General features: G+C 47.0%; 4 protein-coding genes and 1 non-coding gene across 5 annotated transcripts; 3 read left to right on the top strand and 2 right to left on the bottom strand.

Annotated features, from left to right (window-relative positions):
* The first annotated feature begins 25,240 nt into the window (after positions 1 to 25,240).
* ppib (peptidylprolyl isomerase B (cyclophilin B)) lies at positions 25,241 to 34,160 on the top strand. The gene is made up of 5 exons (XM_041178444.1): positions 25,241 to 25,385; positions 28,386 to 28,499; positions 28,703 to 28,796; positions 30,507 to 30,691; positions 33,841 to 34,160. Exons 1-5 carry the CDS (start codon positions 25,254 to 25,256, stop codon positions 33,961 to 33,963), a joined length of 648 nt encoding a protein of 215 aa, XP_041034378.1. The 5' UTR covers positions 25,241 to 25,253; the 3' UTR covers positions 33,964 to 34,160.
* LOC121272166 lies at positions 28,930 to 29,072 on the top strand. Its single transcript, XR_005941858.1, has one exon. It is a non-coding gene; the product is annotated as a small nucleolar RNA SNORA79 (small nucleolar RNA).
* Positions 34,161 to 35,481: 1,321 nt separating the features above from the next.
* On the bottom strand, positions 35,482 to 52,623 carry LOC121272047 (sorting nexin-24-like). Its single transcript, XM_041178445.1, has 7 exons — positions 51,779 to 52,623; positions 49,351 to 49,434; positions 44,809 to 44,913; positions 43,953 to 44,047; positions 42,526 to 42,558; positions 41,734 to 41,795; positions 35,482 to 35,702 (listed from the first exon to the last, which is right to left on the bottom strand). The coding sequence occupies exons 1-7, from the start codon at positions 51,842 to 51,844 to the stop codon at positions 35,572 to 35,574; spliced, it is 576 nt and encodes a 191-aa protein (XP_041034379.1). The 5' UTR covers positions 51,845 to 52,623; the 3' UTR covers positions 35,482 to 35,571.
* Positions 52,624 to 60,976: 8,353 nt separating this feature from the next.
* LOC121271990 (sorting nexin-1-like) lies at positions 60,977 to 92,915 on the bottom strand. The gene is made up of 15 exons (XM_041178273.1): positions 92,786 to 92,915; positions 80,473 to 80,569; positions 79,126 to 79,253; positions 78,196 to 78,271; positions 75,932 to 75,975; positions 75,422 to 75,563; positions 74,558 to 74,636; positions 70,846 to 70,921; positions 69,540 to 69,653; positions 68,723 to 68,816; positions 66,890 to 67,095; positions 66,070 to 66,213; positions 64,382 to 64,462; positions 64,158 to 64,229; positions 60,977 to 62,878 (listed from the first exon to the last, which is right to left on the bottom strand). The coding sequence occupies exons 1-15, from the start codon at positions 92,855 to 92,857 to the stop codon at positions 62,828 to 62,830; spliced, it is 1,476 nt and encodes a 491-aa protein (XP_041034207.1). The 5' UTR covers positions 92,858 to 92,915; the 3' UTR covers positions 60,977 to 62,827.
* A 5,165-nt stretch (positions 92,916 to 98,080) lies between these two features.
* snx33 (sorting nexin 33) lies at positions 98,081 to 120,017 on the top strand. Its single transcript, XM_041178272.1, has 2 exons — positions 98,081 to 99,841; positions 119,563 to 120,017. Exons 1-2 carry the CDS (start codon positions 98,389 to 98,391, stop codon positions 119,814 to 119,816), a joined length of 1,707 nt encoding a protein of 568 aa, XP_041034206.1. The 5' UTR covers positions 98,081 to 98,388; the 3' UTR covers positions 119,817 to 120,017.
* The last annotated feature ends 23,736 nt before the right edge of the window (positions 120,018 to 143,753 follow it).

Below are 143,753 nucleotides of genomic sequence, written 5' to 3'. Positions count from 1 at the left end.
AGGCATAGAATATAAGAGCAGGGAGGTTATGCTGGAACTGTATAAAATGCTGGTTAGGCCACAGCTAGAGTATTGCGTGCAGTTCTGGAATCTGCATTATAGGAAGGATGTGATTGCACTAGGGAGAGTGCAGAGGAGATTTACCAGGATGTTGCCTAGGCTGGAGAGTTTTAGTTATGAGGAGAGATTGGATAGACTGGGGTTATTTTCCTTGGAGCAGAGTAGATTGAGCGGGGACGTGATTGAGGTGTATAAAATTGAGGGGCATAGATAGGGTAGACAGGAAGGAACTTTTCCACTTGGTGGAGGGATCAATAACCAGGGGGCATAGATTTAAGGTAAGGGGCAGGAGGTTTAGAGGGGACGTGAGGAAGAATTTTTTCACCCAGAGGGTGGTGGGAATCTGGAACTCACTCCTGAAAGGGTGGTAGAGGCAGAAACTCTCATAACATTTAAGAAGAAGCATTTGGATGTGCACTTGTGATGCCATGGTATACAGGGCTATGGGCCTAGTGCTGGAAAATGGGATTAGAATAGTTCGGTACCTGTTTGACCGGCGCAGACTCGATGGGCTGAAGGGCCTTTTTCTGTGCTGTAGACCTCTATGACTCTAAGGGGATGGTAGGATGGGGATGAGAAGGAAAGAATGGACAGGAGTAGAGATTGAAGGAGAGGCTAGGGGAGGAGACGAGCAGGGAGGGGGGAGAGAGGTGAAGTGGGATGGGGAAGAGAGGAGAGTGGATGGTGGAGAGTGGAGGGGATGACAGGAGTAGAAAGGGAGTGAGGAGAGGGGAGGGGAGGAGAGGTGAGGGAAGGGGAGTAGTGGGTTGGGGAAGAAAAGAGTGTGGATGGGTGGAGAGGGGAGGGGATGACAGGAGTGGAGAGGGGTGGGGAGGAGGTGTGAGGAGAGGGAGGAGAGGAGAAGACAGAAGTAGAGAGGGGACAGGAGGAGAGGGGTGGGAGGAGAGTCCTGGAATGGAGAGGGGAGGAGAGGAGAGGGGTAGAGGTTGGAGGAGATGAGAGGACAGGAGTGGAAAAGGGAAGAGGGGAAGAAAAGGAGAGGGGAGGAGAGGCCAGGCATGGAGAGGATTGGAGTTCAGAGGGATGGGAAGAGGAGAGAAGTGGAGAAGAGAGGGCAGGACAGGAGCAGAGAGGGAAGGAGCAGAGAGGAGTGGAGAAGGGAGGAGAAGGGAGGAGTGGAGAGGGGAAGAGAGGAGAGTGGAGGAGGCAGGTGAAAAGGAGAGGGCTGGGGAGGGAGTGGGGTAATATGCCTGTAAAGGATATCAGCGTGACACCACTGGAAGGGAAGTGTGTCATTTAAACAAGTCTTAGTTTCACTTTTGCCTTGAGCAGAGCACACACTGACACACACGCAGATCTGATGTCTTCAAGTTTTACACCTATATATAACTGTTCTGACGTGCCTAGTCTGAATAACTGACCCCACCAGATGTCTATCTTGATCAGCGTTTGGGTATTATATAATTATAATAACACAAGATGGTGATCAGCGGTGGTGAGGCAGGTGGCAGCAAGATTAAGTACAGGTACGACATGGTGAACAGTTTTAGATCCGGCTATATGACATGCTGAGACTCTCAATGCACAATGTGCAATAAAGTCACAGTGCCGGAGAGTGTTGAAAATATAGTGAAGTGTCTGCGAAGGAAAGCTTTGGGGACACAGCACCAAGTTAATGCTTAAGTAAAGAGCTATAAGCAGACGGATCCCTCGTGGTGAGATTACAGTGCGCAGTCTGTCAGTTCCGTGAATGGGCCAGCATCTCGAGAGGACCAGCACCAGATAGGCTCAGTCGGGAAAGGCAAGTGACAGGAGACTGTGAGGAGAACGTGGGCCAGATTGGTAGCGAGTGTTGGAGAGTCAAACAAAGAAAAACAGAAAAGAAACAGTTGTGAAAATCGGACCAGAGAAGGTTGCGATTATAACGGGTGGCTTCAGAAATTGCTGAGCAATAAATTGAATAAAAAGAAAAAGCGCCATTACTCCATAGTTCATTCCCTTCACAACTCGTCTTTGTGAGCAGAACTTCAGAACAGCATGCAAAAGCCAACTACAGCAACACTTATCCCAGGGACTAGAGGAGAAGAGGGTCAAAGAGATATAGTCAAAATGTTCACAAAATTTCCTAGTTTAAATTGGGATGCAGCTGACCTACCATCCGAATTCAAACTGTTTAAACAGTGTACAGAGCTATGGTTTCTTGATTCAGGTTTATCTGAACCAGACAAGCAAGCCATAAAAATTCACCTAGCAATTGGGAATGAAAGTCTACACAGGCTAAACACGTTAGGATTAACAACTGAAGAGAAAAAGGATCCCCAAAAAATGTGGACTACTTTGAGACTGGTTCAGAATCAAGTTAAACTTCCATATTCATCAACTAGAGTTCATACATTTTGACAACAGCCTATAGAATCCATAGACCACTTCATCAGCAGATGCAGAGAAAAGGGTACGCACTGTGATTTTTCAAACACAGAGCCAGCAGACAGAATTGTTGAGTTGGCGATCATAATCACTCCCATGGAAGTGTTCCAGAAAGATCTGACAGACAAGCCCAAAATGTATAGCGTCAAAGGGCTACTCAAAGATGGATGTAAGTGTGTAGTGATCCTCGCAGGTCGATGAAGCTTACGGGTTCTAAGTATAACCCCAATTGTTGACACACTCACTAGAACACCCAAACCTAGCAAGACATGTGGAAGGTGTGGCCTTCTGCATGCACCAAGGAAATGTCCAGCTTTCCATCAATTCTGTAAGGAATGTGACAGAAAGGGCCATTGGCAGCAGCAATGCACTAGAGGAAAGGCTGACACAGCTACAACAAGCCTTGCACTGATCCAAACAGACTGTACACAGGTACCTTCAAGCAGTAAGAATGAATCCGGTATCCCATCAGAAACATACACATGAGGCGATTGATAAACCATGAAATGACGATGATGTGCAGACGAGACAAAGAGCGGTTAACACACGTTTCACACCATCAATCTCATGGAAAAGGTGGATACAGTCACGCCAACCAAAGAGTTTGCCAAGATTCAAATTATCTGTCCTAAGAAAGTTGGTAACTATTGATTTTTGGCCAAGATTGACATGGGGAAAGAGCCAACATACTACCTGCGAATTCTAAAAGACATGTATCCACAGATGTGGAAGACTATGGCAAAACCTACTGCTGTGAAACTTGCCACGTACAACAGTTCACAAATTCCACTTGCAGGATCCATTGTCATGGAGTGCAAGTACAATCAATCCTCCTGGGTGTCACAGATGTTCTACATTATGGAGACTAAAGGCCCAGTGATTGCATGTCTAGCAGCATGTCACACTGGTCACAATCCATGGAATCAGTCAGACATCACAACACAGATCAATGTCAGTAACTTCTTCTATCACCTCAGTTCATGACCCAACATTGAAATATCCAGAATGTTTCAACAAAGTTGGCAGTTTCAAGGGAGCTGCAACATTACACTTGCAGGACGGTGCAAACCTGTCAATTGATCCACCACATAAGTGCAGCATCCACTTACAAGACAAATTGAAAGTCGAACTAGACAAAACAGAGAATGACGGAACCATTAGAAGAGTACAAGAGCACACAGATTGATACAGCTCAATCACATGTCTTAAAGAAGGATGGATCTTTGAGAGTATGCCTTGATCCACAATGTTTAAACACAGCTTTGAAACACTGTCCTTACAAAATGCCCACATTAGAAGAGTTAAATCCAAGATTTATAGGTGTCCAATTCTTCTTGAACCTTGATCCCAAGCATGGCTATTGGCCATACGTCTCATGGAGAGATCCCAAGAGCTTACTGCATTTTGTACTCTGTTCAGACAATACTGTTTTCAACGGCTTTCTTTTGGACTATCTGTTAGCCTGGATCTCTTTCAAGCTTACATGAACTGCATTACATGCACTGTGCCAGGGTGCATCTGTATCACAGATGATATCGTTGTTGTGGGAAGAACAAAGCAGGAATGTGACCACAATCCGTATTTATTGATGCAAGTGGTAAGTAATGAAAGATTGGTGTTCAACAGTCTGAAATATGGCATCAACGTGCAGCAGATTAATTTCTTCGGTAGTATTTATCCTGGTGCTGGTATATGCCCCAATCCAAGTAAAATAGAGGATATTAAATTCATGCCAACTCCTCAAGATAAGGACGATCTTCGAAGATGTCTAGATCTCTTTAATTTCTTGTCTCCACACATTCCCAATTTTGCTCAAAACTCTTCATCATTCAGGGAATTGATGAGAAAGGATGTGCCTTTCCTGTGGCACAAAGACCACGAATGCTTCTTTGAAGCTCTGAAACAACCATCATCAGAAGCATTGACATTGTAATTTTACAATCCTGGAGATCGATGCCTCACAAAAAGGCCTGGGAGCATACATGCTACAAAAAGGCAAACCGATTGCATTGGCTTCAAAATCTCTGTCCATAATCCAACTACTCCAACATCAAGTGGAAAACATTAGTTTTAGTGTTTGGAATCATGCATTTTCATATCTCTCTGTTTGGCAAAAGATTTGTGGTAAAGACTGACCACAAGCTACTGGAGGTGATTTGGTGAAAACCATTGACCAGTGCACCGCCAAGATCACAATGTCTCTTGATAAAGATTCAAGGTTATGACTGTGTGATTAGGTACAAGGCAGGTAACTCGATGGTCACATCAGATACACTTAGCTGATTGCCTAAGCCAGAAAAAACAGAAAATATATCCTTGGATCTATAAATTGACTTCAGTGATATTGATGTTCTCCAAATCAGTCTGGTACATTTTGTGCAATGCAAATGCCAGCAGTTATAAGAAGAAACAGCAAAAGACTCTACAGAAACAGTGGAAAACTAGCATTGAAGGATGGCCTGATTCAATCCAGAATGTCCACGAACACATGAGACCATTTTGACCTTATCAGGATGAGCTAGGCATCTCCCGGGGAGTCATTTTTAAAGGCAGACAGGTCATCATACTGGAATCTTTGCAACATGATATTCTTCAACAACTTCATCACTCTCACATGGGCATAGACCAGATGGGAAGACTCACAAGAGAGACAGTCTGTTGGCCGGGCATGTACATTGACATTGAGTTTATCGTCAAGAAGTGTGAGGCAAGTCAAGAGCATATACCGACTCAGAATAAAGCACCATTGATTCCACATGAGGTTCCTACCCATCCTTAGTCCAAAATCAAACTTCTTTCATGTCCATGACATTGACTTCATCATCATCATCGGCTACTTTACCAAGTGCCCCATCATTTGACAATTGCACAATACATCAAGCACAACTGTCGCAAACACTCTAAGTGCTTTTTTCAGTTTATTTGGTGTACCTAGAGAGATCATCACAGATAACCATCCACACTTTATTGGTAAGCCATTTCAGGATATGTGTGAGAAGTGGAATATTGATCACTACTACTTCTCCTCATTACCCTAGATCTAACGGCCCAGCTGAATGAATGGTTTGCATGGTAAAATCCTTAATTCTCAAATGCAGACAGACCAAGCCATATCTACACATTGCAATGTTACATCTGAGAGTGATACCTTTAAATGTAACTACTCCATCACCAGCAGAGCTCATGTTTGGCAGACCAGTACATACCAATCCACCTACTTTTATTCATTCTACTCTCTCAGAAACTAGAGAGCAACTTTTAAAACTGCAAGAGAAGATGACCAATGTGCACAATAAAAATGCAGGTACAGATTTGCCAAGTTTACAGTTGGGACAAGTTCACAACCAGGATCCCACAGAAGGTACGTGGCATCCAGCCAAGGTGACGAGGATTTGTTCAGAGCCAAAGCCCAATGAAAGCCATTACACACAAAGGCACAATGATGAGGTGTAACCGAGGATAAATCAAATCCATCCTGTTCTCCAATCACTGTACAATCCTATTGCATCTAGGACATGATCCCGAATGCAACCAGGAACAACATCCCAGAATGACAATCCCACTGATCACTGTGAGCAATTAAAGAAACCTCCAGACAATGTTACCATTACAGGATCTGAGCTTGGCAGCAGATTACCTCTTCACTTTACAGACTCATAGAACTATACATGAACATGTTTAGAGGGGAGGACAGGGATGGAGGGGAGAGAAATGACGGGAGAGGGGAGGGGAAGGAGATCCATGTGCCGGTAATAGGTAGGTCATAAGGAGAATGTGAGTTTTCATGAAGGAGTTGGTCAGCAGTGATCAGGAGCAGGAACTCTGAATAATCTTTCTCTTCCACAGTCCATGAGTGACAATGCCAATGGTAACACCCTAGCTATGGTCCTAACCGAAACAAGCTAATTGCAGAGAGCATACCTCAAAGAAAGGCTTGTATTTATAAAGCAGTGTGAGTATTCAAGTAGGACGAATGTGTAGGACGGGGAATTGGAGGGATGTGAGCAGAGGGGATTGCTAGAATAGAGAGAGGTACAGATCTGACCCAATCTATCTATGTATCTATTGATAAAGGGGTAGGTGAGAAGTGAGAGAAAGAGTTTTGTTCAGAAATGTTTGCCTTGTCTCTTTGCCTCAATGTTGACTGTTCCTGAGTACCAGAAATTCAGAGATAAGCAGATATTTTCTAGGAGGAGTGAGGTATCCTCTTTATAGGGGAGCAGTTTAAAAGTTGCTCACAATTTTAATATTGTGTCAATGTGCTCAAATTACTACTGCAGAAGCCTCAGGAGGAAATCTTTGTGCTCACCGTGAGGTAACACCAGAGGCTGGCACCCCTCCCCCCTCTCTCCTCCCCTCCACAATGCCCCTCTTCTCCTCCCCTTCTCCTCCCTCCCTCTTCACTCCACAATGCTCCTCCCTACTCCTCTCTTTCCCTCACCTTCCCCTTCATTCCACAATGCCCCTTCTCTCTGCCCCTTCTCCTCTCTCCGCTCCTCCCCTCCATAATGCCCCTCCTCCCTCCCCATCCTCCCATCCACAATGCCCCTCCTCTCCTCCCCTCCTCTCCTCCTGCTCTGAATGTGATCACAGGGTCTCCACAAATCCTGATTGTCCTCCAGCGAGCCAGACTCAAACCAGTAGCTGTCTTACATGAGGCTGGACATTGAACGTCAGGAGGCCCTTCACTCTTGGAGGGCATTACAGCCGGCCCAGTTTTGTCTGGCTTTGGGTTTCCTAGAGGGTCACTGGAGAATCATCAGAAGCAGCTTCATCTCCCAGTCTTACCCCTGTAACACTGTAAATCAGTCAGGATGTGAAAGTCACTGACAGGGCCAGTATTTGTTACCCATGCTTAATTGTCCTTGAGAAGTTCGTAGTGAGTAACCTTAGTGGCTTGCTAGGTCATTTCAGAGGGCAGTTAAGAGTTAACTACACTGCCTTGGATCTGGAGTTACATATAGGCCAGACCAAGTAAGAATGGCAGAATCCCTTCCCTAAGGGACATTACTGAACCAACCATCCACTAGTTTCATGGTCACCATGACTGATAGCATTTACAAAATGAACTATAGGATTTCACCAAGGCTCCTTTGACAGCATCTTCCAAACCCACAACCACTACCATCTAGAAGGACAAGGGCAGCAGGCGCATGGGAACACCACCACCTGGAAGTTCCCCTCCAAGTCACTCACCATCCTCTTATGGAAATATCTGTGGAAACAATGACAAAGTTAGTTAACGTTTTGAGCCTGCACATGGATTGGAAATGTTAACTCTGTTTCCCTCTCCACAGATGTTGTCAGACCTGCTGAGTTTTTCCAGTAATTTTTGTTTTTATTTCAGATTTCCAGCATCTGCAGTATTTTGCATTTATCTCATTTGGAAATGTATCACTGTTCCTTCACTGTCACTGGGTCAAAATCCTGGAACTCCCTTCCTAACAACACTGTGGATGTACCTACATCACATGGACTGCAGCGGTTCAAGAAGGCAGCTCACCACCATCTCTTCAAGGGCAACAAGGGATGGGCAATAACCGCTGGCCCGTGAATGAATTAAAAAAAAGTTAGCTTTTTACTGCCTGAGAATAACATTGTTTAACTACATTGATGATTCCTAGCAGAGCCATTGCTAACTGTTACTGTTTCATCAGAGATTGGGGAAGTCATTCAGGATGCAATTTTCTTGGCTGCCCTTCTCTTAACTCACGCATACTTGCTTGAAGCTATCACCAGAGGTCAGACCTGCTGTAATCTTCCATCCCCAACATCATCATCCTAATAAATGCCTCCACACGCAACACAAATTAATGAAAAGTTCCAACTGCAGTAATTAAACACTGAGTACTTCCTGCATTAAACCCACTTACTGAATGTTAATCAGCCTGTTTCGCCTCAGGCTTTGACAACATTTGTTGTTTGTTAATGAACTCAACTTACCTGTACAGCTCCTGATAAAGAATACTCAAACTCAATGCGAGAACAACAGCTCAGGTTATTATGGGTTGCTCGGCTAATCTGTGTGGAAATTAGTAAAATGGTGAGGGCACTATCTACATTTTGACAGAATTGTGTTTTTTTAACAAACTTTGCACACACCAGCTTTCAGGAGCAATACAATTTGAGCTCCTTGTTGTCCAGTATCATATCTCTTCAGTTTCAAGGACTTGCTTACAATAAGGATGAGTACTCCAGCAAACATTTCGCAACAGAAATAACTAACAGCTTCAGCTGTCACTAAGCCTATAACAAGCCACAAAATTCAGTGCTTCCCCTCACAACCAACAGCATTCTTCCTGGAACACCAGATTGAACCTACACTGTGTACAGCACAATTTTATACACCCAGATCACTCCAAACCCCAACAACCCCAAAACCCATCAACCCCTCAACCCCAAAACCCATCAACCCCAAAACCTCATCAACCCCAAAACCCATCAACCCCAAACAGATCAACCTCAAAACACCATCAACCCCAAAACCCATCAACCCCAAACAGATCAACCTCAAAACACAATCAACCCCAAAACCCATCGACCCCAAAACCCATCAACGTCAAAACCCATCAACCCCAAAACCCATCAACCCCAAACCCCATCAATACCAAAACCCATCAACACCAAAACCCATCAACCCCAAAACCCATCAACCCCAAACAGATCAACCTCAAAACCCCATCAACCCCAAAATACATGAACTCCAAAACCCATCAACCCCAAAAAATGTCAACTCCAAAACCCATCAACCCCAAAACCTCATCATCCACAAATCCCATCATCCCCAAAACCCATCAACCCCAAACCCCATCAACTCCAAACCCCATCAACCCCAAACCCTATCAACCCCAAAATATATCAGCTCCAAAACCCATCAACTCCAAAACCCCATCATCTCCAAATCCCATCAACCTCAAAGCCCATCAACCCCAAAACCCCATCATCTCCAAATCCCATCAACCTCAAAGCCCATCAACCCCAAAACCCATCAACTCCAAATTCCATCAACCCCAAAACCCCATCAACCCCAAAGCCCATCAACCCCAAAACCCATTAACTCCAAAACCCAAAACACTGTCAAGCCCAACCCCAAACCCTAAGCTAGTAACACCAAGACCCAGCTTGGTATCAGCTAGCCTGACAACGTTGAACCTAACAAAGGCTGTGGATATAGATAGAGAGGGGGAGAGTGAGATAGGAGACAGACAGAAAGATAGATTGATAGAGACATGGACAGATTAGCATATCCCCTGATAGATGTAATTAATTATTGGGAAATGTCATTATCTTACGATCCTAACCCTAAACCTACAATACTTTATTTGCCAGTGAACCCATCAAAAGGAGCAATTGTTTCCCTTTATCCAATCATCCCAATTAAGCAAGTACTGTCTAACTGTTCCCTATTCCTGGGCCCAGTGTGCCTGGAAGCCCATTAACAGGATGTGTCATTGCTCACCCAATGTTCACTGGAAGGCGAACCTCGACCGAGTGTTGGGAGTTGAGGGAACCTTAAATCTCTTCCTAAATATCTAATATTGTTTGCATTTAACATTTAACTGCAAGTTCCGTTTAATTTCTAAGTCTCGTCCAGGGGCCCAAGCAGGGAGATAGAAGCTATCCACCGTGGAACAGCTGTAGAAAGTTAATTAAGGAAATTCTGGCCTGAACTTGACGTTCGGAGGTCAGGCATGCAGCCAACCCAAACGCATGTGAAATTGCACGTTCGCCATCAGTCATGTGTCTGTGTCCCGATGTCATTGTGCACACGAGCGATATTGAGGTTGGTGGGCACACGCAGGTGTTGGAGCCGTGCCCACCGACAACTAAAGGGCCAATTAAGGCCATTGAAAAGCCAATTGTACTTGAGTTTACGCTGCCCGTGCGATCTCACACTCGTTGCATGGGCAAAATGGGCCAGCAGGCACCCGTTTTTAACGAATTGTCTTCCGAGGTCAGAATAAAAAAGGCCTGGGACATTGCCGTTGTAAGGAGTTTAGGAGATGGTTTGCTGCTGATTGCTCAGTGAAACTTGGCAGCTTCATCGCTGTTTTGAGCTTCAGCCTTCGTTTCAGGACTCTTTGGTGTCTCCAAGGCCCCTGGAGGATTTATACCTTGGACCCTTCAAGTCACCAGACAGCCTTCTGTTTCTCTGGTAATGGGGATTGTGTACTCCACTGATGGCTCCTCCTCTAAGGAGGAAGAGAGGTGCAGAAGGGAGAGGTGGCCACGTGTCCATAGGCATCGTCCAAGAGAGTGACCTGTGAGAGGAGAGGCACAGACACAGTGGCTCTGGACAGCAGGGAGTCCAAGGTGGTAGTGACCACAGAAGACGCCACTATCCTACTGCCAGGGTTAATAGACAGTGATGCAGCTACCCCAATATGCCCGAGGTGCAATGCTGAAGGAGGCTCCACCTCTCCAGGGGGACTGTGACCTCTATTTGTCATATGATTGGGCCGGGGATCAGCTCCGACTGTGTGGGTGGACACCCCATGCCAGCGGCTCTGAAGATCACAGTGGCCCTCAACTTCTATGCCACTGGATCTTTCCAGGGGATCTTGTGGAGTGTCCCAATCAGTTGTCCACAGTTGTGTCCAGCTGGTGACTGATGCTCTGCTCAGGCGGGTCGTGACATTTATTCATTTCCAGACAGATGAGGCCAGCCAGACCGAGTGAGCCAGAAGCTTTGTTACGATTGCTGGGTCCCCTTGCGTCCAGGGTGCCCTCAACTGCACATGTGGCCATCAAGGCGCCAGCAGGTGAGCAGGGTGCCTACGTTAATAGGACAGGATTCCACACCATGTACGCCCAGATAGTTTGCGACCACAAGGCACAGATTCTGCATCCTAACAGCATTGTGGGTATACCTACACCACATAGACTGCAACGGTTCAAGAAGGCAGTTCACCACCCCCCTCTCAAGAGCTGACCCAGCCAGTGAAGCCCACATCACATGAATGAATAAAATAAAAGTCTGTGCAAGTTACCCTGGCAGCTCCCATGATGCATTCATCCGCTGACACTCCCAGGTGCTGAGGCTGTTCTGGGCTCCAGCTCATGGCTGCTGGGTGACAAGGGCTACCCATTGAAAAGTTGGCTTATGACTCCTCTCTCCACCACCCAAGAACAGAACCAGAACTGAGGTATAATAGGAGTCATGCCTCCACAAGGGCAGTGATTGAGAGGATCATAAGTCTTCTGAAGGTGTGATTCAGGTACCTGAGCCATTCAGGGGGAGTAGTACAATACCCCCCAGAGTGTGTGTTTCTGATAGTCGTTGCATGCTGCGCTCTCCGCAATCTAGCACGGGTAAGAGGGGACCCACTGGAGGAAGAGGATCTTGAGGCAGCTCTACAGGCCACAGGTGATGACTCCAGTGGTGGATTAGAAGAGGAACCTGCGAAGGCATTGGATACTGCAAAGGCTATGGGCCCTGACAATATTCCAGCAATAATATGGAAACAGAACTTGCCATGACCCTTGCCAAGCTGTTCCAGTACAGCTACAACACCAGCATCTACCCGGCTATGTGGAAAATTGCCCAGGTATGTCCTGTACATAAAAACAGGACAAATTCAACATGGCCAATTACCATCCCATCAGTCTACTCTCAATCATCAGTAAAGTAATGGAAGGGGTCATCAACAGTGCTATCAAGCAGCACTTACTCAGCAATAACCTGCTCATTGATGCCCAGTTTGGGTTCCGCCAGGGCCACTCAGCTCCTGACTTCATTACAGCCTTGGTTCAAACATGGACAAAAGAGCTGAACTCCTGAGGTGAGGTGAGAGTGACTACCCTCGACATCGAGGCCACATTTGACTAAGTGTGGCAACAAGGAGCCCTAGCAAAACTGGAGTCAATGGGAATCAGGGGGAAAACCCTTCACTGGTTGGAGTCATACCTAGCACAAAGGAAGATGGTTGTGGTTGTTGGAGGTCAGTCATCTCAGCTCCAGGACATCACTGCAGGAGTTCTTCAGGGTAGTGTCCTTGGCCCAACCATCTTCAGCTGCTTCATCAATGACCTTACTTCCATCATGAGATCAGAAGTGGGGATGTTCACTGACACAATGTTCAGCTCCATTCGCAACTCCTCAGATACTGGAGCAGTCCGTGTCCAAATGCAGCAAGGCCTGGACAATATCCAGGCTCGGGGCTGACAAGTGACAAGTAACATTCGCTCCACACAACTGCCAGGCAATGACCATCTCCAACAAGAGACAATCCAACCCTCGCCCCTTGATGTTCAGTGGTATTACCATCACTGAATTCCCCCACTATCAACATCCTTGGGGTTATCATTGACCAAAAACTGAACTGGACTAGGCATGTAAATACTGTGGCTACAAGAGCAGGTCAGAGGCTAGGAATCATGCGATGAATAACTCACCTCCTGACTCCCCAAATCCTGTCCACCATCTACAAGACACAAGTCAAGAGTGTGATGGAATATTCCCCACTTGCCTGGATGAGTGCAGCTCCCACAACACTCAAGAAGCTCATCACCACCCAGGACAAAGCAGCCCACTTGATTGGCACCACATCCACAAATATTCACTCCCTCCATCACTGACTCACAGTAGCAGCAGTGTGTACCATCTACAAGATGCACTGCAGGAATTCACCAAGGCTCCTTCAACACCTTCCAAACCCATGACCACTACCATCTAGAAGGACAAGGGCAACAGACACATGGGAACATCACCACCTGGAAGTTCTCTTCTAAGTCACTCACCACCCTGACTTGGAAATATATCACCGTTCCTTCACTGTCGCTGGTTCAAAATCCTGGAACTCCCTCCCTAACAGCACTGTGGGTGTACCTACACCACATGGACTGCAGCGGTTCAAGAAGGCAGCTCGCCACCACTTTCTCAAAGACAACTAGAGATGGGCAATAAATGCTGGCCCAGCCAATGACACCCACATCCCGTGAATGAATAAAATAAAAGTCATTGCAGCCTCATCAGATGCGACAGTCATTGACAGAGGGGCAGAGGAGCTGCTGACATCATCCAGAGCGCCCTGAGAGGAGCCCACAGAGACGACAAGCAGCTCACGCACCAATGTGAGGTTGGTCTGGACCTCCCTGCTCGCCATTGATGGATGGGCACCTAGCTGGGATACTGGGTGCCTCATCCATCTCCCACACTGATACTGACCACCTGAGGTCAGTGCCTGTGTGAGGGCTTGCAGGTCCGAGTGCAACCCCTGATTCTGTTCCAGGAGCTGCCTCTCCATGAGAGTCGCTACTCTCTCAATGGAGGAGGCATTGCACTCAGTGCTGAGGGGCAACGCAGTACTCATGCTCCACATTGACTCCTCCATAATGGAGACCATGGTATGCATAAGCTCATGGATCTCCGCCAGATCCTCCCGCACACCTCACTGGACATCCAGCACCTGCCACCTAATAGACGACTCCAGAGGCTCATCATCTGCCTTGGATTTAGCATGATCCTAGTCTTCAGCAGTCCTCCGACAGCCGGTGCCCTGGGTACTCGCTGCCTTCGCCTGTTCCTCATGTGAGTGTCATGCCCTCACCGCTGTGCACTAGCTTTGTAGCCAACAATCTAATGCCAACCGAGGTGCTGGCATCTGTGCTGGTGCCTGGTGCAGAGAGGGGATGTGACGCAGGTGCATCTGGCAGCCACTGGTCCTCTGGCATCAAGAGTGGCTCCTCGGGATCCTGCGCTCGTTTGCTGGATGGCAATTCTAGGGGAGAAAAATGACCTGACATCAGTATTAGTCATTACACTGTCACCACAGTGCATGCTCCACAGGCCAGTGAGACAATGGAGATCTACATTATGGGGCCATCGTCTTTCAATGAACAATGGGGACTCCAGGTTTGAGGTTTCCATTACAGCTGAGATGACACAATACTATTTACACACTCCGACACTCTCACATCTTACTCTTACGGGGTATTGGGATTGGACGGACCCACATGGAGCCTGGATGGGGTATTGGGTTTGGACAGATCCACATGGAACCAGGACAGGGTATTGGGGTTGGACAGACCCACACGGAGCTCGGATGGGGTATTGGGGTTGGACAGATCCACATGGAACCGGGACAGGGTATTGGGGTTGGACAGACCCACACGGAGCTCGGATGGGGTATTGGGGTTGGACAGATCCACATGGAACCGGGACAGGGTATTGGGGTTGGACAGATCCACATGGAACCGGGACAGGGTATTGGGGTTCAGACAGCTGATCCTGGAAGAACTTTTCACTCCATTTCACTAAAGCACTTTATCCTTTTAATTGTGACACTGGTAACATCAAGTCTTTCAGACAAACAAACTAAAAGCTTTTTCAACTTTAGAACTGTCCCCATTAATCTTATTGTTTCATTTGTAAATTGGACACGCAAGTTGAAAAATGCATGTAACCTTTATAGAAATAGTTTAATTACATTCTAAATTGGACTCACTGATTGAAACAGACAGTGTTTTTTGTATTTAAATTATTATTAATGCTGGATGGTTGCTTCTTATTTTCTCAGAGAGTAGAATATTAGAATTCTATATCTTATATTGTTGATGGAAAGCTGATCACATCTTCTTCTCAACTGCCTTCTCTGGCCTGTCTGTGACTGTCTGTCTTTGACTGTCTGTTTGTCTGTGACTGTCTGTCTGTGACTGTCTATCTTTAACTGCCTATCTGTGACTTTCTGTCTGTATGTGACTGTCCGTCTGTGACTGTCCAGCTGTGTCTGTCCATCTGTGACTGTCTGTCTGTATGTGACTGTGATTGTCTGTCTGTTACTGCCTGTCTGTGACTGTCTATCTTTAACTGTCTGTCTGTGACTGTCTATCTTTGACTGTCTGTGACTTGCTGTCTGTATGTGACTGTCTGCCTGTGACTGTCCATCTGTGACTGTCTGTATGTGATTGTGACTGACTGTTACTGCCTGTCTGTGACTGTCAATCTTTAACTGTCTGTCTGTGACTTTCTGTCTGTATGTAACTGTCTGTCCATCTGTGACTGTCTGTCTGTTACTGCCTGCCCGTGACTGTCTGCCTACCTGTGACTGTCTGTCTGTGACTGTGACTGTCTGCCTGTGACTGTCCATCTATCACTATCTGTCTCTGACTGTCTGCCTGTGAATGTCCATCTTTTACTGTCCATCTGTGAGTGTCCAGCTGTGACTGTCTGTGAATGTCCACCAGTGAATGTCTGTCTGTGACTGTCTGGCTGTCTGTGACAGTCTGCCTGTGACTGTGGTACTGTCTGTGTGACAGTCTATCTTTAACTGTCTGTGACTGTCTGTCTGTCTGTGACTGTCCATCAGTGACTGTCTGCCTGTGACTGTCTGTTACTGCATGTCCATGACTGTCTATCTATCTGTGACTGTCTGTCTTTGACTGTCTGTATGTGACTGTGACTTTCTGTCTGTGACTGTCTATCTTTAACTGTCTGTCTGTGACTTTCGGTCTGTCTGTGACTGTCTATCTGTGTTTGTGCATCTGTGACTGTCTGTCTGTTACTGCCTGTTACTGCCTGTCCGTGACTGCCTGTCTATCTGTGACTGTCTATCTTTGACTGTCCATGACTGTCTGTGAATGTCCATCTGTTACTGTCCATCTGTGACGGTCTGTCTGTGAATGTCCATCAGCAAATGTCTGCCTGTGACTGTCTGTCTTTCTGTGACTGTCTATCTTTGACTGTCTGTGATTGTTCATCTGTGACTGTCTATCTATGACTGTCTGTCTGCAAATGTCCATCTGTGTTTGTCTTCCTGTGACTGTCCATCTGTGACTGTTTGTATGTGACTGTCTATCTGTGACTGTCTATCTTTAACTCTCTGTTTGTGAATGTTTGTCTGTGACTGTCTGTTACTGTCTATCTTTAACTGCCTGTCTGTGACTGTCTGTCTGTGATTGTCCATCTGTGTCTGTCCATTTGTGTCTGTCCTTCTGTGATTGTCCATCTGTGGCTGTCTGTATGTGACTGTCTGTCTGTGAATGCCCATCTGTAACAGTCTGTGATTGTCTGGATGTCTATGACTGTCTGTCTGTGACTGTCTGTTACTACCTGTCTGTGACTGTCTATCTTTAGCTGTCTGTCTGTGACTGGCTGTTTGTGACTGTGTATCTTTGACTGTCTGTCTGTGACTGTTTGAATGTCTATCTATGACTGTCTGTCTGTGACTGGCTGTCTGTGAATGTCCATCTGTGACTGTCACAGAATCACACAGCGCAGAATAGGCCCTTTGGCCCATCGAGTCTGCACCTACATGTGAGAAACACCTGACCTACCTACGTAATCCCATTTATCAGCACTCGGCCCATAGCCTTGAATGTTATGACGTTGCAAGTACTCATCCAGGTACTTTTTAAACCTCCTGTCCCTGACCTTGAACTTATGTCCCCTCATGACTGACCCTTCAACTAAGGGGAACAGCTGCTCCCTATCCACCCTGTTCATGCCCCTCATAATCTTGTACACCTCGATCAGGTCACCCCTCAGTCTTCTCTGCTCCAACGAAAACAACCCAAGTCTATCCAACCTCTCTTCATTGCTTAAATGTTTCATCCCAGGCAACATCCTGGTGAATCTCCTCTGCATCCCCTCCAGTGCAATCACATCCTTCCTATAATGTGGTGACCAGAACTGCACACAGTACTCCAGCTGTGGCCTCACCAAGGTTTATACAACTCCAACATGACCTCCTTACTTTTGTAATCTATGCCTTGATTGATAAAGGTAAGTGTCCCGTATGCCTTTTTCACCACCCCACTAACATGCTCCTCCACTTTCAGAGATCTATGGACACACATGCCAAGGTTCCTTTGTTTCTCAGAACTTCCTAGTGCCATGCCTTTCATTGAATATTTCCTTGTCAAATTACTCCTTCCAAAATGTATCACCTCACACTTTTCAGGGTTAAATTCCATCTGCCACTTATCTGCCCATTTGACCATATTGTCTATATCTTCCTGGAGTCCAAGACACTCAACCTCACTGTTAACCACCCGGCCAATCTTTGTGTCATCCGCAAACTTACTAATCCTACCCCCACATAGTCATCTATGTCGTTTATATAAATGACAAATAATAGGGGACCCAGCACAGATCCCTATCGTACGCCACTGGACACTGGCTTCCAGTCACTAAAACATCCTTCTGTCATCACCTTCTGTCTCCTACAACTAAGCCAATTTTGAATCCACCTTATCAAATTACCCTGTATCCCATGTGCATTTGCCTTCTTTATAAGTCTTTCATGTGGGACCTTGTCAAAGGCTTTGCTGAAATCCATATAAACTACATCAACTACACTACCCTCATCTACACACCTGTTCACCGCCTCAAAAAATTCAGTCAAATTTGTTGGGCATGACCTCCCTCTGACAAAGCCGTGCTGACTATCCCTGATCAAACTTTGCCTCTCCAAGTGGAGATAGATTCTCTCCTTCAGAATTTCTCCAACAGTTTCCCTACCACTGACGCGAGACTCACTGGTCTGTAGTTCCCTGGCTTATCTCTACAACCCTTCTTAAATAGCGGAACCACATTAGCTGTTCTCCAGTCCTCTGGCACCTCCCCTGTTGCCAGAGAGGAATTAAAAAATTGGGTCAGAGCCCCTGCAATCTCCTCCCTTGCCTCCCTCAGCAGTCTGAGACACAAATCATCTGGACCTGGAAATTTGTCCACATTTAAGCCTGCCAACACCTCCAATATCATGTCACTCCCTATATCAATTTGCTTAAGAACCTCGCAGTCTCTCTCCCCAAGTTCCATACCTTCATCCTCATTCTCTTGGGTGAAGACGGATGTGAAATATTCATTCAACACTCTACCGATGTCCTCTGGCTCCACCCATACATTGCCCCCTTGGTCCCTAATGGGCCCTACTCTGTCCATTTGTGACTGTATATCTATGACTGTCTGTGATTGTCTGTGAATAGCCATCTTTGAATGTCTGTCTGTGACTCTCCTCCTGTGACTGTCTATCTTTGACTGTCTGTGAATGTCCATCTGTGCTCTCCTCCTGTGACTGTCTATCTGTGACTGTTGAATGTGGCTGTCTGTCTGTGACTGTTTGTCTGTGACTGTCTGTCTATCTGTGGCTATCAGTGACTGTCTGTCTGTGACTGTTAATATGTGACTGTCTGTCTGTGACTGTCTATCTTTGACTGTCCCTCTGTGCCTGTCTGTCTTTGACTGTGTCTGTCTATGAATATCTGTCTGTGACTGTCAGTCTATGATTGTATGCCTGTCTGTGAATGTTTATCTGTGACTGTCTGTCAGTCTGTGACTGTGAATGTCTCTTTGTGACTGACTGTGACTGCCTGTCTATGACTGTCTGTCTATCTGTGACTGTCTTCCTGTCTGTGACTGTCTGTCTGTTACTGCCTGTCTGTGACTGTCTGTCTATCTGTGAATGTCTATCTGTGACTATCTTCCTGTCTCTGACTACCTGTGATTGTTTATCTGTGACTGTCTATGATTATCTGTCAGTGAATGTCTATTTATGACTGTCTGTGACTGCCTGTCTATCCATGACTGTCTTCCTGTCTGTGAATGTCTGTCTGTGATTGTGTCTGTCTGTGGATATCTATCTGTGACTGTCTTCCTGTCTCTGTCTGTGACTGTTTGTCTGTGACTGTCTGTCTGTCTAAGACTGTCTGTCTGTAACTGTCCTCCTGTCTATGACTGTCTGTCTGTGATTGTCTATATGTAAATGTCTATTTGTGACTGCCTGTCTATGACTGTCTGTCAATTTGTGGCTATCTTCCTGCCTGTGAATGTCTATCTGTGATTGTCTGTCTGTCTGTGAATGTCTATCTGTGACAGTCTTTGATTGTCTTCCTGTCTCTGACAGTCTGTCTGTGTCTCTGATTGTGAATGTCTGTCTGTTACTGTCTGTTACTGCCTGACTGTGACTTTCTGTGTACCTGTGACTGCCTTCCTGTCAGTGACTGTCTGACTTTGATTGTCTGTCAATCTGTGAATGTCTATCTGTGACATCTGTGACTGCATGTCTGTGACTGTCTTCCTGTCTCTGACTGTCTGTTTGTGACTGTCTGTCTGTGAATGTCTGTCTGCGATTGCCTGTCTGTGACTCTCTGTTACTCTCTGTCTGCCACTGTCTGTCTATCTGTAACTGCTTTCCTGTCTGTGAATGTCTGTCTGTGATTGTCTTCATGCAGCTGAAGACACTTCCAGTTGTTCACTATTGTACTTTCACCACAAGATGTCCCCATCCGATCTTTATCCTATAATAAATACTCCTGAAATGGCCAGTGAGGGACAATAACCTCGGTGATTATTATTCATTAATTACCGTCTATTTAATGCTGTTTAGCAGAATTGATGCAGACAACTCATTCACCACCACAGAGGAGGCAGATCTCAGGGGGGACAGAGATTAGAGAGAGGAAGTGGAAGTAATGTTCTCATTCAATGAATAATCCAGTTGTAAATCAAGATTGGACAATCCTGAATGGATGATACTGAACCCTGCCCAATGGCCCCAGACAGAACGCAGATTACAAGAGGATAACAGCACTAACAACATAAATGTTGTAATTAAATCTGGACATTTATTTCATGATCAAGGATGCAAATATGTCCAGTGATGCTAACCAGTCACAGAGCTTCAAGCAAACTGCTGGACACCAGCAGGTTTCATTCTGGGGCCACCCTGGCACAGAGATCAGAAGTGTACACTCCTTTGCATTTGTTCCTGTGATGTGGGCAGCACGGGGGAGAAAAGAATTTGTGCCCATCACCAATTGCATTGAGAAGATGATAGAGAGCAGGCTTCTTGAACTGCTGCTGTCCGTGTGATCTGATGCTCCCACACCTCAGGGAGGGAGTTTCAGGATTTTGACCCAGTAACAATGAAGGAATGGCAATGTATCTTCAAGTCAGTACGGTGTGTGTAACTTGGAGGGGACTCGGAGGCGATGGTGTTTCCACAATATTGCTGATCTTTACATCAAGTTTCACAGCACAAATAAACAGGCCAGTCAGACCAACTGGTCTTTCCCAGTGTTTATGGTCTACACAAGCCTCCTTGCTCATTGCCTCTTCATCATCGTCGGTTGTCCCTTGATTCTAGGATGACGTCTACTCAGGATCCTGAGTCTCTGCCATGGCTTTTCATGTGACTGAAGAGGTCGATTCTCAACCCTCAGATCATTAGGCACAAAGGGCAGGATGTCCCACGAGGAAGTGGGATCCAGAGTGCAGGATTTGCTTCCTTTTCTTGCCGTCTCTGCCACTGCTCTACCTCATCATTAAAACATTAGGACTCAAAGCGTGATGCAGCTTGATTGTCAAGTTGTTGTCACTCTGAAGAATTGGTAGCAAGCTCCTCCCGCTTATTAAGGTGAATGCTATTCCACTTTAGAGTACCTTTGAAGCATTTCCTCCCTAAAACACTGGCCAGTTGAGAGTTGAAAGAACAGGACTTGGCGGGGGAAATGTTTTTATGGCCATCAAGACACAGAGTCCAGCCCATTGCAGGAGTTTTGCCTGAATGCTTGTGAAGCTGATTTCACGAAGGACACTAGCATTTGTTCGACAATCCTCCCACTGAATCTAGAGGATGCAGCAGAGGCACTACTGATGGAATTTCTCTAACATTCTTATGTATTGCTGCTACACAGTCCAGGTCTCACTGCAGTACAGGAATGTGGTGATGACAACTGCTCTGTACACTAGGACTGTCGCTGACGTGCGGAGGTCTTTGTTGTCAAACACTGGCTGCTGTGATTTGTAGAAAACTGAGCTGGTACGGCTGGTATTGGATCTCCTTGATTATGGTGACCTTTTGAGACAGGTGGCTGCCAAGGTATGGGAAGTGCTCTCCTTCAACATGTGGTTGAATACTAGAGGTGGAATATCTCACCCTATCAATATATCCATCTATCCCATTCTCCTTCATGTGGTTATCTAGTTTCTCCTTAAATATTTGTGGTGTTCTTGGTGGTGGAGGTCGTTGGGGAGAGATAACATGTTGAAGTAACCTTGATGACTAGATCAAACATACTGTGGCTACAAGGTGACATGACAGAATGTAATTGCCTTGTATATTTGCAAAGATAATTGGAGTCAAGAGATTAGACATGTTTCTGGAGAGAGAAGTGATTGATTTATGGGAAAAGAAAGAGTTTATCATTTTCCTCCTAAAAAAACTTATTATTTAATTACTTGTACTGTTGGCTGAATTCTTTCAAAAATATGATTATATAATATAACCATTTAGAATGATAGTATCAATTAGGTTAGAAGGAGGCCACTCAGCCCTTTGTGTATGTGCTGGCTCTTTGATCTATCCAATTAGTCCAATTTCCCCGCAAATTTCTCCTTTTCAAGTATTTATCCAATTCCCTTTTAAAAATTATTATTGAATGTGCTTCCACTGCCCTTTCAGGTAGCGCATTCCATATAACAACTGGATGTGTTTTTTTTAAATTCATTTTCCTTTTTGGTTCTTTTGGCAATTATTTTAAGTCGGTGTTGTCTGGTTACCACCCCTCCTGCCACTGGAAACTGTTTCTTCCTATTCATTCTCAAAATCCGTCATTATATAGAAATAAATCCACCAATTTTACCTCAAAGGACTGACTCTAAGCCCTCCCGGTATTAATGCAGTGTTTGTTGTGCCACTGAACCATCATAAGAACATAAGAAATAGGAGGAGTAGGCCATTCGGCCCCTCAAGCATGTCCTGCCATTCAATAAGATCATGGCTGATCTGCCCCAGGCCTCAACTCCTCTTTCATGCCAGGTCCTCATAGCCCTCAACTCCACTGTATTTCAAAAATCTATCTACCTCCTCTTTAAATACTTCCAGTGATATAACCTCCACAAATCTCTGGGGTAGAGAATTCCAGACACTCACTACCCTCTGAGAGAAAAATATTCCTTCGCATCTCAGTCTTAAATGAGTGTCTCCTAGTTCAAGATTCCCCCACTAGTGGAAATATCTTCTCAAGCCCCCTCAGAATCTTGTACGTTTCAATAAGATCATCTCTCATTCTTCTAAACTCTAATGAATAAAGGCCTAACCTATTTAGCCATTCCTGATAAGTCAACCCCTTCATCCCAGGAATCAGCCTAGTGAATCTCTTTTGAACTGCCGCCAATGTCAGTATACCCTTTCTTAAATAGAGGGACCAAAACAGTACACAATACTCCAGGTGTGGTCTCACCAACACCCTGTACAGTTATAACAAGACTTCCCAGGCCAAAATTCCACTTGCTGCACCTGCATGCTAACTTTTTGTGTTTCATGCACAAGAACACCTAGATCCCTCTGTGCTGCACTTTTTGGAGTGTCACTCCATTTTATTAATAGTCTGCCTTTTGATTCTTCCTACCAAAGTGCATGACCTCACACTTTCCTACATTAAACTCCATTTGCCAAGTTTTTGCCCACTCATTCAACCTGTCTATATCCTCTTGCAGATTCCTTGTCCTCATCACAACTTGCCCTCCCACCTATATTTTTTCGTCAGAAAATTTGGATACATTACATTCTTCCCCCTCCTCCAAGTCACTAATATAGTTAGTAAATAATTGAGGCCCTCAGATTGATCCTGGTTGCACTAGTTACATCTTTCCAACCTGAAAAAGACCTATTAATCCCGACTCTCTGTCTTTTGTATGTTAACCAATCCTCAATCCATGCTAATACATTACCTCCAATACCTTGAGCTCCTATCTTGTGCAATAATCTTATATGTGGCACATTATCGAATGCCTCCTCAAAATCCAAATGCATTACATCTACCTGTTCCCCTTTATCAACTCTGCTTTTTATATCCTCAAAGAACTCTAGCAAGTTTGTCAAACATGATTTCCCTTTCACAAAACCATGTTGACTCTGAATGCATTAAGCTTTTCTAAATGTCCTGCTGTTTCTTCCTTAATAATGGACTCTAGCATTTTCCCAACGACAGATGTTAGGCTGACCGGCCTATAGTTTCCTGCTTATTGTCTCCCTCCCTTCTTGAACAGGGGCATCACATTAGCAGTTTCCCAATCTGCTGGGACCCTCCCAGAATCCAGTGAGTTCTGGAATATTTTGACCAATGCCTCAACTATCTCTGCAGCCACTTTGTTTAAAACCCTTGGATGCAGGTCATCAGGTCCTGGCGACTTGTCTGCCTTTAGTACCATTAGTTTGTCAAATACTTGTCCCCCGTGATAGAGACTGTTACAAGATCTTTCCTCCCATTAGCTCTGTGCTTATCTGATATCTTTGGGGTGTTTATAGTGTCGTCCACCGTGAAGACCGATGCAAAATGTTGGTTTAAATTATCTGCCATTTCCCTGTTCCCCGTTATCAATTCTCCAGTCGCATCCTCCAAGGGTCCCACGCTCACTTTAGCCAATTCCTTTCTTTTTATATACCCAGAGAAGCTTTTGCTTGTTTGTTTTTATATTTCTTGCCAATTTACTTTCATTATCAATTTTCTCCCTCTTTATCAGCTTTTTAGTCATCTGCTGTTGATTCCTAAAAATTTCCCCATCCTCCGGCCTCCCACTAGTCTTTCCTGCCTTGTAGTCCTTAGTTCTTGATTGGTGCACTCCTTGACCGCCTATGTTAACAACAGGTGGCTCATCCTCCTCACTGAGTCCTTCTTTTTGACTGGGATAATTTTTTTGCTGAGGGTTATGAAATATCTGCTTAAATGCCTGCCACTGCTCATCCACCGACCTTCCCCTTAGTCTGTTTTCCCAGCTGGCTTTAGACAACTCTTTCTTCATGCCCCTGTAATTGTCCTTATTTACGTTGAGGAGACAGGTTTGAGACCAGAGTTGCTCACCCTCAGACTGAATTTGAAATTCTGCCATGTTGTGATCGCTACCCCCTAATGGACCTTCAGCTATGATATCTCTTGTTAATCCCACCTCATTACCAGATCTAAAATAGCGTGTTCCTGGGTAGGTTCTGCAACGTATTGCTCTAACAATCCCTGATGCGCTCTACACATTCGTCTTCCATGTTACCCCTGGCGACAGGTTAAACCCTCCTAACTGCAGATTTGCCTCAACTCAGCCATGGGAGACTTTCCATTGTCCTCGGTTCCCCTTGGTCCAGCCAGGGCTTGACCACCCAAATCTGCCCAGCAACAGCAGAAACGCGTTCATTGGTCCAAAAAAAAAAATCATCAAGGGGAGGCGACGTGGTTCTCGGCAGGGGCGGGTCTACTGGTGTCCACACCTGGATTTCTATTGGTTGGTTCTAACATTGTTTCATTTCTGATTGGTCAATAGCGTCGGCCGATTGACCAATTACGGGTGAGTAACGTGGCACGTTCGCGCCTTTTGAATGTACCACTAAGGGAAAGGGGTGATCTATAAATCACTGCTAATATATCACGAAAAGGTTTAAAGTAATTCAAGAGAATTGTTAAAATCTAGTTATTTTCCAGTATTATTTCTTCCAATTTCCAGTTAATATCAGACCATTTCCTGATATTTTATGTTAGAAAGTTCTTGATTCCTCTCCCTGCAGAATGGACTATCTTAGCTGCGACTCATATGAATAACTGTGGCTTCGAATATACCATTATTAGGAGAGGGGTTCACTAAATTATCAACAACTGGAATTGGAGGTGATGTAAAGCTGATATTGTAAGAGGCAGATTGTGCAAGATACAATAAATTATTATTGTTGTGGTAGTTGGTGCGTGTTGATTCAGGCTCTGGGTGCGGTTGCTCAGCTTAGTGATGAGTTCTTTCCCCTCTCCAAAGCACTGATGGGCGCTTCCAGCCGCCATGTTGCGGGGCGGCTCCGCCCCTCGCCCCGCCCCCAGGTGCCCGGATGCGCCTCTCCGCCTGGAAGATGAAGCTGCTCCTTGTTGCCGCGCTGCTGACCGCTGCCCTCACCTTCCTCCTGCTCCCCGGGGCCTCACAGGCAGAGGAGAAGAAAAAGGGGCCGAAAGTGACCGTCAAGGTAACGGGGCGGAATCAGGACAGACTTCACACAAAGACCCAGAGAAATGTGGATCTCTGTCCTGATGGGGATGGGGGACTGGGGAGGGGGAGGGGGATGGGGGGGGAGGGGAGGGGGATGGGGGGGGGGAGGGGGAGGGGGATGGGGACAGAGGAGAGGGGGGGTGGGAGGGGGACAGAGGAGAGGGGGGGTGGGAGGGGGACAGAGGAGAGGGGGGTGGGAGGGGGACAGAGGAGGGGGGGGACAGAGGAGAGGGGGGTGGGAGGGGGACAGAGGAGAGGGGGGTGGGAGGGGGACAGAGGAGGGGGGGGGACAGAGGAGAGGGGGGTGGGAGGGGGACAGAGGAGAGGGGGGTGGGAGGGGGACAGAGGGGGGGTGGGAGGGGGACAGAGGAGGGGGGGGTGGGAGGGGGGACAGAGGAGGGGGGGGGACAGAGGAGAGGGGGGTGGGAGGGGGACAGAGGAGGGGGGGGTGGGAGGGGGACAGAGGAGGGGGGGGGACAGAGGAGAGGGGGGTGGGAGGGGGACAGAGGGGGGTGGGAGGGGGACAGAGGAGGGGGGGGTGGGAGGGGGACAGAGGAGGGGGGGGTGGGAGGGGGACAGAGGGGGGGGTGGGAGGGGGACAGAGGAGAGGGGGGTGGGAGGGGGACAGAGGAGGGGGGGGGGACAGAGGAGAGGGGGGTGGGAGGGGGACAGAGGAGGGGGGGGGACAGAGGAGAGGGGGGTGGGAGGGGGACAGAGGAGGGGGGGGTGGGAGGGGGACAGAGGAGGGGGGGTGGGAGGGGGATGGGGACTGGGGAGGGGGATGGGAACTGGGGACGGGGTGGGAGGGGGACAGAGGAGAGGGGGGTGGGAGGGGGATGGGGACTGGGTGGGAGGGGGACAGAGGAGGGGGGGGGACAGAGGAGAGGGGGATGGGAGGGGGAGGGGGACAGAGGGGATGGGGAGGGGGGTGGGGACTGGGGAGGGGGATGGGGACGGGTGGGAGGGGGACAGAGGAGGGGGGGGACAGAGGAGAGGGGGATGGGAGGGGGAGGGGGACAGAGGGGATGGGGAGGGGGATGGGGACGGGGTGGGAGGGGGACAGAGGAGGGGGGGGGCAGAGGGGATGGGGAGGGGGTTGGGAGGGGGATGGGGACAGGGGAGGGTGATGGGGACAGGGGAGGGGGGTGGGGACGGGGGAGGGGGGTGGGGACGGGGGAGGGGGGTGGGGACGGGGGAGGGGGGTGGGGACGGGGGAGGGGGGTGGGGACGGGGGAGGGGGAGGGGGATGGGGACGGGGGAGGGGGATGGGGACGGGGGGAGGGGGACTGGGGACGGGGGAGGGGGATGGGGACGGGGGAGGGGGAGGGGGATGGGGAGGGGGATGGGGAGGGGGACTGGGGACAGGGGAGGGGGATGGGGACGGGGGAGGGGGGTGGGGACGGGGGAGGGGGACGGGGGACGGGGGATGGGGACGGGGGAGGGGGATGGGGACGGGGGAGGGGGACTGGGGACGGGGGAGGGGGATGGGGACGGGGGGAGGGGGAGGGGGAGGGGGACGGGGGAGGGGGACTGGGGACGGGGGAGGGGGATGGGGACGGGGGAGGGGGACTGGGGACGGGGGAGGGGGATGGGGACGGGGGAGGGGGAGGGGGAGGGGGACGGGGGAGGGGGACTGGGGACAGGGGAGGGGGATGGGGACGGGGGGGTGGGAGGGGGAGGAAATGGAGGGGATGGGTATGTGGACGGAGGATGGTGTGGAAGGGGGCAGGTGGGGGGGGGGGAAGCGGATGGTGTGGGGGGTGGCAGAGGGTGGGGAGGGAGGACCAGGAGGGCATGGCTGGAGGGTGGGGTGGTTAGGGTTGGGCGGGGCGAGGTGTGGGGGAACAAAGGAAGGAGGTGTGGGGAAGGGAGAATGGGGGAGGTGGGGAAAAGGGGATAGAGGTAGGAGGGGTGGAGAGGATGGAGAAGGCGTGGGGGAGGAGGAGAGCTGGGATGGAGGGGGGTGGGCACTTCAAGGGTTTAAAATTGAAAATGGGGTGGTATTGGATAGGCTGTCTGTACTTGAAGTTGATAAAGCAGGAGAACTGGATTTGATGCATCCAAGTATACAGAGAGGAGTGGGAATTGTAGAGTCACTGGCCATAATTATCCAGTCTTTCTCAGACTCAGAGGTGGTGCCAGAGGACTAGAGAACTGCAAAGTTTAACCCCAGCACTGGGGAAGATCCTAGAAATAATAATCCAGGGCAAAATTAATAGTCACCTGGGCACATGTGGGTTAATGAAGGAAAGCCGGCATGGGTTTAAGGGCAGATTGTGGTTAATTTGCGTGTATTTTTTATAGAAGTAACAGAGAGGGTTGTTGAGGCCAATGCCGGCACATGGACTTCTGAAGGGCATTTGATACAGTGGCACATAACAGACTTGAGAAAAATGATAGCTCATGGAATAAATGGGGCAGTAGCAACGTGGATACTGAGTTGGCAGAGTGACCGGAAACAGGTAATGATTAATGGATGTTTTTCAGGCTAGAGGAGGGTTTGTAGTGAAGGTTGTTTAAAACTTACCGTGTGCTGCCCTGGGTGTCCTCCAAGACTTTGTCGGGACAGCAGAGTTTCCTGTACAGTTCTTGATCGATTACACTATGGAGCAATGTTTCTTTGAAATGAATTTTATCTTTCCCTGATTATCTTGTGGAGAGTGCCAGGTATTGAATTCTTATCAGGGAGATTTGGCATCCAGCAGGCTGTGTGCCTTGGAGTGAGCAGATGCTCTATACTTCCTCTCTCTGATCACCACTTACTCAGCTTGCAGCCCGTGGGCTTAAAACTAGAAATTGCTTCTCCCCTGTTGCCCCTCACTCCAGTGAAATGAGGTCTCAGGAGTTTGGAGTGAGCAGGTCAGTCAGTTGGATATAAAACAATGGTACATGGATTTCAGTGCTCAGTTGACATAATTGGCATCAGCCTTGTTCTGGTGGGTTGTGAGCTGACTCCTATCTGATTTCCCTCCTCTAGGTATATTTTGATATTAAGATTGGCGATGAGGATGCAGGCCGCATAGTATTTGGTCTTTTTGGGAAGACTGTTCCGAAGACAGTTGAAAACTTTGTTGCTTTAGCAACAGGGGAGGTGAGTTTTTCTTTTATTTGCTACATGATTACTGTCCCTCCTCCTTCGAAGTGAAATCCTATGCGACTTCCTTCACTCAGCCCACTGGGACAGCTGAATTGTCTGTGTTTTGAATTTTGCAAAGTCAGACAGGCACACTGACAGGCTCACTGGGTTAAGGCTGCAGTCATTGCCCTGTTTAACCTGTCCTGATTTCTCTGCAGAAAGGATTTGGCTACAAAAATAGCAAATTCCACCGAGTCATCAAAGAGTTTATGATCCAGGGAGGGGACTTTACCCGTGGAGATGGTACTGGTGGTAAGTGTGGTCATTTCTCCTGTCGGGTGGGGGGGTGGTAGGGGAGAGTCTGCGGTACTCTGGGGCATGTGTGCGCGCAGACGGTGGGGAAGAGTGGAAGAAACCCTTGCACTGTGCTCCTGCGTTTGCTGTACGATGACTGTTCCTCCTGCTGCCTAAGTTCTGGCTTCAGGATTTTATGTTATCGGAGATGAAACGTGACTTTCTTCACTCGAAGCGCACTGGGACAGCCGGAATTGTCCATCTGCGTTTTGAATTTTGCGGAGTCAGACATGCTTGTTCTGCGGTTAAGCTGCTGTTAACTTCCCCTGACTAATCTCTCCTGTGCTCTGCCTCGCTGAAGGGCTTTCATTGTCCTGATGTTTTCCTTCAGTGAATTTGACTTCATCTCCCAATGTCTTTGACAAGTCTACCAGAAGCAGCAGGGTTCTCCCGCCCTCACTATTACTCTGCAGCTTCTCCCGCCCTCACTATTACTCTGCAGCTTCTCCCGCCCTCGCTATTACTCTGCAGCTTCTCCCGCCCTCGCTATTACTCTGCAGCTTCTCCCGCCCTCGCTATTACTCTGCAGCTTCTCCCGCCCTCACTATTACTCTGCAGCTTCTCCCGCCCTCACTATTACTCTGCAGCTTCTCCCGCCCTCGCTATTACTCTGCAGCTTCTCCCGCCCTCGCTATTACTCTGCAGCTTCTCCCGCCCTCGCTATTACTCTGCAGCTTCTCCCGCCCTCGCTATTACTCTGCAGCTTCTCCCGCCCTCACTATTACTCTGCAGCTTCTCCCGCCCTCGCCGTTGCTCTGCAGCTTCTCCCGCCCTCGCCGTTACTCTGCAGCTTCTCCCGCCCTCGCCATTACTCTGCAGCTTCCTCGCCGTTACTCTGCAGCTTCCTCGCCGTTACTCTGCAGCTTCCTCGCCGTTACTCTGCAGCTTCCTCGCCGTTACTCTGCAGCTTCCTCGCCGTTACTCTGCAGCTTCCTCGCCGTTACTCTGCAGCTTCCTCGCCGTTACTCTGCAGCTTCCTCGCCGTTACTCTGCAGCTTCCTCGCCGTTACTCTGCAGCTTCCTCGCCGTTACTCTGCAGCTTCCTCGCCGTTACTCTGCAGCTTCCTCGCCGTTACTCTGCAGCTTCCTCGCCGTTACTCTGCAGCTTCCTCGCCGTTACTCTGCAGCTTCCTCGCCGTTACTCTGCAGCTTCCTCGCCGTTACTCTGCAGCTTCCTCGCCGTTACTCTGCAGCTTCCTCGCCGTTACTCTGCAGCTTCCTCGCCGTTACTCTGCAGCTTCCTCGCCGTTACTCTGCAGCTTCCTCGCCGTTACTCTGCAGCTTCCTCGCCGTTACTCTGCAGCTTCCTCGCCGTTACTCTGCAGCTTCCTCGCCGTTACTCTGCAGCTTCCTCGCCGTTACTCTGCAGCTTCCTCGCCGTTACTCTGCAGCTTCCTCGCCGTTACTCTGCAGCTTCCTCGCCGTTACTCTGCAGCTTCCTCGCCGTTACTCTGCAGCTTCCTCGCCGTTACTCTGCAGCTTCCTCGCCGTTACTCTGCAGCTTCCTCGCCGTTACTCTGCAGCTTCTCCCGCCCTCGCTATTGATGTGTTCTTGTGGGCTGATGCAAACGTTCAGGCTGTTTCCACTTGAGAGGGATGGACTAATTAAGTGTTCTCCCTTTCTCTCTCTCTCTCTCTCTCTCTCTCTCCCCTCCCTTCTTTCCCTAGGGAAGAGCATCTATGGTGACCGTTTCCCTGATGAAAACTTCAAGCTGAAGCACTATGGCCCGGGGTGGGTCAGTATGGCTAACGCCGGCAAAGACACCAATGGATCCCAATTCTTTATCACCACCGCCAAAACCAGCTGGCTCGACGGCAAACACGTTGTGTTTGGAAAAGTCATCGAAGGATTTGTAAGGATTCTTTTCTATTCTTGACTGGTCATTCCATGTTTATTTAACACCCTCAGAATTGGCAGGCAGGAAACAATGAGTAGGAATAAACGGGTCATTTTCCGAATGGCAGGCAGTGACTAGTGGGGTACCGCAGGGATCGGTGCTGGGACCCCAGCTATTCACACTATATATTAATGATTTAGATGAGGGAATGGAATGTAATATCTCCAAATTTGCAGATGACACAGAGCTGGGTGGGAGGGTGAGGAGGATGCAGAGATGCTTCGGTGTGATTTGTACAAACTGAGTTAAGTGGGCAAATGCATGGCAGATGTGGCATGATGTGGATAAATGTGAGGTTAAACATTTTGGTAGCAAAAAAAGGAAGGCAGATTATCTGAATGGCTATAAATTGAGAGAGGGGAATGTGCAACGAGACCTGGGTGTCCTTGTACACCAGTCGCTGAAGGTCAGCATTCAGGTGCAGCAGGTGGTAAAGAAGGCAAATGGTATGTTGGCCTTCATAGCCACAGGATTCGAGTACAGGAACAGGGATGTCTTGCTGCAATTGTACAGGGTCTTGGTGAGATCACACCTGGAATATTGTGTGCAGTTTTGATGTCCTTATCTGAGGAAGGATATTCTTGCTATAGAGGGAGTGCAGCGAAGGTTTACCCGACTGATTCATGGGATGACGGGACTGACATATGAGGAGAGATTGAGTCAATTAGGATTATATTCACTGGAGTTCAGAAGAGTGAGGGGGGGGTGCGGTCTCATAGAAACCTATAAAATTCTAACAGGACTAGACGGTAGATGCAGGAAGGATGTTCCCGATGGTGGGAGAGTCCAAAACCAGGGGTCACAGACTGAGGTTATGGGGTAGACCATTTAGGACTGAGATGAGGAGAAATTTCTTCACCCAGAGAGTGGTGAGCCTGTGGAATTCAACACCACAGAAAGTAGTTGAGACCAAAACATTGTATGTTTTCAAGAAAGAATTAGATATAGCTCTTGGGGCGAAAGGGATCAAAGGGTATGGGGAGAAAGCAGGAGCAGGCTATTGAGTTGGATGATCAGCCATGATCATAATGAATGGCGGAGCAGGCTCGAAGGGCCAAAGGGCCTCCTCCTGCTCCTAGTTTCTAGAATGAGACTGAAAGCTGCAGGTGGCTGGAGACTGCCCCACTAACCTGATCTACAATTCAATACCATGCTGGCTGGGCAGCTTCTTAACTGTTTCCCAGCCACAGCTCCGTGTCCCTGGAGAAGAGTCATGGACTCGAAATGTTAACACTGTTTCTCTCCCTACAGATGCTGTCAGACCTGCTGAGTTTTTCCAGCACTTTCTGTTTTTATTTCCAATTTCCAGCATCTGCAGTGTTTTGCTTTTACCTCCGTTATCCGTGGATACTGATGGCGACACGTCTGGTGCACTGTGGGTTTGCTATTCCTCCTCCTCCCTGACACAGTGCCATGTGTTGTGGGAATGCCCCTTTCTTCCACAGGTTTCACACTGGAGGTGGGTGGGCAGGATGCCTGAAAAACGTATAGAGTGGGGGCAGGGTCACAGGCTCTGGTTCCTGCTGAAAAGAATACGTGAGGTGGGATGTGTTGTCATGACAGCAGCACAGTACAATCCCAGTGTGAGCTGCTGCCCTCAGGAACGGGGTCCTGCTGTTTACTCCCCCGCCCCTTCGCGTACCACAGCTCCTCCATCTTAGGAGTTACTGATCCCTTTCCCTGAGAGGTGGGATACAAACAAAATACTGCAGATGCTGGAAATCTGAAATAAAAACAAAATACTGGGAATACTCAGGACTGGCAGCAACTACGGAGAGAGAAAGGGAGTTAATAGTTTGAGTTGAATATGACTTCAGAACTGAAGATAGGTAGAAATGTGATGGGTTTTTAACCATTGACAGGTGCGTGGTGTAAGATTAAAAGGGTTCTGGGATAGGGTAGAGGGTGGGAGAGATTAAATCACAAAGATGTTACGGAGCACAATGCAAAAGGAGTGGGAATGGTTGTAATAAAGAAACAAAGCATTTGTCCAGAGTGAGTGTGAACAGCGGAATGAGTGTCATGAAAAGATATTATGTCTATAATGTTATTGGAAATTATTTTTAAAACAGAATTGCAGTTGGGTCTGTGTTTGTGTGTCTTAATTGGATTAAAGCCAGATAGTCTGGGTGCTTTGTATAGTAGTTTTGAGATGTTAATTAGATAAACATAAGGAGGATAGAAGGTAAAAGTGTCAATTTGCATTGGTTGAATAAAGCATTCAAGAGTGGGTGTAAAATCTTGCTAGAAGACACCAAGCAATGTTTGTTCTTTTCAGCTTACTAATAAGTTGGTGGAATGAAAGGATATTAGAAGATGTACATTAAAAGCCTGGTGATAGAATGGAAAATTTACATTCAAAGGAAAAGCTAGGTATAAACAAAGTGTTTGTGTATAAGGCAGAGGCATATAAGGTCTAACCAGCCTGTAAGCCTTCCAATGTTTGCAAAGGAACCTTATTTTGAATTTAAGGTCAAATGTGCTTTGCCCGGTGTCTGTTTAAAATCTATGGGTTATTGTTGCCTTTAGTGGAGATTTACCTGGGAGTGATTAATTTGGGGATTTATTTAAAAGTTATTACAGTAGTAACATGTAGATATGTTTAATTTGTTGTAAATTAATAAATGTTTAATTTAGTGTTATATAAAAAAACCTCAAGATTCAGTGGTCTAATTCCTGAATTCACAGCTGCATCTCAAACATACCAGTTGAAAATATAGGTTATGACAGTTGTTCAAGCTTCCCTCTGGGGTTTAAACAACTTAGCCTTTACTAACTGCTGTGTTGAGGCCAGAATTATAGTGTAGAGATTTGTGTTATAGGACTGAGGCTGTGGAGGGGTTCAGACTCAGGGATGAGGTGATGCTAAGCTGGGAGGCGGTGCGGTGAATAGGACTTGGTATGAGTAAGGATAGAGGGCAGTAGAGCTTTCAATGAGGTGATCGTTATGGAAGGCTGCCAGGAGTGTTGGAATATTTGCATCTAGCACTAACGGGTATGCACAAGTCACACCATATGTAGCGAGGAGCTCCTGACTGTCATGTTGAATAGATTTCCTTGTGTGAGTTCAAGAATTTAATACTGTTTATTTTTCCTTGCTACAGGATGTTGTAAAAAAAGTTGAGGCTTCAAAGACAGACAGCAGAGATAAACCACTGAAAGATGTGGTCATCGCAGAGTGTGGCAAGATTGAGGTGGAAAAACCTTATGCCATTGCCAAAGAGTGAACTGTCTGTGATGGGCAGTGAGCTGCAGACACAGGGCTTTCTGCCCAGACACTTTCAGCCCCAGCAACCAAACTGTTAACGTTAAACTGATCCTGGGCTTCCAGGCTGTGTAGATATCTGAACATTCCGGAATCTGGTTCTTACCAGCTTTGTAAAAAATGTACACAGCGACAATAAACATGATGGGTTTTCTAGTAGTCTGTTTTATTGTGTAATGTGTGTGTACCTCCAGCCTATGGGAGATGGAGGAAGTCCAAGTGTGACCCCTCCTCATAACTACAATCAGAATATACAGTCCCTTCAGAAAACTGGATTCTGTTTTAAAAACACAAAATGCTGGAAAAACTCAGCAGGTCTGGCAACAGCTGTGGAGAGAGAAACAGTTAATGTTTTGAGTCCATATGACTCTTCAGAGCTGTGTTCACATTCTTCCACTCATGTTGTGGATAACCTTCATTTATTACACTTTAAACTGCTACAGGGTGTTTGGGAATACACTGGGGTCTGCATATAAACAATACCCTACGCGTGTAACCACCCCCCCCCCACAACCGGCGTGATTAGCTAACTGTCACTGAGCTGGGAATACACAGGTTTATGAATTTCATTGGGATCGATGGGAGGGGCAGAGACTATTTTGTACCCCAACAGAATCTGGGAACACAAGGGAGGGGAAATAGTTCTCAGCACTGGGTTGTAACTATCTGAGTGTCTGTGATGAACCCCAGGACCCTGTGTGCACACTCCTGGCTCCCTCATTCCCTGTGTACCAGGAGCAAACACTCAACACTGGCAGCAGCCTTGGTGAAATATGAAACATTCACCACCACAGGAATGCTAACCAGGCACAATAAATCCTTTCTCTCCCCATTCCTCATCAGCAAACAGCACCAATCAGTGTTGGTCTGGTAGTAGACATGAACTTCTTCAGAGACAGTGACTGCTTGGTCTGTCTCTGCTCCCACTGCAATGGACACAGTTGCGAGCTGGATGATGGTGGGGGGGGGGGTGGGGGGGGCGGTGTTCCCAGATAATCCACCAACCCACACACTACTGTAACTCTAACCCAACAAACAGCAGCAAACTAAATATGTTGGAGGCCAATTACAGTTAGTTGGAGTGAAGATTATCTGCATTATAAGCCCAGGTTCCATTAGCATGTTGCTAAACACAAACTCTATTTATGATGTAAGATTAAACAATGTAAAGATTTACTGGTGAAAGGAACACAATGATATATGTTCAAAGTGAAACACTCCCAGGCAGATACAGCATGGGGTTACAAATACCAGCTGTGCTCCAGTCTTAGAGCAGTACCAACCACATCACAGACATGTTTTCCACTTCACTCAGGTCATTAGTGAGTGAGTCATTATTGGACGAACCAAGTTTGGATTCGTCAGGCCATTTCACATGAGCCTCCCAGCCCACTGATGGGATAACAACCCCCTCAAGACATGAAAGGTTAATGCCCCTCACATCACCCAATCAGGCCATGTGGTACAATGAAAACACAAGTGGAAAAGATGAGGTTTAATGATATTCAATAGCAGACATTTACTTGGAGAAAAGCTACTTTCACAGTAAATATTAGTGAAAGGTCAGACATCAGACAATGCTTTCTGGTCCAGGAATGTGCCATTGCACTGTTCCAGCAGAGTCTACTCCATTCTGGGTTTCAGGATCACAGAGGTATAATCCCTGAAGAACACCCATCACAGTCACATTAGGGAGCAGATCTGGAAAGCAAGGAGACACGCTGAGTTCTGGCCAAACAGTCCCAGTTTCAGAGGTCAGAATAACCAAGAGTAATAATAAATAACCTGAACATTGACAGGCCAGCTTATCAGATGGGAACATTGCAGTTTCCCCATTGGACATTTAGCTTATCAATAGCAGAAATCATTAGCAAACCATAGCATCACAGCACAATTTCACGAACTATAACAGTGCAGCGCTCCCTCAGTACCTGCCCTGCAGCAGTGCAGCGCTCCCTCAGTACCTGCCCTGTGACAGTGCAGCGCTCCCTCAGTACTGGCCCTGTGACAGTGCAGCGCTCCCTCAGTACCTGCCCTGCAGCAGTGCAGCGCTCCCTCAGTACTGGCCCTGTGACAGTGCAGCGCTCCCTCAGTACCTGCCCTGCAGCAGTGCAGCGCTCCCTCAGTACTGGCCCTGTGACAGTGCAGCGCTCCCTCAGTACCTGCCCTGCAGCAGTGCAGCGCTCCCTCAGTACTGGCCCTGTGACAGTGCAGCGCTCCCTCAGTACTGGCCCTGTGACAGTGCAGCGCTCCCTCAGTACCTGCCCTGCAGCAGTGCAGCGCTCCCTCAGTACTGGCCCTGTGACAGTGCAGCGCTCCCTCAGTACTGGCCCTGTGACAGTGCAGCACTCCCTCAGTACCTGCCCTGCAGCAGTGCAGCGCTCCCTCAGTACCTGCCCTGCAGCAGTGCAGCGCTCCCTCAGTACTGGCCCTGTGACAGTGCAGCGCTCCCTCAGTACCTGCCCTGCAGCAGTGCAGCGCTCCCTCAGTACTGGCCCTGTGACAGTGCAGCGCTCCCTCAGTACCTGCCCTGTGACAGTGCAGCGCTCCCTCAGTACTGGCCCTGTGACAGTGCAGCGCTCCCTCAGTACTGGCCCTGTGACAGTGCAGCGCTCCCTCAGTACCTGCCCTGTGACAGTGCAGCGCTCCCTCAGTACTGGCCCTGTGACAGTGCAGCGCTCCCTCAGTACTGGCCCTGTGACAGTGCAGCGCTCCCTCAGTACCTGCCCTGCAGCAGTGCAGCGCTCCCTCAGTACTGGCCCTGTGACAGTGCAGCGCTCCCTCAGTACCTGCCCTGCAGCAGTGCAGCGCTCCCTCAGTACTGGCCCTGTGACAGTGCAGCGCTCCCTCAGTACCTGCCCTGCAGCAGTGCAGCGCTCCCTCAGTACCTGCCCTGTGACAGTGCAGCGCTCCCTCAGTACTGGCCCTGTGACAGTGCAGCGCTCCCTCAGTACCTGCCCTGCAGCAGTGCAGCGCTCCCTCAGTACTGGCCCTGTGACAGTGCAGCGCTCCCTCAGTACCTGCCCTGCAGCAGTGCAGCGCTCCCTCAGTACTGGCCCTGTGACAGTGCAGCGCTCCCTCAGTACCTGCCCTGCAGCAGTGCAGCGCTCCCTCAGTACTGGCCCTGTGACAGTGCAGCGCTCCCTCAGTACTGGCCCTGTGACAGTGCAGCGCTCCCTCAGTACCTGCCCTGCAGCAGTGCAGCGCTCCCTCAGTACTGGCCCTGCTGACAGTGCAGCGCTCCCTCAGTACTGGCCCTGTGACAGTGCAGCGCTCCCTCAGTACCTGCCCTGCAGCAGTGCAGCGCTCCCTCAGTACTGGCCCTGCAGCAGTGCAGCGCTCCCTCAGTACCTGGCCCTGTGACAGTGCAGCGCTCCCTCAGTACTGCCCTGTGACAGTTGCAGCGCTCCCTCAGTACTGGCCCTGTGACAGTGCAGCACCCGCGTCTGCCCTGCCAGTAGCTGGCTCCTGTACTTGCCCTGCAGCAGTGCAGCGCTCCCTCAGTACTGGCCCTGTGACAGTGCAGCGCTCCCTCAGTACTGCCCTGTGACAGTGCAGCGCTCCCTCAGTACTGGCCCTGTGACAGTGCAGCGCTCCCTCAGTACTGGCCCTGTGACAGTGCAGCGCTCCCTCAGTACCTGCCCTGTGACAGTGCAGCGCTCCCTCAGTACTGGCCCTGTGACAGTGCAGCGCTCCCTCAGTACTGGCCCTGTGACAGTGCAGCGCTCCCTCAGTACCTGCCCTGCAGCAGTGCAGCGCTCCCTCAGTACTGGCCCTGTGACAGTGCAGCGCTCCCTCAGTACCTGCCCTGCAGCAGTGCAGCGCTCCCTCAGTACTGGCCCTGTGACAGTGCAGCGCTCCCTCAGTACTGGCCCTGTGACAGTGCAGCACTCCCTCAGTACCTGCCCTGCAGCAGTGCAGCGCTCCCTCAGTACCTGCCCTGCAGCAGTGCAGCGCTCCCTCAGTACTGGCCCTGTGACAGTGCAGCGCTCCCTCAGTACTGGCCCTGTGACAGTGCAGCGCTCCCTCAGTACTGGCCCTGTGACAGTGCAGCGCTCCCTCAGTACTCGCCCTGTGACAGTGCAGCGCTCCCTCAGTACTGGCCCTGTGACAGTGCAGCGCTCCCTCAGTACTGGCCCTGTGACAGTGCAGCGCTCCCTCCGTACTGGCCCTGTGACAGTGCAGCGCTCCCTCAGTACCTGCCCTGCAGCAGTGCAGCGCTCCCTCAGTACTGGCCCTGTGACAGTGCAGCGCTCCCTCAGTACCTGCCCTGTGACAGTGCAGCGCTCCCTCAGTACTGGCCCTGTGACAGTGCAGCGCTCCCTCAGTACTGGCCCTGTGACAGTGCAGCGCTCCCTCAGTACCTGCCCTGTGACAGTGCAGCGCTCCCTCAGTACTGGCCCTGTGACAGTGCAGCGCTCCCTCAGTACTGGCCCTGTGACAGTGCAGCGCTCCCTCAGTACCTGCCCTGCAGCAGTGCAGCGCTCCCTCAGTACTGGCCCTGTGACAGTGCAGCGCTCCCTCAGTACCTGCCCTGCAGCAGTGCAGCGCTCCCTCAGTACTGGCCCTGTGACAGTGCAGCGCTCCCTCAGTACCTGCCCTGCAGCAGTGCAGCGCTCCCTCAGTACCTGCCCTGTGACAGTGCAGCGCTCCCTCAGTACTGGCCCTGTGACAGTGCAGCGCTCCCTCAGTACCTGCCCTGCAGCAGTGCAGCGCTCCCTCAGTACTGGCCCTGTGACAGTGCAGCGCTCCCTCAGTACCTGCCCTGCAGCAGTGCAGCGCTCCCTCAGTACTGGCCCTGTGACAGTGCAGCGCTCCCTCAGTACCTGCCCTGCAGCAGTGCAGCGCTCCCTCAGTACTGGCCCTGTGACAGTGCAGCGCTCCCTCAGTACCTGCCCTGCAGCAGTGCAGCGCTCCCTCAGTACTGGCCCTGTGACAGTGCAGCGCTCCCTCAGTACTGGCCCTGTGACAGTGCAGCACTCCCTCAGTACCTGCCCTGCAGCAGTGCAGCGCTCCCTCAGTACCTGCCCTGCAGCAGTGCAGCGCTCCCTCAGTACTGGCCCTGTGACAGTGCAGCGCTCCCTCAGTACCTGCCCTGCAGCAGTGCAGCGCTCCCTCAGTACTGGCCCTGTGACAGTGCAGCGCTCCCTCAGTACCTGCCCTGTGACAGTGCAGCGCTCCCTCAGTACTGGCCCTGTGACAGTGCAGCGCTCCCTCAGTACTGGCCCTGTGACAGTGCAGCGCTCCCTCAGTACCTGCCCTGTGACAGTGCAGCGCTCCCTCAGTACTGGCCCTGTGACAGTGCAGCGCTCCCTCAGTACTGGCCCTGTGACAGTGCAGCGCTCCCTCAGTACTGGCCCTGTGACAGTGCAGCGCTCCCTCAGTACCTGCCCTGCAGCAGTGCAGCGCTCCCTCAGTACTGGCCCTGTGACAGTGCAGCGCTCCCTCAGTACCTGCCCTGCAGCAGTGCAGCGCTCCCTCAGTACTGGCCCGGTGACAGTGCAGCGCTCCCTCAGTACCTGCCCTGCAGCAGTGCAGCGCTCCCTCAGTACCTGCCCTGCAGCAGTGCAGCGCTCCCTCAGTACCTGCCCTGCAGCAGTGCAGCGCTCCCTCAGTACCTGCCCTGCAGCAGTGCAGCGCTCCCTCAGTACCTGCCCTGCAGCAGTGCAGCGCTCCCTCAGTACCTGCCCTGCAGCAGTGCAGCGCTCCCTCAGTACCTGCCCTGCAGCAGTGCAGCGCTCCCTCAGTACCTGCCCTGCAGCAGTGCAGCGCTCCCTCAGTACTGGCCCTGTGACAGTGCAGCGCTCCCTCAGTACCTGCCCTGCAGCAGTGCAGCGCTCCCTCAGTACCTGCCCTGCAGCAGTGCAGCGCTCCCTCAGTACCTGCCCTGCAGCAGTGCAGCGCTCCCTCAGTACTGGCCCTGTGACAGTGCAGCGCTCCCTCAGTACTGGCCCTGTGACAGTGCAGCGCTCCCTCAGTACTGGCCCTGTGACAGTGCAGCGCTCCCTCAGTACCTGCCCTGTGACAGTGCAGCGCTCCCTCAGTACTGGCCCTGTGACAGTGCAGCGCTCCCTCAGTACTGGCCCTGTGACAGTGCAGCGCTCCCTCAGTACTGGCCCTGTGACAGTGCAGCGCTCCCTCAGTACTGGCCCTGTGACAGTGCAGCGCTCCCTCAGTACTGGCCCTGTGACAGTGCAGCGCTCCCTCAGTACTGGCCCTGTGACAGTGCAGCGCTCCCTCAGTACTGGCCCTGTGACAGTGCAGCGCTCCCTCAGTACTGGCCCTGTGACAGTGCAGCGCTCCCTCAGTACCTGCCCTGCAGCAGTGCAGCGCTCCCTCAGTACTGGCCCTGTGACAGTGCAGCGCTCCCTCAGTACTGGCCCTGTGACAGTGCAGCGCTCCCTCAGTACTGGCCCTGTGACAGTGCAGCGCTCCCTCAGTACTGGCCCTGTGACAGTGCAGCGCTCCCTCAGTACTGGCCCTGTGACAGTGCAGCGCTCCCTCAGTACTGGCCCTGTGACAGTGCAGCGCTCCCTCAGTACTGGCCCTGTGACAGTGCAGCGCTCCCTCAGTACTGGCCCTGTGACAGTGCAGCGCTCCCTCAGTACTGGCCCTGTGACAGTGCAGCGCTCCCTCAGTACTGGCCCTGTGACAGTGCAGCGCTCCCTCAGTACTGGCCCTGTGACAGTGCAGCGCTCCCTCAGTACTGGCCCTGTGACAGTGCAGCGCTCCCTCAGTACTGGCCCTGTGACAGTGCAGCGCTCCCTCAGTACTGGCCCTGTGACAGTGCAGCGCTCCCTCAGTACTGGCCCTGTGACAGTGCAGCGCTCCCTCAGTACCTGCCCTGCAGCAGTGCAGCACTCCCTCAGTACTGGCCCTGTGACAGTGCAGCGCTCCCTCAGTACTGGCCCTGTGACAGTGCAGCGCTCCCTCAGTACTGGCCCTGTGACAGTGCAGCGCTCCCTCAGTACTGGCCCTGTGACAGTGCAGCGCTCCCTCAGTACTGGCCCTGTGACAGTGCAGCGCTCCCTCAGTACTGGCCCTGTGACAGTGCAGCACTCCCTCAGTACTGGCCCTGTGACAGTGCAACGCTCCCTCAGTACTGGCCCTGTGACAGTGCAACGCTCCCTCAGTACTCGCCCTGTGACAGTGCAGCGCTCCCTCAGTACTGGCCCTGTGACAGTGCAGCGCTCCCTCAGTACCGGCCCTGTGACAGTGCAGCGCTCCCTCAGTACTGGCCCTGTGACAGTGCAGCGCTCCCTCAGTACTGGCCCTGTGACAGTGCAGCGCTCCCTCAGTACTGGCCCTGTGACAGTGCAGCGCTCCCTCAGTACTGGCCCTGTGACAGTGCAGCGCTCCCTCAGTACTGGCCCTGTGACAGTGCAGCGCTCCCTCAGTACTGGCCCTGTGACAGTGCAGCGCTCCCTCAGTACTGGCCCTGTGACAGTGCAGCGCTCCCTCAGTACTGGCCCTGTGACAGTGCAGCACTCTGCCTGCTTTCCCATGGTCTCCCAGACTTAGGCCCTTCCCTGAGGGCTGGCCCATTCCCTCACTCCATGACTGTGTTTCCACCATAATAACAATAATTATGCTTGGAACCATTGTTTCCCATGATCCCTCAGAGTGCTGTCTGCCCTGCCCACAACCATAGTTCATCCTCCTTTCTGTATCACTCATTAACAACGTCTCACAGCAACCCCCTCCCCGCCCCAGCTTCCGTCACCCCTATTACCTGCTGTATTCGGATGAGCAAAGGCATCCTTTGTGAAAGTGACCACCTGGTGACAGAAACACCTGAAAGAGAAGCAGCATAGTGAGAAAATCACTGCATCAAATCCTTATTCCCCACTACCTGCCCTGGGAGTGTTTGATGGGGACAGTGTAGAGGGAGCTTTACTCTGTATCTAACCCCGTGCTGTACCTGTCCTGGGAGTGTTTGATGGGGACAGTGTAGAGGGAGCTTTACTCTATATCTAACCCCGTGCTGTACCTGTCCTGGGAGTGTTTGATGGGGACAGTGTAGAGGGAGTTTTACTCTGTATCTAACCCTGTGCTGTACCTGTCCTGGGAGTGTTTGATGGGGACAGTGTAGAGAGAACTTTAAACTGACAGGGAGCTAAAGTAGTAGATGTTAAGATGGATGACCAAAAGCTCAATCAAAGTAGTTAGTTTTAATCAGTGCTTGAAGAGAGAACCGTGAGGTTTCAGAATGAATTCCAGGGTTCAGGGCTGAGGCAGCTAAAGGCACAGTCGCCAATGATGCTGCAATAAAAATGGGAGGTGTACATCAGGCCGGAATTAGAGATCCCAAAGGTTGTCAAGCTGGAGGAGGTTACAGAGGAAAGGCCATGGGAGGGATTTGAACATTGATAAGAATTTTATAAATTTTAAACGAGGTGTTGCTGAACCAGGAGCCAACGTGAGCACTGAAGTGACTGGATTCAGTGCAGGTTAGAATACTAGTTTACAAAGGGTGAAATTCAGGAGGTCGGTGAGGAGAGCTGCAGGCCTTTCTTGTGCTCACCTGTAGTTTTGTAAGTCAAGTTGTTCCAGGATACTAAAGAAAAGGAATGACATTAGATCAGAACAAAGTGGGAGAAACAGAACAAGACTGAATTTCTATCACACCGCGTCCTCTCCAGCTTCATCAGTGTCACCTTAGTTAGTGTGCCCCTCATCGGTTCCTCCATCATGCCTTGATTCTCCATTCCCTATCCTATTAAATCACCTAAAATTAAACAATTCTGCACTGTAGGCTGAATCAGAGCTTTATAAAAAAGTTTGGATAGAACTTTTGTTTTGGCATCCAATTCCTCAATAAAAAAAAATAATTACCTGGGATCCTGGACCTTAGCCCTGCTAAATTTTAAGTTTTGTTTCCTTACACCCCCAGCTCTCTCTGTTCCTGCAATTTGCCTCACGTCCCTTCTTCTGTCCTTTAACTGAGCTTTAACCCTATCCATCAATCAAAGAACAGGGTCCTGAGAAAACTCCTCAGAACGTAGAAAAACTGCACTCAAAACGTTGGAGCAAAATGTTCTCGTGTATAAATATCAAGCCAGGAAGGAGCAGAGCATCATGGCATTGACCTGTGCGATGGCCGTGGAAGATGCATGGATATATTCATGTTAGGAATCCTAAGGCTTTGGCACTGACCCCGACCCATCATTCCAGGGAACTGTGAGCTGCCATTCTTTATCATCGCCACCAGGTGGAGGATTCAGACAGAGAGAGACTGGGGACATTTCCCTTGCTAAGAATTTGAATAGCCAGATTCCAAATTAAAGATGTTTAGAATTACAACATCTGTGACTATCTAATAATCCCTTCTAAAATTTCTCTATGATGGTAAAAGACAAGAAAGAAGCCATTCAGCCCCTCAAGCCTGTTCCGTTATTCCAGTAGATTCTGCCTGATCTGATTTTAACTCCATTGACTTATCCCCATATTACTCAATATCCACAACACAACCTCTGTCTTGAACATACTCAATGATGGAACGTTCACAAACCTCCGGGATAGAGAATTCCCAAGAATCAGCCCTCCGGGATAGAGAATTCCCAAGAATCTCAGCCCTCCGGGATAGAGAATTCCCAAGAATCTCAGCCCTCCGGGATAGAGAATTCCCAAGAATCTCAGCCCTCCGGGATAGAGAATTCCCAAGAATCTCAGCCCTCCGGGATAGAGAATTCCCAAGGTTCACAATCCCAGAGTGAAGAAATTTCTCCTTAACTCATTCTGACATGGACGAGCCCATATCCTGAGACTGGGACCCCCAGTTCAAGACTCCCCATTTCTCCTTGTTTAATCTTCAGAAACACCCCAAATCTTCTAAACTCGGGAACACAAGCTGACTCTGTGACTGATTTATTTGTGATTCCTGCAATCAAAAACAAGCCCAGAAGTAGCAGGGAGTGAAACATAAAAAGTCCGTGAGGATGAGAGACTGACCTCAATGTATTGGTCTGCTTTCCAGGTGGGATATGTTTGATGTTGAGGAAGTCTAGGATTTCCCGGGACAGATGCTGATTGTCACACACGAGACCCTGTGTCAGAGAGAGAGAGAACCCAGTCTGTCTAAGGTGTGAACTCCTGCTCCTCTGCAAACTGTTAAACCCTCAGTCTGGTCACCTTGCTCAAAATCCCTTTGACCCCAACCCAAACCAAACTCCAACCTGACCCCTGCCCCTGTGACCCCATACCCCAGACCTCGCCCCCCGTGACATCCCACCCCCCACCAAGTGATCCCACATCCCAGCCACCCAGCCCCCCCACAACCCCACACCCTCCAACAGTGCAGCACTCCCTCACTACTGACCCTCCGACAGTGCAACTCTCCCTCAGTACTGACCCTCTGACAGTGCAACTCTCCCTCAGTACTGACCCTCCGACAGTGCAACTCTCCCTCAGTAATGACCCTCTGACAGTGCAACTCTCCCTCAGTACTGACCCTCCGACAGTGCAACTCTCCCTCACTACTGACCCTCTGACAGTGTAACTCTCCCTCAGTACTGACCCTCCGACAGTGTAACTCTCCCTCAGTACTGACCCTCCTACAGTGTAACTCTCCCTCAGTGCTGACCCTCCGACAGTGTAACTCTCCCTTGGTATTGCGCTGAGGTACTCAGACTAGATTCTAGATAATTCTCAGGGTTTCTGGCCAAACCTTGGGGTCAGACACAAGTGGTAGACACTGACATGATGTTATTAAATCTTATTCAATAATTTTTCATGAAAAGAAACTCAAGATTCTGAAGGATTGCTGACTAGGTGTAAAACTCAGCTTCAGTCTCTCCTTGTGCCTGACCTGTAAATACGCCTCCAATCCAATCCTCTTCTGCTCTAGGGCTTTGGGTCTTCGATTCAGGCCTCGTTTTGGGGGGAAGTCTGGCGTCTTTGTCATTTTTTTTAACTGTTGGAAACAAACAAGGGAAACAGGTCAGCCGGTGAACCGGGAGCCGGGAAAATCCCCCTCACCCCGGAGTTTGAGAGAGGGCGGAGTGTTCTACATGGTGAGGGATGGGGGCAGTGATAGGCAGACCGAGTCAAGGACTATATTCCTCCTGCTATTACCCCCGCCAAGTGCGTGGATTGGACGTGACAACAAACCCATCCATTGCCCCTCCACATCTGCACTGATTGGGTGACGGTGGGGACAGTCTGGATGATTCTATTGTGTCCTGAGATGTCAGCGCTTTCACTGACCGGCTGTGCTGTGTTATTAGGAACGCTGCAATGTCTAGCACACATTCAAATCAAGCAGTAACTCAATCTCACTGACATCATCGGACTGTAATTAGCTCTTACTTCCTTGGCGTTCCTTCACTGGGCACGAACCTCCTGCTCAACCTCGTCAAAAATCTGTTTGCAGCAAATGTCAGGATTATTCTAAACAGGATGGGGAGTGACATGGGAGTTTGTCCAGGGACCCCGAGACAGATTACAGACAAGTGACCTCCCAAGAACGCACACACACCAGAAATACCAGCAGCATGTCCACCTAAAGGGATTAGACGGAGAAATGAAAATGGGACACTTCCCCAATTTGGACACAGTTTCATTACTGAGCATTCCCAGGACAGGTACAGCACGGGGTTAGATACAGAGTAAATCTCTCTCTACACTGTCCCCATCAAACACTCCCAGGACAGGTACAGCACGGGGTTAGATACAGAGTAAAGCTCCCTCTACACTGTCCCCATCAAACACTCCCAGGACAGGTACAGCACGGGGTTAGGTACAGAATAAAGCTCCCTCTGCACTGTCCCCATCAAACACTCCCAGGACAGGTACAGCACAGGGTTAGATACAGAGTAAAGCTCTCTCTACACTGTCCCCATCAAACACTCCCAGGACAGGTACAGCATGGGGTTAGATACAGAGTAAATCTCCCTCTACACCGTCCCCATCAAACACTCCCAGGACAGGTACAGCACGGGGTTAGATACAGTGTAAAGCTCCCTCTACACTGTCCCCATCAAACACTCCCAGGGCAGGTACAGCACGGGGTTAGATACAGAGTAAAGCTCTCTCTACACTGTCCCCATCAAACACTCCCAGGACAGGTACAGCACAGGGTTAGGTACAGAGTAAATCTCCCTCTACACTGTCCCCATCAAACACTCCCAGGACAGGTACAGCACGGGGTTAGATACAGAGTAAAGCTCTCTCTACACTGTCCCCATCAAACACTCCCAGGGCAGGTACAGCACGGGGTTAGATACAGAGTAAAGCTCCCTCTACACTGTCCCCATCAAACACTCCCAGGACAGGTACAGCACGGGGTTAGATACAGAGTAAAGCTCCCTCTACACTGTCCCCATCAAACACTCCCAGGACAGGTACAGCACGGGGTTAGATACAGAGTAAAGCCCCCTCTACACTGTCCCATCAAACACTCCCAGGGCAGGTACAGCACGGGGTTAGATACAGAGTAAAGCTCCCTCTACACTGTCCCCATCAAACACTCCCAGGACAGGTACAGCCATGATCTATTATTCTCAGAAACTGTTTCAAATAATCTTCAAAACTACTTTTGCCAATTTTATTTGTATCGTCTACTTGGAGATTAAAGCCCCCACAATTATTGAATTGATTTTGTTATAAACCCCTCTTATTTCTTGATTAATGCTCTCTCCAACAGTATAGCTACTGTTAAAGCACCTATAAACTATTCCCAGCAGCATTTCTGACACTTGTTATTTTTTATATCTACCTGTATTGATTCTATTTCCTGTTCTTCCAAGTCAGGATTCTTCCTCATTACTGCCTGTACATCATCCTTTAATATCAGGGTTATTGTCTGCTCCATCCACCCTCTTTTCAAAACATCATGTACTCTGGAATGTTTAAACCCAGCCTTGGTCACTGTGTAACTATGTCTCTGTAACGGAGATTAGATCTAACCCATTTATTTCTATTTGTGTCATTAATTCCCTCCCCGTCCCCGCACTGGCCCCGCCGTCCCCGCACCGTCCCCGCACTGGCCCCACACTGGCCCCGCCGTCCCCGCACTGGCCCCGCACTGGCCCCGCTCTGTCCCCGCACTGGCCCTGCCGGCCCCACTCTGGCCCTGCCGGCCCCGCCGGCCCCGCACTGGCCCCGACGTCCCCGCACTGGCCCCGACGTCCACGCACTGGCCCCGCCATCCCCGCACTGGCCCCGCCGTCCCTGCACTGGCCCCATCGTCCCCGCACTGGCCCCGCCATCCCTGCACTGGCCCCGCCGTCCCTGCACTGGCCCCGCCGTCCCCCGCACTGGCCCCGCTGGCCCCGCACTGGCCCCACTGTCCCCGCACTGGCCCCACTGTCTCCGCACTGGCCCCACCGTCCCCGCACTGGCCCCATCGTCCCCGCACTGGCCCCATCGTCCCCGCACTGGCCCCGCTGTCCCTGCACTGTCCCCGCACTGGCCCCGCCATCCCCGCACTGGCCCCACTGTCTCCGCACTGGCCCCGCTGTCCCCGCACTGGCCCCATCGTCCCCGCACTGGCCCCATCGTCCCCGCACTGGCCCCATCGTCCCCGCACTGGCCCCGCTGTCCCTGCACTGTCCCCGCACTGGCCCCGCCGTCCCCGCACTGGCCCCGCCGTCCCCGCACTGGCTCTGCTGTCCCCGCACTGACCATGCGCCAGCCCCGCAGGTTTATTTCCCTCAAGTGACCATCCAATTTCATTTTGAAATGACTCTTCTCTGTTTCCCTCTTTGGCAGCGAGTTCCAGGTCTTTATCATTCACTTTCTAAAAAAAAAAATTCTTCCTCACATCCCCTCTGCACCTCTTTACCCAAAATCTTACCTCTGGCTCCTGGTGTAGTTTTACTATTAAACATTTGGTTCTCTTTCTCAGACTCTGCTTCTCTTTATTACTCTGCTTTGGGGCCTTGACTTTTCTCTTTAGAGTTATGAAATTCCCCTTCGTGAACACTCTCCCCCTTTTTTCTTTTGGTTTAAATCCCCATCTGCAACCTAGTTATGCCGGGTTACGGGCCCCAGTTAGGTTTAAGTGGGGTCTGTCCCACTGGGGGACAGCTGCCCCTTTCCTTAGTACCTGGTGCCGCATGAATCAAAACTGTCGTCACCTACACCACCCTTTGAGCGAAGCACCCCCTCCACCACCAACGCACAGCAGCAGCAGCAGTGTGTGTACCATCCACAAGATGCACTGCAGGAATTCACCAAGGCTCCTTCGACAGCACCTTCCAAACCCACAATCCAAGGGCAGCAGGAATTTGCCCTGTAAGTTCCCCTCCAAGTCACTCACCAACCTGACTTGGAAATATATCGGCCGTTCCTTCACTGGGTCAAAATCCTGGAACTCCCTCCCTGACAGCACGGTGGGTGTACCTACGCCAGATGGACTGCAGCGATTCAAGAGGGCAGCTCACCACCACCTTCTCAAGGGGCAACTAGGGATGGGCAATAGATGCTGGCCCAGCCAGCGAAGCCCCCATTCGGTAAAATAATTAAAAAAAACAAATCTGAGAACTGAAAGATCAGTGATGGAGCTGTGATACCCTCAGTCCTCTGAAGCTACCTTAATAGTCATACTGGTGAAGTTATCACAAAGACCCCACCAAAAAGTTATAGAGGTCTACAGCATAGAAAAAGGCCCTTCGGCCCATCAAGTCTGTGCCAGTCAAACAAATACCTAACTATTCTAATCCCATTTTCCAGCACTAGGCCCATAGCCCTGTATGCCATGGCATCGCAAGTGCACATCCAAATACTTCTTAAATGTTATGAGGGTTTCTGCCTCTACCATCCTTTCAGGCAGTGAGTTCCAGATTCCCACCACCCTCTGGGTGAAAAAATTCTTCCTCACATCCCCTCTAAACCTATCCTAACCTTCCTGAATGAGCCATGATGGTTCTTTGTTGCTGAATTTTTTTTTGATGGAATGTATTTTTGTTGAACATTTTGAATTGTTTCTTTAAATGTTTCCCACTGTTTATTTACTGCCACATCTTTTGGTCTATTTACCCCATCAACCTATGCTAGTTCTCCTCTCATGTCTAAGTAATTGGCTTTGTTTAAATTGAAGATGGTCATGGGACATTCCCCCAGAATGCCAGCAATATCTTTCCAAGGTAAAGATGTGCTTGCCAGGGCAGCCAGTTATTCCACTACTGGGGGCCACACAGAGTCCTGTCCAAATCCAGTCCCAATGGTCACTGCAGCAGTTGGAGCCTGGAACCTGGGCTGGTTTCTCCCATCCCTAGCCCGAGGCCAGAGACCCCAGCAGACGTTAACACAGCAGCAGAGTCTGGGATGTGGATTAACATGAGGGACACACTGACTCATTGGGGAGAAGGCACTAGGCCAGGGGTCAGCGAGGAGCCAGTGATCTGACCTTTTTGTGCAGAGCTTGGAAGTCTCGGTATCTCCTCTCCACCAAGTGTTTCCTGCCATTGTTGAGAACTTCAATTTGGAAAACCTGTAACAAGAAACAGCGTCAATAGAAACACAGAAACTAGGAGCAGGAGTAGGCCATTCAGTCCTTCAAGCCTGCTCCGCCATTCATTATGATCATGGCTGATCATCCAACTCAATAGCCTGCTCCCGCTTTCTCCCCATACCCTTTGATCCCTTTCGCCCCAAGAGCTATGACTCCAGCCTCGAGGAAACTGACCACCTCCAGCCTTGGACACAAGGAGCCCTCTGACCTCTCCCCCCGCCCCCAACCCCCCCACAAAGTCCTGGGGTCACCCACAGCCCGAGTCTGAATCTCCTGCACCAAATATCACCTCCCACCTCCCCCCACACTCCCCAGTGTCACTCCAAGAATGGCTCAAACAGTCAGATAATCAAATCAGCTCCTTTCAAAACACAGGTCCTGCTTTATAACTCAAATACAGCACATCGTGTTACCATGGTTATTGGCAATGTCTTACAATGTGGTGTTGCTATGGTTACGTGCTATATCTGTGCAAATAGAGATTCTTAACCAAATAAGCTCTATATATCTGTGTGTTCAGGGGGCCATTTGAACATCTGCTGATGTTCAGCAGGTTTGTCGGTTTAATCCGCCATTTGGGTTTTTCAGACCTGTGCAAATTTCACTAAAACATTTCAAACTCTTTAGAACAAGAGCAAATTTCAGGGACCAGCCATGAAAAAGCTTGTCCCCTTTAACTGGATCCCTGATTATTCCCTTTCAGTCTCTCTCCTCACAAACAACTCCAATGCTCCCTTTATCCCATGATATCCCTCTCCTTCACCAACATTTCACAACCAGCGCTCCATTTTTAAAAAAATTCATTCACAGGATGTGGATGTCACTGACCAGGCCAGCATTTATTGCCCTTGTTCAGAGGACCTTTTAAGAGTCACCCACATTGCTGTGGGTCTGGAGTCACATGTAGGCCAGACCAGGTAAGGACAGCAGATTTCCTTCCTCACCCTCATTTTTAATCTACATCCTCTTGGATTCTGAAGTCTTCATGAACAGGTCTTCTGTAGCAGTGTTGCAAATTCTATTATTAATCATAAAAAAATCTTGTTTTGATTCCCCTCCTCAGGACGGACAGTGGGAGTCTAGGCACTATGACTATTCCATCACGTGAGGCATCACAACCAACCTGATCAAGTCCTCACCAAATCTCCGCACTTTCTAAAAGAGGCCGATCTTAAAACCCCCTCTCATCCAGGGCAATGAGGACAACTTTCCAGTCCCGAGCTCAGGAGTCTCAGCACCAGACAGAGATTGTGATCAGAGTCACAAGACACATCTCACACACAGCCCAGAAACTTAGACACAGAATCCAAATCCCACACATGTCACACCACAGAACAGAGCACAGCCAACCCCTGGGCGTGCACACACACTTAGAGGGGCAGAGTGGCGTGGAGAGTGAGGCAGAGACAGGGGAAGACAAAGAGAGAGAGAAGCAGAGGAACAGAGAGACACAGGGTCAGGGACACATGGGGAATTCCCTCCCGGATACTGGGGATAAGGGGTGAGGGAGCCCAGGCTCCCGGGGGGAGTGCAGAATCAGTGGTGATGCTTTCACAGTTGAATAGGAACAATGTAGGCTCTCCAGAGAATCTGCACCTTCGCTTAAATGGCCAAACCGGTCGGCCCCTTTAACAGAAGCTGCAGGGAATCAGCCCCAGCACAGAGACCGGGACGACCCCCCCCCCCCCACCCCCCGGGTCTGTCGTCTCGTCCCCCCCCCCCCCCCCCTCCCCCGGGTCGTCCCCCCCCCCCCCCCCCCCCCCCACCCCGGGTCTCCCCTCTCCCCCCGGGGTCTCTCCTCCCCCCCCGGGGTCTCTCCCCCCCCCCCCCCCCCGGGTCTCTCTCTCCCCCCGGGTCTCCCCCCCCCCCCACCCGGGTCTCTCTCTCCCCCCGGGTCTCTCCCCCCCCCCCCCCGGGTCTCTCTCCCCCCGGGTCTCCCCCCCCCCCACCCCGGGTCTCTCTCTCTCCCCCCGGGTCTCTCCTCCCCCCCGGGGTCTCTCCCCCCCCCCCCCCCGGGTCTCTCTCTCCCCCCGGGTCTCCCCCCCCCCCCCGGGTCTCTCTCTCTCCCCCCGGGTCTCCCCCCCCCCACCCCGGGTCTCTCTCTCCCCCCGGGTCTCCCCCCCCCCCGGGTCTCCCCCCCGGGTCTCTCTCCCCCCCCCCCCGGGTCTCTCCCACCCCCCGGGTCTCCCCCCCCCCGGGTCTCTCTCTCCCCCCCGGGTCTCTCCCCCCCCCGGGTCTCTCTCTCTCCCCCCGGGTCTCTCCCCCCCCCCCCGGGTCTCTCCCCCCCCACCGGGTCTCTCCCCCCCCCGCCTCCCGCACTCACCGTGTGAACTTTCTCCGAGTCTCCAGCCGCCTCTTGGCCGATGGACGGGATCCGGATCTGGATCATCCCGAGCGGCTCCGGGACTCAATGTTTCAAAGTCGGGGAGAGAGAAATAATCAGCCCCGCCTCCTGGATCCGGGCCAAACCTGGACTGAACCCGGGTTAGAGCCGGACTGAACCCGGGTTAGAGCCGGACTGAACCCGGGTTAGAGCCGGACTGAACCTGGACTGAACCCGGGTTAGAGCCGGACTGAACCTGGACTGAACCCGGGTTAGAGCCGGACTGAACCTGGACTGAACCCGGGTTAGAGCCGGACTGAACCCGGGTTAGAGCCGGACTGAACCTGGACTGAACCCGGGTTAGAGCCGGACTGAATCCGGACCCGGACCCGGAGCAGGCTGGTACCCTGCAGCGCAGAATGTTTCCAAACTCCAGGCAAAAAATGATTGGAAGTACCAGGATCCAATCTCCTGCTGTGAAAGTTCAGCCTCTGGTGGTTCAAAACTTTAAATATTCTGGCTCATCAAAACCGGGTCCATTAAATTATTGAAGGGAGAGAGCAGCAATGTTTATGCTGAGGGTCAGTTCAAACTGTCCAGATTGACAGAGATTGATGGTGGTGATGGGGTACAGTTGCTCGAATACAAAGCCTGAATGGTTTCCCCCTTGTTGTTCCTGGGAATGGGTCTGCTCCTGTCTCTGTCCTACGGTCAAATCACTGCCCAAATCTACTCATCGTGCGGTGCCTGTGTCCTGGTCAAATATCCTGCAAACACTTGCTACCACATCTGAGACTGGAAGAACTTTGATCGGAGGTGTATCTGCTGTTTGTACAAGGAACCCAACGAGAGTCAATGTGTTCCGGAGAAACAGAAGTTCCCTTAAAACTAAAGACAGGTGAAACTTATAGGGGGCGTGAACGCTGTGTTTTCTGGGAATAAGAGGGTGGGGTGGAGATCGGGAAAGGCTTCACTATTATTTCTAAGAATCAGCATAAAGTGTTTTCACGCAGTGATCAGCGAGTATATCCCTATATGCCTTAATACTTTTGTTAACAAAAATCTATCAATCACAGATTTAAAATTAACACATGATTTAGCATCAATTGCTATTAACAGATAAGAGTTCCAAACTAGCACCCTTCAGGCGAAGATTTCACTCCTGAAAGTCTGGCTCTAATTCTTAGGCAGTACCCCTTTTCCCTTAGTCCTAGACTCCCCAACCAGCAGAAATTGTTTCTCTCTAGCTATCAGTTTCCCTCAATATCTTGAAAACTTTGATCAAATCACCCCCTTAACCTTCTAAATCTCCAGGGAATATAATCCTAGTTTATGTAATCTCTGCTCATAATTTAATCCTTGGTCTCCAGGTATCATTCTGATAAATCTGCACTGCACTCCAAGGCCACTTTATATCCTTCCTAAAATGTGACCCTATGCATGCTCTAACCAGTTTTGTGTAGGTTCATCATGATTTCTACCCACTTGTATTCCAGTGCCCCAGGTATAAAGACAAACATTCAATTATCCTTTTTGATTTTTTTCCCCCCCTGTATCTGTTCATCACATTTTAATGGTCTTTGGACCTCCGTTGTTTCTAGCTTTTCAACATTTGGAAAGTCTCCTGTTCTACCCTTTTCAGTTCCAAAGTGGATGACCTCGCAATTGCTTACACTGAAATCCATTTGCCACAGTTTTGCCCATTCATTTAATCTATCACTGTCTCTTTGGAATCCCGAGCTTCCGTCTACAATGCTGCCTATTTTTGTGTTATTGGCAAATTGGATATGTGGCTTTCTATCCCATCATCTAAAATGGTTGTTAATAAATATGGAAAACAGTTGAGGTCATTGTGGGACAACACATACTGCCAATTATCCTTACTCTGCAGCAGCCGGTGAAACATGGCCAATTTGGCTGTGTCTCAATCACCTCAGGACTGGTGTCCACTTCTACAAAGCCCTTAAACAGAAGTGGGGATGTAGCCATGAGAAATTCTGTTGACAGTGCCTGTGGAGTGGCATCCCAAATGATGAAACATCCCCTAGCATTCCCTCTGTTACCAGAGCCATGTAGCCTTGAAGATCTCAACTCTCAGCCAGAGCCTGTGGGGAACAGTAGCGAGGGAGGTGGAGTGACATGACAAGGAGACTCTCCTTCTGCTCAGCCAATTTCCTAACTCAGTCAATAATTTCTTCAATTCTGTGAGCTTTAACTAACAGTCTCTTATGGGGGGTTTTGTCAAATGCTTTCTGGGCATCCACATAAATAGCATCCATAGTCATTTAGTTCTGATGAAGAGTCATACAGATCGAAACGTTAACTCTGTCTTCCTCTCCACCAATGCTGTCAGACCTGCTGAGTTTTTCAGGCAATTTTTGTTTTTGTTTCAGATTTCCAGCATCCACAGTATTTTGCTTTTATTTTTTTCCATAGTCATTTCCCTGTCCACTACTTTAATCACCTCTCCAAAAATTCAGCCATATTCACTAAGCATGAGCTACCCAAATCTGCACTGGCTCTCTCAGATCAGCTAAAAAAATTTAAAGGTGTTCAGTCACCCTATCCTAATCAATCCTTAAGCTGCCTGAGGCCCAAGCTCTGGAATTTCCTCCCTATACCTCCACCTCTCTACGTTCCTCCTTTTAACACACTCCTTAAAAACATTACTCCTTGATCAGGCTTTTGGTCATCCACCTTAATATCTGCTCATGTGGCTCAGTGTCATATCTTGTTTTATAATGCTCCTGTGAAGCACCTTGGGGTACTTCATTCTGTTAAAGGCACTATATAAATACTAGTTGTTGTTGATTATACACTCCGGTAGTTTCCCTAAAACAGATGTTAGCTTTATTGGTTTATAATTCTGTGGTTTCCCTCCTTCACTTCTGTCGCCAACTGTCTGCTTTTGTTTCTGTTTTGACTTGTTTGGAGGGGGAGAAATGAGGGGATGGCAATAGGGCTTGGTACTATAGGCAGAAGGGAGAGAGGGGGGGGGGGACAGCGTGAAAAACAGACTGCAGAAGTGGAGAGAGGATATATCTTTTTTTATTCATTCACGGGATGTGGGCTTCACTGGCTGGGCCAACATTTATTGCCCATCCCTAGTTACCCTTGAGAAGGTGGTGGTGAGCTGCATTCTTGAACCGCTGCTGTCCAAGTGGTGTACTTCTCCACAGCTAGAGAGGAGTTCCAGGATTTTGACCCAATGACAGTGAAGGAACGGCGATATATTTCCAAGTCAGGATGATGGTGTTCCTATCTATCTGCTGCCCTGGTCCTTCTAGATGGTAGTGGTCATGAGTTTCAAAGGACCCTTGGTGAATTCCTGCAGTGCATTTTGTAGATGGTACACACTGCTGCTACTGTGCGTCGATGGTGGAGGAAGTGAATGTTTGTGGATGTGCTGCCAATCAAGCAGGCTGCTTTGTCCTGGACGGTGTCAAACTTCTTGAGTGTTATGGGAACTGCACTCATCCAGGCAAATGGGGACTATTCCATCACACTCCTGACTTGTGCCTTGTAGATGGTGGACAGATTTTGGGGAGTCAGGATGTGAGTTACTCATCGCACGATTCCTAGGCTCTAACCTGCTCTTGTAGCCACAGCATTTGTATGGCTAGTCCAGTTCAGTTTCTGGTCAATGTTAACTTCCAGGATGTTGATAGTGGGGGATTCAGTGATGGTAATGCCATTGAACATCAAGGGGTGATGGCTGGATTCTCTCTTGCTGGAGATGGTCATTGTCTGACACTTGTATGGCATAAATGTTACTTGCCACTTGTCAGCCCAAGCCTCCAGGTCTTGTTGCTTTTGGACATGGACTGCTTCAGTATCTGAGGAGTCGCAAATGGTGCTGAACATTGTGCAATCATCAGCAAACATCCCCACTTCTGACTTTATGATGGAAGGTCACTGATGAAGCAGCAGAAGATAGTTGGGCTGAGGACACTACCCTGAGGAACTCCTGCAGTGATGTCCTGGAGCTGAGATGACTGACCTCCAACAACCACAACTATCTTCCTTTGTGCTAGGTATGATTCCAAACAGCAGTTTCCCCCATATTCCCATTGACTCCAGTTTTACTTGAGCTCCTTGATGCTACACTTGGACAAATGCTGCCTTGATGTCAAGGGCAGTCACTCTCAGCTCACCTTGGAAGTTCAGCTCTTTTGTCCATGTTTGAACCAAGGCTGTAATGAGGTCAGGAGCTGAGTGGCCCTGGTGGAACCCACACTGGGCATTAGCAGGTTATTGCTTAGTAAGTGCCGCTTGAAAGCACTGTTGATGTTCCCTTCCATTACTTTATTGATGATCGAGAGTAGACTAATGAGGCAATAATTGGCCGGGTTGGATTTGTCCTGCTTTTTGTGTACAGGACATATCTGGGTGATTTTCCACATAGCCAGGTAGATGCCAGTGTTGTAGCTGTACTGGAACAGCTTGGCTAGGGACACGGCAAGTTCTTAAGCACAAGTCTTCAATACTATTGCTGGAATATTGTCAGGGCCCATAGCCTTTGTAGTATCCAGTGCCTTCAGCTGTTACTAAGACTGGCATCTGTGATGCTGGAGACCTCTGGAGGCCGAGATGGATCATACACTCAGCACTTCTGGCTGAATATTGTAGTAAATGCTTTAGCCTTATCCTCTGCACTGATGTGCTGGGCTCCTCCATCATTGAAGATGGGGTTACTTGTGGACCCTCCTCCTCCAGTGAGTTGTTTAATTGTCCACCACCATTCACAACTACAGATCTTAGATCTGATTCAATGGTTGTGGGATTGCTTAGCCCTTAGCAATGGTAATGCCATTGAACATCAAGGGGTGATGCCAAACAGCATAAGCATCAAGTAGTCCTGTGTTATGGCTTCACCAGGTTGACCCCTCATTTTTAGGTGTGCTGCTCCTGGCATGCCCTCCTGCATTCTTCGTTGAACCAGGGTTGATCCCCTGGCTTGATGGTAATGATAGAGTGGGGGATAGGTGGGGCCATGAGGTTACAGATTGTGTTAGAGTACAATTCTGCTGCTGCTGATGGCCCACAGTGCCTCAAGGATGCCCAGTCTTGAGTAGTTAGATCTGTTCGAAATCTATCCCATTTAGCATGGTGGTAGTGCCACAAAACACAATGGAGGGTATCCTCAATGTAAAGGCGGAACTTCATCACCACAATGACTGTGCGGTGGTCACTACCACCAATACTGTCATGGATAGATGCATCTGCAGCAGGCAGGTTGGTGAGGATGATGTCAAGTATGTTTTCCCCTCTTGTTGGTTCCCTCCCCACCTGCTGCAGACCCAGTCTAGCAGCTATGCATTTTAGGACTCGGCCAGCTCAGTCAGTGGTGGTGCTACTGAGCCACTCTTATTGATGGACATTGAAGTCCTCCACCCAGAGTACATTCTGCACCCTTGCCACCCTCAGTGCTTCCTTCAAGTGGTATTCGACATGGAGGAACACTGATTCATCAGCTGAGGGAGGGCAATACATGGTAATCAGCAGGATGTTTTCTTGCCCATGTTTGACCTGATGCCAAGAGACTTCATGAAATCCAGAGTCGATGTTGAGGACTCCCTCCCGACTGCATACCACTGTGTCACCAGCTCTGCTGGGTCTGTCCTGCTAGTGTCACAGGACATACCCAGCAGAGGTGATGGTGGTGTCTGGGACGTTATCTGTAAGGTATGATTCCATGAGGATGACTATGTCAGGCTGTTGCTTGACCAGTCTGTGAGACAGCTCTCCCAATTTAGGCGCTAGCCCCCTGATGTTAGTAAGGAGGACTTTGCAGAATCGACAGGGCTGAGTTTGCTGTCGTCACTTCCGGTGCCTTGGTCGATGCCAGATGATCCGTCCAGTTTCATTCCTATTTTATGACTTTGTAGCATTCGATACAACTGAGTGCCTTGCTAGGCTATTCTAAAGGACATGTAAAAGTCAATCACGTACCCTATCCATATCTTGAGAAGCAGACTGTGGAAGGAGAAACAGTCAGAGATTCAGAATGTAGAAAAAGAAAGAAGGGACAGGGAGAGGCAGAAATACAGACAGACAGGCTAGAGGAGGCAGTTGAGAAAATGATCTGATTCAGCTTTTCATCAACAACATAAGATATAGAATTCTAATATTCTACTTTGAGAAAATAAGAAGCATCCATCCAGCATGAGTAATAATTTAAATACAAAAAAGCACTTTCAATCAGAGAGTCCAATTTAGAATGTAATTGAACTATTTCTATAAAGGTTACATGCATTTTTCAATTTGCATGTCCAATTTACAAATGAAACAGTAAGATTAATGGGGACAGTTCTAAAGCTGAAAAAGCTTTGTTTGTTTGTTTGTCTGAAAGACTTGATGTTACCAGTGTCACAATTAAAAGGATAAAGTTCTTCTAGGATCAGCTGTCTTGATCCCCAACACCCCATCCGAGCTCCGTGTGCATCTGTCCAATCCGGCAGTTTATGAATATCATTCAAGACAATTTTTTTTTTTTAAGGTCAGTAAAAAGAGAAGACATCAAACAATGTAGACAAATAAAAGGGAGATCACTGGATACCAGTTTTTATTAACCAGCAATTAAGTATATTAGGGGGAGATTTTTAAAGAGCACGAAGGTTGTTGCAGAATGGATGTCAATATTTAAGATTAGACTGGGGAGGTGAATGAAGGGACACAGAAACAGGGTGGGTAAACATTATAAATATTTGCTATTGTGGAAGGTAAACACTAGACTGATTAGACAAAAAATTTCAGTATTGTATCTTTTAAGTATTTCTATGAAAGCAAATAACAAGGGACATTGAAAGGTGCCCTATATAAGCAACTAGAGTTTCACCCAGTATTTTCCCGTCAACATATAGCTGCTCAGTATCCTGGCAACAGCCAGACTGATCTTAAACACTATTTGTGAGCCATTACTCAGTCTGTGGCAGAGAGTTCGTAGCAGGCGTCAGCAACATGGGGATAATCATTAGTCTCAGCACTTGAGGAAAGGGTAGGAGGCAAAATTCACCCAGGGTTCCTGCTCCTGATCACTATACAGCAACAATCCAAGTACAGGGGCACCCAGTGAGTTACAGGCTGGGGCTGGGTGATGGCTTCTCCACCATATCCAATGACATGCCAAATCTAGGATGAGGTTTAAATGACCCAAGGTGAGGTAACCAAGAACTGGCAGTTCCCTCAAGGAACCCCTCTTTCTCCAAATAACTCTATCCCTGAGACATTAGCAGCAAAGTGTTTGTACTATATTAGTTGCTGAGTGCTTAGGTTTCAGACAAGTCTTTGTGAAAAAGCATTTGTAAAATATTTTGAGTAAAAATCAGAGCAGTAAAAAATGTATCAATGACATCAATCTGGCTCTCATAATTGAGCTGGCTCTAAACAAATAAAACACTAGGTTAGTGTACACAGGAAGAAGCCCAGAACAAGCTCATGTGTACAGGACAATGGGGTGTCTATACACCCCAGTGACTACACTGCATACTCCATAGTGCAGTGGAGGGGGAAAATGCACAGATGGGAGGTGGCTGCACAGGGCTGGACACACAAGATGTCTCTGCGCTCATCTAACATTATTTCCAGAAGGAATGTTTAAAAAACTCTTATCCTAGTTCCCTTAGCCAGAGGGAAGTTGGGTGTCTAGTGATTAAATAGATTACTGCAATGGGTAACCAGACTGTCACATCAGCAAACTTTACTTCCCTTTTCCAATCTTGTTAAAATCACTAATTTGATAAAAATACAACATCATTGGTACTTATGATGCTGCACACACACCACTCCCTACCCCCTCCATCCATATTCCCACCCACCTCTCAATTCCCTAAGAGCTTTGCACACTTAACTGAGGATTACGCATTGACCAATTGTAATGATGACTGTAATTAAGAGCATCTCAATCCAGAGACATCTACTGGAGGCATCAATAGTGCCGTGGGTGCCAGAAAAATTAAAGGCTTCCAATTCAAAGGGGTCTTGAATGTATTTCCTTTGTGAGAACAGGGACAGCATGTCCCAATGAGAGTAGGCAGCTGCAGGCTGCATCAGCCCCCTTAAATGTTGGCTGCAATAAACGTTTGAGAGAGAGCGAGAGGGAGATGGAAAAACACGGCATGCAAAATTCAATCAAAAAGGCTTTTCAGACAAGCAAACTTTGAAGCCAGAACACCACAAACTTCTGAGAACCAGGGCTCATTGGAAAACCAAACGAATCTGTTGGAACATGCTTTTGATAGCCAATTTACATTGCCTGGAGTTTATACCTCTGGACAAGTAGGCAGGCTTCAACAGGTACAACCAGTTTTCCAGATAGAAAAATAGTTGAAATTTGCTCAAGTTTAATTTGCTTTGTGAATAGGATGCTCAAAAGTTGAGGGTGTGGTGACATGTGATCAAAATTCACTTCCTCCCACGCTTGCTGTCAGACTATTTTCCTTTATTCATCCAGCAGAAAAAAATCCCTTCCATAGTTAGTCAAACATTCCTCCTCAGCAGTCAGGAAACTGCTACAAACCAAACAATGCCTTTATACGTTTTCTTTACTCATTGTGGTATTGCTGATTCCAGTTGCTCTTTAGTTTGTGGTGAGCTAGCTTCTTGAACTGCAGCAGTCCATATTCTGAACCACACGGCACCATCAGATAGGCAATCCCAGATTTTAATGCAGCATTGCCAATATATGCCTAATTCAGAAGGGTGAGAGATTGCTGCCCTTGTCCTCCTAGGTCACTGGTTTGGAAGGAGCTGAACTCACCATGTGCCACCGTGAAAAAAGTGTGGATGGGTTACCAATCCACAGAATTAAATGAACTCTTTCAAACCAGGCAGGTGAAAATAAATCTTGCTAGGAGTTCTACTTCTTCCAATGAATATAATGAATTGCACTGGTGGAGCAGATTCAGCCGTGCTCTCACTCATTCTTCATGTACAGCCTACAACCATTACCTCGTATTGGATGGAAAAACCCCAGCTGATTTCCTCTCACTGGTCCAGGGCTGAAAAGACAGATTGTTGGATTCCAAAGATCAGTGAGCTCAGCACTGGCCGAGATCAGGGTTTCTGTTTTGTCATGTTATACTGCATAGTATAATGGAGTAACCAAGCAATCGCCAGTCTGTGCTTACGTTGGTTACTATACAGATTCACTGCATTGACATCAATAACAGGCCAAGAAAAACTAGAAAGGATCTGGTAAATCATTTATGAACTTTATTTTGAAAGTGGAGATCACAAAAGCAGACACAGGAACTGAACTGTTTCTTTCTACTGGTTCTTGAACGCAGTGAAAAGAGACAATCTCAGTTCCTCTGAAAGTACATTAAACAAAAAGTCAAAAGAATTTAGTGCATAATGAGTAAAGATTACTGACTGCGTGCACAAGGACGCGAGTATCTTTATCCAGGATACGAAATGAGCTTAAGCCTGAGGGCAGGTCACGAGCATGGTAACAGGAATGTAAACAGAACAGAAGATTCTTGTGGCCTTCCAATCAGCTTTGACTGTCAATCAGGAAAGCAGACAAGGTTACTTGGCACCATTAGGTCAGTTTCAGGGCAAGGTTCTCTGCCAGCAGTCTCTTTCTCTCAGACACACTACCAGGTGGTTATTATGGGAGCTCAATAACAATGGAGGGGGAAGGTGGGGGGAGGAGTTTTGTTCTGGCATCATGGTAGGACTGGAGTCAAATACACTAGTGTTTATTATAATATTGTTCCCTGCCACTGTAATAAAACCAATCTCATTGGTAACAAAAGGCAAGCAAAATGGAAGCCCAATCTCAACCATCTTATTTTCCACCCCCCAAAATTCTAAATGGCTTTATATTTAGACCCCACAATTAGTCCATAAAACAAATAGTACTGATCGAGGTAAAGTGAAGCCACCGCCGCTCTTTTGTACTTGGACACAGAGTTAGTGTTAGTAGGCTAAGTTAGGTCACAATAGATGCAAGGTTATGCTTGGATTAAGCTACCCGTTCCAGTTATGGCATTTATTTTGGCATTTATAAAGTCTGATCTCCAAAGCCACTGCAAGAGGAAAAATTAAAAATGGAGCATAGGACTGGAAAGTCAACCCGGATAAACAATACCTGGGTAGTCATCTCAGCCAGAGAGACAGAGAGAGAAAACCACATCATGGAGTTCTCTTAAGCAAACAGAGCAGCTCATTGTCATGCAGAGTTCTCGTGAAATGGGTGGGATTCTTTATCCAACCACATCACAGTCCATATTCACAATACTCCTATAATCACCTGTATTTGATGAGAACATCCTACAAACCTATTTTGCTGGAGAACTTTGCCTCCTTCCCAATGTACCAGCCCTGTACCTGCAATGATAATCACGTTAAAAATAGAAACGCACACAGTGCAATGTAGTTTCAGCAAAGAGGGCGTGCGTTCAACATTAATCCCTATTCGTGAATTGGCAATTTATCATGGTTTGGCCACTGGTACCAGCAGCTTGGAATCCCCAGGCCAACCATTAGTTTTCCTTTAAAAGCTCAATTTCCGGTGTGATGTTGCAGAGCTGGGTGGAGCACCTGGTCCTGACTGTGGTGCTTCCATCACTTGGATCCCCAACAAATCTTCCTTTGGTCCTTGCATAGACCTGTAGAAATCAGGTAGTCGAAGGAAATACAGTTTTTTTGTTTGTGTTTGTTTTTTTAAAAAGAGTAACATGTCAAAATAGCAGTTCTGTCACCGAGGAGAGCAGGAGTTTGTCATCAGGAGAGAGGGGTGGATGCTGTGGTAACAAGTTCAGATAATCCTCCCACTCACCTTCCTCCTCTCCCCCTCCCAAACCCACATATACAACGGGCAAAAAAAATCTCAAATCCATCAACTAAATGTGGTTTACCCACCAATCAATTCATAAGAAAATATATGGAAACTAAAGATTATACTTCAAGATTTATCATAGGAAGAGCAAGAAAGAACTGCAGCCATTGAAGAGTGTCCCCTTTCATAGATGATACTGCAGATTCACTTATAGGCTGGAGGTACGATATAAAAGGCAGCAAGTGTCCACTCAACTCTCTATTCCACTATGCAATGGCTTTTGCTTCTGGTAGGAAAGCTTCCCAGTATTTGATGAGCTGCCAAAAGAAAGTGTTGGTTAGAGGTACAGCATTTCCAAAATAAATTCCCATTTGCAAAAAATTAGAAATTGCAAGGCAATGAATCCCAGCTCTAAAATACATTGATGTTTCAGCCTGTTCCACAGTTTTCAGTGTTCCCTCCAAACTGTGCAGCAACCTAAGGAATCCCATTGAGACCACACAAATTGACCTTTTAGCTAACCACATATGTACAGCATGCAAAATAGGGTATTTGGTTCTCAGTCTTACCTTCAAAATTCCCCTACTCTGCTTACAACCTAGTGGGGCTCACCCAGAGTTTGCTATTTAACTTGCAAAATGGCAAACAAGCCAAATTAAATGCGTCAGCTTGCTTCTTTCGTTGGCTGCCAGTGTAAATCACGTTACAAAGAGATGGACACCACTCAAAGCAAAATTAACATCCTAGCAGATAGGAGCAAGAATAGCCCACATGAGCCTGCTCTGCCTTTCAATATGGTCAAGGCTGATTTTCTACTTCAACTCCACAGTCCTGCCCTGTACCCATATCTCTTGATTTGCTTACAGCCCAAAACAAACCATCAATCTCCTTTATGAATATTCTTAACTAGTGAACATACACAGCCCTGGGTCACAGAATCCCAAAGATTAACAACCAGAAGAGTAATTTCTCATCATAGTCCTAAAATGGCTAACCCCTTATCCTGACACTGTGACCCTAATTCTAGACAGTTCAATAAGAGGCTCAAGTATTGGGGAACCAGTCTTTCCAGGACAGTGATTGTTTGAACCAGCCAGAAAGTTACTGCAAAGGATCAGGGGTGGAGGAGAGCAAGGCTGCTGTTCGATTCAGAGAAAGCTCATTCACTTGGGTAAAAGTAAACAATTTTCTGCAGACTTTCACCGATTAGCCATCACCATTAAACAGCACTGACTACTGACTCATTGAGCTCATCTCCAGTGTTGCCCCTTAGTTCAACATCCAATTACATCTTCAACTCCTTTGATTTTATTCCCTGATCTGGTGTATTATATCAGATGTTTATTGCCGTTTGCTCATCCTATTCAGCTGACTGTTCTTTAACAACTAGCATAGTGAAGAAGCTGTGCTCCAAGTCAGGTAGTGTTCAATGTAGTTTCTGAAAATCAGCAGTCACTTCATCTCCCTCCTGTCTCTTACCCTCCTATAATAACCACATTCCAGTTTCTCACAATAAGCAGTATCCAGAATAGGATACAAGTAGCAAGCTGTTTTAAGGAAAGATATGAATTTCTATCCCAGGTCAAGGTAGCTCACCTGTTGCTGAGAGTTTAGAAGAGTTTCCAAATACACAATTATCCGACTTTTGAAGTCTTTGATTTGCTCTTTCTGAAAGTGTACAAAAGACAGGAGAATTAAAATATATAAAAAGTACAACTGTAACCAAGACAACAGCCCCAGTGTCCCCAGCTGACACGGTGTATGGATGAAAGCTGTAGCCAGGTTTAACAGAGTCCGCTCAAACCCCTAACGCTGCTTACCTCAAACCGAGCAACCTCCTTCCGAATGGTGATCGAGATCCGCTCAAACTCTCTCTCATATTGTAGAACTTTGGGCTCCCACTAAAAACAGACAGTAGCTAATTAGCATCACTCCAATAATCCACTGACTCTCCCCTGAGGGACACAGACTCAGGATGCACATTGATCTAGAAGCAACAATTGGCAAAAAGATTTTCCTGTACCCAATAAAGCAAGGTTGGGTACTAACTTTTTCTCTATTCAGTAAGTACTACAGGTACACAGATGGTTTCACCTTTGCACAGATTTAGCTGTGGTGGTGGTGGTGGAGCTGTGATTAGTCTTAACACCCTGTTATCAAAGGTGGAGAAGAGAATAAACCAGATTTCTGCCCAGGGATAACTATCTAGCATTGGCAAGGATAGGGTTGGGTTTACACCCAGTGCTTGAACAGCCTGACCTCACCTGTCTTAGATGAGAACATGCATTTATACAGCACAGTTTATTATAGTAAACATTGAGGCACTTCACAGGAGCAAACAAAATTTGATACTAAGCCACCCAAGGAGATATTAGAACAGATGACTAAAATCTTAGTCAGAAGTTGGTTTTAAGGGGCATTTTAAAAAGGAGGAAAGATCAAGAGGTTCAAAGAGGGAATTCTAGAACCTAGGGTCCAGGAAGCTGCAAACACGGCTACTTATGGTGAAGTGATGAAAATCGGGGCATGCTCAAGAGGCCAGAATTGGGGGAGCGCAGAGTTCTAAGGGCTGGAGGAGATTACAGAGATAGGGAGGGGCCAAGGGATTTGAAACAAGGTTGAGGACTTTTAAAAATTGAGGCACTGCTTAACTGACAGCCAATGCAGGTCAATGAACAGAGGGATGATGGCTGAATGGGACTTGGTGCCAGTTAGGATATGGGGGAGCAGAATTTTGGATGAGCAGAAATTTAATGAACCGGGAGGCTGTTAACCCCTCTTTCGCAATGGAATTGATCTTCTGCACCCAACCAATTGTAGTCTTTTATACTTGGTCAATTATTCCTGTCATGAAGGTAAACTCCTGATGCTGCACAACTCCACTGGTGCAGGTGGACCTCTGGTATCCTGCCCAATTCTTCCCATTAGGGAAACTGGACACCAGCAGGCTATTGAACTGTGGTAGCTGTCACAAGCCAAACCAATCTCACACTCAAGATACTGAACCTCTCACATTCCGGCTGAGTTACTGGGTCGTTGTCAGGGATGCTGAGGTGGGTTTCACAACTTAACCCGGAGGCACTAATTTTAACAGCACACGGACTGTGGTCAGCTCACTCAACACAGAGCAACGCTGAAACACGGTACTTTTCTGTTCTCTGTAATTCAGCTCAAAATTCGTCTTTATTTAAAATTCACCTTTTCGCCAGAAGTTACCTGTGGGCATCTACAGGTTGGGAATAGTCCATTATATATACTGATCGAGCGTTATTGAGGGCGATGGGGCGATGCAGACCTGTGCCCTGTCCTCAGCAGGTACCCTGTGCAAGGTTTACTGACAGATACCTGAGAGTCGCACTAACATTACCCACGCATCAAAAGTTTGACAGGTTATGTATATATTCCCAAATGCAGATGGCTGAGCAGTAAAAAAAGTGTCTGCTCATTGGTCAGTAAAAACACGGAATTAACAGACCGATGCCTACTCCCACTCCTGTGTGCCCCATACCTCCGTTATCTCATCTTTGGCTTGTTGCAGCTTGTCGGGTTTGTTGGCCCATATGAGTCGAGCTTCGTTCTCTCGTCTCTTCTGTAATGTAGTCTGAGCATCCTGCCAACGTTGCCACGCTTTCATCCTCTGGTCAAATACTCCCTGCACCAGGATAGCCATACCACAGCACTCAGCAACCAGTTTAAAGCCACACAAAATTAGCAAACCTTCAATTAGTAAAAGCAAGTGCACAACTGGACTGATCAACGCAAGAAGTCCAAGGATCAATTATCAATTACTTCAATGAGGGGTCCAGGGCTCCTTATTCTGATCACTACCAAATGATGCTGAAAAGAGGCAGTTTCTTGGACCAGTTATAATTATCCCCTATTCTTAAACAGCTTGTCAATGCTCCCTGTGTAGGCAGATGAATAATATACCTTTGGGTAAAGAACTGAAGGGCAGCTTCCAAATGTGGAGCCATCTTTTTTCAAGAGGGGATAGCAGGTTGGGAGAGGGAGAAAATGGAGAACACTAGCCCATGCTAATAACTGCTATGTCTCCCAAAGACAAGGACTCCCACATTATTCCTCCAGCAGATGGTTTGGTAATCTCCTCGGATGGTCTCCACCATCAGAGGTACTTTCACCTCCCAAAATAAAGGGGAGGTGAGAAAAAAATCTTAAGTAGACAATTAATTTCTCAGCTGATGAGGCAGATTGTACAAACAAAATATCCCAACATGAAAAACTGCTGAGTAATAACCTAGCTACCACAAAATGCATTAGAGGCTTGGGTTGTTGAGTAGTAAAGCGGCACCATTAGCACCTTCTGATACCCTCACTGCAGAAATCAGGCGGATATAGTCACTCAGCAACTCAGCAAACAGAAAGAAGTCACTGTTGGCTTGATCCTGGTAAAGTTGCTCAATCTTTTCCTCGACCTCTGCAAGCTGCGACAGTGCACGGGATAAAGCTGTATGGTCCTCCGAGCTCCCCAGCATGGCAGCACTCTTCGCAAAAATGGCCGTGTTCATCGCTAGCTCTGATGATCAAAACAGAAAACAGTCTAAATACAAGCCAGTTTACTGCCTTCACTGACCGCGCAGAATGGGGGCGGGGGGGGACAGGCGTCTGTTTAAATGCTCATCTGCTAGGGCTTAGGGACTTAACATCTTCCCCCACCCCATCCCCCAACTCCAGTATTAAAATTCACTTCATCAATAGCTCACTTCCATCTACAAAACGAGAAGTGGAACAATCCAGTCTCAAAAACTTCCAAGTTCCTTACTCGCTTCTCACGTTTCCTTCCTGCACCAAAAAGATTATTTCCTTTGGCCTCATAAGAACAACATTTGTGCTGGGGCATAGGGAACTTTCGATTTTAGATAGCTCATGCGAGCATTTTTAAAATAGTTTCTCTTTGCCTGGCCTGGCATAAACAGTTTGCTTACTGCTATGTTTCTGTAACTATGAGAAAGGTCAGAAGTGAGATTACTACCAGCCACTTGATTGTTGCAGTATGAGATTGTACAATATCACTATCCATTCTGTCTATACATAGGTCAGAATTCCTTCGCCCATAGTTGACTGAGTGATGGAGTCACAACATTTAGTGATAGTATTGACACTGTCTACTGGACACAGGTTGGTGTGCTGTGCCCTGGGGTAACTGAGCAAGATACAGTTCCACTCTTGTGGTTGAGGAATGGACAGTTGAGGAGCAGCATGAAGGAGGCTGAGTAAAGTCTACATTGTTCCATCAAACACTCCTAGGGCAAGTACAACAAAGTAATGCTCTTCAACTGACCCAAGTGCCTAAACTACAGTCTCCTACTATACTCGAGTACTTTTCCCACAGTTTAACACTGTCATCAGCTGTGTGCCAATATGATTAGGTTAGTTTTTAAAACTGAACAAACCTATTCATTGCTTAGGTACCTCTGTTCACGGCTTAGGTTCTCTATTCTAAAGAAGAAATAGTTTCAACATGACTCTCATGGTATCTTTTACTTTCAAAACTCCAGATGTTACAATATCCTGAATTTAGGCTGATGAACAAGTTGCACTTAGTCATATTGCACTGGGGAGGGCGCCATGCTAAACCTGGGTCATGATAAGCATGTTCTTCCAGCTCTCCTTTAGGCTTCAGTGCTCAGGCATAATCACACTTGCTAACGCTGCAACTGAAAAGAAACATTGAGCTCAGTCTGTTAGCATCAATGCATTTGGAGTTTTTGATTAACTTCCTGATGGCAACTAACCAGCCATTCTAACAGCTTCAGGCAATCTTAAACAAAATGCAAATCAGCAACCCTTGTCCACACGCAGCAATGAGGTGGGAACAGAAATGTGTAATTAACTCCACCCCTCTAATCCATCAAAACAGCACAGTATATTGCATGCAAGCCACGAGCTACTGAGTCTAGCTAAGGTTATCTACTGGAGCCCTTACAAAACCACAGATCCTACTGCTTCTATAGATGAGCTTTGTCCTTCTGACCCATGACACCACCCAGTTCTCTCCACACAGAAGTTACTTGATGTGTTCATCAAGGGGAAATGTGAACCGACATCATGTACAATACAGATTAGTTTGCAAAATTATGGGATTGCTTTGTTCAGTGTCAAGTTTGTGCCAATCCTCTTTTGGTCAAACTCTCTAGCCTCACCTTTTCTATGATTGACTAGTGTTTCAACAACAGCGTGGAGTTTGCGTAACTGCTGGTCTTCATTCTCAATCTCCTGAAACTTCTCTTCAAACCACTGGAAACAGAACAGACAAATATCACATATTGAAAAAGGAAGGAGGTACAAAGATTGAAATAGAGCACACTCAGCCCACATTCCTCACGCAGAAGCTTTTCAACTGGTCATTGAAAGGCTAGGAAATTATATAAAAACCGCACCAAACAAAGCATGCAACCCCATATGCAAAAGCCCCCTTATGTATCACGTTAGCAGATAATTTTGCAGTTTTTAAGAATCAAATAGCAAAGATTCAGAGAAACAGAAGCAACAAGGACTCACTTACTTTAACACAATGCATCGTCAACAATCATGGACTGGACCTGGAGGCCCAGAGAGTCACTGGTGACAGAAGAATCCCCCCCAACCATCCCCTCACATTGAGAGTCAGGCTGTGTGTGGACATCAGGAATAGGACCCTGGAGAATTTTCTCTCCTTGACCCACAGATTCAACAGTCAATGCAGCAAGCTCCATTGTCCCTGTCCCTCCACACTCATTACCATAACTGGAATGGGCCAACTCAGCACAAACCACAAGCAGGACATGGGACTTTCTGATCACCATCTGTACTCACGGGCTCAACAGCTCTTGTTCTGACCATTATTCAAAAGTTTTTTTGAACTCAAGTCATGCTTCAGCTCATCAGACACCAGAATTAAATTGCTCACTCACACAAATGCAACATTAAACAGCAAAATGAAGCCCATTGCTCATTCCACAGTAGCCATGAAACACTTACTATATCTGACTCATTCATCTTAATGGTCATCTTGCTGACTGCATCAGCAGCCTTGTTCACCATCCGAAGGAGACCAGCACCACTCAGAGCCTGAGTGTTTACTGCTCGTGGCAACTGTAAATCAGATAGAAATGTCACAGTTATACTACAACACTGCTCACCAAAAACCATCTGCTTTAATATTTTTCACCCACAGACACAACAGCTAGACGGAGAGTTTTCGGTAGGTTTCTAATTGTAAAAAGTTGGCACTCATGACCAATGTCAGATCAACTTTTTATCCTAGCATGTTAAAGAAAAAAAGTGCAATAACATACAGTGCCACGACAGTCACCAAATGCCAAATATGGCCAATTAGAACATCTGGCATGTTAAAAGACAATGGGACTGCTATTCATGTGAGCTATCCACAGTGCAGAATAAACGCCATTTCTTAGCTGCTCTTTATCAAATTCCCCTGCTGCCTGAGACAGCTGATTCACTAGCTTATTACATTAGTGACAGCTAAAGAACATGCAGGGCTTGACAGAACAGGGGTACTCCAGGGTACAGAAAAACACATTTAATGGTGACCAGACATCTTTACAAAAGGTTGTACAAGACTGCATCAGTTTGGGCCCAGTTTGGTTCACCTCTGCAAATAGCTTATTAACAGGCTTGATGGATTAGATGATCTCATGAAATTCAGTTTTAAACATTTCAGTAAATCACCACTGTACATTATCGCTGCATGCAGCCACAGGAAAGGACAACATCAGTTTGGATAAACTATAAAAATACATGGTGGTGAAGAGAGGTGGGAAAAGGAAAGGAGGTTGGGCTGGAGACTGAGGTTTAATATCCCTATTCTTCACTGACAAGAGAAGAAAACTAGTTCTAGAAAAAGGTGCAGGTGATTGGTCAATATCTGTGGGCAAAAAGACAAGTGATGTGTGGACAGAAATTTGACGAGGGTTATAGTGGAAACTGGAAAGAAAGGAAGGGGAACAATATTCCAATATGAGGAGAGGAAGTGAATGTGATGAATCACCAGCAAACTCAATGAAGCAGGAAATGATTAGATACAAGAGATCATCACGAGATGACAATGGAAAGACATTAACAAACAAATGAAGGCACAAATAGACAAGATGGCGATGAGTCACTAACAAAAAAAGAGGGGATTGTAAACTGGTGAGAAAAGGTCAACAGGTAGTTGAACATTAAACACTGAAATGTTCGAAACAGTGGACGCTATCTTTTGATGGAAGGACGGAGCACTAGCAAATGTTAGCAAACCCTCTTTCACCAAAACGGAGGGCTTTACCTCATCTTTTTCCAAGAATTCTCTCACATCAGGATCCTGTAAGAGTGTGGGGTGCTTGATGATTCTCTGTAGATATCTGGAATGATAACCAGAGGGTTCAGTTCTCTCGAGTTAATTCTTTTGAGATTGAGAAAGCGACTAAATGTGACCAGGCATCTGTGCACACTTGACTACACTTTCCAGAGTTTACAGATAGACACTTAAAATTAATTGCACGCACACAGTCATTACAATACTAATGTTAACATAATGGACAGCAGTCTGTATTATCCTTTTACAGAAACACACCCTAATTTTAAATGTCAACCTCAAACTCAACAATTTTAAATGTCAACCTCAAACTCAACAATTTTAAATGTCAACCTCAAACTCAACAATTTTAAATGTCAACCTCAAACTCAACAATTTTAAATGTCAACCTCAAACTCAACAATGCATGGGCCAGAAAGCAGCTGAAGCAAAGCTTCACACTTCCATGTAAATTGTGGATCAGATGCCACCTAGTGCATAATATGCAGAACTGGTCAGAAACCTGGACCTTCAGGGATACATAAGAAATAGGAGTAGGCAATTTGGCCCTTCCAGCCTGCCCAGCCCAAGATCCTGGCTGATCTTCTACCTCAACTTCACCTTCCTGTACTATCCTCTTAGTGCCCAAAAATCCCAGTCTTGAATATACTCCATGATTGATCATCTACCACCCTCTGGTAGAGAATCCCAAAGATTCACAACTGTTTGAATGAAAAAATTTCTCATCTCAGTCCTAAATGGCCGACCCGAGACTGATCGTTGTTCTAGATTCCCCAACCAGGGGGAACATTTCTCAGCATCTAACTTGCCAAACTGCTTAAGAATGTTATACGTTTCAGTGAGATCATCTCTCATTCTTTTAAACTCCAGGGAACATAGGCCTAGTCCACTTAATCTCTCCTCATGGGACAATCCCCATGTCATTGTAACCAGTCTAGTGAAGCTTCATTGCACTCCCTCTAGGGCAAGTATGTTCTTCTTTAGGTGAGGAGATCAAAACTACACACACCACTCCAGGAGTGGCTTCATCAATGCCCAGTATAATCATAGTAAGACTTATACTTCAATCCCTTTGTAATATAAGCTAACACATTATTTATGTTCTTGATTGCATCAACATGGTACAGCAAACATAGTTCACACAGTCAAGGAAAAATAATTTCAATGCCTCCACTTTACTAATCTGTTCAACACTGGACACTCTCCACCCCTTTCTCTCTCTGCACCACCCACACCAGGGAGGCAGAGGAAGTAACCAGCTATAGAATTCCTTAGATATTTTGGGAAAAATGGCAGAATCCCAAGTAGAACTGGACAGTGAATGTAAAGGGCCAATTGGCTTAATGGCAGCCTTTAAGCCATTGAAACCTGCTCTGTGTCAGATGGAACTGCTGAGTTCAAAGGTAAAGGTGGCAGTTTATGACTACTAATCTTTCAAGGAAAAACACTGCAGAAACAGGTGGGGCACTAACTCACTATCACCACCATAAAGCTCACTTACAGTCTAGATAAGATACACGACAAAAGGCAAGTGATACTTGGCCATGACAGACTACATCCTAGCAAGCATGGATTTGACTCACACCACTTCAGTTATTAAATGAATTTGAAGTTCTTTTTTAAAGGCTTAAAGGCACATACTGAAGTGGGATGGAGAAAGTTGAAGACAGTAGGAGATTTAATGAGACCAGGAGCTGCATATTTATTTAATTCAGTATATGATTTTACACCAAGCCAACAAAAATCATTGACAGCTGTAAAAGTGAGCTGAATATGCAACCTATCTCAAAAAGATTTCAAACTCAAAAGCAGCTGAACATGGCCACAGAAAATGGCTTTGGCAATTTTCAGACACTAAACTAGCTTCCACTGGAGAACATAATTTCATGGCCTGAAGCCTTACTCAGTTCCCAAGGCAGCTAAATAAGTAATGCCATTTTCAACAGCTCCCTGTTCTTCCCTCTTGGCTTTCACCACTGGATCTCTGGGAACAGACATACACAACTGAAGTTGGGTCATCAACACAATTCCTGCAAGTATCCAAAAAAATGGCCCATGATGAATAAGGAAAATCTTTGGAGCTGGCACTGCAACTAACCAGTGCCAATTAAACAACTGTGAAAAGCTCGGATGCAGCGCATTCACAAAGGGCTGAAGTTGAAAAGTAGCAGTGCATTCCAAAACTGGACACCAACCAATGACGGAGCTGCTGCTGTTTTGAACAAGTAGTCAAGGAAGTTTACAAAAAGCTTTGTAAAAGAAAGCAAACCAATACCATCAGAAACAAGAGCTGAACACTATTAGGTAAAAGGAAAAATATTCCCCTGTGTACAGCAACAAATTGAGGGGAAAAAAAAACAGGAACAAATCCTTTTACACACTGGGCTGGGGCCAATGGCCAACCCACAGCACCAAGCTGAACAGGCCTTATACTACAGAAAGCATCAAAGCCACTGCCAGCATTCCCTTTAAGATTTAATGGTTGTGCATAACAGTTTTTTTTTTAAGAACAGTATGTGGTTCCTTTAAGTTTTTTGCATGGTCACACACACATTGTACGTCCTGGAACAAGGCCTGAATGGAACCTTCCAGGCTGCTGTGCACCCAGTCAGCTTAGCAGCAAAATTGGTCACTCACATGCTGCTGAAATTCATAGGATGGTTACAGCACACGATGCGGCCATTCAGCCTGTTGTGTCTGTGCTAGCTCTGTCAGCTCATTTTGAATGCTCCTACTAAATGTACACAGATTCAACCTATATTGCAACATCAGCAGAGAAAGTGCAAAACTAGGAACTGGGTGTGTTTCTCTTCATCAATAAGTTTTCTCACAAAGGTGGTTAAATGTGGTCACCCCAGCCAGCCAAAACCTGTACATACTTATAATCCAGACATGTACAAAGCTATTTCAGCCCAGCACTTTAGTTGAGATTTCTGAGGACCCATGTCTATAAGTAGGCTCCTGTCATCTGCACTGTTAAATCCGGCAACAGAATCATGTGGCCCATGGAGTACATTCTATTTTTAGCACCAGAAGACCACCAACTTCCATTCCTGCAGCAACCATCTCCAACCTCAATTCAGGCTATCTGCTACATGAAGGAGAATTTCAACCCCTCACCTCCACTCAACTACTCCAACTCTCACCTGAGCAGCCTCCCAACATCACTTCATTCGCTGCCTGTAATCTATCCCACATCAAACCCCACTCGCCCATAAGCTCCCTTGTCACCAGCTTCTAGGAACCTCCCCCCAAACCAAAATTCTCAAAAGTTTCACCCCTCTTCAAGTTGCACAACTTCTGCCCGAAATTTCAATTCTTTGACTCCAGGAATCATGCTATTTCCACCTTCAAATCCTCTTTAAAGCCCTGGTCTCTGACCAAGTTTTTGGTCACCTTTCCTGATCTTTCTGGCTCAACATCACTTGTCCTGAGCTGTAAGGAAAAGATCACAGGATCTTAAGAAATAGGAGGAGTTGGCCATTAGCCCTTTGAGCCTGCTCTGCCATTCAAGATCATGGCTGATGTGGCCTTAACTCCGCTTTCCTGCCTACTCCCCATAACACTGGATTTCCCTGTCGATCATAAACCTTTCAACAGTAAAAAAGGTGCTATATTAATGCAGGTTGTTGAAGCTATACTGTGCCTTCTTTGGTTTCCACCAGTTCCGTTCAGTGCTCACCTTTCTAATGCAGCTCGCCTCCGTTCGAGGAACTCTGCAGAGGAGGAATCTTCCTTCCCAACTTTCACTTTGGTCATACCTAACCCAAGAGAATCCAGATTAGAAATTTGTATCGAGAAAACCAGAGAGATGGTGGAGAAATTGCTTAAGTTGGTTGGCTACATTGTGGTTCTTGTTGTTCAGGGAAAGGGATTTTATTAAAGAGATTCCCAGACACCATTAAATTTGGTTATTACCAAGGATAACATTCCAATTTGACAGTTAGAAGGTTTCCAATTCAAAAGGCCTGGGTTTCGCTGACAAGTAAATAATCCTATTCCTAAGGCTTGCTGCTAGAAGTTATGAGCATAATGCAGCTTTAGAGCCTGTAGGAAAACATTATGGTCAATTAGAAGTGTCTTTACAACCCTCCCTGCAATTCACCCCCTTCTCTGGAAGACTCGTGTAGAGCAACATTTCTATAGCACGCTCATCTGTGGAAAGAGCAACTCTGTGCCTACAAGGGAAGAGGGAAGTAAAGTCACATGCAAACCGTTCCCATGGCTCAGCATTAGACCTTGAAATAGATATTTAAGGTTGTTGGAATGGCAGTAGGTGCATGATGGAAAACAACTATGCACTTGAAGAAAATTTCCAGTGTCTTGCATTTTTGTATGTGAAATACTGAGGCGATTTCAAACAGCATGAACTACTCCATTAAATAAAAAGTATCATTCTTCTTTAATCCCTCCTTTCAAAACTGTGATTCTTAAAGAGCCATTTGAAATGGATTTCAGTAAACTCTGAGCCTAGTGCTCTATACCAAACAGTCAGAAGGATGGAAATAAAATGGAATCTCATTTAAATCTGTAATTATGGTCATACCTATTAAGCTCTTCTCAGGAGGTGGAGGGACTATGAAGCCATTCTGTGAATGCTTTTCTGAGAGTCTGTCATACAATCCAAGAAAATCACTAAATCTTCGCTTTACACTAAAGTCCTTCCTCTTGAACATCGTTAAGCTGGTCTGCAAAGTAAAACACAAAACAATATTAACCACCGCAACATACCAGTTTGAGACTCTGTTCCCAAGATCCAGCATTACCATATGCAGTGAAAGAACCCATACTCTTACTTCAAAAAACCCCCCCCAAAAAGTCAGATAGTTGAGCATTCTCTCATTGCCCATGTTGTACACTTTTCAGACTATTTACACATACATTACATCACAATGTAATTTAAAATACACAGCAAGCCTTGTATCCTAAACATGTGAACAGAGAACCTTTACTTCAATGGATCAGAGTAGCTACATGATTCACCATGAGTCATATACAGGTATACCAGAAAAAGTTATCCAATATGACAAGTTATCCAAACACTGCTGACACATACCAAAGTGGAGACTTTGTAGGCCATGTATGCAGCCATCCCATCACCTAGTGAAATTAAAAATACAATTATTCCAGGTACATTGTTGCTGCATTATCTCCAAATATCAAACCATAAATATATAATAATGCCAGCAGAGCAGTTCTGCAGGTTAGGCAACAGCAGCAGGGTCTAGCAGGCTGAATACCAATTCACTGATTGCAGGTTTGGACTAAGCAGCTGCAACCTGCCAAATGAAGCCATAAATGTGTTGACCAAGGCAATTTTGCCAGAACTGTGGAGACACCATAGATAAACTCTCAGTTCCACATCCTGACTGATTTACCAGGTCAGCAAGATGCAATACAGCCTCTGATCACAGAAATAGGGATAGCACCTGCTCTCTACATTGAGATAACTACCCTTTAACTAACTAATGTATGCAAACCCTACAGGTTTGACTAGGGGAGGAAAGGACGGGAGCACCAAGATTGGGGTTAATTTGTCCCTTTCTAACTCCTATTTCCATGTTGATTCTTTCCCTATCACTGCTTGTTTAATGCTGACAGGAATCCCTCAATTACTATGTCAAATTCCAGACTTGTTGGTCTAGAGCTCCTGGATTTACATTCTTAATCCAAGAGCCAGAACTCCCAACTGGAATTTCACACTGGAAAAGGTGAGGCTAATGCCAAACACACAGTTTGCTTTCCTTTCACCAGATTCTGGTAGCAGAGACCAAAGGTTGAGGAGGCAACAGGGTGATGGAGAATACCATCAAGCTAAAGTCAAACAGCACCATGAGACCAATAGAACACCTGGCCCTAAGTCAGCACCAGCTTAAAACTGTTTGTGTCTCTGCAAAACTAAGGGACATAGTCCAAAGTTAAGGAGGTCCAAAGAACATAAGCTCCCATGCTTCAAAATACAAGGCGGTGATAGAATCATGGGAAGGATTATCATTAGAAAAGCGATGGTGAAACAGTAAGCCTTGGCAATTGTTCCAAAAAGGGCTGGATGGATTTCTGTTAATCAGGGTACAGGACTACCAGTTTCAGAATCACAGCAAATACACAGACTTGGCATGGTAGGTTAAATGGTTCCATTGACTTCATTTCAACTCATAACATTGTTAAATAATCCTTTCCATCACTTGGTCAGAGATCATTTGCTGCAAATAGTTTACATTCAACAGGTTGGCATAAACTAGGTGAACTGCAACCTACAATGCAAGGCGGTTCACATTGAGCAGGCACATTAATTGCCAACATGATAAAAACTTCACACAAATGTTGGGCTCTGGACTGAATACAGGAAGTGCTCTCACTCACTCTAGTCACCCAATCACTTGTTCTCAGATAATTCTCAAATTAGGGGCTGGCATGTTTGGTATTTAGACACACCCACTGACATGTCATCACTGCGCTCCATACTTCATAGCATCGCAAGTAGTTACTGATTAGGGGAGGTCAAGTGGTCCCATCTTTCAACCCAAGCAGCCTTTAATTAAATTGCACATATTTAAAACTTCTGTAGAAGTTCTGTCCAAGAAGCACCTGAGTGACAAATTTCCAGACAGATACAGTTTCTGATCCATGAAAGATTAATTAAGTGGCAAATATTGAATCACATAGGTGAATCCCAAGTGCAGCCAGCCTCCTCTTATGCTGCCATTAGTACTATGCTGTATGTGAAGGAGAACTCTGCCCTGATTTTTCCCCATGTTCCATTTCTTGGGAAGAGTCTGGCCTCTGCTCAGAGCCTCCCCATAGTCATAGCTCTGATTAGGAACTCAATGGAGAAGCTCACCCCACAGCAAGTCAGCATTATGTCCCTGTAGTCAGTGCCATCACCCTCAGTTTTAAAAATTAAGACAAGTGGAGTCCTCAATCTACAGGAGTATCAAAGTCAATGTCATTAGGATCTGACTGATGCTTATATTGCAGGAAGGGAAAGAGAAATAAAAGACAGTGCATTGGTACATGGCACGGATGGATAATATCAGAACATGGACTGGCCTCTCTGTGGGACAGGCAGTGGGGGCAGCAGAGAATAGAAATCAGCGGAGAAAGATGGTTCACAGTGTGGCCAATCCTTGGGAAGGAGGACAGATGAAAGACAAGACAAGCATTCACCACTGGCTACCAGTCGTTTACAGAGACCATTAGAATTAGAGGAAACAGCACAAAGTGTATTAACCTCCACGAGAAACACGTGATCTCAAACAGGCACATCACTTTCCCTGAACCTAAACTATTCTTGGGACAGAAACAGGATCATTGACTTACCCACTTTCTCTGGCTCAGTAACTGTAACTTTCATGTCAAATTGATCCTCATCCTCTTCTACTTCTTCCTCCTCCAGCTGCCAAGGGAATGAAACAGATGCATTACAGTCGGTACCCCAGCCAAAAGACATACAAATCCAGAAGAACAGACAATTTCAAGTGTCCATTTAAACTGCCTCAGGAAAGTACAACTGAGATGAGGGAAAAGAATAAAATGCTTCGTTCATCAGAGCACCCAATGAACCTGTTAACAGTCTCCACATGATGCCCCAAAGGGCCAACCAGTGGCAAGCTGAGCTGCACAGGCCTGAAAGCTCCAATTTAACACACTAGCCTATACGCAATTAACTCCTGGTAAAGAAAATAATGTTGGGTTCAACACTCCATCAGGAAGGGAGGAGAGAAAAAGCCCACGGTTTCAGCTGCTCACTATCCAGTAAATCCAGTGAATGTAGCATTAGGGGCAGCTGCAGCAACCCTCTGAAATCTGTCTTGCCATAAGTTTACTAACACAACTGTAAAAATGCAAACGACAGAGGGATCAGCATGTGAGCTCCAGCAAATGCTGGCCCTGGCCCAATTGTATGGGTGATTGGTGCAGGTTCTGAAACACCTTGTGCTATTGCCATAGTGAATAGCTCAGGGTGCCTGTCTATCCATTTAGTGCCACTGAAACTTGGACCAGGAGCCAGAACTCAAGAACGCTGTAAAATGATGCATTGTCCTATACTGATGAGCAACATGTAGTATTGGCTCATTAAAGCGAAATTACCTTCAACTGGATACATTCAACTGTGGGAGGAAGTGTGGGGAAAGGAGAAGTGGGATAATATTTAAAAGCCAATTTTCTCAAAAGTTAACTTAAAGATGCAACTCCTGCTCCAAGGTCTAGAGTTCATAACATTTAAAAGACTTCAAACTGAATCCTTACCTCTTGGTATATTTTAGTCTGGGATTGTATAGCAGAACTGGGTGGAACTGTTACTGTCAGACCAGCAGCGGATGGTTTACTTTGATTGTCATTTTGAGGGCTGTCCAGAGATAACTCCACAGTGGCTTCTGCAATGAGACAGCTTTCAATATAACATGCTACTGCCACACACATCGCCCTCACCATCTTTTACTACAATGAAAGGACCTACACCTTTTACAAGTTGAAGCGGCATTGCCATTATACCAAAGATACCTGATCTCCTGCTCCAGGCTGGGACTCTCAATCCCAATAGAACAGTTCTCGTTGTGTAGCCCAGAAGCACCTATATACCCTGTGACTCCAACAGATGTGCTGCTCTGTATATTTCTGGGCTTTAATTCACAACTGTGATGCAACCTGAACTGGAGCAACAGTAATCTCGTCCTATAATTTTAATAGATTTCTCAACCTTGTAACTCTTCACTCACCATGCAGCTTGGGGAAAAAGCAGTTGGTTCCCACTCAACAAGTGTTCAGCATAGCACAAGTCCAGGTGTTCAACATTGGGTCACAACTACAGATCCTGCTCCTTTAGTGACTGCGTACTGGAACTTGTGAACGTTTCTGGCCACACCTGTCATGGGAGACACTGCGTGGGACTGCAGTGCTCAGAGAAGATTTATTAAGTATAATCTTACCCTAGAGAATATCACTTGAGACAAACTTTGGGGTTAAGGTTTGCAGGAGGTTTGAGGAGTGCCTGAAGCCCTTCTTGAATAGAAATTTCAATGCAAGATCTCCTAAATGTTAAAAGAAAACTGGCTTTTAATTTACAAAACACAATAGCCTATCCAAAGCAAGGCAGTTGTTAAGTGGCCCATTGTCAGCCCCAGGGCTGCTCTGTAAGAGTTCCTCAAGGCAGTTTCCTAGACCCAACCATCTTCAACTGCTCCAATGACCTTCCCTCCATAAAGTCAGGAGTGGGGACATTCACTGATGACTGCCTTGTTTTCAGTGCTTAGATAATGAAGTAGTCCATGCCCACAAGCAGCAAGATGTGGCAAGTAATAGTCATGCCAGGCAATGACCATCTCCAAGAGGCAGAGGGAGGGATGGAGCCCATTCACTCATGGTCAGGACTGATGACACAATTAATATTAGGAAACCAACATTTTGGTTGCAAATTTGAAATGTAGCCAATATAAAATACAAGTCATCCACAAGCATTTGCTTACATCAAGTGCAAAGTAATTCCAAGAGAATCCTCCCTGTACCAGTCAGGTGCCAGAGTCCCCACAGGACTGATTGGCTGTCCTGGATGTTAAAGAGATTTTACAAGAGGAAACAAAATTTTAAACCCATTACCTGCAAAAATATCTTGCTCGTCATCATCAGAGTGGATACCATTCGTCTTGGAGTTGCTGCACGGAGTCTTTCTGGAATCCATCTCCGAAGGGCAGGTCTAAAAAAATACATTAAAATTCACTTAACAGAAGTTAGAAGCACTAGATCATGAACAAACAGCTTTGTAACAAGTGTCAAGAGAGGTAAATACAAGCACACACACTTAACCAGCAAGATCATGGATGAGCTTTGCTGTTTGAGGCCCACAAATTGCCCATTCATATTCCAACTGGACACCTGCTATCAGGTATTGCCCCTCACTGTACATTTCCAAGCACTTATCCCACTCAGAGGAAATATAAAGAAGAGCTTCCTGTAAACCTCACTATTCCCTCAAATCATCTCATGGATAAACACTAACATTCATCACAGAGCAGACACTTTACTCGAGGCCTCAATTTACTGAATCAGGTTTCCAGACGAGCAACTCTTAATTGGCAGCCTTGTTCAAATTAAAGAAACTTCCGATTAAAGGATTCAACCCTCTCTATCCCAAAAATTCACTTTTTATTAAAAACCATTTTGCAAGGGGGCAAGAAAAAGGAGAAGAGGACAGGTGGTGAGGATGGAAAAGGGAAGCTCAAGTGGTTTGCACACTGCAGTGAGCTTAAAAAGCAACTAGAGAAATAATATGATCAATAAACAGAGGTTAGAGAGTAGGAAGAGAATGAAAGCAAAATAGATCAGAACTCCAGGTACAGCATTCTGCCACTAAACACCAGGAGTTTGAAGTGGCCTAGGTCAGACAGACATACCAAGCTCCAATTACCGCCATAACCTTGCTCAGGATATCTTCAACTAATCCACCTAAAATGTTGGCAATCCTGCTGGAAACTCAATCTGCGAGATTAGGGAGAAGCACCAAGGTTCTCTTCATTCCCACTACAAGCCTACACCCACAGGAATGGCAGAATAAAACACAAACTAAACCTGCCTTCAGCAGCAGAGGAAGTCATGATTAAGGCGCCCTACTACCATACTTGACAAACTTGGTGAGAGTTAGCTGCAGCATACCAACCTCTCCTCCCTCACTTCAATCCTGCATCAGTTGGAGTGGAACTGTTCCCTATTGATCTTACAATTAACAATCCACTCAATTCAAAAAGCCATTTAAGTCAAATCATATGAGTGTACAGGACTATCAAACCATAAGATGTAGGAGTAGGCCATTTGGCCCATCGAGTCCGCTCTGCCATTCGATGAGATGATGGCTGATCTGATAACCCTCAACTCCAAGCTCCTGCCTTTTCTCCATAGCCCTCGATTCCCTTACCGATTAAAAATCTGCCTATCTCAGCCTTCAACATACTTAACCACGCAGCCTCTACAGCCCTCTGCCATAAAGAAATCCAGATTGACTACCCTCAGAAGAAATTCCTCCTCATCTGTCTTAAATCGGTGTACCCTTACTCTGAGATTATTCCCTCTGGTCCTAGACTCTCCCACAAGGGAGAAACAACCTCTCAGCATCTACCCTGTCAAGCCCGCTAAGAACCTTATATGTTTCAATAAGTAATTGGCCAGGTTGGATTTGTCCTGCTTTCTGTGTGCAGGACATAAATGGGCAATTTTCCACATAGCCAGGTAGATGCCAGTGTTGTAGTTGTACTGAAACAGCTTGGCCAGGGGCGTGGCAAGTTCTGGAGCACAAGTCTTCAGTACTAATAGACTAATATTTTCCCAATGACAGATGTTAAGCTAACTGGCCTATAGTTACCTAATTTTTGTCTTCCTCCCTTTTTGAATAAGGGTGTTACATTGGCAGGTTTCCAATCCTCTGGGACTTTTCCAGAATCTAAGGATTCTTGGAAGATTACTACCAGTGCACCCACTATCTCTGTAGCTACTTCCTTTAATATCCTAGGATGCAACCCATCAGGTCCCTTTAGCCCCATTAATTTCCCCAGTGCCTTTTCTCTAGTGATAGTTATTGTATTTATTTCCTCCCCCAGCTTTTGCCCCTTGATTGTTTAGTATTTTTGGAATGCTATTAGTATCTTCTACCGTGAAAACTGATACAAAGTATTTATTCAACTCCTCTGCCATTTCCTGGTTCCCCATTATTTCCCCTGCCTCATTCTCTAAGGGGCCAATGTTCACTTTAGCTTCTCTCTTCCTTTTCATATAATTAAAGAATATATACCACCTCTTTGCTTAAGGGCAACAAATTCAGCACCTTAAATCAGTGCCCTTTGTTAATGATTTTCCTACCATTGAAAACAGTTTCTCCTTTATTACTATAACTAAACCATTCATAACTCTTAAGGCCTCAAATCTCCTCTTAACCTTATCTGCTCCAAGAAGAATAACCCCTTACCACCTCACTGTCCAATTTTATATTACTTGCTAGTTTACCCTGAAAATTTAATTCCCTCCTTTATTATTTTTGTTCATCTTTTATTGGCTTTTAAAACTTTCCTGATCATCTAGTTTACCACTAATCTTTGCCACATCGTATGTTTTTTCTTTCGCTTTGATACTATCCTTAACTTCCTTGGTTAACCCCCTTCCTAGAATCCTTCTTCCTCACTGGGATCTCTTTATTGTGAATCATGAATTATTTTCTTAAACGTCTGCCATTGTTCATCAACCATCTTTTCTGCTAAGCTCCTTTCCCAGTCCACTTTAGCCAACTCTGCCCTCATTCCATTGTAATTACCCTTATTTAAGTTTAGCACAGTTGTTTCTGACCCAAGTTTCTCACATAAACTAAATGCTAAATTCTACCACGCTATGGTCACTGTTTCCTTTTACTGAGATCATTTATTAAACTTGCCTCATTACGTTCAAAATAGCCTGATCCCTGGTTGGATCCTCAACATATTGTTCTAGGAAACTGTCCCGAATACACTCTGAATTCTTGCTTGTGGCTACCTCTGCCAATTTGATTTTCCCAATATACATGAAGATTAAAGCACCCATGATTAATGTACTGCCTTTTTTACATGCCCTCATTGTCTTCTGATTTATTCTCTGTCCTACAATATAGCTACTGTTAGAGGGTCTATAGACTACTCCAACCAGTATCTTCTTCCCCTTGCTATTTCTTACCTCCACCCACATGGATTCTACATCTTACGATCCAAGATCATTTCTTGCTATCTACATCCCCACTTGTTTAATTAAATTCATTACAAAAGTTGATCGGTTTCAAATGCAAATATTGGCTGACTTTCCATACTATTCTCAAAAAAAACTTCAATGTTCAAATTATAGGATAACCAAAATATTGAGTCTGGAGTTTGATACCTGAAAGTCTACAAAGGGTCTCTACCATGAAAAAAGCTTCCGTTCCTCTATTGGATTTTGGATGTCCTACACTGTATGTTTATTTAACTGATTGCTAACTACTTAGAAGGTTCAGGGAAAGAAGTCAAATCACCTATGGTGAGACTTTGGATATCAACAGCAGTATCAAGATAGGAAGATACACAGAAGTGATGCTGTAACTGAATGACAGAACAGGTTCAAGTGGTTAATTGGCCTGATTTGTATGAGATATGAGATGTTAAGGATGGAGAAAGGGAATTCAGACACAGTATCCAGGTTACAGATTTGGAATTTTTAACAAGAATAGAATGTGATCTGAGTCTGCACAAACAGTGGCCTTGCTCACTGCTGTGTCAAATAGCTTCTGAGTACACCCAAATGTAAAGCTTCACTAATGTACTCAGGACACTAACTGGTAAACTCACTCATATCAAAGATGGCTGGCAGGGAGATATCCCAACACTGGTACAGTATTATTTATAAGGTTAGTGCTGAGGCATTTTATTAGGGCAAAGTAGCTGTTATATTTGATAGAATGGTTGGAGGCAGATAGAGCAAGAAGACCTCAGATTCAATCCTGAGCCTGTGCTGAACTTGCTAACCTTAAGCAAAGAGGTGGTGGGCAGGGTGCAACTGGTTTGCTTTTGTTCCCCTCCTCCCGTACCTGTTTGCAGCCTGATCATTTGGTAGCCAACTCATACTGGAGGTGTGAATCATACAGCACGGAAAGAGTCCATTCAGCCCATTGTGTCCTACGTAGAGATATCCTATTGATTTCACTTCTCAGTTCTTTTCCAATAGTTCCGTAAAAAATTATTTTCAAATACATATCTAATTTCCTCTTGAACCTGTTTCCACCATCCTTTCAGATCACAAATCACTTTATATAAAAAAAATTTCCTCATCTCCTCTCTGGTTCTTTTAATAATCACCTTAAAATCGGTGCCCTCTGTTACTGATTTTCCTACCATTGGAAACAGTTTCTCCTTAATTACTCCAAATCATTCATAACTTTAAAGGCCTCAAATCTCCTCTTAACCTTCTCTGCTCCAAGGAGAACAACCCCAGCTTCTCCAGTCTATCCACATCACAGAAGTCTCTAGTACCACTCTAGCAAATCTCTTCTGAACCCTTACCAAGACTTTGACATCCTCCCTAAAGTGTACTGCCCAGAACTGAATATAGGATTTGATCTGCTGTGATGTCTACTGCGATCAAACAGCTCATCAACAATCATCAGCAACGCTCACAAATTAAAGGCCATTTAAGTAAGATAGAGTACGACTATAGCCCACAAAACCTGACTCCAGCAAGGAAAGAGAGAAACAAGGAATGTATATGGCTTTTTAAAAGTAGTCAACTTTTACATTAGTCACATACCCACAACAGCTTCCCCTACATTACACCAAGATTCACAGTTGTTTCAAATACAATTAAAACCCAAAATATCTGTACAAGTCATACCTGACAAGAGGGAATGTTAAACAAGTCAACACCAGCACTGTAAAATCTCCTATGCCTTCATGCCTAGATTCAGCCCTTTCAGCACAACTGCTAGCTTATTTTGAATGAACAGCAAGGAAAAATTCCTATCACAGATGATCTTTGGATCATTTTAAAATACAATCACACAGGAAGGGCCCCAAGGGGCCCAGTTTGTAGCACAGCTTTAGCTATTAGTAAGATTGGGACCCTAGCAGCCACGGTTAAACTACAATGCTCCATTGAGTGGATTGACATCAAATCCAGTAAAGCAAAACCTCCAAACTGACCTAAACATACCCATACTCTACTGTATGAAGCAACTGGCCCTGACAAGTAGAATCCCTCTCCCCACTTTACCAGCTACATCCAAACCCTGCAATTTGATCTCCTCTGCAGTCTGAAGTAAAATATAGCATGCCTGTATCATAATTCTCACAAATTTCCACAATGGGAAGCATGCAGCATGGAATACAAAAGGATATTTTCAAAAGCAGTGCATGGATTTTCTGCAAAGCCAAGTATAGGGGTTTTCTCTCAGTAGTGGATACAGGGCTATGTTCAAAGAGAAAGTGGGGAAGGAACACATTCCTTCCAACTCTCAACTCCAGTGTCTGATAAATTTCCTTCCTTATAGAGTAGCATTGTTCAAAAAAACTGGAACTCCCCTCTTAACGGCACTGTGGGGGTATCTACACCACATGGGCTGCGGTGGTTCAAGAAGGCAGCTCACCGCCACCTTCTCAAGGCCATGTAGGGATGGGTATAGTACATGTTGGCCTAGCCAGTGATGCCCACGTCCCATGAAAGAATAATTACCAGAAGTAGAGAGCCAATATTTGAGTGTTATTCATAGGAAAAGTTAGACAGTTTTCTTGGATTTCTTAGAGAGGGGAGGCAGGGGCAGCTGTGACGTAGTGGTTATGTTATTGGATTAATAATCCAAATAATCCAAAGGCCCAGGCTAATACCGTGGGGACACAGGTTCAAATCTCACCACAGCAGCTGGTGTTCAATGAATAAATCCGGAATATAACCCTGGTTATAGTATAAAGCATATGTGGCTTCATATACTATATGCTTTATTAACTGCTCTCTCAACATACCCTGCCATCTTCAATGACCTATGTACGTATACACCCAGGTATCTCTGTTCCTGCAGTTCCTTTTGAGGCTCTCCCTTTATTTTATACTGTCTCACCATATTTTTCCTGCCAAAATGAATAACCTCACACTTCTCTGCATTGAACTTAATCTGCCACTCGTCTTCCCAATCCACCAACATGTCTATGTCCTTATGAAGTTCAGGACCATCCCCATCACAGACAATATTTCCAACCTTTGTATAATCTGCAAATTTTGAAATCGTGCCTTGAACATCACAGTCCAGGTCATTAATATATACCAGAAAGAGCAAGGGTCCCAACACCGACCCCTGGGGAAGTCCACCACAAACCTTCCTCCAAAGTTAAAAACAACCATTGATCAATACTCTGTTTCCTATCACTCAGCTAATTTATTATCCAAGTGCTTACTTTCCCTTTTATTCCATGACCTAGAATTTTGCTCAAGTCTGTTTTGTGGCACCATATCAAACACCTTTTGAAAATCCATACACACATCAACAGCATTTCTCTTAACAACATTCTCTGTTACCTCCTCAAAAACACTCCAGCAAGTTAGTTAAACCTGATTTTCCCTTAATGAATTCATGTTGGCTTTCCATAATTATCCTGCACTTGTCTAAGTGACTACTGATTTGATCTTGTACTATAGTACCCAAAGGTTCCCTACCACTGAGTCAAACTGATGGTCTGCAGTTGCCAGCTTATTCTTGCACCCCTGAATGTCATTACCATTAACATTCCATCTGGTTCACTGGTGCCCTTTCATGAAGGAAATCTGCCATGCTAACTGATTGGCCCACGTCACTCCAGACTCTCAGCAACATTACTGACACTTAACTATCCCCTAAAAAGGCCTAATAAGCCACTTAGTTCAAGGGCAATTCCCTCCCCACCCCCTAACTTCCCCCTCTCTCCACGCCATCGCCCCCCCGCCCCCTCCCTTTCTCCCCCCCGCCCCCTCCCCACTCCACTGCTGCCCCCTCTCCTCCCCTGCTCGCCCCTACTCTCCCCCTAAGCCCCCCGCCCCACTGCTCTTGTCCTCGCCCCCCGCCCTTCTGTCCTTAACCCACCCGCCCCTCCCTATCCCCAACCCTCCCCCCCTCCCTCTCCTCAACTCCCTCTTCCCTCCCCCCACTCCCCCCTCTTCCCTCCCTCCCCCTTCCCCCCTCCCCTCCCTCCCCTCCCCTCCTCCCCCTCCACTCCCCTACTCTCCTCCTCCCCTCCTCTCCTCCTCCCCCTCCACTCCCCTCCTCTCCTCCTCCCCCTCCACTCCCCTCCTCTCCTCCTCCCCCTCCACTCCCCTCCTCCCCCCCTCCACTCCCCTCCTCCCCCCTCCACTCCCCTCCTCCCCCCCTCCACTCCCCTCCTCCCCCCCTCCACTCCCCTCCTCTCCTCCACTCCCCTCCCCTCCTCTCCCCTCACCTCCTCTCCCCTCCCCTCCTCTCCTCCTCCCCCTCCACTCCCCTCCTCTCCTCCACTCCCCTCCCCTCCTCTCCTCCTCCCCCTCCACTCCCCTCCTCCTCCCCCTCCACTCCCCTCCTCTCCTCCTCCCCTCCACTCCCCTCCCCCTCCACTCCTCCTCCCCCTCCACTCCCCTCCTCCCCCTCCACTCCCCTCCTCCCCCTCCACTCCCCTCCTCCCCCTCCACTCCCCTCCTCCTCCCCCTCCACTCCCCTCCTCCTCCCCCTCCACTCCCCTCCTCCTCCCCCTCCACTCCCCTCCTCCTCCCCCTCCACTCCCCTCCTCCTCCCCCTCCACTCCCCTCCTCCTCCCCCTCCACTCCCCTCCTCCTCCCCCTCCACTCCCCTCCTCCTCCCCCTCCACTCCCCTCCTCCTCCCCCTCCACTCTCCTCCTCCTCCCCCTCCACTCTCCTCCTCCCCCTCCACTCCCCTCCTCCACTCTCCTCCTCCCCCTCCACTCTCCTCCTCCCCCTCCACTCCCCTCCTCCCCTCTCCTCCTCCCCCTCCCCTCTCCTCCTCCCCTCTCCTCCTCCCCCTCCCCTCTCCTCCTCCCCCTCCCCTTCCACTCTCCTCCTCTCCTCCTCCCCCTCCACTCCCCCCTCCACTCCTCTCCTCCTCCCCCCTCCACTCCTCTCCTCCTCCCCCCTCCACTCCTCTCCTCCTCCCCCTCCACTCCCCTCCTCCTCCCCCTCCACTCCCCTCCTCCTCCCCCTCCACTCCCCTCCTCCTCCCCCTCCACTCCCCTCCTCCTCCCCCTCCACTCCCCTCCACTCCCCTCCTCTCCTCCTCCCCCTCCACTCCCCTCCTCCTCCCCCTCCACTCCCCTCCTCTCCTCCTCCCCTCCACTCCCCTCCCCCTCCACTCCTCCTCCCCCTCCACTCCCCTCCTCCTCCTCCTCCCCCTCCACTCCCCTCCTCCTCCCCTCCTCCCCCTCCACTCCCCTCCCCCTCCCCCTCCACTCCCCTCCCCCTCCCCCTCCACTCCCCTCCTCCTCCCCCTCCACTCCCCTCCTCCTCCCCCTCCACTCCCCTCCTCCTCCCCCTCCTCCTCCCCCTCCACTCCCCTCCTCCTCCCCCTCCACTCCCCTCCTCCTCCCCCTCCACTCCCCTCCTCCTCCCCCTCCACTCCCCTCCTCCTCCCCCTCCACTCCCCTCCTCCTCCCCCTCCACTCCCCTCCTCCTCCCCCTCCACTCTCCTCCTCCCCCTCCACTCCCCTCCTCCACTCTCCTCCTCCCCCTCCACTCTCCTCCTCCCCCTCCACTCTCCTCCTCCCCCTCCACTCCCCTCCTCCCCCTCCACTCCCCTCCTCCCCCTCCACTCCCCTCCTCCCCCTCCACTCTCCTCCTCCCCCTCCACTCTCCTCCTCTCCTCCTCCCCCTCCACTCCCCCCTCCACTCCTCTCCTCCTCCCCCCTCCACTCCTCTCCTCCTCCCCCCTCCACTCCTCTCCTCCTCCCCCCTCCACTCCTCTCCTCCTCCCCCCTCCACTCCTCTCCTCCTCCCCCCTCCACTCCTCTCCTCCTCCCCCCTCCACTCCTCTCCTCCTCCCCCCTCCACTCCTCTCCTCCTCCCCCTCCACTCCTCTCCTCCTCCCCCCTCCACTCCTCTCCTCCTCCCCCTCCACTCCTCTCCTCCTCCCCCCTCCACTCCTCTCCTCCTCCCCCCTCCACTCCTCTCCTCCTCCCCCTCCACTCCTCTCCTCCTCCCCCTCCACTCCTCTCCTCCTCCTCCTCCCCTCCACTCCCCTCCTCCTCCCCCTCCCCCTCCACTCCCCTCCTCCTCCCCCTCCCCCTCCACTCCCCTCCTCCTCCCCCTCCCCCTCCACTCCCCTCCTCCTCCCCCTCCCCCTCCACTCCCCTCCTCCTCCCCCTCCCCCTCCACTCCCCTCCTCCTCCCCCTCCACTCCCCTCCTCCTCCCCCTCCACTCCCCTCCTCCTCCCCCTCCACTCCCCTCCTCCTCCCCCTCCACTCCCCTCCTCCTCCCCCTCCCCCTCCCCCTCCACTCCCCTCCTCCCCTCCACTCCCCTCCTCTCCTCCTCCCCCCCTCCACTCCCCTCCTCTCCTCCTCCCCCTCCTCTCCTCCTCCCCCTCTCCCCCTCCTCTCCTCCTCCCCCTCCTCTCCTCCTCCCCCTCCTCTCCTCCTCCCCCTCCTCTCCTCCTCCCCCTCCTCTCCTCCTCCCCCTCCACTCCCTCCATTCCCCTCCTCCCCCTCCATTCCCCTCCTCTCCGCCTCCCCCATTCCCTCCCCTCCTCCACTCCCCTCGTCCTCCTCCTCCCCTTCCACTCCCCTCCCCCCACTCCACTCCCCCCTCCCCCACTCCACTCCCCCCTCCCCCACTCCACTCCCCCCTCCCCCACTCCACTCCCCCCTCCCCCACTCCACTCCCCCCTCCCCCACTCCACTCCACTCTTACCCCCTCCCTCTCCTCCTCTCCCCCTCCCCTCCTTCACTCCCCCTCCTCCTCCCCCCCTCCACTCTCCTCCTCCCCCCCTCCACTCTCCTCCTCCCCCCCTCCACTCTCCTCCTCCCCCCCTCCACTCTCCTCCTCCCCCCCTCCACTCTCCTCCTCCCCTGTCTCCTCCCCCTCCCCCCTCCCCCTCCCCCCTCCCCCTCCTCCCCCACTCCACTCCCTCCTCCCCTCTACTCCTCCCCCCACTCCCTCCTCCCCTCTACTCCTCCCCCACTCCCCTCTTCCCCCCTCCCCCTCCACTCCCCTCCCCTCCCCCTCCTCTCCTCCTCCCCTCCCCTCCTCCGCCCCTCCACTCCCCTCCTCTCCTCCACTCCCCTCCTCCCCCTCCACTCCCCTCCTCTCCTCCTCCCCCTCCACTCCCCTCCTCCTCCCCCTCCACTCCCCTCCTCTCCTCCTCACCCTCCTCTTCTCCTCCTCACCCTCCTCTTCTCCTCCTCACCCTCCTCTTCTCCTCCCCTCCACTCCCCTCCTCCTCCCCCTCCACTCCCCTCCTCCTCCCCCTCCACTCCCCTCCTCCTCCCCCTCCACTCCCCTCCTCCTCCCCCTCCACTCCCCTCCTCCTCCCCCTCCACTCCCCTCCTCTCCGCCTCCCCCCTCCTCTCCGCCTCCCCCATTCCCTCCCCTCCTCCACTCCCTCGTCCTCCTCCTCCCCTTCCACTTCCCCTCCCCCCACTCCACTCCCCCCTCCCCCCACTCACCCCCCCTCCCCCCACTCCACTCCCCCTCCCCCCACTCCACTCCCCCCTCCCCCCACTCCACTCCCCCCTCCCCCACTCCACTCCCCCCTCCCCCACTCCACTCCCCCCTCCCCCACTCCACTCCACTCTTACCCCCGCCCCCTCTCCTCCTCTCCCCCTTCCCCCTCCTCCCCTCCCCCCTCCTCTCCTCCTACCCCCTCCTCCTCCTACCCCCTCCACTCTCCTCCTCCCCCCCTCCACTCTCCCCCTCCCCCCCTCCACTCTTCCCCCCCCTCCACTCTCCCCCTCCCCCCCTCCACTCTTCCCCCCCCTCCACTCTCCCCCTCCCCCCCTCCACTCTTCCCCCTCCCCCCTCCACTCTCCCCCTCCCCCCTCCACTCTCCCCCTCCCCCCTCCACTCTCCCCCTCCCCCCTCCACTCCCCCTCCTCCCCCCTCCACTTCCCCTCCTCCCCCCTCCACTCCCCCTCCTCCCCCACTCCACTCCCTCCTCCCCTCCCCCTTCCCCCCCCTCCCTCCACTCTCCCCCTCCCCCCCTCCACTCCCTCCTCCCCCACTCCACTCCCTCCTCCCCCACTCCACTCCCTCCTCCCCCTCCCCCCTCTACTCCTCCCCCACTCCCTCTTCCCCCCTCCCCCCTTCTCGCCCTCCTCCCCCACTCCCCTCTTCCCCCCTTTCCCCCTCCCCTCCCCCACTCCCCTCTTTCCCCCACTCCCCTACTCCCCTCTTTCCCCCACTCCCCTACTCCCCTCTTTCCCCCACTCCCCTACTCCCCTCTTTCCCCCCTCCCCCACTCCCCTCTTTCCCCCCTCCCCCACTCCCCTCTTTCCCCCCCTCCCCCACTCCCTCTCTTCCCCCCTCCCTCCCCCACTCCCCTCTTTCCCCCCCTCCCCTCCCCCACTCCCCTCTTCCCCCCCTCCCCTCCCCCACTCCCCTCTTTCCCCCACTCCCCTCTTTCCCCCACTCCTTCCCCTCCCTTCTTTCCCCCTCTCCTCTTCCCTCCCATCTCTCCCCCTCCCCCCTCCCTCCTCCTCCTCCCCCCCCTCTCCTCCCTCTCCTCCCCCTCTCCTCCCCTCCCTCCCCTCCCTCTCCTCCCCCCCTCCTCTCCTCCCCCCTCCCCTCCCTCCTCTCCTCCCCCCCTCCCCTCCCTCCTCTCCTCCTCTCCTTCCTCTCCTCCCCCTCCACTCCTTCCTCTCCTCCCCCTCCACTCCTTCCTCTCCTCCCCCTCCACTCCTTCCTCTCCTCCCCCTCCACTCCTTCCTCTCCTCCCCCTCCTCTCCTCCCCCTCCCCCCTCTCCTCCCCCTCCCCCCTCTCCTCCCCCTCCTCCCCGCTCTCCTCCCCCCTCCCCCTCTCCTCCCCCTCCTCCCCCTCCTCCCCCTCCCCCCTCTCCTCCCCCTCCTCCCCCTCCCCCCTCTCCTCCCCCTCCTCCCCTCCCTCCTCCCCCTCTCCTCTCCCCCCTCCCTCTCCCTCCCTCTCCCCCTCCCCCTCTCCTCTCCCCCCTCCCTCTCCCCCTCTCCTCTCCTCCCTCCCTCTCCCCCTCTCCTCTCCTCCCCTCTCCTCCTCCTCCTCCCCTCCTCCTCCCCTCTCCTCCCCTGTCTCCAACCCTCCTCCTCCTCTCCTCCTCCTCCTCCTCTTCCTCTTCTCCTCCTCCCCACTATGCTCGTTGACCCCTCCTCCTCCTCTCTCCCTGCCCCCCGGGTCACACCCCGCGCTCCAGCTCCTTATCCGCCGCTTGTCAGTGAAGCTGTCCCGGTCCAACACACTCACGCTGCCGGTAAAGATGTCCTCTCCCTCTCCCTCGGGCTCCAGGATCGCTGGCTGCCGCCGCTCCGCCGCCATCTTGCGCCTGACAACCACAACAAAACTTTATTGTTCCCGCGGCCCCGCCCCCTCGACAAGACTTTATTGTTCCCAAGCCCGCGGACAGGCGGGAAGGAGCGGCCTAGGGGGCGAGTGCGGCCTTTCAGTGTCTGCTCAGCCAGAATAACCTCCACGTCCCTCCATACTGAGGTAAATAACCAGCTTTACCAGTCCCTACACACTGAGGTAAATCTCCCAGGGTATTTCCTCTTCAAAATATACCCCTGTTTATTCAATCCTCATCGTCAAATACTATTTACAATCCATATTGGTACGTGTCCTGTTACCTTTGCATATTGTCCTTAATCCTCATCATCTTACTTTGTGACATGAATTTACTTCATAAACTTCATTAATAATGAGGCCTCATCAGGAACCCCATTACACTATTAATGTATGGTGGGCCATGCATTGGTTGATGCCCAGTCTTGTTCATTCATTAAGGAGATGGCGATGCAGTGGTTATGTTTCTGGACAGAGAGCCTAGTTTTACATACCAGCCGCAACAGTTTGAGAATTTAAATTCTCCTCCTTAAAAATATGGAAATACCAGGCCACGAAACTAACAGATTATTTTTTTTTTTTTTAGAAAAAATATCTGGTTCACTAATGTCCTTTAGGGAAAGGAAATCTGCCGCCCTTATCCGGGTCTGACCTATATGCAATTCTAGATCAACAGCAATGTTGTCCTGGTCGGCTTTTAACTACTCTTTTTGGACTAGCAAAGATGGGCACTAAAAGCTGGCCTTACATCCGAGAATTAGTTTTGTTTTGATACATCTCATTCTGGACAATATTTCCCTGTCAGGAAGGCAAGGCTATTAACTGCATCTGTTTCTTTTTTATTAAATCTATGTAGCTGTGCTCCGTTACTTTAATTTTAATAAAACCAAATACAGGTAATACAGTTTTTAAGAATTACATAAGAAAGAAAGACTGTCATTAATGTAGCCGAATTCACAAACTAGGGACATCCAAAGTGCCAACAAAGTATTTTGAAGCATAGTCACTATAGTCAGGAAATAAAAGTGCAGAATATCATGAAGAGAATGACAACACAGAAATATTACAAACATATTCTTAATATTTGCTGCCTGAATGGATATTCACTGTACTGTGCACTGTAACCTGTCCTGTCCAGAACGCTTGGCACTAAGTCAGTTCTGGATTTTGGAATTTTCTGGATTTTGGAATGACTAACCACAAGTGTGTGAACCAGAAAATACCTGGACATAAATAATTACCTCAAACATAAAACTGGGATAAAATATTAGAAAGCAGTAATAAAAATTGTTTTACTTATCCAAATACTGTATCTTCCATGTTTCTGCTCCCAAAGTACTGCACTAAAATGATGCCAGTGATGTTGAGGGAATGCTTGGTCTGCTCAAAAAAAGTTCCAGGCAATAGATTTCCAGACCAGAGTGGTTAGAGTGTATCCATTATTACCAACTTCTGATCCAGTGTCAAACAGGGTTTTGTATTCAGCAGGAGTTGCGTACACTCAAATCAATGCATGACTCTTCTGGGGATAAGCATTTGGGGGGTTGTTCACATTCTGAGGTCCTTAGCCTACAGTTTCAATTATTTTACCAAATAGCGAAAGAAAGCCAAAGTTTAGGAGAGAATGTTACTTTGGGGTCCTACAGGGTTCAATATTAGGGCCATTGCTTTTCTTGTTATATATAAATAACCTGGACTTGGATATAGAGAGGTCAATTTTGAAGTTTGTTGATGACACACAACTTGACAGCATAGGAAATGGTGAGCAGGATATTAGCATACTTCAGGTAGACGAAGACAGACTGGTGAAAAAGGCAGATACATGACAGAAGCTGTTTAATGTGGATAAGTTTTTAAAAAATTCTTCCCTGGGATGCTGCGGCATTCCTAATTGCCCTTGAGAAGGTGGTGGTGAGCTGCCTTCTTTGAACCACTGCAGTCCATGTGGTGTAGGGACACCCACAGTGTGGTTAGGGAGGGAGTTCCAGGATTTTGACCCAGCGACAGTGAAGGAACGGCGATATATTTCCAAGCCAGGATGGTGTGCGGCTTTGAAGGGAACTTCCAGATGACGGTATTCCCATGTATCTGCTGCTCTTGACCTTCTAGATGGTAGCTGGGAGTGTGAAGTGAAGCACTTTGGCAGGAGAAACATGAAGAGGCAGTATGATCTAAATAGAACTATTTTTGAAGTCCAAGAGCAGAGGGGTCAGACTGTATATTCACAAATCCTTAATGTCAGCAGGGCAAATTGGTAAGGCCGTTAAAGCAGATGGGATACTTGGTTTTGTAAATAGGGAAACTGAAATACAGTGCCACAGCAATTCTATCCTTACATAGAAATTGAAAATACTCAACAGGTCAGGCAGCATCTGTGAAATGAGAAACAGTTAACTCTGCAGTTTACCTCTAGACTCGACTATTTCAACACACTCCTGATTCTACCTTCTGTAAACTCAATGTCTGCCTCTGTCCTAAGTCATGCCAAGTTCTATTCATCTTTGTGCTCGCTGACCTATGTCAACTCTTGGTTAATTCATGCCTCAATCTTAAAATTCTCATCCCTGTTTTTAAATTCCTTCATGGCCTCACCCCTTCCTATCTCAGTTATATCCTCCAGCCCCACTATCCTCTGAGATAACTGTAACCCTAATTCGGGCTTCTTGAACTTCCCAAATTTTAATTGCTACACTGTTGGCGGCCATGCCTTCAGCTGCCTGGGTGCTAAGTTGTGGAATTCCTTCCATAAACTTTTACGCCTCTCTCTCTCTTCCTTTAAGACATTCCTTAAAACCTACTTGCTGTCCTAATATCTCCTTATGTGACTCACTGTCATAATTTGTTCTATAATGCTGCTATGTAGCGCTTAGGATATTTTATTTCCTAGAAGGTGCTATATAAATACAAGTTATTTAAGTGTCGATGTTGCTGACATTGGCCTGTCCATGAGTTGGTAGCTGTTGCTGAGCTGCCACACTCTGCCAGTAGATGGTGCTTTCATTCCTTCCTTGTTAAAAGAAAACAGTTAACTATTTTACGTCAGAACATGCCCACAGCCAAAACTTTGGAAAAACATTTACAAAGCATTTAAAGCAATTGCTGTGGATACAAGCAACCAATTAACTGGAGACGGGATGGGTTGGAAAAGCAGAAGTTTAACATTTGAAGAATGAAATGAAAGAGTTGTAATTAGTGCTTATGGCAGGATGATGAGGAAGGGCCAAACTGTGTTGAGGCTGAGCTCCTGTACGACTCCAGACTTAGCCCATTAATTTGTCTAACTCCTACACAGGTATATTTATAGCATGAGGAATGAGTGGAAGGGAAAGTGCTTTAACCAGGACGCTCTCAGTTTCCTGCCAAATCCACAATCTTGATGAACATGGCATCTTCAGTTTTGCCATCAAAAGCCCAGTACAGCTGAGTATATAATGGAAAATTCACCACCTACTTTGGAATGACGTGTTCTGTTCTCGCCTGTGAATCTCACTGAAATTTCAGTGCTGAAGACTAAAATGCAGGTCAATAGGTTCAGAATGATCTCCAGATTACCCACCATCAGATTACTATTAAGCATTAAATGGCCTGGTGTTGGGAGAGTTTCTGTACCAGATGGGTGATCATCTGTTTTCTTCAATTCTCCCCAAGCCCCTTCCATCTTCATCCTCCAGGAACTATGCCCCAGAGAGGGCATTGGTGACCATGGACTTCCATTGGATTGGTCCATGATTATGCTTGGCAAAGTACGGCAGTGGTTTGCTGTTGCCTTCTGCAGTTTGGCTGACCAGGAAACTCTCCTACTCTTACTGCCTGCCATCAGGTGTGTTGGAAGGATTTACAGGCTGATAATCAACCTGTTTGGCACCTTCCATGGCCATCAAGACCTGAAGTGGGAATTGAACTAGAGCTTCTGGCTCAGAGACAGGAACACTACCCACTGCACCACAATACTTCCCATTCCCTTTCTATAACACTGTCATTCTGAAAATGATTCCATTTCCATTATTTTTGGTCTAATTGTTATTTTCATATTTCCTATAGAAAACTATTAAATTACAACAGATTTGCCGCATGTTCCATTCTCCAGATTCTAATTACTATTAGTAGCTCAAGAATTCTATTGATGAAAATGATAACAGGTTTTCAGATTCCTATTAATCCAAGTTCACTTTGCAATGTAGAATTTGATTGATCCAAGTTATTATTTACTGCCAATTCTGCTTCTCCACATGAACTTAATTTGTAAAAATTATATTTCCTTTACTAGAATTTGCAGCTTACTGATGATTACATCAATTTTAAATTATTGTTAATGAACTATTATCAGCTCAAATGCTATAAAGTGACAAAACCTAAATTTATCACAGTCATGGAAACCAAACCAATTGGATTTCTGTTTCATTGCACACCTTCAATTATTTTTTAAAATTACTAACAACTTTTATGTAAAAGTTCAACAATATAGAAATTCACAGACACAAAATCTGAAAGCAATCGTTTTTCTGTTGTGAAAATGATTTGGGATGAAAAAGGACAGATTAGGGATGATTATAGGACCCAGTGTTTTGTCAAAAGGCCAGGAGGAAATGTTTATCATTTTCATTGTGATATTGCTATTTTTCCCAGAAATAGGGGCTATGGACATTTTTACCCACACAGTTTGTTCCAAACTCTGACACCAGTTGCATGGCATAAGGTAAATATTTGATTGAGGTAACATCATTGCCAAGCTGCAGAAATCCATGCAGACACGTTGGGCCGAATGGCCTCCTTGTACACTGTAATGATTCTGTGAAAAACAGTGACACGTCCTTTAGAAAATAAAAAACAGAAAAGGAGAATGCTGCAGACTCCTGGGAATTACCGACTGCTGCCCTCAACAGGTCAGCCGGATCACATTGAATAGGCTCGAGGGACTGAATGGCCTCCTCCTGTTCCTGTGATATGCTCTGGCTTTGCCTAATGTCAAATTGCCCAAAAACCCTTACACATGAAGGACCACTACGTTAGCGGGCGATGGGGGCAGACTGGGACATAACCCAATAAGTTATGTTGTCAGCCTGTTTGACTGAGGTCAGTTTAGGAGGATCACTGGGATGTGTTGCTCCTGTTTCCTTGAAGTGCCAGCCTAAGATCCAATACCTAGAGGGCAGTCGCGAACTTCCTTTGCAATCAGCAAAACTTTTCCTGCGCTTCAAAGTACGAGAGCTCATCACAACAAAGAGGAGTTTGGCCGCGGCCATCGTTTGGGAGATTGCAGGCTCCCGGGGACAGAGCTTGTGCCCGGGAGGACACAAGGAGCGAAGTGCCGAGCTGAGCAATGCACCCGGAGAAGTAGGCGTTCACGGTAGGAGCTGTAGACCGGCCGACACTTCCTTTCCCCGGCTTGAGAGAGCCGAGCTGTAGAGGGTGAGTTGCAGCGACAGCCCGCACCCTTCCAGACCCATCTCCAGCTGCTTAGATACCCAAGGAGATACTGCAATTCTCTTCTACCCTAAGCCTAGATCATGGCTTCCATCAAAGCCAAGGCTCTTTACAGCTTCCAGAGTGAGAACCCCGAGGAGATCAGCATCCAGGAGAATGAGCAGCTGCTGGTTTTTAACGAGAAGTCTCTGGACGGCTGGCTGGAAGGCCAGAATAGTCGGGGGGACAAAGGACTCTTTCCAGCTTCTTATGTGGAAATTCTCAAACCCAGTACACCCTCACCCTCCACTTCCAATTCCTCTTTCACTCACTACTCCAGCCCTGCAAGCTCACCAGGGAATCATTCTGCATTCTACTCCCCGAGTTATGCATCCCCGTACCAACAGGGCAGCTATGAGGAAGATGATGATGATGATTGGGATGACTGGGATGACTCTTCCACAGTGGTTGATGAACCTGGCGTGACCAGTAACACCAATGGGCACAATCACCTCCACCCGTATACAGTATCCCCTTATCCCAGTGTGATTTACAGGCAAAAACCATCCGTGGAAAGGCAGGACAGCACTGCCAGTAGGCTCAGCACTAAAAGTAGTGCCGTGGGCAAGAACTTCAATCGTTTCTCAAGTTTTGTAAGGTCTGGTGGGGAGGCGTTTATCCTGGGTGAGGTACCCTCTGTCTTTAAAACCTCAGAAACCTATTGTGTGGTGATGAGTCCCGATGGGCCTCAGTGGAGCGAGAGCCCTCACCCCTTCACCTGCACCATCGAGGAACCCACCAAGCAAACCAAGTTTAAAGGTATCAAGAGTTACATCTCCTACAAGCTGACCCCTAGTCATACCAACTACCCTGTGTATCGTCGCTACAAACACTTTGACTGGCTACACAACAGGCTGCTGCACAAGTTCTCTGTTATCTCTGTGCCACATCTTCCCGAGAAACAGGCCACAGGCCGATTTGAAGATGATTTCATTGAGAAACGCAAGAGGCGCTTGATTCTGTGGATGGACCACATGACAAGCCACCCGGTGCTCTCCCAATACGAAGGATTCCAACACTTCCTGACTTGCACCGACGACAGGGCTTGGAAACAGGGGAAGAGGCGGATGGAGAAAGATGAGTTGGTCGGCGCCAATTCATTCCTCACCATACAAATTCCACAGGAGCATCAGGATCTTCAGGATGTGGAGGAGAGGGTGGACACGTTTAAAACCTTCTCCAAGAGGATGGATGACAGTGTGCTACAGCTGACCAATGTGGCTACTGATCTCTGCCGCAAACACACTGGGGGCTTCAGGAAGGAATTTCAGAAATTAGGCAATGCATTCAATTCGATAAGTCAGGCATTTGAGTTGGATCAACCACACCTAGCAATCCCTCTAAACAAGGCCATTTCTAACACGGGCAAAACATATGAGGCCATCGGAGAGTTGTTTGCAGAGCAGCCCAAGAATGATCTGTTCCACATGTTGGATACACTTTCCCTCTACCAGGGTTTACTGTCCAATTTCCCAGATATCATTCATGTTCAGAAAGGTAAGCTCACCTCAAAATTAAAGCGGATTATCTCTTTCTTGCTTTATGGCGGGTATCAGATGTAAGATTCATCTCCTCCAATCCTGCAAGATGTACTTGATCTCTGAGATGTTTTAGTTCTCCTTGGTGTGGTCAACCTTTGTTGATTCTCTTGATTTGGGAGCTCACTGCAGATGAGTTTGTTTCAGCTGACAAGTGCCAGATACAAAAAAGAAACAACCTTAACCCTCAATCTTTTTGTTATCTCTCTAGCTCCCATTGGTATATATCTGTTATTTGTACAGGTCAAGGTCTAAGGACGTTCATTGTACTTATAATCTGTGATGATCTTGTCATGTGCAAGGGAGCAAAACAAGACAAGCAAGATAGCTGTACAAACCGAACCTAGGATTATATTGGATAAGCTATACGGACTGAATAGTGAGGATCTGTATGGACTGAAAACTGCGAGTCAAGAGCAGTTGTATAGAAGGAGCAGAGGCACACAGTGAGTGCTGTGCAAACTGACCAGTGTGTTACATTGGAGGAGGTGTATGGACTGGACAACTCATAACATAAAGAGAATAGCACATTAAATGGGTGGAGTTAACTGACTGAATATATGTTGAACAGGAGGAACTGTAAGGGTTTGCTATATCAGAGGAAAAGTTAGGGCTGAGGGAGGCTGTGTGATAACAAGGTAGCTACACATATTGTTTTCAAATTTACTGCACTCATTGCTCCATCTCTGTTCACCAAAGTGAAGAAGATTTGTGCCTTAGGGCCCATTTCAGTGAAACACCCAAATCTTGTCAGTTTTGATCTTCTGTGGAATATATTGAAAAGGGATTTCAATGGAGCTTGAAATTTGAAAATATTTATTGCTGTGTGTGTGGATGTTACCTGCCTTCATCTTCAAGAGAAACAAGCCCTTCCAACTATTAGAGATTGACATATTAGGCCAATTATCTACAGAGTTAGATTAAGTTGTATTATTAAATAAACTGTAGCCCAATCAAATTTGAGCATTTTCAATCCCTTTCCCTCATTTGTGGCATCCATTTACAGCCCGGAAGTGTCGGACAGTGCTGAGATGAAGGTCGGGGGGGTGGGGGGGTGTGTGTGTGTGTGTGTGTGCGTGTGCGTGTGCGTGTTGGGCGGCGGCAGTGTGACAGGTAATGGCAATACAGCTGACACAGAGAGCTCACACTCCTTGATAGGCTGGATTGTTGCACCTTTATGCTTGATGTCCTCTGTTAACAGCACATCATCCAGAGCCTGGGTAGAGCACTGCAGTGCTAGACCATCAGTGTACTGCGTCAGCCATGGATAAACTCATCCAGAGCCTGCGTAGAGCAGTGCAGTGCTACACCATCAGTGTACTGCATCAGCCATGGGGAAACCCATCCAGAGCCTGGGTAAAGCAGTGCAGTGCTAAACCATCAGTATACTGCATCAGCCATGGGTAGATTCTTGCCTTTGAGTCCAAAGGTTGTGGGTTCAAGCCCCACTTCTGGGACTTGAGCAAAAAAATCTATGCTGACACTTCAGCTCACAACCAAGGGAGTGCTGCGCCGTTGGAGGTTCCATTTTTTCAATGAGATGTTGAATGGTGACAAGAAGAAGAACTGAGGAGTCCTCCCTGGTGTCAACTAACGTTACTAAAACATTATCTGGTTATTATCACATTATTATTTGTGGGAGCTTGCTACGCACAATTTGGCTGTTATATTTTCCACATTGCAACAGTGACTACACTTCAAAGTGTGAGCACTTTGGGATATCCTGAGGCTCTGAAATGCGCTATAGAAAATGCAGATCTTTATTTGTTGAGATGGAGAGAGAAACTAGCTGATAAACTCACCTGATCATGGCTGTTCAGCTGTGGGGAGGAACTGAATGGATATTCGGCATCTACTCATGGGGATCAATCCAAAGAAGATGACTTTTCCTGAGCAGATTGTTTTGTTTCTCTGAGTGACAGGTTTTGTGGCATTAGGATGTAAATGTACCTCATCCCTCTACCCCTTAAATGCCCCACCTAACCAGTATCCAGGAAAATAGACAGTTGTGTGGGTGGTGGGAGTATACGGAATCTAAGTTCACAGGAGAATGGAAATGTGGGTGAAACAGACTGATTGTCTCAACAAAACCCAGGCAATAATATGTGTCAATGGTGGAATTGGGGAGTGGTGTTTGAGCTCTCAGAAAATGATTTATCACCTTTGTGCCACACACTCATCACTGCAATAAACCCATGAGCACTTTTCATTTCTGGACAAACTGGTTTGCATGGTTAAACAAAAATGGAACAGTGACAAATGACTGTGACAGAAATAAACGTTCCGTCCTCATCCTTCTCGACCTGTCTGCAGCCTTTGACATGGTTGACTACATTATCCTCCTCCTATGCCATTCCACTGTTGTCCAGCTGGGTGGGACTGCTCTCACCAGGTTCCATTCTTATCTGTCTAATCATAGCCAGAGTATCAGAGTATCACTTTCAATGGCTTCTCTTCCTGCTCCCACACCATTAGTTATGGTGTCCCCCAAGGATCTGTCCTTGGCCCTTCTATTAAACATCCATGTGCTGCCCCTCGGCATCATCCGAAAGTGCAGTGTTAGTTTTCAGATATACACTGATGACACTCAGCTCTACCTCACCAGCACCTCCCTCGGTTTCTCCAGTGTTGCTAAATTATCACACTGCTTATCCCCTATCCAGTACTGGAGGAACAGAAATGTCCTTCAATTAAATATTGGGAAGACTGAAGACGTTGTTGTTAGTCCCCACTCCAAACTCTGTTCCCTAGCTACTGAGTCCATCCCTCTCCCTGGTAACAGTCTGAAACAAGCCAGTCTGTTCACAACCTTGGTGTCACATTTGATCCTGAGATGAGTTTCCAATGCATATCCACACTACCACTAAGACCACTTAGTTCAAACTACTTAACATCACCTGATTCTGCCCCTATCTCAACTCATCTACTGAAATCCTCATCCATGCCTCTGTTACCTCTAAACTTGACTATTCCAATGCACTGTTGGCTGGTCCACCACATTCTACCCTCCATTAACTTGAGGTCATCTAAAACTCTGCTCTGTTTGCGCTAACTCACAGCAAGTCCCATTCCCTTATCACCCCTGTGCTCACTGACCTACGTTGGCTCCCATTTAAGCAACATCTAAATTTCATGCTTGTTTCCAAAACCTTCCATGGCCTCGCTGCTCCCTACCTCTGCAATCTCTTCCCTACCTCGGCAATCTCTTCCCTACCTCTGTAATCTGCTCCAGCCCCACCACAACACTCTTGAGATATCTGTGCTTCCTCAAATTTAATTGCTCCACTATTGGTGGCCATGCCTTTAATTGCTTAGGTCCCAAGCTCTGGAATACCCTCTCTGACCTGTTTGAATAAGCTTTTGGTCACCTATCAATCTCCTAATGATGTCATACTTAGTTTTGTAATACTCCTGTGAAGCATCTTGGGATGTTTCACTGTGCTGAAGGTGCTCTATTAATATAAGTTGTTTTATTTCAGGAGGTGAACCAGCCCTGCTTTCAGTTTCTTGCCCAGTTTTTCTCTGTACTTCAGCTAGGATCTAATCAGTAGCAGCCTTTGCTTGCCTGTATCTCACCTAAGTGAGCCAGGCAGCTCATGACAGGCTACTTGACTGTGAAGGGTATCACACCCTCTCAAAACATCCACTGTATCCCAGTGTATAAGGTAACCTCCAGTACCAGACCCAGTGTTAGAAAAGAACAGACCTACTTCACAAAGCATTGTGTACCAGGGCTAATGTGATGAGCTCCCTCAATTACTCATCTGACCTTGACAGAAAATAAATAACTGCACAAACCAGAAAGGTCCCAAGTTTGATCCCTGATCAGTTACCTGCTCTCAGAGAGCAGCAAACACTCAATGAAACGTAACGCCAGTGTGTGAGGAGGGATATTTAAAACAAGATACAAGCCTCACTGTTGGGTCCTTTGCAAATAACTTTGAAGGAAAGAAACAGTGAGTTAACACGGTGCAAAGTCTAATCTCGGGAAATAGCACAGTGGGCACACGTGCTGAGGAGAGGGAGTCAGATCCCATCATTAACAAAGTGATGTGACCACCATCTGTGATGTGCCACGTTCAAAGAGCAGAGACTGCACTCAGAGACTGGCACTACCAGCGGTTCTTACTGGCCTTGAGTGTTTTTTCAGTCCAGCAATCAAAAGTTTGATCGTTTGTGGAGTGTGACTCATGACGAGGCCAATTCCATAATTGGTGATCTACAGGAGGAGTACTGATAGGAACACTGACTTTCAATCACAGTCTCCTTGACCGGTCTGCCAGCGAAACTCAACGGCAATCTCTGGTTCTATAGATGTTAGTTTGGAGGCAAATTCTTCACTAGCTCCCCTGCTATTATAAATAAATACAAACCATAGAGAGGAAAACAGTGCAGGGCAACAACCAAACCAATGCCAACAAAAAAAGTACTGTTACCTCACAGTCAAGGTGCATTGGGATCTCAGTTGCACCATAGTGTGTTCAGATGTGAAAGGAGTCCCAAATTTCTGAGCCATGAGTTTAGGGACAATCCCCCTACATCAGGATCTTTCCAGGTGATTAGTGAGTTGGTGTGTGTGAACTGAGAATTGTGGTAAATGACCCATACAGTGGCTTATACGATTGGGGAAAGGGGAACAGTACATGAGATGCTGGTGAGTAACATGATGGATGAGGCGGTACACTTGAAGGTCATCATGCTTTGTTACTGATCCCTCAATCCAGAACCCTGATGACAAACACAAAGATGTAAATTAGGTTCAGAATGAAGTAAACATGATAAAATCAGAGGGTCTGAGTCAAACATATTCCTGTTTATTCTTCAAACTTTCCTTTTGATGCGTTATTTTTGCCAAAAGTCTTTTGAAGTTCCTGTAAATGTTGGAGGTAGGAATCAAGGCTTGAGGTAACCACTCGAGCAGCTTGCTGGCTGGGGAAGATTTCTCCTGTCCATTGTCCTGAGATCGAAATGTGTGAACATGTTTGGAAATTCAGCACAACTGATGCCTGGAGGAAATCTTCATGCTGTTTGTCCAGTGGTCATTACACAGTAATGGGAGTTGCTGACTCATTGGACAGATTCCAGGAGATTTCATCAATGATTGCAAACTGTCTCACCCTCACACTCCTGCCATTGGCCAGCTGGCACGAGCCCAATCATCGCACGGCCAATTGGAAAGCCAATCTCTATCACCTGATTGTCAAGTCAAACAACCTTTCTTCCCATCTCAATAATTCCATAAATAATAAACAAAAATTTTCAAAGTAAATGAGAAAGAACATACATTGTTTTTTAATGACCTATGATTTTTCTCCTGGGTTTTGGTTGCAGCAGTGTTCTGGAGATTAATCTTTAATTCCTGGAGTTTCCAAGACAATCCTGGACCAAGTGACCCTTTGGCCATACATTCTCATATCACTGGTCACCTTTAACAATCAGGTTTTTAGTTATATTTTTAAGAACACTGAGTAAAACCTTTTCATGCAGCAAGTGGTTAGGAAATGGAATGTACTGCCTGAGAGTGTGGTGGAGGAAGATTCAATCCTGCATAATTACCTGAAGAGAAAAATTTGCAAGACAATGGGGAAAAGGTGGGAGGGTGGTGGGACTAGCTGAGTTGCTCTTGCAGAGAGAGAGAAAGAGAGCATGGACATGATGGGCAGATTGGCCTCCTGTGCTGTAACCATTCTATGATTTTATAATTTAAAATGTTTTAAGTCCTAAAATAGAATTGTTTCACGCTGCACCCATTCCAGCATCCATCACAGCTCCAGCACTCTCAAGACCTGCAACATAATCGCAGTACGTTCTGCTTGGAACACTTGTCCTAATCAAATAACAGCCATGGCTCACTGATGCACTCTTGCCTCTGAGACAGAGGTCATGGGTTCAAGGACATAATCCAGGCTGACACTCCAATGCAATACTGTGGGAGTGCTGCTTGGACTTCCAGAAGGCCATTGACAAGGTGCCGCACAGGAGGCTGCCCAGTAAGATAAGAGTCCATGGTGTTAGAGGCAAGGTACCAGCATGGGTAGAAGATTGGCTGTCTGGCAGGAGGCAGAGAGTGGGGATAAGGGGGTGCTTCTCAGGATGGTGGCCGGTGACTAGTGGAGTTCCACAGGGGTCAGTGTTGGGACCACAACTTTTCACTTTATACATTAATGATCTAGATGAAGGAACTGAGGGCATCCTGGCTAAGTTTGCAGATGATACAAAGATAGGTGGAGGGACAGGTAGTATTGAGGAGGCAGGGAGGTTGCAGAAGGATTTAGACAGGTTAGGAGAATGGGCAAAGAAATGGCAGATGGAATACAACATGGGGAAGTGTGAGGTCATGCACTTTGGTAGGAAGAATAGAGCCATAGACTATTTCCTAAATGGGGAGAGAATTCAGAAATCTGGAGTGCAAAGGGACTTGGGAGTCCTAGTCCAGGATTCTCTTAAGGTTAACTTGCAGGTTGAGTTGGTAGTTAGGAAGGCAAATGCAATGTTGGCATTTATTTCGAGAGGATTGGAATATAACAGCAGGGATGTGCTGCTGAAGCTTTATAAGGCTCTGGTCAGACCACATTTAGAATATTGTGAGCAATTTTGGGCTCCGTATCTCAGGAAGGATGTGCTGGCTCTGGAGAGGGTCCCGAGGAGGTTCACGAGAATGATCCCAGGAATGAAAGGCTTAACATATGAGGAGCGTTTGAAGACTCTGGGTCTATACTCGATGGAGTTTAGAAGGATGAGGGGGGATCTGATTGAAACTTTCAGAATACTGGAAGGCCTGGATAGAGTGGACGTGGGGAAGATTTTTCCATTAGTAGGAGAGACTAGGACCCGAGGGCACAGCCTCAGTGTAAAGGGAAGACCTTTTAGAACAGAGATGAGGAGAAACTTCTTTAGCCAGAGAGTGGTGAATCTATGGAATTCATTGCCACAGAAGGCTGTGGAGGCCAGGTCATTGAGTGTATTTAAGAGTGAGATAGATAGGTTCTTGATTTGTTAAGGGGATCAAAGGTTACGGGGAGAAGGCGGGAGAATGGGGTTGAGAAACTTATCAGCCATGATTAAATGGTGGAGCAGACTCAATGGGCCAAATGGCCTAATTTCTGCTCCTATGTCTTATGGTCTTATGCTCTGTCAGAGGTACCTTCATTTAAATGAGACTTTGTACTGAGACCTGTCTGCTCCCTCAGGTGGATGTAAAAGATCCTATGGCATTATTTCAAAGAAGAGCAGGGGAATTCTCCCTGGTTTCCTGACCAATATTTATCCCTCCACCAACACCACTAAAATAGGTCAACAGGCCATTATCACATTACTGTTTGTGGGAGCTTGCTGTGTACAAATTCGTTGACATGCTTCCTACATTGCTGCAGTGACTACACTTCAAGAAGTACTTCATCGACTGTAAAGTGCTTTGAGAACCCTGATGCCATGAAAGGCGTAACAGAAATGCAAGTCTTTCTTCTTTCTTAAATGTGAGTTCCAAAGGCAACTGTAGAATGTGTCTGTATATCGGTCGGGTGGGTCTGTATTATCAGTAGGGTGGGGGTCTGTTCCTCAGTCAGGGGCATCTGTGTATCACACTGGGTCTGTATATCAGTCAGTGGTGTCTGTATATCAGTATGTTGGGTCTGTATATCAATTGGGTGGGTTGGTATATCAGTCGGGTAGGTCTGTATATCAGTCGAGTGGTTCTGCATATAAATTCAAGGGTCTCTATGTTAGCTGAGTGAGTCTGTATATTGGTCAGGTGGGTCTGCAAATCAGTTCAGTGGGTTTGCATTCCTGTTGAGTGGGTTTATATGTCTGTCGTGTGGGTTTGTATTCCTGTCGAGCAGGTTTGCATTCCTGACGAGCGGGTTTGCATTCCTTTCGAGCAGGTTTGCATTCCTGTCAAGTGGGTTTGTATTCCTGTCGAGTGGGTTTGCATTCCTGATGAGCGGGTTTGCATTCCTGACGAGCGGGTTTGTATTCCTGTCGAGTGGGTTTGCATTCCTGATGAGCGGGTTTATATTCCTGTCGAACGGGTTTTCCTTCCTGTCGAGCGGGTTTTCCTTCCTGTCGAGCGGGTTTGCATTCCTGACGAACGGGTTTATATTCCTGTCGAACGGGTTTTCCTTCCTGTCGAGCGGGTTTTCCTTCCTAATGAGCGGGTTTGCATTCCTGTCGAGCGGGTTTATATTCCTGTCGAACGGGTTTTCCTTCCTGTTGAACGGGTTTTCCTTCCTGTCGAACGGGTTTTCCTTCCTGACGAGCGGGTTTGCATTCCTGACGAGCGGGTTTGCATTCTTGACGAGCGGGTTTGCATTCCTGACGAGCGGGCTTGCATTCCTGTCGGGCGGGTTTGTATTCCTGTCAAATGGATTTGTATATCTGTCGAATGGGCTTGTATTCCTAGAGCGGGTTTACATTTCTGTAGGACAGGTTTTTCCAGTCCAAGGAAGAAATTCATTTTCAGATGCAAAATGAAGTCTGGAGGTTAGACCATAAGACGTAGAAGCAGAAATAGGCCATTCGGCCCATCAAGTCTGCTCCGCCATTCAATGAGATCATGGTTGATCTGATAATCCTCAACTCCACTTTCCTGCCTTTTCACCATAACCCTTGATTACCGATTAAAAATCTGTCTATCTCAGCCTTGAATATACTTAATGACCCAGCCTCTACAGCCCTCTGCGGTAAAGAATTCCACAGATTGACTACCTTCTGAGAAAAGAAATTCCTTCTCGTCTCTGTTTTAAGTGGACAACCCCTTACTCTGAGATTATGCCCTCTGGTCCTAGACTCTCCCACAAGGGGAAACAACCTTTCAGCATCTACCCTGTCAAGCCCCCTAAGAATCTTATATGTTTCAAAAAGATCACCTTTCATTCTTCTAAACTCCAATGAGTACAGGCCCAACCTACTCAATCTCTCCTCAAAAGAAAATCCCTCCATACCCAGGATCAATCTTGCGAACCTTCTCTGGACTGCCTCCAATGCCAGTATATCTTTCCTTAGATAAGGAGACCAAAACTGTTCACAGTATTCTAGATGCAGTCTAATTAGTGCCTTGTATAGTTTTAGCAAGACTTCCCTATTTTTATACTCCATTCCCTTTGAAATAAAGGCCAACGTTCCATTTGCCTTCCCTATTACCTGATGAACTTGTGTGCTAGCTCTTTGGGATTCATGCACGAGGACCCCCAAATCCCTCTGTGCTGCAGCTTTCTTCAGTCTTTCTCCATCTAAATAATATTTAGCTGCACTATTCTTTCTATGTCATCCTCACCACTTGCCTTTCCACCTATTTTTGTGTCATCCACAAATTTGGTGATAGTACATTAATTTCCCTCATCCAATTCATTAATTTATATTGTAAATAACTGTGGCCCCAGCACTGATCCCTGTGGCACTCCACTAGTAACAGGTTGCTATCCTGCAAATGCCCCCTATATCCCAACTCTCTGTCTTCTATTAGTTAGCCAGTCCTCTATCCATGCTAATATACAACACCCAACACCATGGGCTCTTATCTTATGTGTGGTACCTTATCAAACACCTTTTGGAAATCCAAAAATATTACATCTACTGGTTCCCCTTTATCTATCCTGCTTGTTACCTCCTCAGATCATTCTAATAAATTTGTCAGACATGATTTCCCCTTCATGAAGCCATGCTGACTCTGCGTGATTAGATTACACATTTCTAAATGCTCTGCTATTACATCCTTTCTAATAGACTCCAACATTTTCCCACTGACAGATGTTAAGTTAACTGGCCTATAGTTACCTGTTTTTTGTCTCCCTCCCTTTTTGAATAAGGGTGTTACACTGGCAGGTTTCCAATCCTGTGGAACTTTTCCAGAATCTAAGGATTCTTGGAAGGTTACTACCAGTGCATCCACTATCTCTGCAGCTATTTCTTTTAATATCCTACGATGCAACCCATCAGGTCCAAGTGACTTATCGGCCTTTAGCTTCCCTAGTACTTTTTCTCTAGTGATAGTTATTATATTTATTTCCTCCCCCCTGCTTTTGCCCCATGATTATTTAGTATTTTTGGAATGCTATTAGTGTCTTCAACCATGAAGACTGATGCAAAGTATTTATTCAATTCCTCTGCCGTTTCCTGGTTCCCCATTATTATTTCCCCAGCCTCATTCTCTAAGGGGCCTATGTTCACTTTGGCCTTTCTCTCCCTTTTTATATACTTAAAGAAGCTCTTACTGTCTGTTTTTATATTACTTGCTAGTTTACCCTCAAAGTTTATTTTCTCCCTCTTTATTATTTTTTTGGTCATCTTTTGTTGGTTTTTAAAATTTTCCCAATCCTCTGGCTTACCACTAATTTTTGCTACAGTGTATGTTTTTTCTTTCACTTTGATACAATCCTTAACTTCCTTGGTTAACCATGGTTGGTTTATCTCCTTCCTACAATCCTTCTTCCTTATTGGGATATATCTTTGTTGTGAATCATGAACTATTTTCTTAAACGTCTGCCATTGTTCATCAATCGTCTTTTCTGCTAAACTCCTTTCCCAGCCCACTGCAGCCAACTCTGCCCTCATTCTTTTGTGAATACTCTTATTTAAGTTTAGCACAGATGTTTCCACACAAAGTTTCTCACTCTCAAACTGAATGCTAAATTCCACCATGTTATGGTCACTGTTTCCTAGGGGATCTTTTACTCTGAGATCATTTATTAAACCTGCCTGGTTCTGGAAGGTGTATGGAAGCTTCTGAAAATTCACATCTGAGGAAACTGATGCTCACCTGAAAGGCTCCATTCACACCTTGCAGTCCTGGTGGCTTTGAATCAAGCATTAGAACATATCGACTGAGTATTGAAGTGAGAAAGTCTGTAAAAGGGAAGTTGCCAAAGGGTGAATGAGCTGTTTAGCAAATATTTGCTGGCAGTATAGAGGAATTGGTGTAAGAGCAGCACACCCAGCCAAAGGTCACTCTTTGCTGGCAAGTTGGCGGAACAATTTATTAAAGGGATTGTAACTATCTGTATCGGCTGCTGAAATCAGCCAGCACAATGGATTAACTTTCTTTTCTTTGTTGCACTTCTAAACTCATTTGAATCCAGCCTACTGATGCTGTGGCAGTTTTGGTAACCTAACCCATGGAATCATATGGAATACTAGCTTTACATGCCATCCAGTATTAATCTCCATTGACTTCATCGTAGAGTACAATTAGATGGGGTGTTACACTGACATTGTTCCTAATCCCACTAGTTCTCGGTTTAGGTTAACATTTCTCCCTGCATTTCAATGTGAATTGATTGTACTGCTCTGTGATTGGCTTCTGCTATCCTACCCCACCTTTCTTTCCCTCCTCACCAAACTCATCAGCAGAATCTTGGCAGCAGTGCCTCAACCTACATGATGATAGAATGGGGAGGACTGGAACACCACGTACCCAGAGAGGGAATTGAGTGTGACTGCCAGTATAAACTAGGGTTGAACCCTGGTTTCTGGACTTTAGTTGAGCAACAACCTCTTGGTCTGTTTTAAACTGAACAGAAAGCAGCTACTTTCAGAATTCACCAGCAAATTATCATCGGTCCCAAAGCTGGTGTTTAAACAGTTACATTAATTCTAACTCCATTCCATCAAAGATAGCCTTAGCCCATCTGCTGCTGAAGCCTCACTCATCCCGTTTTTCTGCCCTTAAACATGACTATAACAATGCTTTCCAGATGACCTTCCATCCTCAACCTTCCATGAACATAAGCTTGGATTGTGTTATTTTCTATTTTCCTCAATTAACCTTTATGGTAGCAAGTACCACATTCTCACCTGTCTCCATGTGAAGAAGTTTCTCCTGAATTCCCTATTGGATCCCAGTGTTCCCATTACCTGATGTTACAAGGACTAAGGGACACAATTTAAGGTTTTGAGCAAGAGATGCGGGGGGAGTGTGAGGAAGAACACCATTTTTCCCAGTGAATGGGAATGGCCTGGAACTTGTTGCCTATGAGGATGCTGGATGCTGAGACGATCTAACATTTCAAAAGTAAACTGGATGGGCACTTGAGGGAAATAAATTTACAGGGTATGAGGATAGAGCAAGTGAATGGGACTGATTAGATTGCTCTACAGAGAGCCAGCATGGGCTCAATGGGCCAAATGGCCTCTTATGTGCCTTTACGTCTCTGGATTTATTGGTCACTATCTTATATTTATGGCCCCTAGTTCTGCTCTCATCCCTATGTGGAAATATCCTCTCTATGTCTATCCTATCAAACCCCTCATTATCATAAAGATCTCTATCAGGTTGCCCCTCAGTCTTTTTTCTAGAGAAAAGAGGCCCAGCCTGCTCAATCTTTCCTGATAGGTATAACCTCTCAATCCTGGCATGGATCTAGAATTTTTTTTTGCAATTTCAGTAATGCCTCTGTCTTTATTCTCTTTATAATTCTTTTTTAAAATGGAGACCAGAAGTAAGCATAGTATCCAACCAGCACTTAACAGTTAAGAATTATTGCAGGCAAGAAGATAGATAAATTAGGGAGAAGGCTCCAGAAAGAAACCGGAAGGCAGGCATGAGACAGGGAAATTAATCCTTTCATCGTACATCAGTAGCCAAAGGTATATCCAGGTCATGTCTGATGTGGAGGAAAGGGAGGTGGAAGAGGCCAATTGAAGAGCAGCGTCCTTGGACAGTAGAGGAAAATACTGAGACCACAGCTCAGGGCAAGGAGTCATGGTCACAATACACCTATACAACATGCATTATTCTTCTCATGCCTGACTTCTGTTTGAAAATTAACACTGAAATTCAAGTGTGCATGACTGGCTTGGGTTTCTGATCCAGTTACTGGCTCCTTTGTCTCAGATCACTGGAGCTGAGCTCTTGCCTTAACTTGGTGTCTGAGGGAGGGAGGCTTGGTCTGTGTATAGGCTTTTATGCCAAGTATGAATATATGTTTGTTCTAAAAACAGAAAATGCTGGAAAAACTCAGCAGGTCTGCTGAGGTTTTCCAGCATTTTCTGTTTTATTTCAGATTTCCAGCATCTGCAGCATTTTGTTTTTATCTATATGCTTGTTTTGTCGAGGTGTGGGAGAATATTGGGGGGGGGGTGATGTGTGTGCGCGTGTGTGTGTGTGGATGGGTGTGAGTGAAAGTGACTCTGTGTGAGTGAGAATGTGTGGGTGTGTGTCAGTGCATGAGTGTGTGTGAGAATGAGTGAGGATGGCTGTGAGTGAGTGAGTGAAAGTGAGGGTGCACATAGTGACCAACAGGCATTCACTCTCTCACATTCATTCTCACACTTGCTCTCTCATGAATTCTCTCTCACACTATTTCACATACCACATTAACCACAATAAGTTAAAGGAATCTGCCCTAATGGTGATAAAAGGTAAAGGGCAAGTGAGTAGGACCAGCTGAATAGCTCTAGCAGTGAGCCAGCACAGACCTGACTGGCCAAATGGCCTCTGCCTTTGCTGTAACCACCCGATGACTCAAATTATTTATCTGCCTGGGAATAGTTCTGTGCTGGAGAACTAAAATGAAATGTGCAGTTTTCAGCACTATCACTGTACAGAGGATATCTGAAACCTTCGGTCTGTCCGCAAGCATGACCCAGACCTCCCTGTCGCTTGCCATTTCAACACACCATCCTGCTGTCATGCCCACATGTCCGTCCTTGGCCTGCTGCATTGTTCCAGTGAAGCTCAACGCAAACTGAAGGGACAGCACCTCATCTTCCAATTAGGCACTTTACTGCCTTCCGGACATAACATTGAGTTCAACAACTTCAGGTCATGAACTCTCTCCTCCATCCTCACCCCTTTTTGATCCCCTTTTTCCAAATATTTATTTTTTAAGTTTTATGTATTTTTCCCATCTATTTCTATTATTATTATTTTTTGAATGTATTTCCATTTATTGTTTTATCCCCACCTTTTAGCCCATTTTGATCTTTTCTCCCACACTGTCCCCTCCCCCCAATCCACTCCCACTAGGGCCATCAGTCACTTGCTCATCCTGCTTTCTACTCTTAATGTCAGCATTAGCACCTCCTTTAGCCAGTATCACCACCATCAACACCCCTTCGACCTTTTGTTTCTGACATCTTTCACAATCTCTCCTTTGCCTCCACCTTTAACTAGCCTTCTATCCAGCTTCACCTGTTCCATTCCCCCCTTAACCAATATATACTTCACCACATTTTTCTTTTTAGTTCCGAAGAAAAGTCATACGGACTCGAAACATTACCTCTGTCTTTCTCTCCACAGATGCTGTCAGATCTGCTGAGTTTTTCCAGCAATTTTTGTTTTTGTTTCTGAAACTATATGCAGCCAATATGAGCAAAACCAGATCGTGTAAGCATGATGTAAGAGGAACAATGTAATCTCTTTTTAGTAAGGTTGGTTGATGAATAAATATTGGCCAGGACTAGGTAAAACCCTGCTGCTCCTATTCAAATTAGTGCCATCTTTAATGTCCAGCTGAGAGGACACCAGAGCCTTGGTTTAATGCCTCGACTGAAAGACAGCACCTGCAACAATGCAGGAATCCTTCAGTACTAATCCTCCAACAGTGCAACTCTCCCTCGGTGCTGACCCGCTGACAGTGTAGCACTCCCTCGGTGCTGACCCACTGACAGTGCAGCGCTCCCTTGGCACTGGCCCTCCGACAGTGCAGCACTCCCTCGGCGCTGATCCTCCGACAGTACTGAGGTCCCTCAGTACTGATCCTCTGACAGTGCAGTACTGAGAGAATCAGCCTGGATTCTGGACTCAAGTCTTGAACCCATGACTTCATAAAAAGGAGAGAGTGCTGTGTATTGAGTGACATTAATGATGTTTGTGCAGACTGGTTACATTCTGATCAGGGCTTTTAGAATATAAAACATTTGTGTTTGTTTTGCTTTTGTTATAATATCACTGAGTCACAATTTTTGTAATTGGATTGTAAACAGATTAATCCTTGTGGGAATTTTGCTGCATTTCCAGTTCCTGATCATATTGTGGAATGTGGTGGTATTCTGCAGAGAACCCCAAATTCATGAATAGTTTAGCTCCACATCGACCCAGGTTTCTCAGAAACTGCTGGCAAGATGCACTTAGCCTTTACTGAGCTTTGTTCACTGGTTGTTTTGCCCTGGCACAGGGACAGATATTTCATGCTGGCAAAGGAGGTTCAATTCCCAGGAAGAAGTAAAATGAAGCAGTTAGAAGAAGGAAAAGAAGAACAAATGAAACTTTCTCACTCAAAGAAGAGAAGAGTTTCCAGTTATATAGCACTCAGTATATCCCAAAGTGTTTCACAGCCAATGAAATGCAATTGAAGTTCACTGTGTTCTCTAGGTAGTTGGGGTTGAGGGATACAGGGAGTAGGTGAGGAGTATGGAATGAAGTGGGGATGAGGGACATGGGAAGATTTGGGGATGAGGGTACAATGATAAGGTCACCAAGTTTACAAACTAATGTTGCTTCTCTCAGACTTTCCTTCTTTCTCTCAATGTGACAAAAATTTCAGGAGAACAAAAAGTGGCGAACAATATTTTTAGTTTTAACTGGCCATTAAAATATTCTTTTAATTGTAATATTCTTTAATACAGCTCCTCAGCCCCTTCCATTCTGGCAATGGGAGAAGGGGCAGTCTATAGGAAAGGGGGAGAGATGGTGCTGCAGTTAGGGTCAGTAACCATTTGTAATGTTATGAAAACCAGACTGTCCTTTCCCTGAGGCCGACAGAAGCTTTCTTCAGTTTCCTGTCTCATTGTTTATGCTGAGCTGCTTCATGGGGAATGGCTGTCATCCAGAAGTGCATTTTTCCAAAGCTTTAGGCTTGTCCTCTCTCCCTGGGAAATGCTCATTCTGCTCTCTCACTACAATCATACTGACATTTTTATCTGCTTAGTAACATCCATGTGCGAAGGAAAGCTTATTTTGAATTAAATTTGATTGATCTCTTTCCCATTCATTCATTTTCATTCTGTCATTTATTTTCTCTCCTTTCGATTCCTAACTTTTCATATTCCTCTCTTTCTGTTAATTTTGTTTGAATTCTCCCACCCTCCTTTTTGTCACAGTGGAGTATTGCTGAAAAACAGAAAAGGCCAGACTCAAATCTGAGGGTAAGATGGCTGAAAACATTTTGTTAAGTGGTTACCTGATGGTTCTGTGGATAAAGCCTGACGTGTGGTGAAGTGTGGGAGCATGCAGACTGTGAGGGCGCCAGGTTGGTTCCTGGGTCAGGGCTGAATTAGTTATTTGTGGTCAGTGCAGATAGTAAGAGTGCTCTTATTGCAGTGATCTCATTTGTGCTGAACGTTCTGGCTTGAATAAGTCTGACCAAAAGGTGACCTTAATTGCTGGTGTTCACATCTATTGATCTGTTCCTGTAAAGCAGTTTCATACAGCACAGATGGAGGCCATTCAGCCCATCTTGCCTTTGCTGACTCTTTAAAGAGCAGTCTAATTAGTTCCAAACTTTCCCATAGCCCTGAAAATCTTTCAATTCCAGTTCCTTTGTGAAAGCTCCTATTGCATCTGCCTCCACTGCCCATTCAGGCAGCACATTCCAGATTGTAACTCACTGCAAAAGAAATCTCCTCACCGCCCCCCTCTGATCCTATTGCTGATTACCTTAAATCTATGTCCTTCTGGTTACTGACCCTAGAAACAGTTTTTCCCTACCTGCCCTATGAAAACCCTTCATAATTACTTTCAGAGAGGTTTAAATTTAATTTTTATTTGGTGTGATCTGGGCTTAATGTGATTTTTAAGTTATCCTCCCGTGACCTCTATTAAAGGCCCCTGCGAAACAAGAATTGATTTGGGATATATCATTTTCTGAAGTCACTCCAAAGATCTCTGGCAGCCATTAGTGTCTCGGAATCCAGAGTCAGAAGCTGTTTGACTTGGCTTCAGTTATTAACCTTTTGTTGACTGTTTTCCTGTTGCTAGGTTAATGGATGTGGGAGGACTTCAAGCTCACATCCTATTACCGAATCATATGGATTGTGGGAGTGGCAATTAGGATTGGTCCAAGGGTGAATAATTGGTTTATCTTGTATGCTTATAGAAGCATCATTGAAAGATCTAGTCAAATGCAACAGTTAAACACCACTGACAGGCCTCGTCTGATGTAACTATTGAAATGTCATTATGAGCCCGGGTCTAAACTTACTATTTTAACCACAAACCAGAGGTGACAATGGAAATACTACTAGTTACTGAACCATATCTAGCTGTGCCATTTTTATGGTGGACTAAACTATACTTCCTGCCAGTGGTGTTTCCATAGTTACACTGTTCCAGGGTTCATATGGAAATGCCATTGGCAAGAGAGCTCGTTCACATAGCTATGGAAACACTACTGACAGGAGCTTTAGTGTAAGAGGAGCTGCTTGATAGAAAAGTCTCTATACAGTTAGGCAATTTGATTCAGAATCCTTCTGGTGCTGTTTATATGTTAGTTAACACACAGGATTGGACCTGTTCTTCATCACCCTGCTTGGCTGTTTGAACCCTCGCTGGCTGTGTAAGCATTGAGGTTCATTAACCATTCATAGAAATACAGGGAACAGGAGTGGGCCATTCGGCCCTTCGAGCCTGCTCCCGCCATTCAATATGATCATGGCTGATCCTCTATCTCAACGCCGTACTCCCACTCTCTCCCCTTGCCCCTTGACGCTTTTAGAGTCCAGAAATCTATTTCCTTAAATATATTCAGTGATTTGGCCTCCACAGCCTTTTGTGGTAGAGAATCCCATAGGTTCATCACCCTCTGAGTGAAGATCTTTCTCCTCATCTCAGTCCTAAATGGCTTACCCTGTATCCTGAGACCGTGAACCCTTGTTCTAGATACCCTGGCCAGAGGAAATATCATCCCTGCATCCAGCCCATCCAGTCCTGTCAGAATTTTAGATGTTTCAATGAGATCTCCTCTCATTCTTCTAAATTCCAGTGAATACAGGCCTAATCGGCCCAATCTTTCCTCATACCACAATCCCGCCATCCCAGGAATCAGTCTGGTGAACCCTTGCTGCACTCCCTCAATGGCAAGTATATCCTTTCTTAGGTAAGGAGACCAAAACACTACTCCAGGTGTGGCCTCACTAAGGCCCTGTATAACTGCAGTAGATAATCTTTGCTCCTGTGCTCAAGTCCTCTCACAATGAAAGCCAACATACCATTTGCCTTCTTAACTGCCTGTTAAACAGAAGTTAAACTAATTCCTCATACATGACTTGTACTTAAATTAAATTCTTTAACAGTTTAAAATATAGAAAATCTCATTAAAGTTCATCTGCTTAGAAGCAAAATAACTTTTCAGCCAGTTAAGACGTGCTGGAATATCATAATTTGTAGTTGATTGTATAACACAAAGGCCAACAGTCATGCATTTACTTATAGATTAAAATTTGTATATTTACCAGGTCAAAGGTGAAAAGTGATGTACTTTATGGGTCAAAAGATCTAAACTTTTTTTATTGCGTATGTAACTGTTGATGATAGAGGGTTGATGGATCAGGGCTGGTTATTGTGGGGACAAATGATGCAGGTATTTAATAGTTTGTTTCTCCCTATTGGACTCCTGTAACTGGCTGATCCAGTCACCATGTTGCCGCAGTAATGGCTTTGCCCTGTGGGAGGTGCTGTGTTTGCAGCGCAAATTGTTCGTATTGGTTAAAACTCCAATTAAAGAGACTTCCCTGGAGCTTTAGTGTAAAGCTGAGATATGTATAGACCAGAACTAGATTACAAGTAATGATCAGGTTACAAAAGCAAAAATTGCTGGAAAAACTCAGCTGGTCTAACAGCATCTGTGGAGAGAAAGACAGTGTTAACGTTTCGAGTCCGTATGACTTCTTCAAAGGAAGGGTCCAGTGAAGGCTCAGTTCTGTTGCTGCCAATGTTCAAATTGCTGACCAACAAATAGCTCTCGGCTGGTGCATGAAGAATTGTCACTTCACTGAGGTACAGGAGGGATGCTGGTGCCCAAGAAATTGAATTCTAGCAGGAAATAAGGATTTGTAATAATAAAGCACTGGTCACCAACTCAGCATGTTGTAAAGGGCTCCACAACCACTGAATTACATTTGAAGTATAGGTGCTGTTGTAAGTTGCAGCCAATTTGTGCACAGCAAGCTCCCACAAACTCTAATGTGATAATGACTAGATAATGTCTTTTAATGATAATGGTTGAAGCCAGGATGTCAAGGAGAACTTCTTTAGAATAATGCTGGAAGATCTTTTAAGTGACAGTGCAGATGGTCCTTGGTTTCATGTCTCATCCGAAAGATGTCATCTCTGTCAGTGCAGTACTCCCTCAATATTGCACTGGGATTGTCAGCCTGGATTTTATGCTAACGTCTCTGGAGTGAGAGCTGAATCCCTAACCATATGACTCAGAGGCAAGAGAGCCACCTGATGAACCTCAGCTGTCACCACTTCAAGAAAGGGGAAGGAGCTGGAGGTACAAAAAAAATCAAACTGCCACTTAAATGTTGGAATCAGTAGATTTCAGTTGGGCTGTGGTGATATTGTTGCTTTGGAACTCAGATACTTCTGTCCTTTTGTATGTTTAAAACAATAAAAGTTTCTTAAGCGATTTTGATATATGGTAAAAAATAAAAATCAAGAATTCAAAGGAATCCATGTTGAGGGGGGGAGGGTGTAAAGTGGGAGCTGAATGCTAACTGATGGATGTGTGTATGTGTTGGTAACAGGTGCCTTTGCCAAGGTGAAAGATAGCCAGAGGATGAGCGATGAAGGAAAAATGGATCAGGAGCAGGTGGACGGGATAAAGAGGCGATGTCGGGTGGTGGGATTCGCTCTACAAGCTGAGATGAACCATTTCCACAAGCGCAGAATCATAGATTTCAAACGCATGATGCAGTCTTACCTCCAGCAACAGATCCTCTTCTATCAGAGAATCGGCCAGCAACTGGAGCAGACTCTGCACTTGTATGACACATTGTAATAAAGCCCCCAGCACCCCCTTTCCACCTCCCCATCCCTCACTCCCCTTCCACCTCCCCACTCACCCTACCAACTCCTTGAAATTCTGACAGATTCTACAGGAATAGGCTGCTGAAACTCCCCCAATCCCCTTGACTCTTCCCCCAACCCCCTCAACCCTTCCCCCAACCCCCTCGACCCTTCCCCCAACCCTCTCGACCCTTCCCCCCAATCCCCTCGACGCTTTCCCCCAATCCCCTCGACCCTTTCCCCCAATCCCCTCGACCCTTCCCCCCAATCCCCTCGACCCTTCCCCCAATCCCCTCGACCCTTTCCCCCAATCCCCTCGACCCTTTCCCCCAATCCCCTCGACCCTTCCCCCCAATCCCCTCGACCCTTCCCCCAATCCCCTCGACCCTTTCCCCCAATCCCCTCGACCCTTTCCCCCAATCCCCTCGACCCTTTCCCCCAATCCCCTCGACCCTTCCCCCAATCCCCTCGACCCTTCCCCCAATCCCCTCAACCCTTCCCCCCAACCCTCTCGACCCTTCCCCCCAACCCTCTCGACCCTTCCCCCCAATCCCCTCAACCCTTTCCCCCAATCCCCTCGACCCTTTCCCCCAATCCCCTCGACCCTTTCCCCATTCAGCTTCAACACCATAACAGATACAGTCACTACTCAGAAGGAGCTGCGACACTAGAGACCAAATTCAGTGTGAACCGAGTTCCGATGTATAAGAAGATCACTTTGCCTCTCAGCATCACCACTGCAAGTATGGATAACTCAGAGCTGTTTACACATTGTGCTTCAAGAACCAGTTCAGAGTGTATTGTTCACCAGTACCACCTTCTGTATGTTACCGGGACATCTTTGATTGCTGGGGAGCACATGACCAACCAGGGCAGGTGGCAAGATTCTGCTAAACCTCATGTGATTCTATCTAGAATCCAGATTTCTTTCAGGAGACCTCCAAGCAGGAACAATCACACTGACTGTGGGTGGTTTTATCTTTGACACTTATAGGAGATTGCATTTCCTGAAAATGAGGGACACAAGCATTATTTCAGATGCAGGTCACTTCTTCCAGTTCCCAAGGTTTACATTAATTTTCTGGCAGAGAGGATATGGCTTCACCTGACAACCTCAATCAAAGCTTGCTCTCAGTCTCTGATTGTGGCAGTTGTGGGATGTCATTATACAATGTTTTAACTGTTGTGATAGTTAATCCTTTCCATTACAGGGATGTGCAGGAAGACCTGTGCATATAGAGGAGCCTTTAGCTTTACAGGTAGGATGTGAACTGTGGTAGAGTATTTTGTTAGAAATTGCTAGGCTAGAAACCTTTGGATTATTGGATTGACAAACCCGTGTTTGAGAATGTTGGGTATGTTTTTGCTGGGATTATGGGATTGACTTTTAGCCATATAATTGGAAAATGGTAACTGAATGACAGTACTGAAAGCAAAGAGAGCACGAGAAAGTGAGAGAGGAATGGAAGTCACTGCAGGATGCATGAGAAGAGGAGGCGATGAAGACAGAGTGTGAGTAATGAGAGTCTACGATAGGTAAAGGGGCACATTTACACTCCTCCAAACCAGTCCCTGCTGAAAGTTGTCACTGTGACTTAGCCTGTAGTTGTGATGTGCCAATAACCTTGCTCCTGGTGTGCTGAACTGTTCAAGGAGTACACTGCACTTTAGATTGTATTCTCTAAAACTCTTTCACTGCAATGTTATTCAGAGCTGTATATCATTCTTCAGTTGTACACTGATAATCAGATCTGGTTATAAAACAGTGATATATCTGCAATATTTAATATTCTCAATATAAAAGATTGCATAATGGTAACCATATATGATAATCAATATGTGTGGAATGTTACAGAATGACTGAGACTGAGACAGTGTGATTAAGAGAGGCAGGCTGCTGTTAGTACAGGTACTGTGTGCTGTACTTAGTCAAGATGTATGTGGCTTCATCAGAAATATCCAGACTCACGATTTGAGAAGTAATGGTGACATCAAAGTAGAAACAAATCTCTATGTAAATGTTGAAGATGTGGGGATGAGTGTAAAGTAACATTGCTGTTCTCAGCCGGAGTTAGACAGTGATGTAAACACCATTGCTTCACATCTCCAAACATAAAGCCTAGCATTATTAACTTTACAATTCATGTCATTTCTATCAGTCCTTCACATCCCCTCCTCTCTCTACTTTTGGAGGGGCTTAGTAGGGACTTGGTTTTGGAAAAAGTTCTTACCTCAAGCAGCCTGTGCTATAAACCCACCTTGAGCACTGGTGGGATAAACCCAACGCCAGTCTATTGCTGCACTAACATTTTCCCAAACTAACCCCAGGGACTGCCAGTCAGAAGCTCTGTGCACAAATGTAATAACTAGAGAGGCTCAGGAACCTAAGCAGCAACTTCCAAGGTATTGACGTCACAGATACTGGATATTCTGGGTCTCACTGCTTCAACTGATACAGGAAGGTGGCATCAGACACCCGTCAGCCCGTAACTCAGAAACAGGCCACACTGGAGAGAAAAAGCCAACATTTAGAAAAAGGCCCACTCACCCTCACTGGTTAACACTTGGCAACTCATCCCTGATCACTCAAGTGAGACAGAAACCCAAGTCTGGGTGAAACAGGCACAGACTCTATTACTGTGTCTACACTGGGTGATAAAGGGTGTTGACCCAAACTTTAGCCAATATTAGCAGATGAACATTGAACACAACTGTACAAGATTTATTTGCTATTGGAGTGAAGATATTACACTTTTCCAGCAAGATGATTATTATGTTAAACTAACAGGGATGTTACACGACCCTAAAGCAGCCATTCACTAATATCAGCGGGAGCCATCTCCATCCTGCAGCCATTAAACATCATCTTGACATCGAAGAAAGAAAGTAGAAAAATAAAATGACGAAACAGAAAATAGTTTGGTACTTTTTGTAATGACTCCGATTTTCTATTCTCTAAACCACTCTCCAGAGATAGTAAGGTAATGCAATACTTTTGGATAATGTCCTGAAAACAGATTTTTGGGTGTCAGGAAACAGAAGACTCTGATTTTTGGAATGTTGCAGTGGAAATGGCTGAGCAATACTCTCAAAACTTGCTGTGCTGAGAGTGATTCTCACCCTCCTTGTGTAGGTATGAGGCTTTGTCTCTTTCTCTCTCTCTCTTTTCATGTCCATTGTGATGCTGAGTGTGTCAGTGCATTTAATTATCGCAACAGGAATTATCTCCATCGAGGCTGGTGGCATTGTCCACAGAAAGAATTCCTGTTTAACTTGCCACAATTCCTGGGGGAATGCAAGAGACATTGGAAAATACTCCAGAAATATCATGGCCAGCATCAAACCCATCCTCGACTGTGCTTCCACAGCCTCTGCAGATTATAAGAAAGGTCAAGTTGAGGAAGGATGAATTGGAGGTAAATAACAACATACCTTTGTACAGTGTCAGAAATATAGAAACATGCTGCCCATAGTGCTACCATTGTAACCAAAAAAGTAACGTGATGGGCCTGGTAGGAAATAATAAACAGGAGCTGTGACTAAAAGCTTGATTAATCAGGTGGCTTTTCAGAAAGGTCTTAGAGGAGGAGATGGTGATGAAGGGATAGCCACTAATGCAAAACCGGCTAGAACCAGGGGAAGGCGGACTTTGGCAGTGGGAGGTGGGGGGAGGGTTTGGTGGGTAGTGTTTACAGAGATAGGGAGCGAAGAGAGTTTTAAATTTTGGCTACTGGAAGTCAATCAGCAATGACAAGAGTAATGGATGAATGGGACATTTTTTTAAAATTCATTCATGGGATGTGGGCTTCGTGGGCTGGGCCAGCGTTTATTGTCCATCCCTAATTGTCCTTGAGAAAGTGGTGGTGAGGTGCTTTCTTGAACCGCTGCAGTCCACGTGGTGTAGGTACACCTACAGTGCTGTCAGGGAGGGAGTTCCTGGATTTTGACCCAGTGACAGTGAAGGAAAGGCAGTATGTTTCCAAGTCAGGATGGTGAGTGACTTGGAGGGGAACTTCCAGGTGGTGATGTTCCCATCTGTCTGCTGCCCTTGTCCTTCTATATGGTAGTGGTCGTGGGTTTGGGAGTTGCTGTCTAAGGAGCCTTGGTGAATTCCTTCAGTGCATCTTGTAGATGGTACACACTGCTGCTACTGTGGGTCAGTGGTGGAGGAAATGAATGTTTGTGGAAGGGGTGCCAACCAAACGGCCTGCTTTGTCCTGGATGGTGTTGAACTTCTTGACTGTTGGAGATGCACGCATCTAGGCAAGTGGGGAGTATTCCATCACACTCCTGACTTGTGCCTTGTAGGTGGTAGACAGGCTTTGGGGAGTCAGGAGGTGAGTTACTCGTCACACGATTCCTTGGCCTCTGACCTGCTCTTGTAGCCACAGTATTCATATGGTTAGTCCAGTTCAGTTTCTGGTCAATGGTAACCCCCGGGATGTTGATAGCGGGGTATTCCGTCATGGTAATGCCATTGAATGTCAAGGGACAATGGTTAGATTCTGTCTTGTTGGAGATAGCCATTTCCTGGCACTTGTGTAGCACAAATGTTATTTGCCACTTGTTAGCCCAAGCCTGGATATTGTCCAGGTCTTGCTGCATTTGGACATGGACTGCTTCAGTATCTGAGGAGTAACGAATGGTGCTGAACATTGTGCAATCATCAGCAAACATCCCCATTTCTGACCTTATGACGGAAGACAGGTCATTGATGAAGCAACTGAAGGTGGTTGGGCCGAGGACACTGCCCTGAGGAACTCCTGCAGTGATGTCCTGGAACCGAGATGATTGACCTCCAAAAACCACAACCATCTTCCTTTGTGCTAGGCATGACTCCAACCAGCAGAGAGTTTCCCCCCAATTCCCATTGACTCCAGTTTTGCTAGGATTCCTTGATGCCACACTCAGTCAAATGCGGTCTTGATGTCGAGGGCAGTCGGTCTCACCTCATCTCTTGGAGGCATAGAGTTCAGCCAACAGAGTTTTGTTTGAGCTATAGTTTACATATAGAGTATGAGATAGGAGGCCAGATAGGAGTCCATCGGAATAATTGGGTGTGGCGGTTGCAGAGGCACTGGTGTGTGGTTACAGCAGTAGATGGGCTGGAGTAATGGTGGAGGTGGATTTGGGAGACCATATAGGACACAGAGACTATGAACAGTCTGGTTCACCCTGAGACAGGGAGGGGAATGGAGCTGTGATAAATGTACAGAGTTTGCATTAAGAAGCTGCAATAACAACACAGCTCTGGGATGTTATAGAGATTCTGTGATTTTCATTCACCTCCTCCTTTCACCCTTCTCCTGATTCTGCCTGGCTGTGAAGGTCAACTCTCGGTGTGTACATTCACAGGAAGACTGTATTAGATACGTAGAGATTAAACATAATCTTGGTTCATTGTGAGCACAGTGATTAGGTATAATCTTGATTTATGGGTTTGGTGCAAGGGCATTTTAAATTCGCAGCTGGTGTGTGTCTCAGTATCAGTGTTAGCACTCACATTTCAGTGCTGGCCTCGCCCAACAGTGAGATTGCTCCACACCACAGTTTTTTTTTCTTTACCTGTTCACGGGATGTGGGCACCGCTGGCTAGGCCAGCATTTATTGCCTATCTCTAATTGCCCTTGAGAAGGTGGCGGTGAGTTGCCTTCTTGACTTGCCGCAGTCCCTGTGGTAGAGGTACCCATCCAGTACTAGTGGGGTTTTTTGTGGATACAACTGAGTGGCTTGCTGGTTCATTTTGAAAGGTAGTTAAGGGTCAACCACATTGCTGTGGGTCTGGAGTCACACGTAGACCAGACAGGGTAAGGACGGCAGATTTCCTTCCCTAAAGGACATTAATGAACCAGATGGGTTTTTACAATAATCCAGTAATTCCATGGTCACCATTACTGAGACTAGCTTTTTATTCCAGATTTATTTAATTGAATTTAAATTCCCCAGCTGCCCTGGTGGGATTTGAACTCATGCCTCTGTATTATTAGTCCAGGTCTCTGAATTACTAAAATAAAAGCAAAATACTACAGATGCTGGAAATCTGAAAACTAAAATGTTTGACTCTGTTTCTCTCTCCACAGATGATGACAGATCTGCTGAATATTTCCAGAACCTTTTGTTTTTACCTTTGCAAAGCTGTGTAACATAACCACTCTGCTACCACACCCTACATATTGCCAGAACTGAGGGAAAAGTCTCTCAAGCCTCCAAAGGCCCTTGGCCTGAAATTAACTCTGTTTCTCTCTCCGCAGATGCTGCCAGACTTGCTGAGTATTTCAAGCATTTCTAGTTTTTACTTCTTTGGGGAGTTGAGTCTTGACTGTCCCACAGAATTACTGTCCAGAGCTGTCACTGATGAGACTCTGCAGCATTGCAAGGTAAATGAGATATTGAGTGGGGTGGAGCCTCTCAAATTGATGATATCTGACAGTCAATTTAGCAAGGGGAGCTAAACCGAGCACGGGCTGATCTATTTGCTCCCTTCCCCCATCTGAACAAACATAGCAGCAATGAATAAACACAATTCTCAGGTATAGTGGAGTGCTCGCTCTGTGTAGCGATCATATAAACAAGTCATTTGCTGTCATCAGACAGGTATGACGGTTGCTGGGTGATAGGATGGAGCTTGCTGTGATCATGTTACTGAGGCCAAACCTGAAATGTAACCTGAGGCTTGTTCTGCTGTTGCCATGGAGCAGATTCCTTACCATCAGTAGACAAGTTTCACCTCATTCCGCCCCTCAGTCACCTCCTTCAATTCCCCTTTGCCTGTTTACTGTTTCCCAGAGACTGATATCAGAGCCAGTTATGGATCCAAAAATTGATTTTTTTTTTGAGTTGAAATCTCTCAAGGCCCAAAGTGTCTGACTTTTAAAGTTCACTTCTTCCTCCTTGTGTGTCTCATAATGTGGAAATTCTGACTTATTAAAGTTTACAATGAATTTTCATAGTCAGAAAAGGAAATCACAGGAAATAAACTCATCCTGGAAAAAGGTCAAGTGTTTGTATAAGGTCTGCCACAAAAAGGGAGCTTCAATATTAGAACATACTTCAATGATACCAAGTCAAAATGTAACCTCATGTTTTGTTCCTCTTCTCTCCAGAAGGCATTAACTCTTTGCCTACAGTTCCATAGACATGTTGCTTAATGTCTGAACCTATGTAATCTCTTATGACAATACAGAGATCAGAGTACAGAGATATTGATTAGAATATTTTCTAAATGGCAAGAGGCTAAGAGTTGTGGAAGGGGATAGAGATTTAGTTGTTCAAGTACAGAAATCAGTAAAAACTAGCGGGCAGGTAGAAAAAAATAATTAAAAATGTTAATGGAGTATTGGCCTTTATCTTGAGGGAGATGGAATGCAGAGGGTTATAAGTATCAATTGTAGAGTTTGGTTCAACCCCATCTGGATTTATGCATTCCGTTCTAGGCACTGCACTTCAGGAACAAGATAATGACTTGAGAGGAGTTCCACATTTCCACTCCCCTTTGAAGAAGTGCTTCTCGAACTGGCTGGAATTTTAAAGTTTTGGCCTCTTGTTCTGGACTCTCCCACCTGAGGAAATAATTTCTCTCATCTACCCTATCAAATTCTTTCATCATCTTAAGCACCGCGATTAGATCAGGTCTTTATCTTCGATACTTCAGAATATGTCTAGCCTTGTCATCTTCCAGAATTCTATAGATTCTGAAATAGTCCCAGCAGATTGGAGGGTGGCAAATGTAACCCCACTACTTAAAAAAGAAGGGAAGGAGAAAGCAGCGAATGACAGACCAGTTAACCTAACCTCAGTAGTAGGGAAAAAACTAGTGTCCATTGTAAAGGATGTGATAACAACACTTAGAAAATATCAGTGGGATTAGACAAAGTCAACATGGATTTATGAAAGGGAAATCATGTCTGACAAACCTATCGAGTTTTTCGAGGATGTAACTAGCAGGATAGATAAAGGAGAACCAGTGGATGTGGTGTATTTGGATTTTTAGAAGCTTTTGATAAAGTCCCACCTAAGAGGTTAGTCTATAAAATTAAAGCGTGTGGAATTGGGGGTAATATATTGGCATGGATTGAGAATTGGTTAGCAGACAAGAAACAGATTAGGAATAAATGGGTCTTTTTTAGAGTGGCAGGCAGTGACTAATGGGGTACCGCAGGGATCAGTGTTTGGGCCCTCGCTATTCACAATATATATCAATGATTTGGATGAGGGAACCAAATGTAACATTTTCACAAAACTTGGTGGGAATGTAAGCGATGAGGTTGTAAAGAGGCTTCAAGGCAATTTAAACATGTTGAATGAGTTGGCAAATACATGGCAGATGCAGTATAACGTAGATAATTGTGAAGTTGTCTACTTCGGTAGGAGAAACAGAATGGCAGAGTATTGTTTAAATGGTGATAGATTGGGAAATGTTGATGTACAAAGGGACCTGGATCCTGTGTTCTTGAACACCAATCACTGAAAGCAGGCATGCAGGTGCAGCAAGCAGTTAGGAAGGCAAATGGTCTGTTGGCCTTCATTGTGAGATGACTTGAGTACAAGAGCTAGGATGTCTTACTGCAGCTGTACAGGACTTTGGTAAGACCACACCTGGAGTATTGTGTGCAGTTTTGGTCTCCTTTAAGAAAGGATATACTTGCCATAGAGGGAGTGCAGCGAAAACTCACCAGACTGATCCCTGTGATGGCAGATTGTTGTATGAGGAGAGATTGGGTCGACTAGACCTGTACTCACTAGAGTTTAGGAGAATGAGAGGGGATCTCATTGAAACATGTAAAATTCTGACAGGGCAGGACAGACTGGATGTAAGGATAATATTTCCCCTGGCTGAGGTGTTTAGAACAAGGGGTCAGAGTCTGGGTGGGCCATTTAGGATTGAGATGAGGAGAAATTTCTTCACTCAGAGTATGGTGAACCTGTGGAATTCTCTACCACAGAAGGCTGTGGAGGTCAACCCTGAATATATTTAGATGGAGGATCGGCCATGATCATATTGACTGACAGAGCAGGCTCGAAGGGGAGGAATGGCCTACTCTTGCTCTTATTTCCTATGTCTATGTTTCTTAAACCTACCCTCGTAATTTAACCCTTTAAACCTCGGTATCTACACTGCACCCCTCCAAGGCCAATAGATCTTAAGTGAGTACCCAGGTTCCTACCCTCTGGAGGTATTCCTCTATTTCCCTCCAACTTGCTACCTTTTTCCTGTTTTCAAAATCTTTTCAATATCCATCTTTTCAACTCTATCTCCCTCACTCTGTTCCTTGGCAATTGGAGCTAGGAGATCATGTGATTAAACTCCGAGGAATACATCTTAGCAGAGATATAAGGAATGTGGTTTTTCAGCACTGTATTCTTGACAAAGAAACAACAAAGCAAAGGAGCCTTGTGTTCTTGATGGACTACCCTCATAATGGTGACCCTCATGTTGGCTAAATGAAATACTAAAGGATATCACTAATAGGTTTCAGATGATGAGGTTCCAGAGGTCACTTTGTACCACACTGAGATTGTCATGGGTTGCCTTTCAAGCTAAGAGCATTGGCAGAATGTAGTGAAGAAGCAAAAAACATTTTCTCCTATAGAGATCAGACAAAAACATAGAATTTGCTGAAAAAACAATTGAACTCTAACAATCAGCATTCATTTGATGGAGCATGCTGGCAGTTTGGGATAAATGTTACTATACTTCTACCAAACAATATAAAGCCAAACAGTTAGAAGTTTCCACTTTCCCAACAACCAGCTGAGTTCAGCTAATTCATCACAGGTTTGGACATGGGCACTTGTTTCAGGTGCTGCACTCACCCACTGTGGGTGAACAGTGGATGAATTTAAGGACATTTTCATGGGATGTGGGCTTCGCTGGCTGGGCCAGCATTTATTGCCCATCCCTAGTTGCCCTTGAGAAGGTGGGGGTGAGCTGCCTTCTTGAACTGCTGCAGTCCATGTGGTGTAGGTACATCCGCAGTGCTGTTAAGGAGGGAGTTCCAGTATTTTAACTCAGCGACAGTGAAGGAACGGCGATTTTTTCCAACTCAGGATGGGTGAGTGGCTTGGAGGGGAACTTCCAGGTGGTGGTACTCCCATGTGTCAGCTGCCCTTGTCCTTCTAGATGGTAGTGGTTGTGAGTTTGGAAGGTGCTATCGAAGGAGCCATGGTGAGTTCCTACAGTGTATCTTGTAGATGGTGCACACTGCTGCTACTGTGCATTGGTGGTGGAGGGAGTAAATGTTTGTGGATATGGTGCCAATCAAGCAGGCTGCTTTATCCTGGATGGTGTCAAGCTTCTTGAGCGTTGTTGGAGCTGCACTCACCCAGGTAACTGGGGAGTATTCCATCACGCTCCTGACTTGTGCCTTGTAGATTGTGGCAGAAGTCAGGAGTGTGATGGAATATTCTCCACTTGCCTGGATGAGTGCAGCTCCATCAACACTCAAAAAGCTTGACACCAATATTAAAATATCAAATAATCCAAGAATAGATTTACGCACCAACTTTGGTTTTACTGTAAAACAGTTTTCACGTTGGGACAGTGAGTGTGAATCCCCAGCAGCAGAGAAATTGACATTAGATAGAAAGACTTGCATTTATATGGCACCTTAACAACCTCAGGATATCTCAAATTATTTTTCTAAAGTGTAGTCACTGTTGCAATGTGGGAAAAAGCAGGCAACTTACGCACAAGATCCCATAGCCAGCAATGTGATAATGGCCAGATGATCGATTTTTATGATATTGGTTGAGGGATAAATATTGACCAGGACGTGAGGGATAACTCCTCTGCTCTTCCTCAAATTTTGCTGCAGGTACTTTTATATCCGCCTGAAAGAGCAACTGAAGCCTCAGCTTAAGATCTCATCTGAAAGATAATACCTCCGATAATGCAGCACTCCTTCAGTACTGCATTGGGAGTGTCAACCTTGATTAAGTGCTGAAGTCTCTGGAATTTGGATTTAACCCACAACATTCCTGGCTGAGAGGGAACAGTAGTACCCACTGAGCCATAGTTGGGACCTAAACTATGTATACCAGACTACAGTCTAAAAGCCCTTCCGAAAGCAGCTTCAAAATTTCACAACACACTGGGGCACCTCTGAAACTGGCATCAACTGAGTTTAAAACATTGAACTTAGATGAGTATCAATGCAGTTGAACCAGATGTTAGTCATGTACGTTCAGGCACACCCACATTACAGAGCAGCAGATATCCTTCATAACACAAAACGCCCTGTTTAGTTCCACCCTGAGCCAGCTGTCTGAATTCTGTTCATCTGATGTTGTGGATTTGAAACTATAGCTCAGCATTCCTCCCCCACACGGGTTCTGATGTCCCGTTTTATTTCCTACATGCCCGAGAACTTTAATTGTCCCCAGGTTTCCGATGTAAAAATGATCCCAGCTGGGACACATTACAGAGAGAGTGTCGACATTCCTGCAGAAATGGGGCCAGTGTTTTGGAAGCACGCAGCTGTAACTGAAAAGAGGAAAAGCAGCTAACTCGTTTACTTCACCCATGCTCTTTATTTATTTCAAGGCATGTAAATGATCTAAACTTAGAAATTGTGTTCTTAAAAGAGTTACAGTCCATGTTAGAGCAGAGCGTACATGTGATGTGAATCAAGAAAACCTGATGGAATTTTCTCGCTCTGTGTTTTCCTCTGTTCCCGTGTAATAAGCTGTAGGAAATGGAAGCAGGATGGCAAAGGTGCCTATCCCAGGGACACAACATTCCACCATCTGATGGGCAAGATCAGCAGCAGGACTCCTTCATCCATCCTTTTATCATGGAATCAACACACTAGAGTGTGTTTGTGTCATAGCTGCCCATGTTTACAGGGCCCTGGCTGGCGGGTCAGTGAGCGAGGATGTTACAGTCTGGTAATGTTCTGACTCACTGTCTGCTTCCTTCAGAACGGAGCCTGAAGAAATTGAGTGAGTCCCTGCTAGCACAAATTCACCAAAATAATAGCAAGTCCGAGAGGGTTAAATAACGAGGGAAGTTTCTATAAACATGGCTCACATTTCCATTAAGTTTAGAAGACTGGGGAGGGGTGATCTGATCAAGGTATTTAAAAATGATAAAGGTATTCAAGCAGTAGTTATGGAGAGACTATTTCATCTGGTGGGGGAATCCGGAGCAAGAGGACAGAATCTTAAAATTAGAGTCAGGCCATTTAGGAGTAAACTCAGGAAGAATTTTCCCCCACAAAGGATAATGCAATTCTCTCCCCCAAAAGGCTGTGGATACTAGGTGTTGGCGGAGGGTGGTCTTCACTAAAATTTTCAAGACTCAGATCAATAGCTTTTTATTAGGTAGGGTCATCATGGAAAATGGAGCTAAGATGGGGAAATGAAGTCCTTTCCTACTACAAACACAAAGCCAAGCAAGATATTTATCCGAATGAGCCCTCAAAAGAATCAGTACAACCCCAGCCCCCCCTCCAAAAATACTTCTTTTCATCAGGCCAAGAAATTCCCAAATAATCAGATTCATAACAAACAGCAAAACTGCAAATTCCAGAAATCTGCCATGAAACTAGAGCAAACTGCAAACATACAAAAGGCTGGTGAAAGAGGAATTGGAGCCGAACATTTCAGTACTGAAATACTAAAGGTGCTATTCATGTCACTAATTTAACCCTAAACTAAGATTTCACAGCCTCCAGTCTCTTTTATTGAGCTTCCAACAGCATAGCACACCCTCAGTACTAATCCTCCAACAGCACAGCACACCCTCAGTACTAATCCTCCAACAGCACAGCACACCCTCAGTGCTAATCCTCCAACAGCACAGCACACCCTCAGTACTAATCCTCCAACAGCACAGCACACCCTCTGTACTAATCCTCCAACAGCACAGCACACCCTCAGTACTAATCCTCCAACAATGCAGCACACCCTCAGTACTAATCCTCCAACAATGCAGCACTTCCTCTATACTGACCCTCCGATAATGCAGCACTCCCTTGGTACTGCAATGTCCGCCTAGATTTTTGTTCTCGTGTCTCTCGAGTGGGACTTGAAGCCATGATTGTTTAACTCGAGCGCATGAGTGTTACACAGTGAGTGTTACACACTGAGCCACAGCTAACACTGTGACCTGGTTGTTGTTGGATATTTCAGAGTTTAAGAGCTACACAATAACACCAATATCTTTATGTGCCGGGTCTGTTGACAAGGAAAAGTTTGTTTGCATTTCCTGTTTGCAGTCAAGTTTTGAAGATTCAGCTGTGCCTGTTATTTACAACCGAGTTTTGTAAAGTGAGTCCCTGTTGAATCTCCCTCTGCCTAACAACTCAAGAAGCATTAATTTTCAGACTGGAATTTCAGAATGCTCAATTGAAACATACCAGATTACTACAAATCCACAATCTCTCAGGACATGACCCCTGTTTGAAATGCGCTGGATACCCTGTCTTCAGCCAAGCTCTGGAGATTGTGATTCTGGCAGCTAACCAGGATGTGCTTAAGATGATCCCAGGTTGAAGTGTAGTGGCAGGGTGAGGGGGAGATGGAAATGCAGGAAATTCAAAAGAATTATATTTCAGAACCCAACACTGGGATCTGGTCCAGCTCGGAAACAGTTTTCATCTGAAATCAAACCAACTCTACAAACATCCATTTACAGACCCATATCTGCAATTTTCTGTAATTCTGCCAATCCTTAGCAACATGATACAAATACAACAGTATATAATACCTTTTCAGGGTCAGTGGAATACATAGACTGACACGACTCATATGATACCCATTGAATGTGGGTCACATAGCACACTATCATTGGGTGTGCCATATGGTACAACAGCCCGCTGATCAGAATCCACGCATCTGTAATGCCCTCCATGGCCTCACATCACATGTCCTCTGCAGTCACCTCCAGTGCTTTATCCTGCTCTCACTCTCCCCTTTCTTTCAAATCTACTGCCAGTTCTGTCTTCGCACTGCTACCAGTGGACCACCCATATTGTTGTCACTCCCTCCTTAACTCTGGACATTATCCATCGTCAAAATATTTCTTAAAATCCAATTCTTACATTTCACCCTAAATGTATTCCCCCAATTATTCCTCACTCCTATCTTATTTTGCCCCCTTCCACCCCCAACCTCTGAAGAATCTAGAAAATTTACTACATGAAAAGTGGTGTAGATTATTGAGGTTCAATAGACTCAAATATCAAATATTCTGCAGCACTGGGGAGAATGAATGTGCACAGGTGGGAGGAGCTGGTTTCAGATGCTAAATATTCTCTTCCATTTTTGTGCTTATATTCTTATGAGAGAAGATTTGATAGCATCACGATTGGATTACAGACTCCCCATGTGATGAATGCTGGAGGGTCTGGTATGAAGCAGTTGCAGCTGGAGAAAGAATATTAAAAATTTTCTAATGGAAATCAATGATAATCTTATTTGATTGGAACTTAGGAATCAGATATTTGAATGTGGTTTTCCTTGTGGAAGTTGTTCAGTATGATTGAATCGGCTGAGTGTTGTGTTCTTCAGATTGCTCTCTATTTATTGTATCAATATTTCTTCCCATCTCCTTGAAGATCTTGAACTGAGTTTTGGGATTATTCCAGTGACTTACCCAAGTGGTTGTTTGCCATGTGTGAGCTGAGAATTGCCCTGTTATTCAAACACTGACCAGCCTGAAGCTATCTGCATCTAATACCCATATAGATTCACTTTCCAGCAAGTGTGAATATGAAGCCACTACTCTCAACAAGCTCACTGTAGGAACTTAGGAACAGGAGGAGGCCATTTAGCCCCTCAAATCTGTCCCACCATTTAATAAATACTGGCTGATCTGTGGTCTAACTCCATATACCCACCTTTGCCCCCATATCCCTTAATACCATTGGTAACAAAATCCATCAATCTCAGTTCTAAAATTAACAATTGGTCTAACATCAGTTGCCATTTGCAGAACTTATTGAGCAGAAGTGATTCCTAACTTCACTCCTGGAAAGCTCTGGCCCTAATTTTTAAACTCTGCCACCTCATCCTGGACTCCCCACCCAGTGGAAATAGTTTCTTTCTATCTACACAATCTGAAACCCTTAATATCATGAAAACTTCAATCAAATCACTTCTTAACCATCTAAATTCCAGGAATTCCAGTTTGCCAATTCTCTCCTCATAATTTAACCCTTGGAGAGTTAGTATCATTCTATTCTGTAATTAGAACCTTACAGCAGAGAATCAAGCCATTCAGCCCATCATTTGGGTCCATTGAGATACCCAGCCTAATGCTCTTCATTTACTCATTCTCGAAAACTTATTTTTATGTTTCTCCTTTTTCCACATATTCTGCCTTTTCACATCTCATCTCCTATGCCCATTTTGAAAGTGAAGCAACTGTCTAAATTATCACCTTTCTTAACTGTAGCTGGACCAAGGACAGAAAATTCAGCCAGGATCCTGCCTTGTGACCTTTGGTGGAAAGTGCATGTGTGTAGATGAAACCCTCTGTTAGCGAAGTCTGTTGTTACTCACTGTCTCAGCAGAATCATGAAGACTGAACAGTTCAGAAGAGCAGTCAGAAGCAAGAGAATTAAACCCCAGTCTGAGTCCATAAGATCAAAGAGAAACGGTGGGGTGTAAGAACAGAGAAAAACAAACAAAACAGAGGCAAGGTGAGGTTGTTTGAAGTGCTGAGCTTTAGAATTGCAAACCAATGCCAGTGGAAGCTGGGGGTGGGTTGGCTTAAACCCAGCAATCCTTGGGCGGAGGAAACTATGATTCAGGAACCAATAGGACGACATGTGAAAACTACAAAAACACAGAATTGAGGCTGTGTACCTGAAACCAAAATCCAAACAGCAGAAAGAAGAGATATCCCTGAGTAACACACACAGACAGAAAGATAGAGATGTACAGGCTATGTAAGAATGTTACAGTGAGGAGTATGGGAGGGGATGTGGGGTATATCAGAGTATTACAGTGAAGGGTGTGGGGTACATCCGAGTGTCACAGTGAAGGGGTGGTATATTTCAAAGTTTTGCAGTGAGGCGTGTGGAATATATCAGAGTGTTACAGTGAGGGGTGTGGGGTATATCAGAGTGTCACAGTGAGGGGTGTGGGGTATAGCAGAATGTCACAGTGAGGAGTGTGGGGTACATAAGCGTGTCACAGTGAGGAGTGTGGGGGATATAAGCATGTCACAGTGAGTGGTGTGGGGTATAAGTGTGTTACAGTGAGGGGTGTGGGATATATCAATGTGTCACAGTGAGAGGTGTGGGATACATCAGGTTGTCACAGTGAGAGGTGTGGTAGATATCAGGGTGACACAGTGAGGAGTATGGTGTATAAGTGTGTCACGGTGAGGGGTATGGGATATATCAGGCTGTTACAGTGGGGGTGTGAGATATATCAGGGTGTCACAGTGAGAAGTGTGGGGATGTATCAGTGTGCTACACTGAGGGTTGTGGGGAATATTAGTGTCACATTAAGGGCTGTAGGGGTATATCAGGGTGTCACAGAGAGAGGTGTGGGGTATATCAGGGTGTCACAGAGAGAGGTGTGGGATATATCAAGGTGTCACAGAGAGAGATGTTGGGTATATCAGGGTGTCACAGTGGGAGGTGTGGCGTATATCAGGGTGTCACAGTGAGGGGTGTGGGATATATCAGGGTGTCATAGTGAGGAGTACGGGCTATATCCCAGGGTTACAATGAGGGCTGTGGGGGTGTATCAGAGTGCTACAGTGATGGGTGCAAGGTATATCCAAGGGTTACAGTGAAAGGTGTGGGCTATAAGTGTGTCACAGTGAGGGCTGTGGGCTATAAGTGTGTCACAGTGAGGGCTGTGGGCTATAAGTGTGTCACAGTGAGGGGTGTGGGGTATATAAGCGTGTCACAGTGAGGGAAGTGGGGTATACAAGCGTGTCACAGTGAGGAGTGTGGGGTATTCAAGCGCCTCACAGTGAGGGGTCCGGGGTATAAGCGCGTCACAGTGAGTGTTGTGGGGTATAAGCGTGTCACAGTGAGGGGTGAGGGGTATAAGTGTGTCACAGTGAGGGGTGTGCGGTATATCAGAGTGTCACAGTGAGCGGTGTGGGATATATCAGGGTGTCAAAGTGAGGGGTGTAGTGTATAAGCGCGTCACAGAGAGGGGTGTGTGCTATAAGTGTGTCACAGGGAGGACTGTGGGGTATATGAGTGTCAGAGTGAGTGGTGTGGCGTATATAAGCATGTCACAGAGAGCGGAGTGGGGTATAAGAGTGTCACAGTGAGAGGTGTGGGGTATCTCGGTGTCACAGTGAGGGGTGCGGGTATATCCAAGGGTTACAGTGAGAGGTGTGGGGTATAAGTGTGTCACAGTGAGGGGTGTGGGGTAGAAGAGTGTCACAGTGATGGGTGTGAGGTATAATTGTGTCACAGTGAGGTGTATGGGATTTATCAGGGTGTCACAGTGATAAGTGTGGGGTATATGAGTGTGCTACAATGAGGGGTGTGGGATATATCAGGGTGTTGCAGTGAGAGGTGTGGAGGATATCAGGGTGTGACAGTGAGAGGTGTGGGGTATATCAGGGTGTGACAGTGAGAGGTGTGGGGTATATCAGGGTGTGACAGTGAGAGGTGTGGGGTATATCAGGGTGTGACAGTGAGAGGTGTGGGATATATCAGAATGTAACGTGAGAGGTATGGAATATATCAGGGTGTCACAGTGAGGGGTGTGGGGTATATAAGTGTGTCACAGGGAGGGCTGTGAGGTATAAGAGTGTCAGTGTGAGTGGTGTGGGGTATATAAGCAAGCCACAGTGAGGGGTGTGGGGTAATAGAGTGTCACAGTGAGAGGTGTGAGGTATATCAGGGTGTCACAGTGAGGGGTGCGGGTATATCCAAGGGTTACAGTGAGAGGTCAGGGGTATAAGTGTGTCACAGTGAGGGGTGTGGGGTATAAGAGTGTCACAGTGATGGGTGTGGGGTATAAGTGTGTCACAGTGAGGGGTGTGGGGTATAAGCGTGTCACAGGGAGGGCTGTGTTGTATAAGAGTGTCAGTGTGAGTGGTCTGGGGTATATAAGCATGTCACAGGGAGGGCTGTGGGGTATAAGAGTGTCAGTGTGAGTGGTGTGGAGTATATAAGCATGCCACAGTGAAGGGTGTGGGGTATAAAAGTGTCACACTGAGAGGTGTGGGGTATATCAGGGTGTCACAGTGAGGGGTGCGGGTATATCCAAGGGTTACAGTGAGAGGTGTGGGGTATAAGTGTGTCACAGTGAGGGGTGTGGGGTATAAGAGTGTCACAGTGAGGGGTGTGAGGTATATGTGTGTCACGGTGAGGTGTATGGGATATATCAGGGTGTCACAGTGAGAAGTGTAGGGTATATCAGAGTGCTACAATGAGGGGTGTGGCTATATAAGCGTGTCACAAGGAGGGCTGTGGGGTATAAGAGTGTAAGAGTGAGGGATGTAGGGTATATAAGCGTGCCACAGTGAGGGGTGTTGGGTATAAGAGTATCACAGTGAGGGGTGTGGGGTATAAGTGTGTCACAGTGATGGGTGTGGTATATAAGTGTGTCACAGTGAGGGCTGTGGGGTATAAGTGTGTCACAGTGAGAGCTGTTGGGTATAAGTGTGTCACAGTGAGGGCTGTGGAGTATAAGTGTGTCACAGTGAGGGCTGTGGGGTATAAGTGTGTCACAGTGAGTGTTGTGGGTTATAAGTGTGTCACAGTGAGGGGTGTGGGGTATAAGAGTGTCACAGTGAGGGGTGTAGGTGTATATCAGAGCGTCACAGTGAGGGGTGTGGGGTATATCCAAGGGTTACAGTGAGAGGTGTGGGATATAAGAGTGTCACAGTGAGGGGTGTGGGGTATAAGAGTGTCACAGTGAGGGGTGTGAGGTATATGTGTGTCACGGTGAGGTGTATGGGATTTATCAGGGTGTCACAGTGATAAGTGTGGGGTATATGAGTGTGCTACAATGAGGGGTGTGGGATATATCAGGGTGTTGCAGTGAGAGGTGTGGAGGATATCAGGGTGTGACAGTGAGAGGTGTGGGGTATATCAGGGTGTGACAGTGAGAGGTGTGGGATATATCAGAATGTCAAGTGAGAGGTATGGAATATATCAGGGTGTCACAGTGAGGGGTGTGGGGTATATAAGTGTGTCACAGGGAGGGCTGTGAGGTATAAGAGTGTCAGTGTGAGTGGTGTGGGGTATATAAGCAAGCCAGAGTGAGGGGTGTGGGGTAATAGAGTGTCACAGTGAGAGGTGTGAGGTATATCAGGGTGTCACAGTGAGGGGTGCGGGTATATCCAAGGGTTACAGTGAGAGGTCAGGGCTATAAGTGTGTCACAGTGAGGGCTGTAGAGTATAAGTGTGTCACAGTGAGGGCTGTGGGGTATAAGTGTGTCACAGTGAGTGTTGTGGGTTATAAGTGTGTCACAGTGAGGGGTGTGGGGTATAAGAGTGTCACAGTGAGGGGTGTAGGTGTATATCAGAGCGTCACAGTGAGGGGTGTGGGGTATATCCAAGGGTTACAGTGAGAGGTGTGGGATATAAGAGTGTCACAGTGAGGGGTGTGGGGTATAAGAGTGTCACAGTGAGGGGTGTGAGGTATATGTGTGTCACGGTGAGGTGTATGGGATTTATCAGGGTGTCACAGTGATAAGTGTGGGGTATATGAGTGTGCTACAATGAGGGGTGTGGGATATATCAGGGTGTTGCAGTGAGAGGTGTAGAGGATATCAGGGTGTGACAGTGAGAGGTGTGGGGTATATCAGGGTGTGACAGTGAGAGGTGTGGGATATATCAGAATGTCAAGTGAGAGGTATGGAATATATCAGGGTGTCACAGTGAGGGGTGCGGGTATATCCAAGGGTTACAGTGAGAGGTGTGGGGTATAAGTATGTCACAGTGAGGGGTGTGGGGTATAAGAGTGTCACAGTGAGGGGTGTGAGGTATATGTGTGTCACGGTGAGGTGTATGGGATATATTAGGGTGTCACAGTGAGAAGTGTAGGGTATATCAGAGTGCTACAATGAGGGGTGTGGCTATATAAGCGTGTCACAAGGAGGGCTGTGGGGTGTAAGAGTGTAAGAGTGAGGGATGTAGGGTATGTAAGCGTGCCACAGTGAGGGGTGTGGGGTATAAGAGTATCACAGTGAGGGGTGTGGGGTATAAGTGTGTCACAGTGATGGGTGTGGTATATAAGTGTGTCACAGTGAGGGCTGTGGGGTATAAGTGTGTCACAGTGAGGGCTGTTGGGTATAAGTGTGTCACAGTGAGAGCTGTTGGGTATAAGTGTGTCACAGTGAGGGCTGTGGAGTATAAGTGTGTCACAGTGAGGGCTGTGGGGTATATGTGTGACACAGTGAGTGTTGTGGGTTATAAGTGTGTTACCGTGAGGGGTGTGGGGTATAAGAGTGTCACAGTGAGGGGTGTGGGGTATAAGAGTGTCACAGTGAGGGGTGTGAAGTATATGTGTGTCACGGTGAGGTGTATGGGATTTATCAGGGTGTCACAGTGATAAGTGTGGGGTATATGAGTGTGCTACAATGAGGGGTGTGGGATATATCAGGGTGTTGCAGTGAGAGGTGTGGAGGATATCAGGGTGTGACAGTGAGAGGTGTGGGGTATATCAGGGTGTGACAGTGAGAGGTGTGGGATATATCAGAATGTCAAGTGAGAGGTATGGAATATATCAGGGTGTCACAGTGAGGGGTGTGGGGTATATAAGTGTGTCACAGGGAGGGCTGTGAGGTATAAGAGTGTCAGTGTGAGTGGTGTGGGGTATATAAGCAAGCCAGAGTGAGGGGTGTGGGGTAATAGAGTGTCACAGTGAGAGGTGTGAGGTATATCAGGGTGTCACAGTGAGGGGTGCGGGTATATCCAAGGGTTACAGTGAGAGGTCAGGGGTATAAGTGTGTCACAGTGAGGGCTGTGGAGTATAAGTGTGTCACAGTGAGGGCTGTGGGGTATAAGTGTGTCACAGTGAGTGTTGTGGGTTATAAGTGTGTCACAGTGAGGGGTGTGGGGTATAAGAGTGTCACAGTGAGGGGTGTAGGTGTATATCAGAGCGTCACAGTGAGGGGTGTGGTGTATATCCAAGGGTTACAGTGAGAGGTGTGGGATATAAGAGTGTCACAGTGAGGGGTGTGGGGTATGAGTGTCACAGTGAGGGGTGTGAGGTATATGTGTGTCACGGTGAGGTGTATGGGATTTATCAGGGTGTCACAGTGAGGGGTGTGGGGTATAAGTGTGTCACAGTGAGGGGTGTGGGGTATAAGCGTGTCACAGGGGCTGTGTTGTATAAGAGTGTCAGTGTGAGTGCTCTGGGGTATATAAGCATGTCACAGGGAGGGCTGTGGGGTATAAGAGTGTCAGTGTGAGTGGTGTGGGGTATATAAGCATGCCACAGTGAAGGGTGTGGGGTATAAAAGTGTCACACTGAGAGGTGTGGGGTATATCAGGGTGTCACAGTGAGGGGTGTGGGTATATCCAAGGGTTACAGTGAGAGGTGTGGGGTATAAGTGTGTCACAGTGAGAGGTGTGAGGTATATGTGTGTCATGGTGAGGTGTATGGGATATATCAGGGTGTCACAGTGAGAAGTGTAGGGTATATCAGAGTGCTACAATGAGGGGTGGCTATATAAGCATGTCACAAGGAGGGCTGTGGGGTATAAGAGTGTAAGAGTGAGGGATGTAGGGTATATAAGCGTGCCACAGTGAGGGGTGTGGGGTATAAGAGTATCACAGTGAGGGGTGTGGTATATAAGTGTGTCACAGTGAGGGCTGTTGGGTATAAGTATGTCACAGTGAGAGCTGTTGGGTATAAGTGTGTCACAGTGAGGGCTGTGGAGTATAAGTGTGTCACAGTGAGGGCTGTGGGGTATAAGTGTGTCACAGTGAGTGTTGTGGGTTATAAGTGTGTCACAGTGAGGGGTGTGGGGTATAAGAGTGTCACAGTGAGGGGTGTAGGTGTATATCAGAGCGTCACAGTGAGGGGTGTGGGGTATATCCAAGGGTTACAGTGAGAGGTGTGGGATATAAGAGTGTCACAGTGAGGGGTGTGGGGTATAAGGGTGTCACAGTGAGGGGTGTGAGGTATATGTGTGTCACGGTGAGGTGTATGGGATATATCAGGGTGTAACAGTGATAAGTGTGAGGTATATCAGTGTGCTACAATGAGGGATGTGGCGTATATCATGATGTTGCAGTGAGAGGTGTGGGTTATATCAGTGTGCTACAATGAGGGATCTGGTGTGTATCAGGGTGTTGCAATGAGAGGTGTGGGGTATCTCAGGGTGTCACAGTGAGGTGTGGGGTATATCTGGGTGTGAAGTGAGAGTGTGGGATATATCAGGGTGTGACAGTGAGAGATGTGGGGTATATCAGGGTGTCGCAGAGAGAGGTGTGGGATATATCAGGGTGTGACAGTGAGTGTTGTGGGGTATATCAGGGTGTCACAGTGAGGGGTGCAGGTATATCCAAAGTTTACACTGAGAGGTGTGGGGTATAAGAGTGTCACAGTGAGGTGTGTGGGGTATATCAGGGTGTCACAGTGAGGGATGTGAGGTATAAGCATGGCACAGTGAGGGGTGTGGGATACATGAGGGTGTCACAGTGAGGGGTGTGGGATATATCAGGGTGTCACAGTGAGGGGTGTGGTGTATAAGCGCGTCACAGGGAGGGCTGTAGGCTATAAGAGTGTCAGAGTGAGTGGTGTGGCGTATATAAGCGTGTCACAGGGAGGGGTGTGGGGTATAAGAGTGTCACAGTGAGGGGTGTGGGGTATAAGAGTGTCACAGTGATGGGTGTGAGGTATAGCTGTGTCACGGTGAGGTGTATGGGATATATCAGGGTGTCACAGTGAGAAGTGTAGGGTATATCAGAGTGCTACAATGAGGGATGTAGGGTATATAAGCGTGTCACAGTGAGGGGTGTGGGGTATAAGAGTGTCACAGTGAGGGGTGTAGGTGTATATCAGAGCGTCACAGTGAGGGGTGTGGGGTATATCCAAGGGTTACAGTGAGAGGTGTGGGATATAAGAGTGTCACAGTGAGGGGTGTGGGGTATAAGAGTGTCACAGTGAGGGGTGTGAGGTATATGTGTGTCACGGTGAGGTGTATGGGATTTATCAGGGTGTCACAGTGATAAGTGTGGGGTATATGAGTGTGCTACAATGAGGGGTGTGGGATATATCAGGGTGTTGCAGTGAGAGGTGTGGAGGATATCAGGGTGTGACAGTGAGAGGTGTGGGGTATATCAGGGTGTGACAGTGAGAGGTGTGGGATATATCAGAATGTCAAGTGAGAGGTATGGAATATATCAGGGTGTCACAGTGAGGGGTGTGGGGTATATAAGTGTGTCACAGGGAGGGCTGTGAGGTATAAGAGTGTCAGTGTGAGTGGTGTGGGGTATATAAGCAAGCCAGAGTGAGGGGTGTGGGGTAATAGAGTGTCACAGTGAGAGGTGTGAGGTATATCAGGGTGTCACAGTGAGGGGTGCGGGTATATCCAAGGGTTACAGTGAGAGGTCAGGGGTATAAGTGTGTCACAGTGAGGGCTGTGGAGTATAAGTGTGTCACAGTGAGGGCTGTGGGGTATAAGTGTGTCACAGTGAGTGTTGTGGGTTATAAGTGTGTCACAGTGAGGGGTGTGGGGTATAAGAGTGTCACAGTGAGGGGTGTAGGTGTATATCAGAGCGTCACAGTGAGGGGTGTGGGGTATATCCAAGGGTTACAGTGAGAGGTGTGGGATATAAGAGTGTCACAGTGAGGGGTGTGGGGTATAAGAGTGTCACAGTGAGGGGTGTGAGGTATATGTGTGTCACGGTGAGGTGTATGGGATTTATCAGGGTGTCACAGTGAGGGGTGTGGGGTATAAGAGTGTCACAGTGGTGGGTGTGGGGTATAAGTGTGTCACAGTGAGGGGTGTGGGGTATAAGCGTGTCACAGGGAGGGCTGTGTTGTA

Source organism: Carcharodon carcharias, chromosome 32, assembly GCF_017639515.1.
Source record: "Carcharodon carcharias isolate sCarCar2 chromosome 32, sCarCar2.pri, whole genome shotgun sequence".
Classification (NCBI taxonomy): domain Eukaryota; kingdom Metazoa; phylum Chordata; class Chondrichthyes; order Lamniformes; family Lamnidae; genus Carcharodon; species Carcharodon carcharias.
The sequence above is the reverse complement of the archived record's forward strand: the minus strand, read 5'-3'. Positions and strand labels throughout refer to the sequence as shown.

Coding starts and splice junctions, on each gene's coding strand:
- LOC121272047 (XM_041178445.1), bottom strand. CDS start 51,844: ATGATCCAGATCCGGATCCCGTCCATCGGCCAAGAGGCGGCTGGAGAC. Junction 44,914..49,350: donor TCCAAGCTCTGCACAAAAAG/GTCAGATCACTG, acceptor TGTTTCCAACAG/TTAAAAAAAATGACAAAGAC. Junction 35,703..41,733: donor TGCTCATCCGAATACAGCAG/GTAATAGGGGTG, acceptor CTTGCTTTCCAG/ATCTGCTCCCTAATGTGACT.
- ppib (XM_041178444.1), top strand. CDS start 25,254: ATGCGCCTCTCCGCCTGGAAGATGAAGCTGCTCCTTGTTGCCGCGCTG. Junction 28,500..28,702: donor TTGCTTTAGCAACAGGGGAG/GTGAGTTTTTCT, acceptor ATTTCTCTGCAG/AAAGGATTTGGCTACAAAAA. Junction 28,797..30,506: donor CCGTGGAGATGGTACTGGTG/GTAAGTGTGGTC, acceptor TTCTTTCCCTAG/GGAAGAGCATCTATGGTGAC.
- LOC121271990 (XM_041178273.1), bottom strand. CDS start 92,857: ATGGCGGCGGAGCGGCGGCAGCCAGCGATCCTGGAGCCCGAGGGAGAG. Junction 74,637..75,421: donor TCCTGAGAAGAGCTTAATAG/GTATGACCATAA, acceptor CTCTTGGGTTAG/GTATGACCAAAGTGAAAGTT. Junction 67,096..68,722: donor ACTAGTCAATCATAGAAAAG/GTGAGGCTAGAG, acceptor TTTGATCATCAG/AGCTAGCGATGAACACGGCC.
- snx33 (XM_041178272.1), top strand. CDS start 98,389: ATGGCTTCCATCAAAGCCAAGGCTCTTTACAGCTTCCAGAGTGAGAAC. Junction 99,842..119,562: donor TATCATTCATGTTCAGAAAG/GTAAGCTCACCT, acceptor TGTTGGTAACAG/GTGCCTTTGCCAAGGTGAAA.